The sequence below is a fragment of the Gobio gobio genome (genome assembly GCF_949357685.1).
Source record: "Gobio gobio genome assembly, chromosome: 25".
NCBI lineage: Eukaryota > Metazoa > Chordata > Actinopteri > Cypriniformes > Gobionidae > Gobio > Gobio gobio.
Window position 1 is genome coordinate 39,698,357 of NC_137121.1, and position 144,179 is coordinate 39,842,535.

The window sequence follows — 144,179 nt, forward strand, 5'->3', positions numbered from 1 at the left end:
CAGTTCGATGACATCATCACTCCGCTCGTCCCTGCCGGGCCGCGCAAAAAGAAGCGCCGCTCGCAGCGACCACCGCAGACTCCCTCGAGTGCTAGAGTTAAGTCACGTGTCCGCCTCGCTGCGCCCACACCTACTCACAACACGCGCTATTACACAGTTCAAAAGCACGGCTCACGCCGTATGTGTTTCAAATGCAGTAAATGTGCCCACTTTTCTGTGTTCACCCCTGCACCCAAGCACTGTAAATCCCGTGTCTCTCACTCGCATAAAGCGGCCACCGGCCGCTCGAGTGCTAGAGTTAGGTCACGTGTCCGCCTGTTTGCGCCCACACCTAACCACCACATGCGCTGTCACACAGCCCCTCTTAACCGGTCATGTTCCACGCATAAGAGATGTGCCCGCTCAAACGCGTTCAAACATTTTCGCGAACATTCTGCTCCCGGCGCCATGTGCCGCGCCACACACCATCTGTTCCCCGCCCATGGGGGAACGCCGGGACGCCGGGACGCTGAGTGTAGGGCCACACACAAAGCGCTCCCCGCTCGAAGCGGCAGAGACACAGTGTGTAGGGCGGCCAGCCATCGTAAGTGATCAGCTGGCCCAGAGCACAGAGAGCGCGCGCACCGCGCCCGCCCCTCCCAGTCAGGCCATCGAACCCGCGAATCGCGGCGTTTAGAGCCCGGAGGCCGTTCTACCCCGAGTGGCACACGCGAGAGCGTGGGAAGCCATCTCGGGTGTATCAGAATGGGTGCTAAAAACATTGAGGCAAGGCTATGCTCTGCAGTTCGCTCGCCGCCCTCCGCGCTTTTCTGCGCGTACAGAGACGAGAGTGAGCGAGGAAGTAGCACATCTACTTCGAGCAGAGATAGCGACGCTGCTGTGCAAAGGGGCCATAGAACCGGTTCCCCATTCTATGAGCGAGTCTGGCTTTTACAGCCGGTATTTTCTCGTTCCGAAGAGGGATGGGTCGCTCAGACCGATTCTGGATCTGAGGCGTCTGAACAAAGCTCTTATGAGAAGATCGTTCAAGATGCTCACGACCAAGCAGATCCTCGCGCATGTTCGCCCGAGAGACTGATTTCCCTGGACTTGAAAGATGCATACTTTCAAATCAAGATAATACCGCGTCACAGGCCATTCTTGCGATTCGACTTCGACGGCCAGGTTTATCAATACACCGTCCTTCCATTCGGCCTGTCACTAGCACCCCGTACATTTACGAAGTGCATGGACGCAGCCCTCGCTCCCCTGAGAGGGCAGGGGATGCGAATTCTGAATTATCTGGACGATTGGCTCATTCTGGCGCAGTCAGAGGCCGAGCTCCTCGCCCACAGGGCAGTGCTGCTCAGCCATCTGGACACCCTGGGGCTCACGGTCAATTGGACCAAGAGCTCATTGGTGCCCACGCAGTCAACCTCATTTCTGGGTTTGAATCTGGACACCGTGGCAATGTCAGCCCGCCTGTCACCCCAACGCGCGCGTCGAATCCAGAGCATGCATGGGTGACCAACGGATACCCGTTGACCTGCCCGAAGGGGTTGTGAACACGATCACACACTCTAGAGCCCCCTCGACGAGGCGGCTATACGTATAGTTCCAAGTGGTCCTTGTTTACTAAGTGGTGTGTTACCAAGGGGTTGGATCCACAAGAATGTGAGGTCCAGCGGGTGCTCTCCTTCCTCCAGGAGCTTTTGGAACTGGGCAGGTTCCCTTCCACGCTCAAGGTGTATGTGGCGGCTATAGCAGCGTTCGCTCAGACGACGCTAGGCAGCGCGCTAGGAAGGAACGAGCTCATTATCCGTTTCCTCAGAGGAGCTAGACGGATGAAACCCCCGCTACCCCCCTCGGTTCCTATTTGGGATTTGTCCTTGGTCCTGGAGGCCCTGAAGGCTCATCCCTTTGAACCGCTCAAAGCCGTGGAACCAAGGTTCCTTTCGCTCAAAACCGCGTTCCTGATAGCTCTGGCTTCAGTGAAACGCGTGGGGAATCTACACGCGCTCTCAGTGAGCCCGGCGTGTATGGAGTTCGGTCCGAATGACTCCGAGGTCATTCTCAGACCGAGGCATGGTTATGTCCCCAAAGCGATCGGCACTCCCTTCAGGGCGCAAATTATCTCCCTCTCGGCTCTGCCAGCACCCGACGAGGGGGATGGTGGCAATGTCCTCTGCCCTGTCAGGGCATTGAAGGTTTATGTCACACGCTCCGCCGCCTTCAGGCGTTCTGAGCAGCTCTTTGTTTCGTTTGGCGGGCGCACTAAAGTTCTCGCCGCCTCGAAACAGAGCCTGTCCAGGTGGATAGTGGACGCGATTGCAGCAGCTCACGCCTCCAAGCACCTGCAGGGCCCGCTAGGTGTGAGACCACACTCCACTAGAGGCATGGCCTCTTCATGGGCCTAGGCCAGAGGGATTTCCATCCACGATATCTGTATGGCGGCAGGCTGGGCCTCTCCGTCTACTTTCGTGAGATTTTACAATCTGGAAGTTCCTGCCTTGCAGGCAAAAGTGTTATCAGTTTAAGGGGGCTGTTAGCTCTGCCCAGTGACTCTGTGCACACAACGCTCACGTACTGGTCTTAAGTTCGGTGTTGTACTTATGTGAATTTGTAGGAGACCGGCGGTGCCGCTCCCTCATTCATGAGATAGGGTGTTGTTTCACCCGTCAGTACTACGAAATGTCTGTATATGTGTTGGCCCGTTTCCTTACAGGCCACCTGCCCTAGCTGTGTTTTCCCCGGTTCCCCGGGATACATATGCTGTATGCGAGGCGCGCACGGCGTTGACAATAGGTTCCCGTAGCGTAAGTAACTTACGCAATACGAGAGAACCTCTCGTAAGAGAACGATACTCGGTTACTTAACGTAACCTCGGTTCTCTCTAGAGAGGGAACGAGTATTGCGTTCCTTGCCGTGCGCCCCGCGATCTTTTACGCTTCAGACTACGAAAACCGAATATACAGCCTGCGAGCCCTGCTTTTATACACGTGGCCACGCCCTACCTGTAGGTAAATGAGGCGCGAAGGGCGCGAAGCACCCTCATTGGTTGCTCACAGATAAGCTGTTGCAGATCCCAGCAGGGCAGCCTTAGGCACGCTGAATAGCCTGCTATGGTCTGCCAGGCTGCCGCACTGCGTTGACAATATTACAAAATTAAGGATAAATTTGGGTTTTTCAGAAATCTCGAAGAAATAATACTTTCCCGTAGCGTAAGTAACTTACGCAATACTCGTTCCCTCTCTAGAGAGAACCGAGGTTACGTTAAGTAACCGAGTATCGTTTTCTTCCATCTTTCTGATAACGGTTCTTTAGTCGTTCGGTAACCACTGAACCGAAGAGTCCACTCATACAGTCCTTTCCTCCTGCACTGGATAGTTTTAGATAGACACATTTTAGTCCAGATTAGTAAGAGATATACGATTGTGTTACATGTTTACTTACATCATAATAAATAAATAAAGTATGTGAAAGGTTTGATCCAGCATTGTGTTGTGTGTGATGGTCCATCAGCAGCTGCAGTATCTCTCAGCTGTATCAGTGCAGTCACTGTGACGTCTGACTGACACAGGTTTTTGTACGACTCTTTATCACTGTGTGAACACATACTGACTGTTTGGATAGTGAAAACTCAGACAGTAATAATCTCCTGTATCTTCAGTCTGGACTCCACTGATGCTCAGAGCGAAATCAGTTCCATATCTGGCTCCACTGCCACTGAATCTAGATGGCGTTCCTGACTGGAGGCTGTTTATGGTATAAATCAGGAGTTTAGGAGCTTCTCCAGGTTTCTGCTGATACCAGGCTAAACGATCACCATCATACACACCACTGCTGGTTTTACAGTTTATTCTGACGTCTTCTCCTGGTTGAGCTGTTATTGATGGACTCTGAGTTACTGTGATCTGTCCTCTACACTCTGAGAGAAAACAGAAATAAAAATGATAAATATTTGACATTTTTAAAGAATTAATCATTGTTCAAAAAATTGTATTACACAAACCTTGAGCAAACAGAGTGAGAGTCCAGATGAAGATGTTGATGGTGTTCATTGTTGTTCTTGTGTCTTGTGTGATGATGAAGATTGTGTTCTGTTCTGCTCTCAGTCATGAAGTGTTAAACTCACAGCACTATAAACACTCTCAGACTGAAGCATGTGCTGACAATGCAAAGAAGTAGGCAGGATTTACAACAGCTTGGGCTCAGAACAAACTCACACACACTAGACATAGAAGAGTTTACTTTCAGAATAATGTTGTTGAACCTTTTAGTGATTAATTGAACATAATGATTGTGAAATATTTTTAATTATGTTTGGCTGATGAGACACTAGAGTTTAACAGGAGAATCATGACTGTAGATCATTTTAAACATTTAAAATAATTAAACGCAAAAAAATTTTCTGTATGAGTTCAGTTATGAAAAAAGTCAATTGGAATCAATGTTGACAAGTTGGAAATAAATATGAAATAAATATATATGTTGCCTGTTTTTCTCACATTTTCCACACGCCTGAAGTTCACCAGGACTCATAATCAGGTCATATGAGATTAAACCTGACTTCTTTCTCGCCGGAGAAGAGGAAGTTGAGCCGGCGTGCTCATCAGAGTAAGACGCCGCGCAAACCGACCCCCGCTCCCCAGTATTTTACTGGCTAATGTTCAGTCTCTGGACAATAAACTCTGCGAGCTGAGAGCGCGGATCTCTTTCCAACGAGAGACGAGGGACTGCTGCATTATCTGCCTTACAGAAACTTGGATGTCTGCTGAGATTCCAGATTCGGCCATCGAAACCACGGGGTTCTCCGTGCACCGAATGGACAGAGAAAAAGATCTCTCAGGGAAAAGCAAAGGCGGGGGTGTGTGTTTTATGATCAACAGATCCTGGTGTGATCAGAGGAATGTACATTCTATCAAGTCTTTCTGTTCTCCTGATCTGGAATTTCTCATGGTTCTGTGCCGACCATTCTGGCTACCGAGGGAATTCACAGCGGTCATCATCACAGCTGTGTATATTCCCCCACAAGCCGACACAGACCGGGCACTAAAGGAACTGTATAGGACAGTGAGTGAGCAGGAAACCGCGCATCCTGAGGCTGCGTTTATTGTGACCGGAGACTTTAACAAAGCCAACTTCAAACGCATTGCACCTAAATACCACCAACATGTTAACTTCAACACGTGAGGGAACCGTATCTTAGATCACTGCTACTCTCCCTTCAGGGATGGTTACAAGTCCCTCCCGCGCCCACCATTCGGCAAATCGGATCACGCTTCCATTCTCCTTTTGCCCGCATACAGGCAGAGGCTGAAACAGGAAGCACCCGCCCTCAGAACCATCCAGTGCTGGTCGGACCAATCGGACTCTATGCTACAAGACTGTTTTGATCACGCGGACTGGGAGATGTTCCAGTCGGCCTCTGATGACGACATAGAGGTCTACACTGATAGCGTAACGTGTTTCATCAGGAAGTGCGTAGAAGACGTTGTTCCGACCAAAACAATACGGCTGTACCCAAACCAGAAGCCGTGGCTAAATGGGGATGTTCGCGCGGCACTCAGTGCGCGGACCTTCACTTTTAACTCCGGTAATGCGGAGGAGCATAAACAAGCAAGTTATGCCCTCCGGAAAACCATCATAGCAGCAATACGCCAGTACAGGGACAATATTGAAGGACAGTTCAACACCACCGACTCCAGAAGCATGTGGCGGGGAATTAACACCATCACAGACTATAAAGTGAACACAAACTCCACCGTGAACACCGCTGCCTCTCTCCCGGACGAGCTCAACACCTTCTATGCTCGCTTTGAGGGAACTAACACCGCCCTCGCGGAGAGAGAGCTCTTGGCTGAAGATGCAGAGGTTAGTTCACTCTCCGTATCTTTAGCGGATGTAACCCGATCCTTCCGGCGTGTGAACATCCGTAAAGCCGCAGGTCCAGACGGCATTCCCGGCCGCGTCATTAGAGCGTGCGCAAACCAACTGACTGACATTTTTAACCTGTCCCTCTCCCTGTCTGTGGTCCCCACATGCTTTAAAACGTCCACCACCATTGTGCCTGTACCTAAGCAGTCAAAAACACTCTGCTTAAACGACTGGCGTCCTGTTGCTCTGACCCCCATCATCAGCAAATGCTTTGAAAGACTAATCAGAAACCACATCTGCTCTGTCCCCCCCCCCCCCCCCCCCTCACTGGACCCACTGCAGTTTGCATACCGCACAAACTGCTCCACTGATGATGCCATTTCATCCACAATACACACTGCTCTCTCCCACCTGGAAAAGAGGAACACGTATGTGAGAATGCTGTTTGTAGACTACAGCTCAGCATTCAACACCATTGTGCCCTCCATACTTGACATGAAACTCCGGGCTCTAGGCTTAAACAGCTTGTTATGCAGCTGGATCCTGGACTTCCTGTCAAACAGACGCCAGGTGGTCAGAATGTGCAGTAACATCTCCTCATCACTGACTCTCAACACTGGAGCCCCTCAGGGCTGTGTTCTCAGCCCACTCCTGTACTCCTTGTACACACATGACTGTGTGGCAACCCACAGCTCCAACACCATCATCAAGTTTGCTGACGATACGACGGTGGTAGGTCTCATCACTGACAATGATGAAACGGCCTACAGAGAGGAGGTGCACACTCTGACACGGTGGTGTCAGGAGCACAACCTCTCCCTCAACGTCAGCAAGACCAAGGAGCTGGTGATCGACTTCAGGAGGAATGTGAGAGAACACCGCCCCATCACCATCGATGGAGCACCGGTGGAGAGAGTCAGCAGCTTCAAGTTCCTCAGTGTCCACATCACAGAGGAACACTCATGGTCCGTCCACACCGAGGCCGTTGTGAAGAAGGCTCATCAGCGCCTTTTCTTCCTGCGACGGCTGAGGAGGTTTGGAATGAACCGCCACATCCTCACACGCTTCTACACCAGCACCATAGAGATCCTGCTGACTGGCTGCATCACCACCTGGTACAGCAACAGTACCGCCCGCAGCCGCAAAGCCCTGCAAAGGGTAGTGCGCACGGCCAGCTGCATCATCGGAGGTGAGCTTCCCTCCCTCCAGGACATTTACGCCAGGTGGTGTGTGAAGAGAGCTCAGAGGATCATCAGAGACTCTAGCCACCTGAACCATGGGCTGCTCTCACTGCTGCCATCAGGCAGACGGTACCGCAGCATCAGAACACGCACCAGCCGACTCCAGAACAGCTTCTTCCCACAAGCAATTAGACTCCTCAACTCCTGATCCATCAGGATCATAACACACACTGACAGAATATCACTCAGCACAACCCACTGTAGATACACACACACTATATACACATTTATTATCATTTATTATTTATCATTTATCATATAGCACCTATTGTACATTGGATCTCTACTGTGAATAATAATGTATACTGTACATTGTATATTATTATTATTATAGCTTAATGTATATTGTTTAATGTATGTTTAGTGTATATTGTTTAAAGTATATGTATATTGTAAGTATGTGTATATTGTTTAAAGCTGTGAGAACTACACTCACATTGTGTAAATTATTTATTGTTTATTGTAGAGTTTACCGTGCTGTGAGTAATTGTGGGCGCATCAGATGTGTAATCTGATGCTGCTTTAAATGTTGTACATGTCCTGTCGTGACTACTATGTTGCTCGGAACTGCACCTAAGAATTTCACCTGCTGTTGCACTTGTGTATATGGCTGTGTGACAATAAAGTGATTTGATTTGATTTGGGGGCATGTATACTCGAGTCCCGCCCACTGATCCAAGACAGCATCTGCCCTTACATATCCTGATTCAGCGCTCCACCGCGGCACGTGTGTTTGTGTGTGCAGTGTTGAACCTGCGCTCCTGCTCTGTTGTAGAGTTTGCCAGTGGGGTGACAAGGTATTCCATGAGGGGATAAACTTTATCTCCTAGTTAATCAAGCCAAAATGTTAACTCATTAAAATACTTTTAAAATATTAAAGCAGTAGTTCCTCACCAGGCAGATGACTCCGGCCCTCCCGTAGTCGTGCGTCCCCCAGGCCACCATGTATACAGATGAATCTTGACATTGTCATCCTGGAATATGGCCGTGATGTGTCTTCCTACATGATTGACTCCATCAATTATGGTTAGAAGAACTGTTGCCAAACATATAACATTCTAGAAACATAATAATCACTGCAATAATGATCCAATCTTCCCCTTTCTGCGTTTTTGATCACACTGATTTGAGATTCATGATTCATGATTCATGATCACATTTGATGATCATGGCTTACAGCTTATGAAAACCCCAAATTCAAAATCTCAGAAAATTGGAATATTACATGAAATCAATAAAAAAGGATTTTAAATAAAGAAATGTCGACCCTCTAAAAAGTATAATCATGCACATGTACTCAGTACTTGATTTGGGCCCTTTTGCATGAATTACTGCATCAATGTGACATGGCATAGATGCTATCAGCCTGTGGCACTGCTGAGGTGTCATGAAGACCAGGATGCTTCAGCTCTTCTGCATTGTTCGGTCTCATGTCTCTCATCTTTCTCTTGGCAATGTTTTGAGTATTTAATGAGCTGAATGCCCTCATGCGTGCTTTATGTTTGAACCCGTTCTGAGTAATAAAGAGTGCAGTCCCAGTCATGCCGACCCCGTCTTCTTCCTTCCAACCCACACTAACAAGAACCTAACCACACTGGTGCCGAAACCCGGGAAGGGAAAGATCGCCGCCGCCATGGAGACTCCGCTAAGGACGCCGCTTGCGGACATCGTACATTCGCTCGCCGGTCTTCACCAAGAACAGCATCAGGACCTGCTGGCCATGAGAGAGGAGCAACAGAAAAGGTTCGAAGCCCTCCTCTGTACCCAGCATGAAGACCGGGAGCTGTTCCGGAGCTGGATGGACCGGGAGATTTGGGCTGTCCCCGCCACCGACTAGGCCGCCGCCGTACCCCTCTCTAAAATGGGACCCGAAGATGATGGAGAAGCATTCGTCGACCTGTTCGAGAGGTCCACCGAGGCACCGGGATGGCCCAAGACGGACTGGCCAATGCGGCTCCTGCCACTGCTGTCCGGGGATGCGCAGGTAGCCGCCCACCAACTGCCAGTCCAGAATCTCCTGGTCTACGATGACCTGAAGCGTGCTATCCTCCAGCGGGTCGGCCGGACCCCGGAACAACATCGCCAGTGGTTCCAGACCCTGGCCCTCGACTAGTCCGGCTGGCCCCTCACCTTTGCGCACCTGCTCCGGGACTCGTGCCGCAAGTGGCTGATGGCCGACAGAAGCGACGTCGAGGATATCATTGATCGCGTGGTACTGGAGCAGTTCATCCACGGAAGACCACGCAGTGGGTCCAGTGCCGACGTCCGACGTCGCTGAACCAGGCCAACCAGTTGGCGGAGGACCAGATGGTGGTGTGCCACCATCTCTCTCTCCCGTCTCCTTCCCCCTCCCCCTCTCTCTCCTAACCTGTCCCTCTTCCCAGGTCTTGTGGTGGGATGCTGCCCAGGCTGGCCCCAAGATGGAGGGCGGGTGGCCCCGGCGAGACACCGGCAGCTCCCAGGCCGGTGCCTAGGGGGGGGGGGGGGAGTGACCGCTGACCCGTATCCCTCCTCGTCAACCCCGGCGCTCTCTCCACGCCAATTTGCAGACCTACTTCCGGCCACTAGGGCGACGGGGAAGCCTGGGCCGGCTTGTTGGCGCTGCGGGGACCCGGGATTTTTTACAGGTTCAGGACAAACAGAGACAGCTGTACAACAGAGGGGCTAGGCTTCGTCAATTTGCACCGGGAGATAAAGTCCTTGTATTACTCTCTACTTCTAGCTCTAAATTGCTCACAAAATGGCAAGGGCCCTTTGAGGTTACACAGTGAATTGGGGATCTCAACTATGAAGTGATATGGTCAGATAGGGACGGCGCACGTCAAATTTACCACCTCAACCTGTTAAAAAATGGTCGGAGGCTGAGGCAGTAATGCTGGAGAGGAAGATCTCGGGCAAGAGGCAGTCCAAAAACCCCAATCTCTCGCTCTGGCCCCGGGTGGGGATCACCTCTCGCCCTCGCAGCTCACGGATGTGAAATCACAAGCAGAGTTTGCTGACTTGTTCTCGGCCCTATCTGTCCCAACCGACCTCATTCAGCACCACGTTGAGACCGAGCCGGGCGTGGTGGTTCGCAGCCGGTCTTACCATTTACCTGAACTAGGGCTGTCATGATATTAGATTTTTCACACCACGGTTATTGTGGCCAAAAAAAAGCATGATATCGATATATTGCGATATCTATAGAAAACTTGGGGAAAAATTTATTAAAATAAATTTATGAAAATAAATTTTTACTTTGTTTATTTAGTTTTTCTTTTTACCCAACAAACATAGTTTAATACTGATAAACACAGGGTAATACTTTGTTACTGATGAATCTTCTTTGAAGCTCCCTATGAAATAACAAGAGAGAAAATACAGTCAAGTTCAACAGTAAGATGAATACACTCACATAAAGGATTATTAGGAGCACCACACTTATACTGTGTTTGACCCCCTTTGGCCTTCAGAACTGCCTTAATTATACGTGGCATTGATTCAACAAGGTGCTGAAAGCATTCTTTAGAAATGGTGGCCCATATTGATAGGATAGCATCTTGCAGTTGATGGAGATTTGTGGGATGCACATCCAGGGCACGAAGCTCCCATTCCACCACATCCCAAAGATGCTCTATTGGGTTGAGATCTGGTGACTGTGGGGGCCATTTTAGTCCAGTGAACTCATTGTCATGTTCAAGAAACCAATTTTAAATGATTCGAGCTTTGTGACATGGTGCATTATCCTGCTGGAAGTAGCCATCAGAGGATGGGCACATGGTGGTCATAAAGGGATGGACATGGTCAGAAACAATGCTCAGGTAGGCCGTGGCATTTAAAAGATGCCCAATTGGCACTAAGGGGCCTAAAGTGTGCCAAGAAAACATCCCCCACACCATTACACCACCACCACCAGCCTGGTAAGGTACGAATCACGTTAATGACTCTTAATGGCTACATTCATGTTTGTGTACTATTCTGAAATAGCATTTCCACTGCAGCTGAACTTCCATCTTTGTCTACCTCAGCTCTACTCACTTGTTCTACTGAGCCACTAACTGCTGCTGAGATGTCCCCAAGCTCTGCCTCTTCCCCGTGTGAATCTCTCTGTTGCTGGAGAGTCTGTCAATCCCCCGCCCCTGGATCCTTCAGGCTGGCCTGCCCTGCCTGATAAAGAGAAGTTTTTTCTGTCACTCACCACAGAATTTGATTGAACTTGAGCAATTCTGCAAGAAAGAATGGGCAAATATTCCCCAATGTAGGTGCACAAAGCTAGTAAAGGCATATCCAAAAAATGTATTGGTTATAAGTAAAGGAAAACCCTGTTATTCTAGTTTTTCAGTTTTTAATAATCCTCCAGAATGTTTTGAAATGTTATTTTCACTTTCATGATGAGGGTTAAAATGTGTACATACAGCTCAACAAAGTTAGACTTCTTTTATTTTCCAGGGTGTAATGTGACAAAAGGTGAAGATTTTCACAGGGTATGAAGACTTTCTATAGGCACTGTAGTCGCCAGAGGACCTTATCAGGCCGAGAGGGATTTCATTTCCCCTAAAAGAGAGGACGAAGTTGCCATCATCCTTATTTTTAATATTTTTTTTCAGTCATGGAGAACGGTGTAGAAGTCATTAAATACCAGGCCCTACAAGTGAGAGAAGCCCTACAGGAGGTGAAAGAAATGTCAGCAGATCCTGAATTAATATCGAGGCTCAATCTTTAGCAGAGGAGATTGGATCAGTTCATTTTTCCTCTCAGTTGTCTGGTATATCATTTTTAACAGAACTGAAGATATCAGCTGATGTAGTCTGTTTCTGTGCAGATGGATATGGAGGTGGACCGCTTTCTTGACTGACTACTGAGGTAATGGCTTCAGCTCAAGCTTTAATGACGAGAGATGTGTGAAGAAATGAATGTGGATGCTGTTCTCAAAGAGAAGAGGCTGTGATCAACACATAGACAGTTCTCATGTGAATGTCCAGATGAGCCATCGGTGATGCACTGAAGAGGACGGAGACGACATGTTTTAATGGCCATTGTGTCACTGGAGGAGAGGTTCACACTGAGAGAGGTCAAGGAGAAGTTTGGTGTACTGGTCAAAACTGGGCTTTACAGTCATTCATGAAATGAACTGAAATTAACAATTTGTCTCATTTTTTGCACAAACATGTGAATAACCTCACAGCTTTTCTCTGAAGTGTGCTCGAATGCTTCATGGAATAGAGGTTTTGCTTTTTGTTTATTGATTTGTAGTTTAATTCCTGTGTGTGTTACAAGCACGCCAGGCTCCACCCTCTCCCAGACACAACGTTCCCAATCACCTGAGTACTGAGCACACACACCTGCACGTCATCTGCACTGCAATCACCACCTGCACATAAGCCCCATGCTCACACTCAGTCACTGTCCGGTATTGTTCGCACATGCACACGCTATTGCCAGCTTCCACGGACTCACCTGCTACCTACCTGATCTCCTGTGTCTCCTGAGTGTCTCCTCGTCTTGTCCCGTCTCCTGGTTCCTTGTCTCCTTCGCTCCATCGTCTCCTTCTGTTCTACACTCAACAAACGTATCGTATCACCCATTGTCCTCTCCATATACCTGAACTGCCATTCCGTATACTCACCTCATCTGCTCACTCCTGGTTAAGCAATAAACTCTGTCTACTGCCATCTGTTCTCCGTGTCACCTCTGTTTGTAACAGTGTGATTCTTTTCCCCCCAGATTTATTTATTATTAATTTCACCATTTATTTACTTCATATTTATGTTTACATTCATTAACACTATCCATGTTATATTATAGTAAATTGCAAATCATATGAAAGATGAGCATTTTCAATCATTTTTGTCCGGGTTGGGACTGCTATCTAAAATCTCTCCTGAGCCGGCCCTCTATTTGAATGGCACACTGATAATACTTAATGAACAATAAACTGGATTAATGTATTTTAGCATAAAACAATCTTATATATCACATTTATCTTTAAAGTCTTTATAAAGTTTGCTCAACTCTGTCATTGTGTTGTGTGTGATGGTCCATCAGCAGCTGCAGTATCTCTCAGCTGTATCAGTGCAGTCACTGTGACGTCTGACTGACACAGGTTTTTGTACGACTCTTTATCACTGTGTGAACACATAACCACTACTGTGATAACTCTGACAGTAATAATCTCCTGTATCTTCAGTCTGGACTCCACTGATGCTCAGAGTGAAATCAGTTCCATATTGAGATCCACTACCACTGAATCTAGATGGAGTTCCTGTATAACGGCTGTTTATGTCATAAATCAGGAGTTTAGGAGCTTCTCCAGGTTTCTGCTGATACCAGTCTAAGTCATTATTGGTTAGTCCTACATCCATATGACACTCTATTGAAGCTGTTTGACCCTGTTGGACAGTTTTAACTTCAGGTTGAGTCAGAGTGACTCCTCTGGATCCTGAAGAAGAGAAAAGAAAATCAATCAGTGTTTAAAACTACTATCATCATATACTTTTACAAGAACACCAAAACCAGAGTCAACATGTTTGTCTCACCTTGAATAAAGAGTGAAATGGTCCAGATGAAGATGTTGATGGTGTTCATTGTTGTTCTTGTGTCTTGTGTGATGATGAAGATTGTGTTCTGTTCTGCTCTCAGTCATGAAGTGTTAAACTCACAGCACTATAAACACTCTCAGACTGAAGCATGTGCTGACAATGCAAAGAAGTGGGCAGGATTTACAACAGCTTGTGCTCAGAACAAACTCACACACACTAGAGTTACACAATGATCATTACATTCTGACTCATGTTATTTGAGTTAGTTCAGTAGTTTTATTTTTATTGTGACTCCTGAGACACTGAGGATGTGCAGATGAACGTCCATCTCTGTGTCCATATTCAGTCATGTGACCATCATCACTGCTACACTTCCACTAGATGAACCGCCATCACTAAAGTCAGATCATGAATCATGAGTCTGTTCAGAAAGTATCAGGACTGATTGTGAATCTCTAATCAGAGTTGATGGTGTCACTCCATCTATCATGAAGCCTCATGTGTGTCTGAAATCATCAGATGGAGAAGAAACAGGCTGTTAAAGATGGAGACATATTAGAGCTTGTTCACGATTCATGATCTTGTGTGGAGATTCAGAACCAGTCCAGAGACTTTTAGAACAGACCTTGAATATGAAAACATGCTTGACTGTGGAGAACATGCAAAATACCTTTTATATTTTCATTGTTGACACTTTCTATTGACTTTGGCTATAATATTCAATAAACTCATGATTTGAGCAGATTTTCACTGAAGATAGAAGTCTGAAGCTGCAGGTTTTTCTGTCAATCCTGAAGATTGAGCTGCATATGAAGAACAGAAGCATCATTATGAGAAACTCCACAACATCATCCATGATCAAAGAGGTCAAAGGTCACCTCAGAGGTCACAGCTCATCAAATATATTTCTTTAAACAGTGTTATATCAGAAATCATTGAGTCAATCTGAATGAGTGAGTGTTGAGAAGAGCTGAGGAGCTTCTAATATCAGTGTGTTGAAGTGTTGTTTCTCTCTCTCTGCTGGAGTGTGTGTTCACTCGAGTGGAATAGAGGTTTTTGTACGAGCGTTTCATTAGATTGTATCACTGTGGTGGACATTCGGTGGAGGAACCAAACTGGTGATCAAATGTAAGTCTTTTTTTCAATTCCCTATTTAAAAAATACAATTTAGATTTCAAAAAGTGTTTTATTTTTGATTTTACATTTATTAATGATAATGATTATTAGATATTGCGCTGAAACTTTACTTGAAGCCTTTATGTATAATGCATTATAAAGATATTCATAAAGTAGATTATAATGCCTTATATCTTTTCATTAATAATTGTAACCAAAGTTAAAATGCATTATAATATTTGCTAATTCCTTGTTGCATCTGAAATTGGTTGTTTGTCGTGAGTTTTAATCTATTATAATTTCTAAAGGTGTAACAATGAATAGATAATATTATAATGTGTTATAACTGTGGTTACAATTATTTACACTTTTATAAGGCATTGTGTATAAAGGCTTTAAGTGTTTCTGATATTATTTAATAATTATTTAATCTAAATCAATGATATTGTCATGTTTATACATTCAGAAGAATGGCATTATTCCTTTCAACAACAAAATCTAAACATATTTCCATAAAGCGTCTCACTATGAGTTTATTGAGTTTATTACAGGTTTGTTTTCCTTCATTTATTTCTACACTGAGTTCATATATAGTTCATCTTTTATTGTAGATATCATACATGGAGAAAAGAGATTTGACATCAGAATGTAAATGTTGTACTTTCTGTAGTTCAGTCAATGATACTGAATCTCTTTTGCTCATGTTGTGATTATAATTCAGTGCTTTATAATACAAACACAATTTATGAGTGACTTTTAATTCTGTGTGAAATTGAGTTGCATTTTGAGTTGAATATCTCAGTAAAATGTAAGAACTTTATGTTCTGAGTTAAAAACTGCTGTGATGAAATCAGTCGGTGTATTACAATGTTGAGTTTGATTGATGAGGTTTGATGTAAATGTATATAGTGATTGTGTAGTTTGTATATTGTATATATATCAGCTGTAGTGATGTTGAAGGACATGAAGGATCAGATTGTGATTGTGATTTGTCCTGCTGTGTAAATGCTGTGAATGAAAGTGCAGTGTGTTTTCTTTGTGTTTGTGAATGTGTTGTGTTTGTCTCCTGCAGCTGGTCCCACAGTGAAGCCCTCAGTGTCTCTGCTGCCGCCCTCTTCTCTGCAGATCTCTGGAGGCTCAGCCGCACTGCTCTGCCTGCTCAGCTCTTACTCTCCACAGGGGGCGCTGGTGAGCTGGACACTGGACGGGTCAGAGGTCACCGAGGGGGTTCTGACCAGCGCAGAGAGCCAGCAGAACGGCCGCTACAGCCGCAGTAGCGTCCTGACCCTCAGCAAAGCACGCTGGGAAGCGGGAGAGGTGTACGTCTGCAGAGTAACACATGATGGAGCTCCTCATGACGTCTCGTTCCACAAGAGCTCTGAGTGCTGATGTTTCTCTCCTGAAGATGAGCCGTATCTGAGTGTCCTGTGTCAGGCAGGATTCACATGAGTCTAGTGCTGCAGCTGTAGTGATTTACAACTCAATACTGAAAGAGAGCTCGCATGTGTCAAAGCACTGTGTGATCTTTCAATCTGCTGTGTTTGCTGCAACATTCAATAAAGCTTCTCAACAAGTTCACTTTGTGTCTGACAACATCATTCAACTAACAGATGAAGATGCAGGTGCTTTTCAGAAGGTTGATCAGTAGCAGTAAATCAGTCAAATAAAGCTCTTGGGGTTTGAACATGGTCTCTGGAGACAGAGCTGCTCTATTCTGAGAGGATCACAATCACTCCACCCTGACAATGCAAATGGGATTTTCAGTCTCACTCTTTGATTGGTTACAGGATCTGGACTGGAACAGACCACTTTCACTTCTGCTACACATTTACATGCGGAAGAAGGTGCTGAACTTTAATATAGAAAAATACCAGAATCATTCAAAAACATGATCCCAAATCAAGAATGAGCCGTTGTGACAGTAATTGTGTAAGAATGTAAATCTTTCTGTGGGTCAAATGGAAAGCATCTCGTCCAGACAGCAGAAGTGACTGAATGCAGTCTGTTCAGTTTGATTGACAGGGATCATATATTACACCTAAAACATGAGGATCATATTAAAACACTGACTCGTTCTCTTCATAAACACAGATTGATGTTGATTGTAATGATATAGTGTTATTAGTGTTCTCTTTATCACTGTGTGAACACATCTTTACTGATGGTCAGATGATGATGATGATGCTGAAAGTCATGTTTGTTGGTTGATGAAGAAGAGCTCTTGATCATGTCATGTTCAGGTCATAGAGCTATAAACACATGCAGAGCAGTGAAGCATGTGGCGCTCATGAACACACACTCTGAATGCAAAAGCTGCTGTAGACTGAGCTCAGGACGAGAGCGAAGAGAGATCAGGACCATATACAGACTCAGCTCAGACTCATCAGAGTCAAACAGCTTTACTGACAGGGTTACTCCCTCTTGGCACGAGTTGTGTAGGTAACCCTCGCTAACAGGGTCGGCTCAAGGCTTCAGAATGTGTGTTGATTTTGATCAGCAATTGAGATGAACCGGATCATTGGGCCAATCAGAAGACACAGGAGTTGTAGTTGTAACAGAGATGAAATGCTCAAGGTGAACACACACCTCGAGGCTAGGGGTATAAAAACAAAAGATCAAGTCAGGAATCTTGGTGTGATTTTAGAGGCGGACCTTAGTTTCCGTCATCATGTAAAAGCAATAACTAAATCAGCAAACTGTTGTAAATCTCAGAAGTGAAGATGGTTTAACGGGACACAAAACTGACGGTTCGGTACAGCAGTTTTACAAAATTGCTTTTTATTGATTTTTATTAAACAGTGGTTTACTGAAAAAATTGTGTCTGTCCTTAAATGAATAAAATTATAACTAAAAGTAAAATTGCTGTAAATGATATATAGGGAGCCCTTACTTACACATTACTGTAATATTAAAGGTCAACAACAGAGGCCAAACTATTAGCCTTAATTCAGTTGCTATTTATGTTTAGCCCTCTATAGTACGCAATATGATTTCAATGAGGAAAACATTATTTGTGGTGTTTTTCCTGCTTAAAATAGGACACTATAACAATAGCAATACACATTATCATAATTTTTTTATTTATTTATTTTTAAAAAGTTTGTTGCCTCAAGGCAATATTGTACCACAACGGACAAACGGACATCAATTTATTTTGTTCCTGAACAAACACATTTATCCAGTTTATAATGTATTACAAATTGCATATTTAATAAAAAGTAACATTTCAAATTCAGCTGTTGCTCTCAGGCAACATTGTACCATCGTGGAACACAAGTATTACCAAACCATCACATCAAGTTATCATGTTATCAAGTTATCATGTTATCAAGTTATCATATCCATCTTCAAATGGATAATATGGAAAATACGGAGCCATGTGACCTGTGCACATGTGCTGACACAAAAGGCTTGTTCGACTTCCCCCAGCGATGTGCAGGCCGTTCGGCGGCTGACTTGAAGCAGTGAAGACTTGAAGCTTGAAGCACGTGACAGTGACGTATGTCAACAAAGCACCGCGAGAGCGACTCGAGAGCAGCTGCTGATACAGCCGGGGCAGTTTCTCCAGAGCAGCTGCACGAGCCTGCACGGACTCTGATGACGACACAGCTGCTAATTCTAATATACGAACATCCAAAACCAAATTTCACTCTTCATGTCGTCTTCATCTTATAAATCATGTTTATTACAGATGTTTTTTATTTGTTTGTTTTTTACTGTACTTTGTTATTTGATTCATATATATTGATTCATTTGATTCGTTTATATAGGTTTTGTTGTGTGTAGGTTTAATCTGACTTTCTTTTTCATACGAACCTTTTACAGTTTTCAGCTGCATAACCTATTCAAATGACTTTTTTTTTAAGAATAAGTCAATCTTAAAAACATATAATGTGGTCATAACTGTATATGCTCCAATACAAATAATGCATAATTTAATAAGGGCACTGTAAGTCGCTTTGGATAAAAGCGTCTGCCAAATGCATAAATGTAAATGTAAATGTAAATGCATAATACATTATAGTCCTCCATTTGTTCATATGGTTTCTTCTCTTTATATTATCTAGTTTCTGTTGCTGTGTTCATAATAATTCATTTGCATGTAGTTAACAAACTGCTAACAACTTAGGGTGCATTTTTAACTTAACAACAGGACAAAATTGTGCACTTCCATGGTTGGTGTAAATCAAAATAAAAAAAAATCTGTATATGAAAATGTATGGTGTTTTGTCTTAAAGACGTTTAAAAGAGCTTAGCTGACTGGAAGGAAAATTATAGCTCTCAGTTTATTATAGCTTGTTTCTGTGGAGGGTGCTCGGGGAATATGGGGTCCTGAGTCCTTTGCTGAGGGCTGTCTGGTCCCTGTATGACCGAAGCAGGAGTTGTCAGACTTGTTCCCGGTGCATGTTGGACTCCGGCAGGGCTGCCCTTTGTCGCCGGTTCTGTTCATAATTTTTATGGACAGAATTTCTAGGCGCAGCCAAGGGCCGGAGGGTGTCAGGTTTGGGGACCACACGGTTTCGTCTCTGCTCTTTGCGGATGACATTGTCGTGTTGGCCCCTTCTAACCAGGACCTTCAGCATGCACTGGGACGGTTTGCAGCCGAGTGTGAAGCGGCTGGGATGGGGATCAGCACCTCCAAATCCGAGGCCATGGTCCTCAGTCGGAAAAGGGTGGCTTGCCCACTTCAGGTTGGTGGAGAGTTCCTGCCTCAAGTGGAGGAGTTCAAGTATCTAGGGGTCTTGTTCACGAGTGAGAAGCTCAGTCACTCAGGAGGAACTCGAAGTAGAGCCGCTGCTCCTCCACATCGAGAGGGGACAGCTGAGGTGGCTCGGGCATCTGTTCCGGATGCCTCCTGAACGCCTTCCCGGGAAGGTGTTTCGGGCATGTCCAACCGGGAGGAGGCCCCGGGGAAGACCAAGGACACGCTGGAGGGACTATGTCTCCCGGCTGGCCTGGGAACGCCTCGGTGTCCCCCCGGAAGAGCTAGAGGAAGTGTCTAGGGAGAGGGAAGTCTGGGCATCTCTGCTTAGACTGCTGCCCCCGCGACCCAGCCCCGGATAAAGCGGAAGAAGATGGATGGATGGATGGATGGATGATAACGACTTATAAGCGCATAAAGGACCGAAGGTGTGCAACTGCTGAGGGGAAGCACACCTGGGAGTACTATACAGTAAGTTTAAAAATGCATTATATTACTTATTTACAAGTATCTAAAATAACATTGTCATGTCTTAAAAGACTGAAATATTTGTCATTTTTCATTGTACATTTGACATGCTTTTTTACTCCCCACAGCTAATGGATGAGTGATTTGGGTCATCTGGGATTGGTACTGCACAACCTGGCACGATATTCTCAACTCCTCTTGGTTTGGAAGAGGCATCTCAAAACAGGCCCACAACTCCTCCTCAAGACCAGCCAACAGGTGCTGTCATGGACGAACAACCTGGAACCTCTGCCATGCAAAATGCAAACCTCACCAGCAGGCAGAGGCGTCCACAACCATCTAAATTTCTGGAGTCTTATGAAGCACATGCAGAAAGAAGAACTGCTGTGCTTGAGTCCCTGGTGAGGCCAGACCTGGAGAGATGGAGGCGACTAAAGGAGCGGCGTAGACAATCTTTTGAAAAAAAAGATGTTGAGCAGCTTGGGAACAATCGTGGAGGAGCTGAAAAAAATGGGAAAACGACAAGATGAAATTATACAGCTTTTACAAAACCAACACGAAACTCAATAAAATTATAATTTAAAGCTGTAAACGCCTTCTCTTTTGATTAACACCTTTCCCCAAATTCTAAACTTCAAATGTTTTACTTGACAGATTTTTTTTTTTTTTTTTACGCTCCGCCAAGTTACACCATTTCTAATTATAAACTAATTAAATCAAGTATTTATTTCTGAGTTCATTTAATATACATTTCTCTTCATTTCAACACAAATCCTGCCATTTATCTGTTACACACTTTATGTGCATGTTAAACGTCATTTATAACTGCCAAGTTACGAAGTGAAAAGTACTTTTACAAGATAATTGCACTGAAACGACTGCATGTTGGTAACATTCAATCTATTGCATTTCAAAGCTAAAGTTAGGAATGAAAATGGGAACTCTATTTAAAGTGCAGGGAGATACAGGCATCCAAAAAGACTTGGATGAAATGATACACAATCTGATACAAGTGTTCAGTCTACCGCAGAGAATGTCCAGTTTAAGAATTCTGATTATGCCACATGAGTTATGTACTGAAACCCTATGTTCAGTATTGACCTGTCTGCATGTTTAGAACACCATTTATCATTTCCTTTCATTTAACACCATACACCCAACTCCTAATCTTACTAACCCATTTATATATATATGTAAAAAAAAAATCTATATTACATAACGTCAATCAATAACAATCTCCATATGAAATGTTTTGTTTTTTACCACCACCAACTTAGACTTGAATCCAATTTGCTGTGTGTTCAGCCAGTGAAAGAGAAGTCACCAAATCTCAAAGAACAAGAACATTCTTATTTAATTAACAAAAACAAATGGGGTCAAAAAAAATAAAATCACTGGAAGAGGATAATTTTCCACAAAAAAAAACGAAATTACAGACGTAAGAACAAAAGTTTTAGTCCAGATAAACACTAATTTCTTTTCATTTGTTTATGTTAAATGTATACACAGTATATACAAGTTAGATCTGGCCACAAATCTGGTCTCTATAATGACATGCATTAGTGTTGTGGGGTTGCTGCTGGGGGTGTGGTTCATCATCAACACCATCATCTACCACAACAACTTGGTCACTGGGCTCTGAACAAAGATTATGCAAAATGCAGCATGCTGAGACTGCTGAACTGATATATGAAATGTTTCTCATATGCATGCATTGGAGCCTTCTAAACTTCAATTTTAGAATGCCAAATGCATGCTCAATGACCACACGGGCAGCATTGAGCTTTCTGTTAAAGCATCTTTGCCTAGCAGACAAGCGGCCATTGTCTCTATAAGGCTTCATAAGTTGAGGCAACAGGGGGTAGGCAGAATCCCCAATTATGTGCATTCCCTGTGGAACAAGGGAATGAGGATCTTCATCAAGAACACGACCAACCTCTGTGAAGCGAAATGCCCTGGCATCATGCCAACTCCCAGGGTGACCCACACTGATGTGACAGAAGCGCCGCTGACTGTCACAAAACCCAGTTAAATTTACAGAAGTTTCCTATTCATGTATGCTATGGGATTATCACAATGGGGTCTCAGTATAGCAATGTGACACCAATCCACTGCACATACAGTGTTGGGGAAACCTGCTGCGTCAAACCCTAACTTTGACATCTCCAGCCTTTGGCCTCTGGGCCAGGAAATATGATGGGCCATGTATGTATTGACATAAGAACAAAAATCATGGAGATGCTTGGCAAGAGTGGATTTTGAGATATTGAATCTCTCTGCCACCCCACGATATGACTCTTGATTGGCCAATGTCCAAAGGCAGGCAAGAACACTGTTTGTGAGTGGCAGTTTGGTCTGTTGTAAATTCATATAATCAGGACCAAGGGTGGTAATGACATCCTGCACAAGTAGAAAATAGGTTATCAAGACAACATGCTAACACTTGTAATAGTTAAATTAATTTTATATTGTACACACCTCCACTTGTTCTTTGGAAAGCCTGAAATGCCCACTAAATTCTGAGGGACTGTAGAGAGGGACAACGTCCTCCACAAAATTCACGATTTTTGGAACCATTCTGTATATAACAGAAAGAAAATTGTGCTCACTATATACATGTAAAGGAAGACACAGGTAGTTAAAATGTAATGTTCAATGTTGTAAGTTGAACTGGGCTTTTAATCAAATAAGTAGGGTATACTTGAGTGTTGAAATAGGAATAAAAGTCCATTATTTCTTTGTGTAAACAGAATGAATAATTATCTATATTTAAACCAATAGGCTAGCAATAGTAGCTATGTATTGATCACAGAGCCATTACATTGAACCTTTACTCACCTTCGTTGCTCATTGGGCTAAATTTCATACAAAAAGAATGGAATTTCTTTCGCTTCCAGCTCGTCTGCGATAAAGCAAGCAAATGCCACGTGATCTGCCATGACTGACGTAAATGCAGCATCACTACGGGAAGCAGAAAGTGTCCGACTTCACGTCTCCGTTTGCAGCTCCTCCCCGCCTGCACGCGCCGACTCTCGCCGATCGGCTCCATCCAGCCGGAGCCGATGTCGAACACACCTAAAATGGACCCCTGTGGGTCATGTGACCAATCTTTTGCACTTTCATTGATTAGTATTTGAGTTCTTCTTCCCTGAGATAGGTTTGAACAATAAATTACTGTTTCATTTTATTAAAAATAAACTAAAATAGACTATGTTGCCTGGAGGCAACACCGTACCATAGAGGGTTAGATATAATCATCAACACTCAATAACACAATGAATGCAAAAATGTAAACTTCACATAAGGCAGTTTTTGCATTAACTTCTAAATCTACTAATAAAATCGTATTTTCTCCAATTCATTCTTGAAATATAATCATTTATACATCGTGGCTGTCATTTTCATGACAGATTTAACCAGATTTAAACATAGCTACATTAAATAATCAAGACATCACTAACAGGTTAAGGATAATTAATATAGGCTAATATAGGTCATATATTTAGCGAAAGAGTTGATTTCTCTAGTGAACTAACAGCTGTGGACACTGAAGGACTCTGAGTTAACGTTAAATGTGATGCTACGTGACATTGTTTAGGCTACAAGCTGTTTTAATATCGACGTCTTTCTGCCATTGAAGCACTGACTGAGCGATTACACCACATATGATACGCTTCAGTAAGTTGTAATGTATCGTCATCATACCGTAAGATATTATGTTTATTCTTTAGGAAGAGATGATCCTGTTCACACACGTGCGCGCGCCGCGGCCGTTGAACTGACTCGCCTATACAGTGATCATCAAGCGTCAGAGAGCGTCAAAACGGCATTTATCGTTTGCATTAATGGACTGAATACTTAATATGTTCGTGAGGGAACTAGGATTGAAGAATGTTCCGCGCTTAAAACAAGCCGACTGTTAACTGTTAAAGATTGCATTCAGAACCGAAAGCCCTGTACGGAAGCGGTTTGGTACGAATACGTGTACCGTTACAGCCCTACAGCTTTACTGACAGGGTTACACCCTCTTGGCAAAAGTCGTGTAGGTAACCCTCGCTAATAGGGTTATTGTTTATTTAAACAATAAAGACAAAAAGTAATTAGATATGAATCAATAATACACCTTAAAGAAAATGGGAACATTTTACAAATCAGTTGTGATTTAAATCTGGTAAAAAAAATAATAATAAATTAACCAAATGAAATACGAACAAATGTAAAAAACAAACAAACGACTACAGCCCCACTGACTCCCTGTGCCAATGCATTGATGAAATGAACAGTTTGATATGCCGAAACTTTCTTTCTTCCACATATAATATATAAAAACAACGCATGAGTGAATCAAAAGCAGGAATCGTGTGCTCTCGCTGGACTCGTGGTCATACGGCGATCGGTCTCTGCACAGCACCGCTGCGAACAAGCCTTCCATCAACACTGCAAACGTTGCGATACTATTGATTCAAATGGCTTTACGATCCTACATCGGCATCAAAACACAACGAATCCAACACATTCATGCAGTTCGCCGTAATTTGTATAGACGGAGATTACAAACGAGCAGCAGCTGTTAGCTCCATTAGCTGCTATTTCAACAATGGCGGATCTCAAATTTGTGTTGGTCTTGTTGACCCCGCCCCCAGCGCCTGACGTAATCAGTTCTTACTTCTAGCCCAGCAATGTTTTGGTGCTACTTAAGAACCACTTTTCCTGGCTTGGAGCTGGGGCTTTGGGTGTGGAAACACAAAGAACCGATTTGAAACTAGGCTCTGGCTCCGATCTAGCTCTAGCACTGCCTTGGTGGAATAGGGGTAAAGGTGAACACACACCTCGAGGCTACGGGTATAACAACAAAAAATCAAGTCAGGAATCTTGGTGTGATTTTAGAGGTGGACCTTAGTTTCAGTCGTCATGTAAAAGCAATAACTAAATCAGCAAACTGTTGTAAATCTCAGAAGTGAAGGCCAGGAGACCTGGATGTGTCTTCAGCAGATTCTGTCAGGGTTCTGTCACTTCTGTGGAGCATATTATTGGGTCTGTGACAGAACTCTGACACTCCCGGTTTGGTCTTGTGTTTGTGTGAGCTCATGGTTTGTCACGTGTTCCTTGTGTCATGTGCTCTCATGTCTATTGTCTTGACCCCGCCCCTCTTGTTACCTAATTATTGATTAATTTGCCCCACCTGTTCTCCCTCATCACCTGCCTTGTTTGTTCTCTATTTAGTCTCCTTGTGTTTGCTGTCCTGTGCTGGATCGTTGTCTCCTATTCCCTGCCCTGCTTCATGTTCCTGACCCTTGGTATCACTGTTAACATTACTAGTTTTCCCCCTCGTGGGTGTTTGCTTTTGTTTTATTTTATTATTTAAATAAAACCCATATTCCTCCTGCAATTGAGTCCTCGCTCCTTTTCACCCAGACCCACCGTGACAGATTCTTCATTGAGAACATGTGTTGTCAGGAGCTGCAGTCCATCAAGTCTACTAAGGCAGTAAACAGTGATTTTAGGGGGCAGGGGAGACAAAGCAAATGGGTGATGACCTATGGAGGGTGGAATGGTGTCCTCTTGGTAGTTGGTGCCCTACACAGAACGCATATTCTGCATATACAGAACAACGCTACTGGAGTCACTGCAGTAAAAGCTTTATTAGTATGAAAGTGATCAACCAGTGTTCAACAAATTACAACATCCAGTCCATGGCCTTTGGTTCCACATGTGTAAGTGAGAAATCATAGAGTCCGGCACACATTCTTCCTCCTCTCCTCTACCTCTCCTTCTCCCTTCATCCTGACACAGTTCATCAGTTTCACATGATCAAGAGTGAGTTATACTGAATATCAGCACGGCTGTGAATGTGATATTACTTTATACAACAGATCTATATGCAAGAACTTTCTAACTTACCTTTCAGACAAAATCTGATTAGTTAGTCTGCAGATTATTTTCACGACCACTGGTGAAAGAAACACTGAGCAATCCTGGAGTGAGAGAAAACACATGAAGAACAGCTGCTATTTCTGCTTGACTCGCATCGTCTCATACTGTGATCTGGAACACACACAATAAAACATCCCATAATCAATATCAGCACTGACCGTTATTTCAGATACAAATACATCACTACATATAAATGTAGTCTTTATAAACTTTGCTAAACACTGTCATTGTGTTGTGTGTGATGGTCCATCAGCAGCTGCAGTATCTCTCAGCTGTATCAGTGCAGTCACTGTGACGTCTGACTGACACAGGTTTTTGTACGACTCTTTATCACTGTGTGAACACACCACCACTGTGATAACTCTGACAGTAATAATCTCCTGTATCTTCAGTCTGGACTCCACTGATGCTCAGAGTGAAATCACTGCCAGATCCACTGCCACTGAATTTAGATGGAGTTCCTGTGTAACGGCTTGTTGCAAGATATATGAGGAGTTTAGGAGCTTCTCCAGGTTTCTGCTGATACCAGGCTAAACGATCACCATAACGATCACCATTACCATTATACACACTACTGCTGGTTTTACAGTTTATTCTGACGTCTTCTCCTACTTGAGCTGTTATTGATGGACTCTGAGTTAATGTGTACTGTCCTCTACACTCTGAGAGAAAACAGAAATGAAAATGATAAATATTATGAATATTTTACATGTTAAAGGAATTATTAATCCTTATGAATATTTTAGTACAAACCTTGAGCAAACAGAGTGAGAGTCCAGATGAAGATGTTGATGGTGTTCATTGTTGTTCTTGTGTCTTGTGTGATGATGAAGATTGTGTTCTGTTCTGCTCTCAGTCATGAAGTGTTAAACTCACAGCACTATAAACACTCTCAGACTGAAGCATGTGCTGACAATGCAAAGAAGTGGGCAGGATTTACAACAGCTTGTGCTCAGAACAAACTCACACACACTAGAGTCACACAATGATCATTACATTCTGACTCGTGTTATTTGAGTTAGTTCAGTAGTTTTATTTGTATTGTGACTCCTGAGACACTGAGGATGTGCAGATGAACGTCCATCTCTGTGTCCATATTCAGTCATGTGACCATCATCACTGCTACACTTCCACTAGATGAAGCGCCATCACTAAAGTCAGATCATGAATCATGAGTCTGTTCAGAAAGTATCAGGACTGATTGTGAATCTCTAATCAGAGTTGATGGTGTCACTCCATCTATCATGAAGCCTCATGTGTGTCTGAAATCATCAGATGGAGAAGAAACAGGCTGTTAAAGATGGAGACATATTAGAGCTTGTTCACGTTTCATGATCTTGTGTGGAGATTCAGAACCAGTCCAGAGACTTTTAGAACAGACCTTGAATATGAAAACATGCTTGACTGCGTAGAACATGCAAAATACCTTTTATATTTTCATTGTTGACACTTTCTATTGACTTTGGCTTTAATATTCAATAAACTCATGATTTGAGCAGATTTTCACTGAAGATTGAAGTCTGAAGCTGCAGGTTTTTCTGTCAATCCTGAAGATTGAGCTGCATATGAAGAACAGAAGCATCATTATGAGAAACTCCACAACATCATCCATGATCAAAGAGGTCAAAGGTCACCTCAGAGGTCACAGCTCATCAAATATATTTCTTTAAACAGTGTTATATCAGAAATCATTGAGTCAATCTGAATGAGTGAGTGTTGAGAAGAGCTGAGGAGCTTCTAATATCAGTGTGTTGAAGTGTTGTTTCTCTCTCTCTGCTGGAGTGTGTGTTCACTCGAGTGGAATAGAGGTTTTTGTACGAGCGTTTCATTAGATTGTATCACTGTGGTGGACATTCGGTGGAGGAACCAAACTGGTGATCAAATGTAAGTCTTTTTTTCAATTCCCTATTTAAAAATTACTATTTAGACTTCAGAAATGTATGTTGCAATATTAAGATATTCATAAAGTAGATTATAATGCCTTATATCTTTTCATTAATAATTGTAACCAAAGTTAAAATGCATTATAATATTTGCTCATTCCTTGTTGCATCTGAAATTGGTTGTTTGTCGTGAGTTTTAATGTATTATAATTTCTAAAGGTGTAACAATAAATATAGATAATATTATAATGTGTTATAACTGTGGTTACAATTATTCATGAGATCATACATACATTATAATGTGCAAAACAATTCATAATTAATGCATTAAAATACTTTTATAATGCATTGTGTATAAAGGCTTTAAGTGTTTCTGATATTGTTTAATAATTATTGAATCTAAATCAATGATATTGTCATGTTTATACATTCAGAAGAACGGCATTATTCCTTTCAACAACAAAATCTAAACATATTTCCATAAAGCGTCTCACTATGAGTTTATTGAGTTTATTACAGGTTTGTTTTCCTTCATTTATTTCTACACTGAGTTCATATATAGTTCATCTTTTATTGTAGATATCATACATGGAGAAAAGAGATTTGACATCAGAATGTAAATGTTGTACTTTCTGTAGTTCAGTCAATGATACTGAATCTCTTTTGCTCATGTTGTGATTATAATTCAGTGCTTTATAATACAAACACAATTTATGTGTGACTTTTAATTTTGAGTTGAATATCTCAGTAAAATGTAAGAACTTTATGTCCTGAGTTAAAAACTGCTGTGATGAAATCAGTCGGTGTATTACAATGTTGAGTTTGATTGATGAGGTTTGATGTAAATGTATATAGTGATTGTGTAGTTTGTATATTGTATATATATCAGCTGTAGTGATGTTGAAGGACATGAAGGATCAGATTGTGATTGTGATTTGTCCTGCTGTTGAAATGCTGTGAATGAAAGTGCAGTGTGTTTTCTTTGTGTTTGTGAATGTGTTGTGTTTGTCTCCTGCAGCTGGTCCCACAGTGAAGCCCTCAGTGTCTCTGCTGCCGCCCTCTTCTCTGCAGATCTCTGGAGGCTCAGCCGCACTGCTCTGCCTGCTCAGCTCTTACTCTCCACAGGGGGCGCTGGTGAGCTGGACACTGGACGGGTCAGAGGTCACCGAGGGGGTTCTGACCAGCGCAGAGAGCCAGCAGAACGGCCGCTACAGCCGCAGTAGCGTCCTGACCCTCAGCAAAGCACGCTGGGAAGCGGGAGAGGTGTACGTCTGCAGAGTAACACATGATGGAGCTCCTCATGAGGTCTCGTTCCACAAGAGCTCTGAGTGCTGATGTTTCTCTCCTGAAGATGAGCCGTATCTGAGTGTCCTGTGTCAGGCAGGATTCACATGAGTCTAGTGCTGCAGCTGTAGTGATTTACAACTCAATACTGAAAGAGAGCTCGCATGTGTCAAAGCACTGTGTGATCTTTCAATCTGCTGTGTTTGCTGCAACATTCAATAAAGCTTCTCAACAAGTTCACTTTGTGTCTGACAACATCATTCAACTAACAGATGAAGATGCAGGTGCTTTTCAGAAGGTTGATCAGTAGCAGTAAATCAGTCAAATAAAGCTCTTGGGGTTTGAACATGGTCTCTGGAGACAGAGCTGCTCTATTCTGAGAGGATCACAATCACTCCACCCTGACAATGCAAATGGGATTTTCAGTCTCACTCTTTGATTGGTTACAGGATCTGGACTGGAACAGACCACTTTCACTTCTGCTACACATTTACATGCGGAAGAAGGGGCTGAACTTTAATATAGAAAAATACCATAATCATTAAAATCAAGAATGAGCCGTTGTGACAGTAATTGTGTAAGAATGTAAATCTTTCTGTGGGTCAAATGGAAAGCATCTCGTCCAGACAGCAGAAGTGACTGAATGCAGTCTGTTCAGTTTGATTGACAGGGATCATATATTACACCTAAAACATGATGATCATATTAAAACACTGACTCATTCTCTTCATAAACACAGATTGATGTTGATTGTAATGATATAGTGTTATTAGTAGTGTTGGGTCCGAGTCCACCTTTGTCGAGTTCGAGTCAAGTCCAAGTCTTAAACAATCAAGTCCAAGTCCGAGTCCAAAAGGGGCCGAGTTGGACTCAAGTCCGAGTTCTTATCGGCCGAGTCCGAGTCAAGTCCGCCCGAGTCCAGAGTGTAATTAAATTGAAAAAAGATTAGAAATTGCTATTGCTATTGTAAATTTTTATCTTCTATTAATATTTTAACCTTTCAACCCATTAAACCAATGGCAATATAAAATGTAACAAAAAATACCACTATTACATCTAGCCATTGCCATTTAACATTTTTATTTTGTCAACAGATCAACTACTTTCCAATCAAAATGGTTTCAAACAATAGAATGGACATAGATATATGTAGAACTTTTAATATTACAAGTGCAAGAAAAACACAAATTAACCTGTTTTATTGTATTTCAATTATTTAATGCCTCTGGTATCACCAAATGCTTATGTTTAGGCGTGGGCGATACTAAAATCTTATTTCACAATAATGATATATTTTCTCAAGTAGGATTATTCAAGTAAGAAAAAATACTATATAAATTGAATAAAACAATTAAATGTAAAATAAAACAAACTTCACTGTATTACATGTACAGTGATTCTTATTAAATTTACTAAAGTTAGTCAGGAGTGAGTGAGTGAGTGAGTGATTTTCTCTTTGTCTTTTGTTGTTTTATTAACATTAAAGGGATAGTTCACTCAAAAATGAAAATTCTGTCATCGATTACTCACGCTCAAGTTGTTTTACTCCTGAATAAAGTTCTTTCTTCTGTTGGACATAAAATATATTTTGGAGAATGTCGGAAACCAACCAGTTGGTCCCATTGTAGGAAATAATAATATGGATGTCAATGGCTACCATTCAACTGTTTGTGTTCAACAGAAGAAATGAATACAGGTTTGGAACAAAATTAGAGTGAGTAAATAATGACATAATTTTAGAGGTGAACTGTCCCTTTAAGGACAAGCGGCAGGGGCAGGGTGTTCACTATAGGCTGCGCTGCTGTCAATTTAAGACCTCTACACATCTAATATACAGACACACGCCGATTTTACTTTCACTTTATACATAACTGACTGTGTCTAGGTTAACCTTGTGTGTATTTGACAGTATTAGTGCAGTAAGACTACTTAGTCCAGTAATCACGTGTGTTTAACAGGCTTTTAGTGCGCGCGCTTAGTGCATGTTAAAACAGTGCATGAGCACGCGAATTAAACGTTTAACCGGCAAGGCTTTAAAAGGCAAGCAAATCGTGATTGTGAATAACTATAGTGTTCCGTGAGTATAACTCTCTGACACCAGCATTGCAAGCGTGGCTAAACACCCCCTAACTTTAGTGCATATGATTGGATATTTGCTTATATCAGCGCGTAGACAGCCCTAAGTTATTTGGATTTAAGTTGGTATTAAAAGTTATAATAAGCAACTTACATTTCTCTAGGTTTTCTTTGAACATGTCGGTAGAAAGTCGTGCCAGTTGATTTGCAATCCGCAGAGTGCTTCTTTTTACTGGATTTCTTGCAAATAAATTCTTTATGATTTTCAAAAGCAAAACTATTGCTGACTTTGAAGACATTTTCCTAGCCACGCATTGCATCCGTGTGATGTGTGTATTGTCTGCAAGCATAAGATGATGCTACTGCTGCCTGCTGGTGTGGTGCAGTAAAATCACAGGCGGGGAGGCGTTCATTCATTTCTTATCTTAGTTTTATGCCGGTTTTGTTGTTACACATGACGCGGACTCGACTGCACTCGGGATATTTTCCGAGTCCAAAATGTCCAAGTCCGTGTCAAGTCCGAGTACAAATTCAACCGAGTGCGTGACAAGTCCGAGTTCATTCAAAATTCGAGTCCGAGTCCAAGTCCGAGTACCCCAACTCTAGTTATTAGTGTGTGTGCTGTGATCAGTGGTGTGTGTGATTGTGTTGTTCCTGATATCATGGTGACTTTGACACAATGTTGAGTTTTGATCCAACCCATCATTTTGGCTGAGGTTGATATTTCAGTGTTTAAAGTGTGTTGGATCAGCACTGAACTTCTGACAGACATGGGGACTTGTGACTTGGTGACTTGGACTCGAGTCGACTTGAGTCGCTATTTTTATGACTTGTGACTTGACTTGACAAAAAATTAAATACTTGAGACTTGACTCGGACTTGGAAGTTAAAGACTCGGGACTTGACTTGACTTGAGACACGATGACTTGAATGACTTGAGTGTTAATCACATCATGTTTTCAGTTTGAATATAAAATATATAAATGATTTTAAAAAATAAAGTTGCCCCAGCTGGGGCGCAGGCTGAGAATAGCGTTGTCATGACTGGATCACGACACTATCATCAGTCATGCCCTCTCGTACGCACACCATGCCCACTTAGATCAGATATCACATCAACATGTCAGCCGGAGGGGTACAGAGGGTCATCGCTTTCAGCTTCAACAATTATTCGCAAGATGGGAAAAGACGAACAGCGTTGCAAGACATGCAACATAAAAATCACAGACAGCCAAACGACAACCTCCAATTTCGTCCGTCATTTGAAGAGCCATTCTGCCCAGTAAGTGCTTGTCAATTTGCTAATGTTATCTGGTTAGTTGGTAGTTAGCTAATGTAATAATAGCTAAAGTAGCCACTGTTGTTTTATGGACTTAATGTTGAAAATTTTAAACATTTTACATTTAAATTTAAAACACTGTTGGCAGAAGTGAAAAATAAATATTTTTATGAAGTTACAATTTAGTTTGATTCCATGATGTATTTTACTGAACATGAGTATTTACAATGCAAATCCAAATTATTGTAATTTACTGACAGTTACTTATATCTTGTCTTTTCACTTTATTAAGATCAGATTCTGCAGGTAAAATTACAATATTAAGCTGACTTGACTTGGACTTGACTTGACCTACTACAGGACTTGACTTGACTTGACTTGACATAGCCTGTGACTTGACTTGACTTGACTTGCCCAAGAAAAAAATACTTGGGACTTGCTTGAGACTTGAAGGTTCAGACTTGAGACTTACTTGAGACTTGCACATGTGTGACTTGGTCCTATCTCTGACTTCTGATGAAGTCGACACACACATGGGTGGAGTCAGTGGCCGTTTCTCAATATATGTTCTTGTCTGGACTCGTGTTCTGGTGTTCTTGTTGTTGCATCCACGAGGAGCAGACAAAAGGAAAGGGGTTCAAAAACCAAAATAAATTATACACTAAAGAGACAAAATACTATATATATATATATATATTAATCTTCGATTACGCCACCCTGGGAATTTCACCCAAAGAATATGACCAGTGCACAGGTTCCCTACTAAAAACAAGGAGAATGGAGACACAGGTATTTGCTACAAAAGTTTATTATGATTTATCAGAATAAAATCTGAGGCACAAGAAAAGGGACAAGCCCCAATTATTCAATTACAGTGTTAAAAGGACAGAAGCTGCGGCCTCGTTCAAGAAATACCCGGAAAAAGATAGACACGCTTCCTTCACACGCACGCTCACACTCACATCACACGGGCCCCAGTGAAATGATCAGTCACAGCACACGGTGTAAACACCACCACCAAGAGAAGGGAAGGGGACAGTCAATTGCCTACGCAAGGCGGCCGCAGCTCCTAGAAATAAACACTCCACACCAAACACACAAGAAAAATAAAATGATTAATTATATTTAAAAAAACTATTGAACGCCAGTTATTTATCCACAACCGGTCTTTGGTAGAAAACCTTACTGGCCCAGTTCAGTAAAGAGACAACTGACAATAAAAATAGTAATGTCACAAACAACCAAACTTCAAAGATCAAGAAAAAAAAAAAAAAAAAAAAATATATATATATATATATATATATATATATATATATATATATATATATATATATATATGTTTGTTATACACATACAGGAAATCAAATCAATTGCATTCAATTAAGGAATGCACAAAATAAATCAGGGTTCAAAACAAAAGAGAAAAAAACAAATGAACATATATGTATTGTCACAATTCGCAAATCAACAATTAAATCAAATTAAATGAATCAGGATTCAAACAAATTATTCATGACCACAGTCGAAAACAAAACAAAATTATGCAAAGAAATAATGAAAACAAACAAATGTATCTAAATAAACAAGGAAAAACTCTGTATAAAGTATGTGAGTATAGTAACTCAAGCAGCCGTATAAAAATAACCCATGATAAAACAGCGGTGACATCACTGCACTGACTGCAATCCTCTGTCACATGGCTGTGGGATCAGGTACACAATGAGAGAGAGAGAGAGAGAGAGAGAGAGAGAGAGACGTCCTATTAATAGTTCACAGTAGTCATTCATACATCAGGGACTGAAGGGCACAGACACCCGCACAGCAGCCAGCTGATTACAAACGGGCAAATCCCAAAACAAACATCTGATGGGAACTAGGTTACAGCAGCAAACCGTTGCTCACTCAAAACGGTCGCAGCAACACACAAAACCGCAGTGCCATGCCAGGCACACAAACAGACGAGAACCCACCACAGGTGCGCTCCAACCTAAATGCGGGTGCAACTCAATGACGTCACAGCATTTACGCCTACGCAGGCAAATGGGCTTCCAGCTCATCATGCCACATTGTGAATCGTCATCAGTCGCTGCCCAAGTCCTGTTCCTATAAACGCATGCAGAGCAGTGAAGCATGTGGCGCTCATGAACACATACTCTGTATGCAAAAGCTGCTGTAGACTGAGCTCACGACGAGACCGAAGAGAGATCTGGGGCCCTATTTTAACGATCTGAAACGCAAGTGTCAAAGTGCGAAGCGCAAGTAACTTTGTGGGCGGGTCTCGGCGCTGTTGCTATTTTCCCGGCGGGATAAATGGCTCTTGCGCCCGGCGCAAATCTAAAATGGGTTGGTCTGAAGCTTCATTATTCATAGGTGTGGTTTGGGCGTAACGTGAATAAACCAATCAGAGCGTCATCCAACATTCCCTGTAAAAGCAGGTGCGCAAGTTCCATTATGGATTGCTATCATTATGGCGTATTTACCAGGCGCACGCCAGGAGCGGTTCACAGCCGAGGAGACTGATGTTCTTGTAAGAGCAGTGAAAGACAGAGAAGTTGTGTTGTATGGGGATGGGAGAAACCCACCCAAAATAGCGTCGGTTAAACAGGCGTGGGAGGAAATAGCCACAATTGTTTCATCAGCTGGCATCCCCAGGACGTTATGATTTGGAGCAGACAAACGCACGTATCCATCTACCATTGGGGAGGGAATGGCACAGCAAGCCGACACTGGAACAGGCACTTCGGTGTTACTGACTATGGGAAGTGAGCACACAGTGCTTTGAGCAGCTGGTCCTGGAACACCTAAAAGACTCTCTACCATCCACATTGGACTCACACCAGTTTGCCTACCGCAGCAATAGGAGCACAGAGGATGCCGTTTCCATGGCACTGCACTCTGTGCTCACCCATCTGGACCATAAGAACACTTATGCACGCATGCTGTTTGTTGACTTCAGCTCAGCATTCAACACTGTCATCCCAACCAAGTTAATAGCCAAACTTGGAGACCTGGGCATCAACACTTCAATGTGTAACTGGATTTTGGACTTCCTAACTGACAGACCCCAGAATGTTCGTTCAGGATTCACCTGCTCCACATCCATCACACTCAACACTGGTGTACCACAGGGCTGTGTGCTAAGTCCGTTTCTCTACTCCCTCTTCACCGCCGACTGCAAGCCTGTGTATGGATCTAATTCCATCGTCAAGTTTGCGGACGACACTACGGTGATTGGTCTCATCAGCAACAACGATGAGACTGCCTATAGGGAGGAGATCCAGCACCTGGCCACATGGTGCGCTGATAATAACCTGCTCCTCAACACCACCAAAACGAAGGAGCTCATTGTGGACTTCAGGAAGGAGTCAAGAGGCACACACGACACCATCCACATCAATGGAATGGCTGTTGAGCGTGTCTCCAGTTTCAAGTTCCTGGGGACCCACATCTCGGCGGACATGTCGTGGACGACCAACACCTCCAGCCTGGTCAAGAAGGCTCACCAGCGCCTCTTCTTCCTGAGGACACTGAGGAAGAATCAGCTCTCCTCGGCTATCCTGGTGAACTTCTACCGCTGCGCAATAGAAAGCATCCTGACCAACTGTGTGGCAGTGTGGTATGGGAGCTGCTCTGTTGCGGAGCGCAAGGCACTGCAGCGGGTGGTGAAAACTGCCCAGCGCATCACAGGGACTCCACTACCTGCCATCGAGCACATCCAGAGGAAACGCTGTCTGCATCGAGCTCGCAGCATCCTCAAGGACTCCTCTCACCCAGCCCACAGACTGTTTTCTCTCCTGCCCTCCGGCAGGCGTTTCAGTATCCACCGGACCAGGACCAGCAGACTAAAGAACAGTTTTTTCCCCAGAGCTGTCTCTTTACTGAACTCAAATCCCCGTTGATCCACTTCCCTCATAAACTGCTAACTCTCCTACCTCACATCTTCCTTCACTTTGTTATTTGCACTACCGACTGTTTATCACAGTAACAACTGTTTACATATGCATCTTACACTGCCATATCTTAACTGGATTATGCTCATTTGCACTGCCGACTGTATTTATAGTACCAATGTTTACATTTGCATTTTGCACTGTACTTCTAACTGTAATATGCAACCACTTTCCACTGCACTTTACACTTTTTTTTTTTTTTCCGGATAGCTCTGTCCATAATTTATTGCACTACCCTAATCCACTGCTATTCCTCATATTAGCCTAACATATTATTGTATACCTCAATCTGTAAAATTCTGTTTATAGTAATAGCCATCTGTATATTGTATTCATAGTACATATTCACCTGTAAATTCTGTTTATAGTAATAGCCATCTGTATATTTATTCACTGTACATATTCACCTGTAAATTCAGCTCTGTTTATAGTAATAACGTCTCTCTATTTATACATATTTATACATATTCAGTACATATCCATGTCCTGCACTTACGCATCCATTGTATATCCTGCACTTGCTGCTATTGCACTTCTGGTTAGACCTAAACTGCATTTCGTTGCCTTGTACTTGTACTTGTGTAATGACAATAAAGTTGAATCTAACAATCTAACAAATCTAACACAGGAATATACCGGCTCTACACGGAGGCTATAGAATCTAGCGAACGTGTTAGGTGTCGCCCAGCTCGCAGCTCTATCTGTCAGCGAGGCGCCACGAGCCAGTGCCCAGGAAGAAGCAACACCCCTAGTGGAGTGGGCTCTTAACCCGAGCGGATAGGGCACGTCTTGGGACTCATAAGCCAAGGCGATGGCATCCACTATCCAGTGGGCCATCCTCTGCTTGGAGACAGCCTTTCCCTTCTGCTGTCCTCCGTAACAGACGAAGAGCTGCTCTGAGGTCCTGAAGCTTTGCGTTCTGTCCACGTAAGTCCGGAGAGCACGGACGGGACAGAGAAAAGCTAGGGCTGGGTCTGCCTCCTCCGAAGGCAGCGCTTGCAGGCTCACCACTTGATCCCGAAAGGGAGTAGTGGGAACCTTGGGCACGTATCCAGGCCGGGGTCTCATGATCACATGAGAGTTACCGGGCCCGAATTCCAGGCACGATTCATCGACCGAAAATGCCTGCAGGTCCCCTACCCTCTTGATGGAGGCCAACGCAGTCAGGAGTATTGTCTTTAACGACAGGATTGTCAACTCAGCTGACTGCAAAGGCTCAAAGGGCGCTCTCTGTAGTGCAGTTAGCACCAGAGTTAAGTCCCAAGAGGGTATGGAGGGAGGGCGAGGCGGATTTAGTCTCCTCGCCCCCCTCAGGAACCTGACGATCAGATTGTGCTTACCTAGAGATTTTCCATCTACTAGCTTATGATTAGCGGCGATAGCAGCAACATAGACTTTGAGGGTGGAGGGAGACAGCCTTCACTCCAACCCATCTTGTAGAAAGGAAAGCACAGACCTGATCGAACATCTCCGGGTGTCTTCTCGGCGAGAAGAGCACCAATCGACGAACAGGTTCCACTTCAACGCATAGAGGCGCCTCTTAGAGGGGGCTCTAGCGGAAGCGATGGTGTCGACTACCGCTTGCGGTAGGTCACCTAGAACCTCCGCGTCCTGTCCAGGGACCAGACATGGAGATTCCAGAGGTCTGGACGCGGGTGCCATAGGGTGCCCCGTCTCTGTGTCAGGAGGTCATTCCTCAGAGGAATGGGCCAAGGAGGTGCTGTCGCGAGGAGCACTAGTTCCGGGAACCAAGTCCGGTTGGGCCAATACGGAGCGACCAACAGGACTTGCTCCTCGTCCTCCCTGACTTTGCACAGTGTCTGCGCAAGAAGGCTCACTGGGGGAAACGCATACTTGCATTCTTCCCGGGGCCAGCTGTGGGCCAGGGCATCCGACCAGGGGCTGAAGGTTTGGCGGCACCTCTGAGTCACTTGGACGCGGAGGGATCCGCTGTGCCACGGCCATCTCGGGACTCGGTCGTGTAGCCAGCGTTGAAGCGGTCTCATATGAAGCAATCCCAACGGCGTTACTGCGGCTGCGAATGCCATATGCCCCAGGAGCCTCTAAAAAATGTTTCAGTGGTGCCGCTGTCCTGCCTTTGAACGAATTCAGGCAGTTCAACACTGACTGGACGCGCTCCTCGGTGAGGCGCGCTGTCATGGCGACTGAGTCTATCTCCAGACCGAGAAAAGAAATCCTCTGTGCGGGACAGAGTTTGCTCTTCTCCCAGTTGACCCGAAGTCCCAACTGGCTGAGGTGACTGAGCACCTTTTCCCTGTGTTCGCACAACTGCTCTCGCGACTGGGCAAGGATCAGCCAGTCGTCGAGGTAGTTGAGGATGCGAACACCATGCTCTCTCATGGGAGCAATGGCCGCCTCCACAACCTTTGTAAAGACGCGGGGCGACAGGGACAGGCCGAAGGGCAAGACGCGGTACTGATATGCCCGTCCCTCGAACGCGAAGCGCAGAAAGGGCCGGTGTCGAGGGAGAATCGAGACATCAAAGTACGCGACCTTCAGGTCAATCGCTGCAAACCAATCTCGGGGACGGATGCACCTGAAGATGCGCTTCTGCGTTAGCATCCTGAACGGCAACCTGTGAAGGGACCGGTTCAGGAATCGCAGGTCCAAGATCGGTCGTAACCCGCCGCCTTTCTTGGGTACAATGAAGTACGGGCTGTAGAACCCGGACCTCATATCGGCTCTATCGCGTCCTTCGCCAGTAGGACTGCGATCTCCGCCCTGAGCACGGGGGTGTTCGCCTCCACTACAGTCGTGAAGTGAACGCCCCTGAACTTGGGGGGACGCCGGGCGAACTGAATCGCATAGCCGAGTCTGATGGTACGGAGGAGCCACCGAGACGGGCTGGGAAGCGCTAGCCAGGCTCCCAGACTCCGAGCTAGGGGGATCAACGGCACCACAGACGTACCCACAGCGGGGCAGCGAGGCGGAACGCAGGGATCCGGCTCGGACGGCATGGGAGCGGCCCGAAGCGGGATCTGAGTGTGCTGTGCAACACTTACCTGCATCCGCGGAGGGGGCGTGCGAGTGTGGGGAGGCCGCTTGTGTGCGTCCCGACAGCCGGCGTCCCCTGTTGGCGAAGGGAGAGGCACCTGAGGGTGGCGAGGCATGGGAGCGTCGACCACCGCCAAGCGCGCTCTCTTGGCACCCAGAGATATTGGAAACTGCTCTTTTATTGAAGTTTTGGGTGCCGAATTCGGAACAGTTCCGAGTTTTGGAACAGAATTCAAACAAAAGATTCTCCCCCGGCACTCCTACGGGGGAGGGAGTGGTGCTGCAGCCATCTCCTGAAGAGCAGTTTAAAATAAAAAGTTACGGTGTTCTGCCTATATGTAATTGAAGCACTTTTGCCACACCCATTAACTTAAATAAAGTGAAAATAAATATAATAGGTTTTTCTGGAGCTCCTTGGTGGTCTGAAACCTCAATGAGGTTGAAGAATATAGGGATAAATTAAGCCCCTCTGTGGACAGATTTCCGGACTCTTGTGATTCTCTATCTCTCTCTCTCTCTCTCACACACACACACACACACACACACACACACACGCAATCACACGCACTCACACACACACACACACACACACACACACACACACACACACACACACACACACACACACACACACACACACACACACACACACACACACAGCCAAAATACATCAACATTTTTTTATTTTATTCACCTCTTAACATTCTTTTGTTTCATTTTCTTGTTAATTTAATACATTTCTTAAAATCAGTTTGTTGTTAGACTCCCTTCTTTGTAAACTGTCATAAACTGACTATATCAAGACAATCAATCCTAATCCCATCAAATTTGTGAGCGAGAACTGTAGTCTGTACATGCATGTGGTACTAAATACATTTTCCATTCTGTCCAGGAAAACGTATTAATACAGAGTTTTTTCATTAATTCTGGAAAACATCCTTATAACAATGACCTCGCATGTGATTGGAGGAGCCCGACGAGCTTCTCGCCCTCGTCCAATCACGTGCGAGGTCATGGCCATGACGCGTACAAAACTTGAAGACGAGCTTTAAACAGACGTGTTTTGGACTCTTTTTTATTATACATTTCCTGTGTTTTTGCTGCTTTGCTTTTTCGTGATCAACAATGACAGGACGCCGTCTCGCCTTCGGCCAACTTTTTCGACTATTTTTCAGCTGTCTGGCGTCTTCACAACTCTGAGGCTAACTGCAGGCGCTATGAACTAGAGCATGGGTAATGTAACGTTGCGATTTAAAGAATATGCTTTTATTCAGCTGTATAAGGAAATGGATGCGTTAATAGATCTGAGCTTAAAACTACACATTTTGTTTTCACAGACTATCCTCGCCTCATAACGAAGCCGTGAGCTCTTATCTGCTTGGAGCGATTTCCGCGAGTCCAGATTTAACCGCTGATCATGACGACATTGTGTGTAAGTATAACTTCTAATGTGTTTCTCATTCCTTGTTTAATTTTACCGTGACTGTTTTTATTAATACCAGTCTCATGTAATCGTTTTCCAGCTGCATGTAAGACGTATTATGAATCGACATGCCGGAGCTTCAGATACAAACAACCTGAACTTACATCGCAGGCGGAAACTGCGAAGTTTAGCTCGGAGTCGATCAAGAAGAAAAAGGGTAAGATTTATTATATTAGATCCGTTTTTTGTCAATGTGAGTATTTTTCAGGTTGCTTATTGTCTTTATGGATTGTATTACAGTTGCTGGAAGCAAGACGAAGTGTGCTGGCTGAGGATGAGGTGGACATTTGGAAGTCCGTGACCATTGAACTCATATCTGATGAGGAAGACGGCATTGTTGACGGGGTGTCTGGATGGATTGTGCGATCACCGCCCTCTCTCAGCCTGGAGCTCGCCAAACTCTGTGCCACTTTGCAATCCAGATTAGAGGCGATACCGAAATACAGGGAAACTCACCATATACGCCTGTGTTTCCCGAATGTGTTGGGCGCTTCTTTTTGACGTTTTTGGAGGACAACATAAGAGACATTACTGCTGCACTGTACATAGTTGTGTGTTTGACAATAAACCTCTTTCTTTGAATAAACAGCTGTGTGTTTATAAATGAAGCTCTTTCTTTGAATAAACGGCACGGTCCGGGCAAATTTTCCCATATATTCCTTGATGGTATGAATAGTGTAGTTCATAGCACAATAACATTAATATAAAACATAAATTATTACAACATAAATTTTATATTTTTATTATTATTATTGGGGTTTACATTTATAATGAGCCAGGGTGACCAATAATGATTGGTTTGCAGTGATCTGCCAACCAATCACGAGGGATTTTTCTTGTTTAAAAGTAGTGGCTTCAGCCAATACTGAGTGAGTAAATTCAAGTCTGGCCGTTGACTCTCTGGTTTCGCTGCTATTCATATGCTAATTAGAGGCGTCGCACCTCTGTGGTCTCTCAGCGGGGGGGCTCTCCACCTACGTCATGGTTCGTTTACGACAATTTGTGGCACAGACGAACGCGACGTTCGCTGCCTCTAAATTGTCGAAAACTGCCGAAAATTAGGGAGATTTCCGGGAGTCTACAGACGTTTACGGGGTCGAAAATCCCACTTTTCATGCAGTCTGGAGGCCACAGTCTGTCACAATGAGACACAACACACACTACAGAGCACAACGGCAAGAAGAGCCTTACTGAACATCAAACAGATGGACACAAAACAACACTGGACTGGACTGGTTCAACAGCTCTAATGATGTGTTCTGTAACATCCCTAACAGCCCTGATGTTGTGTTGGTGGATATAGATAGAAAGGAGGTGCTAGTCCTTGAAATAGGTTGTGTTTATGATTTTTATATGGACATAGCCTTTTTGGAAAAAATGACTAAATACCAACCCCTCCTTGCTAAGATCAGTGACCTAGGCTATGCATGTAAGTTTGCGGTATTGATATTTGGCAGCCTGGGACATGTCCACAAACTGACTGTGAGTGGACTCAGACTGGCAGGGCTACCAAAAGGACAGGCTAAACCAGTGGCGTAGGCAGAAAGTTGATGATGGGTGGGCCTCCAATAGTGTGGGTGGGCCGTTGTAATTCGCATTACCCCCTTAATTTGGAAGAAAGAAAAAATCCAACTGAAACATAGCTAAAAGTATTCCATAGCCTATATGTTGGACCTTTTATTGTCTATTGTCTTTTAATATAGTCAACTTCTACATGTAGATGCCTTCTCAAGCCCTCGTACGAGCTGTGTTTGTAATGTTTGAGCACAATGCGCGGATGAACCGTTTGCAAGGTTGCTTTAAAATTCCGCTATTGCCACTAGTGTCGCAGAAACTAAATACTGTAAGCACTAAGCTCCGTGCGATCAATCAAGGTGTGGGCGGCTGTAACGTGTAAAGCTGTAGCCTGATAACTATATCAGGAAGATAAATCACAATGTCCTGTATCGACAACCTGCCATTAATAAACGTGCTCTCAAATATTACTGTGTGGCGTAGGAGATGTTTTATGTACCCTTAAATGTCAAAGCTGTGTTACCTCTGAGAATATTTGAATCCTTTCTGTGAGAAATTTGATTGGCAGATTCAAATAAAGAAATTAAAATGTGTGTGTGTGTGTGTGTCAGGGTGCGTTTCAATCAGCTCTAGCTTCCTATAGGTCATGAATAAGTTTATCGTGTTTAATATATAAGCATTTAATTTTGTAGTGTAGGAAATATAAATTGATTTATAAACAGCAAATGTAATTTGTCAATAAGGTAACACTTTACAATAACAGTACATGAATAATCATGTATTAATACATGAATTAATAGTTAATTCAACATGAACTCATGATTAGTGAAGATATGAACTAATCATGAACAAATTAGGAGCTATCATGAACTAAGACAGGAGTCATAATGATTCATGCATGAATAAGAGCAGCATTAATACATGTTAGTACATGTTTGATAATTAATGCATTAATTAACATGTATGGGTAAACTCAATCAAACAGGCTCCTTAAGAATAAAAAAGAAGTACTCTGACTTTGAATTAAACATGTGATTTAATACTGTCATAATTAAATAAAATGTCATAAACTGTTATAGCCTATTATAATCTGCCATCTGCAGCTTTGTGATTTTTAGCTATTTTTGTGAGCCATTAATTACACACATTTGTCTAATCAAACGTGGAAAATAGACTAATAACTATCACTAATCGTTTTAATTTGATATGAACCGTTTTCAGATTTTTATAGTTCAATTAGGCTACATTTAGTCACAGCTAGTTTTCTTCCCGGAACTAAAGTATGTAGGGTTTATTTCTGGTGGGACACTCATTAGTGGCGCTCTCGGTGCTCCTAGCGCGTTAGTTGTGTTCCTCGGTAATGCTGGCATTTTCTAGCCTGGTTAAAACCAGACCATTCTCAGTAGTAACTGAGTTATGGTCTGGCAAAGCTTCATAGACAAATCATTTCCAAAGGGGCGTCACCAACGGGCGTCGCTCAAATGCCTCTCTTCGCAATTGGATAGACCTAAAACCAATCAGAGCGATGAGGGAGATGACGAATGCAGAGCGACGGAGAAACATCTGAGACTCTGGCCGTTTCTCAATATGCGTTCCTGTCTGTACTTGTGTTCTCAAATAGGAAATGTCCCCGGTTTCCATTTCAGAAATCTGGTCACCTTACTTAAACCACATATTAATGTTTAATATATTATTTTTAAAATGTAAACGAAAAGAGGCATGGTGTTTTATACTTCGTTTTATTATAAATATATAAGATAATCAATGTGGGCCTAGCTACGCGTTGCCTGAACCACATTCGTGTGGCTATTATTATGTTTAATTATTATTTTTTTTTTATGAAATGAGGCAGTGGTGTTTTATGACATATTTCGTACGCGAACTTCTGACTTGCGTCCGTGACTTACCAAGTTTGACTCCGGAGAACGAACTCCCGAGGACGGGAGGACACTAGTCCGGTACTCTACTAATGGACAAGCAGCGTTCTTGACAGTTTCACTCAGTATGTATATGTAGTGCTGGCAATGCATATTATCTTCAATGCATGTTTATAACAAAACTAAATATAAAAAACCCCAGCTTCTTTTCGTTTACATTTAAAAAAAAACACACACACATAATATAGGCTATGATTATCACTGTAATAAATTAAATATGACACAAAACACAACCCAGTCTCTTTTTGTTAAATGTCAGTTTATGTGTGATCATCAATAGCAATTATAAAAGTATAAGTAAAAGGTATAAGAAGCTATACAATAAATAAAGCAATTCAGTCAAAGTCAGCGCTAGGAGACTACAACGGTAAGGTTTAATATCTTAAAAATATAAAGTTATGAAACTTCACTTTGCCCTCAGACAAAACGATCTGTCTAGGAACAAATTATAGATTAATGAGAGCAAAGATCAGCCGTTAGATCTACACAAGACGAGACAGTTTAACCACTACAGAGACATCAGAGCCAGCGGCAGACGGCAGACGGCAGAAGGACTGGCCGAGGAAAGGCGCCTCTCGTGGGCTCAATGATCGGTTGAGCGCCGCTGAACCACTGGAGCTCACAACTCCGAAAACGGCAGATCAAATTTTAAAAAAGGCGCTCTCTTTATAAATAAACCACATATTTGAGCTTTAAACAACTTCATTCACGCCTGAAAAGGACTTAAAACTATATTTTGTAAAGCATTAACACTACCAGAGGACTCTCGCTAAGACCCATTCGTTTAGCCACCAAAGGGCCAAGCTGGTATCAGACTTTTGCCGAATCCAGTCGGTAAGACAGCGATAACATCTTTTTTAGATATGAAGGCTTCGAGTGTTGTTCTTTGCTCGAGTTTTAACGAAAAGGAAAAGTTTAAATCGCTTAAAACAGACGCGATAGCTGATTCGAATGAGTGATGCTCCACGGCAGCAAATCTGCTTCAATGTCGCTGCGCTGTCGTCATCGTCTAAAGCCCGCCGCAACGTTTCTGATTGGTGCCGCGATTTCTAGGGTTTAGAAATGGGTTTGAATGGACTCTTTGCCAGACTACTTGCAGAGCAAATCTAAATTTGCCGGAAGTTGTCTGGGTTTTCCCAGGCTAGGCATTTTCATCAAATAATATATGTCGACTGCTTTGGTTAACCGAAATAATAATTTAAGACATGTTTGTATGATATTTGTATGATATGATATTTCTGGGGGTGTGTACTTGAATTAACTGTATTTTTTAATTGTTTAAATGTAACTTATATGCTTCGATTAGCATTAGCCGGTGGATGCGCCCTGTTTTACATGTAAACATGCCTTATGTGTGTCTTTACAGGTATGTTTGGGCTTTCTTTTAAGTCCATATATGTTTAATTATAGAAATATAAATAAAAGAACTAGCCTACAAATACTTTTTATCTTTGTTTTTTTTTTGTACCAAGGGTGTAAAGGAATAAGGATTCTTTGTGTATATGTTTATTCATTTTGTAATGAATGAATTGTTAGTGCATCATTGTGTCATGACTTTACTTCAGGGGCACGGCATTACTATCTCATGGTTAACTAACCATACACTAACATCAACTCATGGCTTGTTACTGTATGACTATGTCATGACTTTACTTGAGGGGGCACATCATGATTAATTCATTATTAACTAACCATACACTAACATCAACTAATGGCTTGTTACTGTATGACTATGTCATGACTTTACTTGAGGGGGCACATCATGATTAATTCATTATTAACTAACCATACACTAACATCAACTCATGGCTTGTTAATGCATCATTGTGTCATGACTTTACTTGAGGGGGCACATCATGATTAATTCATTATTAACTAACCATACACTAACATCAACTCATGGCTTGTTAATGTATGACTATGTCATGACTTTACTTGAGGGGGCACATCATGATTAATTCATTATTAACTAACCATACACTAACATCAAATAACGGCTTGTTAATGCATCATTGTGTCATGACTTTACTTGAGGGGGCACATCATGATTAATTCACTGTTAACTACTTACCAAATTCAGCTCATGATTTATCATAAACTTACTATCAAATACACATGTAACTAGTCTAACTAGTATTCAGCCCAGTTAAGAGAATGGAGGTACAGTATCATCACGGCCTGTGTCTGGGTGGAGAGAGAACTGTACTGATCTCAGCAGATGATCCCTCACTTCCTGACTTTACTGCATGTTTCCTGTTTGGTTATTTTTTGGGAAGTGATTTCTCAGGAACTGTTATAAGTCACGGTAGGTTTAGTTTGATGGGAAAGAGAATATCACAAAACAGACTGAGACCTTTTGAGATAAAATATAGCAGATTTAGTATTTTCTATGTTTGATAAAGGTGATCAGTGAAAGTAAGGAAAAACTATTCCTGTGGCTTTCAGTAATATTTATGATGAAGCTTCTGATAAAAAATGGTTTAAATTATGACAATAATACATTGTAAAATGTATTTCTGAAAATAAATATTTCTTTCTTAGAAAGCCTGTTTGATTGAGTTTACCCATACATGTTAATTAATGCATTAATTATCAAACATGTACTAACAGTATTAATGCTGCTGTTATTCATGCATGAATCATTATGACTCCTGTCTTAGTTCATGATAGCTCCTCATTTGTTCATCATTAGTTCATATCTTCACTAATCATGAGTTCATGTTGAATTAACTATTAATTCATGTATTAATACATGATTATTCATACTGTTATTGTATACAACACTTTAAAGTGTTACCGTCAATAATCACAATTGTATTGTTAAAATCAAAGGTTAAAAACAATTAAAATGTGTCTGTAATAGAATCCATAGAATGGGGAAACAGACTGTCTCTGTAGTAATAAACAATGGCTAACCCAGGCCTGAAAGTACCATAATGTTCTTCAATAAGCAGAATAATAAAACAGTTGATTATATAATGTCACAAGTTTATGAACTCAAAACGTAAATACGTTTAAATATAGCCATAAAAAGAGCTTTTCACTAGCCCTACAAATAAACAAAATAAACGTTTAATGCGCTCAAATATGTAAAGAATCATAATCAGTTTCAACCAACGTCTCGACGTCACGACATTAAACACGTTAAAACCTCAATGAAACTGCACGAAACACATGGAAACAGAGCCATAGGAAACAACACAATACAATAATAATACTAACATTTTAAATTATGAAGAATTTTTTTATTTATTATTTGTGTTCCGTGGAAAATAGGATTCGACGAATCTGCCGACGCATCACCTGAGACTTCAGGTAAACACGTTTGCGTGCACGCGCATGTCCCTGATCTCCTGTTGATCTAAAACACCCGAGGATTGTGTTTAAAGTCTGCAACTCCGAACAGAAGAAGAAGAATCTGACAGAAATGACAGTCTTTTGAAGGCCACGGATGTTAAAACACGAAGCTTATTGAGAACGGGTAACTAAAGACCACCGTTTCTGAAGGGTTTCCCTCATTTCCTCTAAAGCTGTTGTTGTCATGCGAAATCGAAAGTATGCTTAAACCAGACATTTACAGGATTTATTAGTGAATTTAATATTTCAGTTCATAGCAAGTGAGTATTAGTTATAGTATGTCAATCACAATTAAGGTTACTTTTACTCAATCGGTTATTTTAGGAGCATTTGAAAATAAGGAAGTAAGCCTAACCCATCAGTGAACTTCAAACAATCAAAGGATTGGTTAGATATGGTTGTAAAATGATATTAAACAGCAATAGAGAAATATCAAACTGGGTTCAGTTTTCCCAATCAAATGTATTTTTACCACTGAATTTATATTGAGAGTTAAACTCACTAAACTGATTTAGAGCATTTGATTATTCTATGGTAATATATTTTTGTTTGTAACTCTTGTTAAGTTCTAGTGTTTTTGTTGTTGTTGGGCAATTCTAGAGTTATGGACGTTACATTTGCAGTCAACTTGAAATCTAAATTCTTAGAGAATGCATTTAATACCAATATATTGAACAGTTATTTTTAAATATTAATAGTCGCTTAATAAAGGAGTCCAGACATTAAAAACATTTCAGTCTACACACATGTTTTATATTTTAGATGAGGGAAATATACACATGCGTTATGGACGTGAAAGTCTCTAAATTAGGTGATGACATTTTTTTAGAAATTCTGTGAATTACACTGCCTAAACCAAAATTAATAATGCCCACTCAATGAAGAAGGGTTGGTTTTCCACAGAACATACAATATTCATTTTATTAAATTTTTTGTGTTTGCATTAATGAGGAGAAACCAGTGTTACAGATGTGACAGATCTCCGTTACTAAAAGACTTCTTTAACTTTCACAGAGACCTCGAGTGGGCATTTAAACCACCAGATATTGACCTCTGCAACACCAGTACGGTAATATTGCACAATTAATCAACTTTATTATACTAATCTGCTGTATTTCAAATGGTTATGGATTTCTCAAGGTCAAGCGTGGGCGTTGTTCAAGACTCAATTTAGAGAGCATGATTTTCCTTCTAACAGAACTGCTTGTTAAAATTCATTAAGAAATATAAATGTTCATCATATAGGAGTTTAAATCGCAGGTTTCACTATTGGTGTGAGACGCACGATCATGTCAGTTTTATGTTTTGTGTCTAAATGATCGCACAGTTTTCAGCCGGTTTATGCAGTTCAAAGTACAAGTTGTGAGTCAAAATGATTGCAATATCATTATTATTATTGATCACGGGATAATGAAGAATACTCATGTTTTAACCAAGAGGGAAAACCCCGGTATCCTGAGTGTCCTGAGGTACAGTGCTCTTCTGTAAGTTGTAGGGATGGAACGATTACCGGCTTCATGATAAACCACGATAAAATTTACTGACGGTTAGTAATATCGTTTAAAAAATCAATTATCATTAGAACCGCTCGTGATTATCACGATTTTGAAATGGCAGAAGGCTATGACAGCACTCGGGGGATTGTTCAGCCTTCTAAAAGGACCAAATCTGAGGTGTTGTCATATTTTGGCTTTAACAAAAGTTCTGAGAGAAACATAATCGAAGATGGTCATCCTGTCTGCTGAACATGCCAGAATAAAGTCGCTGTAATAGGGGGAACACTTCAAAACTACGAACGCAAGGCAAGTGGACTTTGACCTCAATACCAAAACTACATCTATTACTACCAGTCACACTAGCCTCTTTGGCGGTTGAACTTATAGTCTTCTCAAAAGCCATCTGTTATAATCGCGTTGCGCATTATAACCAACCACACGTGTTTCTAGTAATCAGAGTAGAGTTGTTCCGATTCCGATACTAGTATCGGAAATATCACCGATACCACAAAAAATTCTGGCATCGGTATCGGCGAGTACTTGAACCCATGTACCGATCCGATACCATTTTCATAAACAAGACCTATTTATGACCGCGAGCTTTGCCTAACCACTGCGCGGTTCTTCTTCTCCCCCAGTTTCTCTACGTCCATATTCACAGTCTATGGTCACTATATGAGGACACGAACGCATAAACTGTCACTTCATGAGAATTTACCGTTTCATTTGGGAAAACTGTCATATAAGGAACACAGACACTGAAATATCTTCGGCTACCCGTCAAAATAAAAGTTTGGTTTAAAACATTTTAAATTGACAGAATATATTAGGCTACTACTGTACAGTAGATTTAGCTACGTCTCTATGTAATAATAATACGTCTCTACTAATAATAATAATGCCTAGATGGTTGCTTATTTTTCACTTGTTTTGTTGTAAAGAGATTATTTTCTGATTAATATATATTTTTATATTCCTACATTTATTTGTTGCACTGTTTTTATACAGTGATATTGTACAACTAAAATACCTTTTTCAGTTTGCAGTGCTAGATTTGTGGCTGCATTTTAAGTTCTTTTTCGCTTAAGAAAAATAAATAATATTACTGTCAAATGCATGTCATATAATGAAAATACTGTAATGAATGTAGTTCACTGTATGTATTTGTTCATGTTTTATTAAGGGATAAGTCTGAAGCACACCATAAAATAATTCTAGCAATTCATACAGGGCTAGTAGTGTATACAGCTGTATATCCAGATACACACCCAGGTATCGGATCAGTACTCGGTATCGGCCGATACCCTGAGCCCAGGTATCGGAATCGGTATCGGGAAGGGAAAAAGGGTATCGGAACATCTCTAAATCAGAGGCGTTCAGATTAGCCGGAGTTTTGTTCAGAGCGCCTCTCACTCGCTGAAAACATGCGATGTACGCAGGAGATTCACTCATCATACAGTAGTTGACTGTTGATTTCAGCAGCAAAAATAGTTTCAAACAAACACAGCAGAACCACAGCGCATCTGATATGACTGGCATAACGCTGGCTTTACGTTCCGAGATTCACAAATTTAGGGACCGTCTCTAAAGTTACATACAAGATTGGTATACACGTTTCTAACTTCTATAGCATTTGAAGAGAATAACTTTGAGTCAAAAAACCAGCTGTAAAGTGTTCATCTAGGTGTCAGGTATTTTTGATATTTAATCAAATAAAATATGAATGAATATTTTCATATGTTCGGTGCACGCGTGTAACGTTACCGAACGGTTTCCGGGTGCAATCTTTAACAGTTAACGGCTTGTTTTAAGCGCGGAACACACTAGTATTCAGTCCATTTTATCACGAAATGCAAACGATAAATGCCGTTTTGACGCTCTATGTGGCGTGACTGGTCACTGATCACAGTTCAAGCGGCCTCGCGACGCGATCATCTGTGAAGGCGATCGATCATCTCTTACTAAAGAATAAACATGAATGACTATCTGAAGGTATGCTGAGGATACATTACAGCTTATCATGTATATATGTGGTGTAATCGCTAAATCAGTGTTTCAATGGCGGAAAGACGTCAATATAACTGCTTGTAAACTAAACAATGCATCACATTCATTTACATCACATTTACCTCAGACAGTCATTCAGTGTCCACAGAATTTTATTCACTTGAGAAATCAACTCTTTCAATAAATATATGCACTATATTAGCCTATACAGTGAGGAAAATAAGTATTTGAACACCCTGCTATTTTGCATGTTCTCCCACTTGGAAATCATGGAGGGGTCTGAAATTGTCGTAGAAAAACATCGTCATGTCCACTGTGAGAGACATCATCTAAAAAAAAATCCAGAAATCACAATGTATGATTTTTTAACTAATTATTTGTATGATACAGCTGCAAATAAGTATTTGAACACCTGAGAAAATCAATGTTAATATTTGGTACAGTAGCCTTTGTTTGTGATTCCAGAGGTCAAACGTTTCCTGTAGTTTTTCAGCAGGTTTGCACTGCAGGAGGGATTTTGGCCCACTCCTTCACACAGATCTTCTCTAGATCAGTCAGGTTTCTGGCCTGTCGCTGAGAAACACGGAGTTTGAGTTCCTCCAAAGATTCTCTATTGGGTTTAGGTCTGGAGACTGGTTAGGCCACGCCAGAACCTTGATATGCTTCTTACAGAGCCACTCCTTGGTTATCCTGGCTGTGTGCTTCGGGTCATTGTCATGTTGGAAGACCCAGCCTCGACCCATCTTCAATGCTCTAACTGAGGGAAGGAGGTTGTTCCCCAAAATCTCATCCTCTCCTTAATACAGTGCAGTCGCCCTGTCCCATGTGCAGAAAAACACCCCCAAAGCATGATGCTGCCACCCCCATGCTTCACAGTAGGGATGGTGTTCTTGGGATGGTACTCATCATTCTTCTTCCTCCAAACACGTTTAGTGGAATTATGACCAAAAAGTTATATTTTGGTCTCATCTGACCACATGACTTTCTCCCATGACTCCTCTGGATCATCCAAATGGTCATTGGCAAACTTATGACGGGCCTGGACATGTGCTGGTTTAAGCAGGGGAACCTTTTATGCATGATTTCAAACCATGACGTCTTAGTGTATTACCAACAGTAACCTTGGAAACGGTGGTCCAGCTCTTTTCAGGTCATTGACCAGCTCCTCCCGTGTAGTTCTGGGCTGATTTCTCACCTTTCTTAGGATCATTGAGACCCCACAAGGTGAGATCTTGCATGGAGCCCCAGTCCGAGGGAGATTGACAGTCATGTTTAGCTTCTTCCATTTTCTAATGATTGCTCCAACAGTGGAGCTTTTTTCACCAAGCTGCTTGGCATTTTCCCCGGAGCCCTTTCCAGCCTTGTGGAGGTGTACAATTTTGTCTCTAGTGTCTTTGGACAGCTCTTTGGTCTTGGCCATGTTAGTAGTTGGATTCTTACTGATTGTATGGGGTGGACAGGTGTCTTTATGCAGCTAACGACCTCAAACAGGTGCATCTAATTTAGGATAATAAATGGAGTGGAGGTGGACATTTTAAAGGCAGACTAACAGGTCTTTGAGGGTCAGAATTCTAGCTGATAGACAGGTGTTCAAATACTTATTTGCAGCTGTATCATACAAATAAATAGTTAAAAAATCATACATTGTGATTTCTGGATTTTTTTTTTAGTTTATGTCTCTCACAGTGGACATGCACCTACGATGACAATTTCAGACTCCTCCATGATTTCCAAGTGGGAGAACTTGCAAAATAGCAGGGTGTTCAAATACTGATTTTCCTCACTGTATATTCATTATATTCTACTTAACCTGTTAGTGATGTCTTGATTATTTCATGCAAATGACAGACACTGTATAAATGATTATATTTCAACAACGAATTGGAGAAAAACACTTTTATAATTAGATTTAGAAGTTAATGCAAAAACTGCCTTATGTGAAGTTTACATGTTTGCATACAATGTGTTATTTGAGTGTTGATTATTATACCTAAAAATAAATAGCAACTGAATTTAGGCTAATAGTTTGGGCTCTGTTTTGTTAACCTTTAATATTAATGTGCAAGTAAGGGCTCCCTATGTAATTTACAGAAATATCTTCAATAAACTTTTAGATATAATTTAATTAATTCAAGGACAGACACTTTTTTTTCTTCTTCAGTAAACCACTGCTAAATATAAAAAATAAATAAAAAGCAATTCCACCCTGAAAAGTGAAGTGACGTGTGGCGACACATACTTGGAATTTGTGCTCTGCATTTAACCCATCCAAGTGCACACACACAGTAGTGAACACACACACACACACACACACCTGGAGCAGTGGGCTGCCATATTGCTGCGGCACCCGGGGAGCAGTTGGGGGTTTGGTGCCTTGCTCAAGGGTCTCACCTCAGTCGTGGTATTGAGGGTGGAGGAGGGTGCTGGTTATTCACTCCCCCACCGACAATTCCTGCCAGACCTGAGACTCGAACCCACAACCTTCCGGCTACAAGTTTGACTCTCTAACCATTAGGCCACGACTTCCCCCCTTTATGTGCACGTGAGCCGCTTTATTAAAGGAAAACAGCATGTCCCAACTCCCCTAGAGTTAAACAGTTGAGTTTTCTCATCCATTCAGCTAGGGATGTGCGGTCAGTGGCGCAAAAAGTGGGTATGCGCTATATGCGGCGCATAAGGGTGCAGCACCTTAGGGGCGCCAAAGCGATCGTATGGATTTTTTTTTTGTTGGTATTTTCTATATGTAGCTGCTGTTGTGCGTTTCTAAATAATTTCTGTGTTTCCTCAATATTAAATAACATTTTAGAGGACTAACAGGCTAGAGTAGGCGCCCTCATAAGATTTCATAATAGAGTTTTGGATAATAATGGAATATCGCGAGTGGCCGCGCCGGCGGCAAGCCAAAGTGTTCATATACGCTTGGGCGGGCGTCTGATTGTGCTTTGACACGTCAAAAGGGTGCGATTTGACAGCAAAAAGCGCGTCCTTGACGCATGATTTACCACAAAAACGATGCAGGTTTTTATATCAAAGCGCATGTCCTCGACGCGTGATTTGCTATTTAAAAAACCGACGCGTGCATCATTCAGACGATCTCATTTATTTTCTTTTAACACATCAACGCTCATACATAAGATCGTATCGTTTAAATATAACGAAATCTCCAGTGTTCATTTCAACCAATGACGTTTAGATCTCAGAATATTTGCACGCATACTAATGCACTATTTACATTTGCGAAAGACATAACCAACTGTGTTTATGTGACTACTCACTAAAGATGGACATTTTTGACATAATTGTGTGTGTATTTGACTGAGGAAAAACAGCTTGATTTGTAATGCACAAGCTCTTAAGGCTTGTGTGTGTGTGTGTGTGTGTGTGTGTTGGTATGAGCTCAAAGAAAACTCTCTCTAAGAGCTCCCATCCCATGTATTACGAAATGCTATAAAATCGCTTGCATGTTCAAATTGGCAAAGTTTAAAAAGACGTGGGCAGTGATTTTCGCCAGCTGTCCCGAAACGACAGCGAAAGTGAAAGTGTAGAATCGGAGCACGCAGATTGCTTTTAGCATGTGCGATGTCTTTGAAGCCAGAAGCGATCTGCTCTTTTTGAGAGCTAGGGAAGGGAGTATTGCTGAAATTACTTCTCACAAGAAAGTTTTCTAATGACTGATCTGATGTGATTATCTTTGTTGATTCATTTAATAATAAGCATTAATTTCCCGCTTTATAAACCCCAAACTTGCGAGAGTGAGTACAATTATGCGCAATACCCGCGCCAAAATTCAGACCCTGTATGGTATCGATTTAATATCAGTACTTCGGTATTAGGTTGTGGTGGTACCGTACAAAATTGTGGTATCGAGCCATCCCTACATTCAGCCGATCTCCGGGTCTGGTGCTAGCACTTTTAGCATAGCTTAGCATAGATCATTCAATCTGATTAGACCGTTAGCATCTCGCTCAAAAATGACCAAAGAGTTTCGGTATTTTTACTTTTGGTAAAAACTTTATTTTTTCATGGTAAGGATGACCTTTGCATGGAATTGCCCTGTTGCTAACTCAACTCATTATTCTCTTGAATAACTGCCATGTTAGGGTTAGGGTTCATCTCACTAACACAGACTGTCATCTCCAGGTCAAACTGAACGACTGAGCTGATCTGTGTCCAATGGCAGTTTAGCTGCAGTGTCCGAGGAGTGAGGAACAGACTCTCTCTAAGATGAGTCTCTCAGAGGAACACGGGTAAGACTGCGTCTGCTTTCACACAAGCATTTTAAACACATTACGTTTCAGGGTTTTCCTGTGAAGAACAAAAGCATTGTTTTATATTTGGAAGTTCTTTGCAGAACTTCCTAATTAAAACATATAATAGTATTAGTCTTGAGCTTAAATGTACAGTGTGTCCTTCAGCAGCTGTAGCAATAGTGTTTTGTTGTTGCCAGGATAATATAACTTTAGCGTTATGTCGCAGTGCTAAAGCAGTGTTATAAATGACATTGATTTTTAAAATGAAAATGTAAATAACATTTCTCTAAGTTTACAGTAAATATTGTGCCAATGGCTCATCGGCGTCTGTGAAGAGAATGAGTGATGTGTACATGTTTCTGTGATGGACTAGAGAGTGTGTGCCGTTATCAGACACGGAGGAACGTTTGTAGTAAAGTTTCTCCTCTCTCTCTGTGTCATTAGTGTAAGGTCAGGGTCACATGTGTCCAGCTCTGTGTCTGAGAAGAGTGATTGGTCAAAGGATGGTAACCTGCCGAACTTCAGTGAGAAAAACCCATCTATCAAAAGGTATTTCATGCGTTTCTTAGTTTTGGTCAAACATGGACTGTGTTAGAGAGTGTATCAATGAATAATTATCATTATCAATAATAATATTTAGGCCTGTCACGATAACTACTTTTTGTTTCACGATATATCATCCCAGAAATAATTGCGGTAAACGATATTGTCATTTATGCCACTGAATATATAATCCTAATATAACAGCATAATAATGCAAGTAGACCTACACAATTTCAAATGACAACCTTTTAGACCTTTAGATCATGGAAATTAAGGGTAAAAAATATTTCCAAAATAAAAAAAAATTATAAATAGTAAATAAACATTTTCCCTTGTGAAACGGCTTTAACACTCGACATTCTGCGTTGACAATTATATGTGCAGCGGAACAGGGAATTGCGGCTTTGAAATCGAGACCATTTGGGTTTATTCTTCCAAACTGTCAGTAGTTTTCAGGAAAACACTATAACGCCTCAAATGGCGCCTTTTTTCACCTGTCGATAACCGCTCTGTGTATGAAGGAACTGCCCGAGGACCACTTTCACCTCCGTCACGGAAAAAGAGGACAGCACAATCGAGTAAAATGTTGGTGACATTAATTATCATGTAAACATAATGGGCGATATATTGCATCACAAAAAATTATTGAGGTCATGTACATAATGTATATTGTGCGATATATCGATATATTGATTATTGCGACAGGCCTAATAATAATTACCATTATCAGGCACAGATGAACATCAATAGTAAAGTTTCTCCTCTCTCTCTGTGTCATTAGTGTAAGGTCAGGGTCACATGTGTCCAGCTCTGTGTCTGAGAAGAGTTATTGGTCAAAGGATGGTAACCTGCCGAACTTCAGTGAGAAAAACCCATCTATCAAAAGGTATTTCATGCGTTTCTTAGTTTTGGTCAAACATGGACTGTGTTAGAAAGTGTATCAATTAATAATCATCATATAACTTTATAGTTCAAAATATTTACCAGGGTATTTTTTAAATCTTTGCAAAAAATGTTTACTGGAGACTTCTGTAATATTGATTTGTTTTATTCTCTAACAGGCAGTACGAGACATTAGATTCAGATTTACAGACTCACAGGAAACACAAGAATTTCACAGACAATCTTCTGTGGATTTTCCAGGTAAGAAAACACATTTTCATAACTATTTAATATTTATAACAAGCAAATAGGTTATTAATTATAGGTTTCCTGCAAAAGTACTCAATATAAATGTCATTTTTAATTCTTCTTGACCATTTCCATTTAAGAACTCATAAAATTACAAATTAAAATGTGAAAATTGTATGGGTTTTTTATTAATAAAAAGTTAAGATGTTTGTCTTAACTGTTTTTATTACTATTACAACCCCAAATCAGAAAAAGTTGGGACAGTATGAAAAAAAAAGAAGTGATTTCTAAATTTACTTTGACTTGTATTTCATTGCAGACAATATGAACAAAAAATATTTCATGTTTTGTCTGGTCAACTTCATGTCATTTATAAATATGCATCCTTTCCTGTCATTCAGACCTGCAACACATTTAAAAAAAAGTTAGGACAGTAAAGCATTTACCACTTTGTAATGTTGCCATTCCTTTTCACAACACTTAAAAGACGTTTAGGGACTGAAGACACCAAGTGATGAAGTGTTTCAGGTGTAATATTGTCGCATTCTTCCTGCAAACAAGTCTTAAGGTGGGCAACATTGCGGGGTCTTCGTTGTCGCATTTTGCGCTTCAAATGCGCCACACATTCTCTATTGGAGACAGGTCGGGACTGAGGCAGGCCAGTGAAGTACCCGTACCCTCTTCCTCCACAGCCAGGACTTTATAATGTGTGCAGAATGTGGTTTTGCATTGTCTTGTTGAAATATGCATGGACGTCCCTGGAAAAGATGTCTTCTTGAAGGCAGCATATTATGCTCCAAAATCTCGATGTACTTTTCAGCATTAATGGTGCTTTCACAGAAGTGCAAGTTACCTTTGCCAAGGGCACTGACACAACCCCATACCATGACAGACCCTGGCTTTTGGACTTGTTGCTGGTAACAGTCTGGATGATCCTTTTCTTCTTTGGTCCGGAGCACACAGCGTCCATTCCTCCCAAAAAATACCTGAAATACTGATTCATCTGAGCACAGTACACGTTTCCACTGTGTGATGGTCCATCCCAGATGCCTCCGAGCCCAGAGAAGTCGACGGCGCTTCTGGACACTGTTAACATAGGGCTTCCTTGTGGCACAGTACAGTTTTAACTGGCATTTGTGGATGTAACTACGCATTGTGGTACTTGACAAAGGTTTGCCAAAGTAGTCCTGAGCCCATGTGGTGATATGGCTTCTAGATGATGACGATTCTTGATGCAGTGCCGCCTGAGGGATCGGAGATCACGGTTGTTCAGCTTCGGCTTGCGCCCTTGTCCTTTACGCACTGAAATTCCTCCAGATTCCTTGAATCTTTTAATTATGTTATGCACTGTTGAATGTGAAATATCCAAATCTCTTCCTATCTTTCTTTGAGGAACATTGTTTTTAAACATTTCAATAATTTTCTTGCGTATTTGTTGGCAAACTGGCGATCCTCTGCCCATCTTTGCTCCTAAAGGATTAGACCTTTCTTGGATGCTGCTTTTGTACCAAATCATAATTACTATCACCTGTTGACATCACCTGTTTCAAATCACATCATTATTTAACCATTTTACCTCATTACTAGCCCTAAATTGCTCCTGTCCCAACTTTTTTTAAATGTGTTGCAGGTCTGAATGACAGGAAAGGATGCATATTTACAAATGACATGAAGTTGACCAGACAAAACATGAAATATTTTGTGTTCATATTGTCTGGAATGAAATACAAGTCAAAGTAAATTTAGAAATCACTTCTTTTTTTTGCGTTTTCCATACTGTCCCAACTTTTTCTGATTTGGGGTTGTATTATCCTTTTAAATATTTGTGATCAAATATATAGATTTATGGTTTGGTTAAATTTTGTTGTTCTGTCTCTTTTTGTTTGGCTTTTTAGGACCTTGAGAGCAAAATAATCAAGTTTCTGAAGAAAGAGCTGGGAAAGTTTCAGAAAATATTAGAAAAAGAGGTCACCCAATCCTTAGTTCAGGACTTTAATGAGAACAGATGCAGGATCACAGAAGCAGCTCTTGATCTCACACTACACCACCTGAGAGAGATGAAGCAAGAGGAAGCTGCTGATGCTCTAGAAGGTAAGAGATCAACATCTGTCAGATTCACACGCAAGACTAGCGGCCGTTTCACACTGCAAGCGCGTGAGCTTCAGCTTCAGGTCCGTGTGACTGCAGACGCGCGAGAGCATGTGTACAGCGTCACAGCAGCGGCTCCAACGCTACATATAATGCACACTCAGGGCGGGGTGATATGGCCAAAAAAAGATCTCGATCAAATGTTTTCATATCAGTCAATATCGATGATTATCACGATAAATGTCAAATATTTCTTTCTTTCAAATTTAAAGGCAGATTCTTTGCTCCTTAGTGAAACTAGACCATTAATTGTGGTTTTATGCTACTTTTTATTGTCAGTATATGACAAACACTTCACGTTTTTGAATTCCTTACACTTTTCCAGTAATTTTTCCTTAAAATAAATTTCTTAACAGAAAAAAATGTATGTCTTAGTTTCTGCATGTTCTAACGGGTGATATTGTTTCTAGTCATGAAACAGGTTTGTGTGGCCTGACTGTGACATATATCTTCGGCTGCAATATTAATAATATTACATGTTTTGTCTTAGAAATGCACATTTGACAGTGAGTTGACAGTAGTAGTAGCTTGAGTTAGGAAACTGATTTAAATTTATGTTCATTAACAAAAACATGGACAACTGTAAAAATTGTAACAACCTAATTTTTATATGGTAACATTTTTTATTAAAATTAACCATTGGTCTTCCATAGTATCATAGATTTAGATCATGATAACCGCAGTTAAAAACACACATATAGCTCTTCACTACCATAGTAAAATATATCATATGGTTTCTATGGTATTTGAATGAAAAACAGCAGACCTAAAAACATTTAGTATAAATGCACGAATTCTATACCTCAATCACAAAAAAAAATACTGTAATAATATTCCATTACTCCTTTTAATGCATGTCTAATTTAATACTACATGAATAGAATATCCCACATGTCTGCCACAGATCATAAATCATGGTAAATGATGGAGATTTGTAGATGGGGAAAGCCCTCTGACTGTATGGTTTCTCCTGTTTATCAGTGCGGTTTAATCTGGCTTTATAGTAGTTTAAATCACTGAGACGTGTGTTTTTTTTCGTTGAATTCTCACTGGATTTCACAGCGCTGTTTAGTGTCTCGTGACCAAGACCGATCCGTTTGGAATTTGACCCGAGTGGATAAATGGTCTGTGTGATGTGGTTCAAATGAGTAACAATTTGTGCTACCTTTTATCGACAAATTCGTAATCTTTGGATGATAACTCAAGGTTAGTTTCACGTTTGATTTAACGTTCGTTGTCACTTCCACAAATTTTTTCTTTCTCGTGTGGAGTTTTCTTTGCCAGTAGAGCATGTAAAACGGGTGTCCAAAGTCCGGCCCGCAGGCCAAATGCGGGCCGGGGATGAATTTCAAACGGCCCGCAGCGTGTCTATTAAAATATATTATATGTGGCCCACCATGGATCATTTACAAATCGTGCAGTTTCACGATGTCAGTGCAAGGTGGCAGTACTAGATTTTAGGCCAGGGAAACAGCGCCAAAGCGGAACGAAACAGCGCTACTGCTTGTGCTCTGCGCAACACGCAAGCTCTGACTCTGAACAAATGTGTTTACCTGCTGAGAGTCTCAATCACACGCCCACTAAACAGCCTGTGAGAAGCGTTCGAGTTCGGCGCAGAGGTCTCCAGTACGAGCTGCGAATCTCTGTTATTTTGACTTATTTTAAATCCAGTTAAACAGCGCTGACTTAATCAACAACACTAACGTGCAAATCAGCTGAGCCGATTCAGTTAAAATAATTTTCAAACAATTCACTGACATTTATCATGGATTTACTGTGGTAACACTACCTGTAACCGTGGTCATTTGTCAGAAATGTAGGTTAATATCTCATTTTATTTAATTTGTAATGTAGGCATGTATTAAATGAGTAACAAAGGCCAAATTGCAGACTATTTTTGTCATAAACTTGCAGTTTTGTGCATTTGTATATATGTTTATAGACTAAATACCTTAAAGCCATTCTAGATATAGATTTTTTTTTTACTTTTTGCCTTGTGTGCACTGCAAAACATGCTCATTTAGTATTTTTGTCTTGTTTCTAGTATAAATATATCTAAAAAATCTTAAAGGTCCCATGGCATGGCATTTTTCTATTATTTTATAATGTTTCCTGAGCTGTACTTATATTGTTAGTATGACTTTTACATCATAAAATGTCATAATTTAGAAATAAAAGGCATTTTTTCAATATTGCTGTTTGCCCTGTGGCTTGAATGCCCTGCTTCAAGAGGCGTGTCTGCTGTGAGACTTCAGTAAAAACGCCCACTGTTGTGATTGGCTGACATCTTTGCATTTTATATGAGCGGAGGGGGCGTGGTTTAACGAGGCACGAGCAGGCACGAGCTGCTGCCAGAGAGACGGATGGACCTGAGTTCACTTCTCATCAAATGCCAGCGTTCACTCGTTCACAAGTAATGATCTCTCGACTCGAGCGCTTGCATGGGCGTGCTAGATTCTCTGGGCGGAGGAAAGGGAGGTAACCGTTCCTGCTTGGACGTCAAACCAGGAGACTTCAGGATTGGCTCGTCTGGCCTGTCATTTTCTCAAAGGCAGAGAAAGACAGCCAGAACTCGGTTTTACACCGATCAACATTTCCATCCACTTGGGGACAATATTCAGGCTAGGGGAACTCATATTAATGTTGAAAAACCTCATAAAATGAAAATGTCATGCCATGGGACCTTTAAATCAAGATGTATTTACTAGATAAGTTAAATTACATGACATTAGATATTTTTTCTTATTTTCTGGAAAATTTGTTTTTGGTCAAAACAAGCAAATATATCTGCCAATGGGGTGAGAAAAATAATGTTTCTGTTTGGAATCTTGTTTCTGTCCCAAACAGATTTTTCTAATCCATTGTTAAATCATTTAGTTTGTTTCAAGCAAAAACTCAATTCATTTTGATTTTTTCCCCCAGGAATCAAGAAAATATATGTATTTTTCCTTAGTAAAAGCAGCTTGATTTAAGAATTTTTAGATATTTGGACTGGAAAAAAGACAAGTCAGAAAAGTATTTTTTATAGTGTGGTTTTACCTGTGGTGAGCTAAATAGAGCACGTGCTAAATTTGAATAAGAATAGAGTTCTAACTCAGTAATACTATTTAAATTTCACCCATTAAAACTGGGTGAAACATATCATTATTTATATATATATATATATATATATAATAGAAAAGGGGCCGGCCCCCGGGTATGTCCACAACATCGAATCTGGCCCTTTAAAAAATGTTTGGACACCCCTGATGTAAAAGTATAATATAAGCAAGTATTTCTTTATAAAGACAACTAGCCTATATTTGTTTTTAGAAGTTGGTCATTTATAAACTTGATAGTCTTGAAAGTTTGTTAACATGGGGAGGTGTAGGCTACAACATTCTAGGGATGAAGCGGTATGGAAATTTCACATCACGATTATAGTGACCCAAATTATCACGGCTATCAATATTATCACAGTTTTCTTCAAATGAGATGAAAGTGTTCAAAAAGAACAGATGCACACACTTAAAACATTTCAACAAGTTTTATATTTGAGATCAACAAACAACAAATAAATCAAGCAGCTCTAAGCACTTTTAAGCTAGATTCTGTGGGATTTCCTTCCTTATAATGGCCGTCGCCATTATTTGGTGTACATTTAATATCTATACATCTCTGATGAGAATATTGCTTGAGAATATATTTACAGTGTTCTATCAGCTATGACTCATTTAAATCTAGCATATTGTGTGTACGAGCCCAAACAGTATCCTAGTGAAATAATGCATATCCATATTTTCATATGATTTGAGTTTATTTAATTAAATATCAAAAATACCTGACACCTAGATTTACACTTTACAGCTGGTTTTATGACTAAGTCAGTTTCTTCAAATGCTATAGAAGTTAGAAACGTGTATACCAATCTTGTACTTTAGAGACGGTCCCTAAATTTGCGCATCTCGGAACGTAAAGCCAGCGTTATGCCAGTCATATCAGATGCGCTGTGGCTCTGCTGTGTTTGTTTGAAACTATTTTCGGTGCTGAAATAGAACAAAAAAAGTCAACTACTGTATGATGAGTGAATCTCCTGCGTACATCGCATGTTTTCAGCGAGTGAGAGGCGCTCTGAACAAAACTCCGGCTAATCTGAACGCCTCTGATTATTAGAAACACGTGTGGTTGGTTATAATGCGCAACGCGATTATAACAGATGGCTTTTGAGAAGACTATAAGTTCAACCGCCAAAGAGGCTAGTGTGAGTGGTAGTAATAGATGTAGTTTTGGTATTGAGGTCAAAGTCCACTTGCCTTGGGTTTGCAGATGTGAAGTGTTTCCCCCTATTACAGCGACTTTATTCTGGCATGTTCAGCAGACAGGATGACCATCTTCGATTATGTTTCCCTCAGAACTTTTGTAAAAGCCAAAATATGACAACACCTCAGATTTGGTCCTTTTAGAAGGCTGAACAATCCCCCGAGTGCTGTCATTGCCTTCTGCCATTTCTTCTCATTCAAAAAAACGCTGCATGCTGCGCGCCTGCACCAGACTGACGCTGACTGGACAGGATTTACCGCACGTTTTCAAAATCGTGATTATCACGAGCGGTTTTAATGATAATTCATTTTTAAACGATATTACTAACCGTCAGTACATTTTATCGTGGTTTATCGTGAAACCGGTAATCGTTCCATCCCTACAACATACACATGTAAATGGTAAACGACAAACACAACCAAGAAAATGGCTCCGATCATGTCGTTTCATTCATACTTCGATATGTTTACAAGACTGCAAACTCAAAATAAAACGCGCACTTGGGTTTGATTTTTGTAGCGCTAGAGCCTATATATTCTACCTGTCTGTGGATTTTTTTTTTTTCTGGCTAGCTTACTTTTTTTAAATAATGCATTATACCCAGACTGAAAACAATTTTAAATGGGTAAATCTGCTATAAATACTTTGTGTAGCAACAATGACCCGATTTAATCAGATTTTGGGCCGAATACATCACCGGATAGGCCTTTGCACAGTCCCTCGTGATTTTCTAATCAAATCAACCACAAACAAAGAACTGTTGTGTGTGATAAGGATATCAAGTTAATTAATAACCAAGGAGCCAGATTGTCTGAGTCTAAAGAATGGAGCATCGAATGGTATAGCCTGAAGGCATGCGCATGACTTCACTCCGCAAACATACATACATAGCACGCAGGAAAGAAGACAATTCTTGCACACACGTGTTACTTAAAACTTGGGGACTAAAATAACTGCCTTAATAATGTTCAAATATATATTCCGTTGATTTCATGTCTTTATACAATGTATTAGAATAACTAGGATGTTTACTGTTGTAAATCAAAACCTGTATGCCAGTAACTGTGATAATCTTATATATCTGGATGCGCAAATCGCAGAATGACCGTTCTTAGTATCTCTGTTATCGCAAAAATATGACTATGCCAAATCTTGACCAAAAATCACAACAAGATGCATAATTTTAGAAATACCAGCTTTCTAAAGAAATAGAGGTTTTAGAATTCCCACCCTATTGATTAACTCAGAGGAGGGGGGGTTCAGAGAACAATGAAACACTCGCGCTCTCTCTCTCCACGGATATGATTGGATCTCTCCATCTGTCTGGGCTCGGCCACTCCGTCTATAAAAACAGAAGTTTATCCTTAACTTGCACGTTCCGCCACTACGAGGAAAAGGCGACCCTGGCCTTCGCCCCACCCCCTTGAGAGAAGGATCCCTTTGGCACCAAGCCAAGAGAGAGAGAGGCCGGCAAACTTCTGGAGCAACTTTCCTGAACTTCACAGCAACTCTCCCGGACACTCACCTCCGTAGCGAACTTCCACGACGATTCGAACTCAGACACGTACACGAGAGAGCCTAATGCAAGTATTATATTTCACCTTAAACTGCTTGTACGAGGTTGTCTTAAATTAATCCTGATTCACGAAATCATAAATGTCTGAAGGGCTGTGGTGAACTGTCTCTCTCTCTCTCTCTCTCGACATTTCCGGCGCGACTGTGTGAGCGTGAGAGCAGTACGAGCGTGGTTAGAGTTTGTGGGTGATTTTTTTCTTTTGCTTTATTATACCTTAAAGTGTTTTTTTTGTTTTGTTTGTTTATTGTTTTTTAAGTCGTTTTTTTTTCGGTTAATTTTCCGTTTGGGCCGCGTGCTGCCGTGTTTTTCTCACGGCGGACAGCATGGCGGCCCCGCGGTCACAGTTTTTGAACAAACTCACGCGGCGTCATGGAATAAAAATAGCGGCCGCAGTGAGTGTGGAAGACTGCTGTTTGGCAGTCGGAGAAATTGTTGGACATGAACATATTCTGTCAGCCTCCAAGATGAATAGTGCGACGGTAATCTTCCTCAGTTCTGTCGAGAAAGCTAATGCTTTGGTTGAGACTGGATTAACCATTGACGGACTTTTTACTCCTGTCCTCCCTCTCTCCATGCCTTCGAAGAAAGTACTTCTTTCTAACATACCGCCTTTTATAAGTGACGAGACATTAGTAAGAACACTTTCTCGATATGGAAAACTTGTGTCACCTATCAAAATGATACCAATCGGATGCAATTCACCCCTGCTAAAACATGTAATCTCGTTTAGACGGTTTGTCTACATGATCCTTAAGGAAGAAGAGGAATTGGAATTATCTTTGCATTTAAAGGTGGATGAATATGATTATGTAATCTACGCCACAACGGAAAAAATTAAGTGCTTTAAATGTGGAGAAGTGGGGCATCTAGTTTGTGCTTGTCCAAATAAAGACAAAAACAATTTACGGCCGCCGATGGTGAGGTGACTCAGGCAGAGACGATAAACCCAGCAGTGACGGAGACGGACACGACGAATAGGAGAGTGATTGGGGAATCGCCGAATGAAAGCGCAGAGTTTTTGGCAACCGAAGGAACGGAGAGCACAACCGGAGCTGCGGATACTTTATTTGACACAGAAGTAAGTGCTAGAGAAGACAACAGTGAGTTTTCAGCTTCACGCGCGAGGATACCGATCGATGATGGACTAGAAATGGAGACGGAACAGACAAACTTTAAAATCCCAATGAAAAGGAAAAAACCGGGTGATTCTCAAGTTGTTAGAGCAAAGAAGGCAGATGTGGATGATACGAGTGCTGAGGATGGTATGGAAAGTGGCAGCGAGTCCTCTGACTCCAGCGTAAGTTTTTCTCAAACTGATTTTCAGAACACTTATGAAGCAGACGATATCAGACTCTTTTTGAGAGCTACTAAAAATAAGAGAGGGGTATGTGTTGAACAATTTTTCCCTGATTATAAACCATTTGTGGACAAAGCAAGGATGTTTATGTCGGAGGGACTGTTTACAAACAAAGAAGTGTACCGACTAAAGAAGATAGTGAGGAAAATCACTTCTGACATTGCTGAAGATGGAGACGGAAAGGTTTAAAAGAGATTTGTTAAATGTGATGGTTATCTGCAATTTGATGATACTTCTCCTTATATCTTTTATGTGTGAGGTTAACATCGCTACTATTAATGTTAACGGAGCAAGAGATATGAGGAAAAGAGCTACAATTTTCGAGTTACTGAAACAAAGGAAGGTTGACATCACAATGCTGCAAGAAACACATAGTGATATTAGGAATGATGCTGATTGGGCAAGGGAGTGGGATGGGCTGTCCATCCTGAGCCACAATACCTCACTTAGTGGTGGTGTGGCTTGTCTTTTCTCAAAAAACTTTACTCCAGATACATACCAGGTGGATGAAATAATTAAGGGCAGAATGCTAAAAGTTAGAGCTATTTTTGACAAAATGTCTTTTGTTTTCATTTGTGTGTATAGTCCTACAGCTTGTGTGGAGAGAATTATATTTTTAAATTCACTGTGTTCTGCTTTACAAGAATGTAATGAGAATGACTATCTTGTCTTGGGGGGAGATTTTAACTGCACAGAGTCCAACTTGGACAGGAATCATATTGAACCTCATATGCCCTCTCGGAATCGCTTAATTCAACTTTTAAAAACACACGAGTTATGTGACATTTGGAGACAACTGAGTGGGTTACAAAGGCAATATACATGGACTCATGTCAGAGACGATGTTATTTCCCTTGCCAGGCTTGACAGGGTTTATTTTTTTAAACATCAATGCAATATTGTGAAGAAATGCATGATCACTCCCATAGGTTTTTCTGATCACAGTATGGTACAATGCAATGTGCTGGTTAATCCTTTTAAACCAAAAAGTGCTTATTGGCAGTTCAATAATAATCTGCTAAGTGACAAATACTTTAAGGAAATGTTTAAAGTTTTTTGGTCTGATTTTAAAAATGCAAAAATCTCTTTTAACTCTTTGCGGCAGTGGTGGGATTTCGGGAAAGTCCAAATAAAACAATTTTGCATACAATACACTCAAAATGTCACAAAAGAGACCAATTCAAATATGAATATCCTGGAGATCGAGATTTTAAAACTTCAAGAATTGGCGGAACTAACTGGTGATCATCGCTATTTGGATTCTTTGTGTAAAAAGAAAAGTCAGTTCGCTGAGTTACTGGGTCTCAAAACGCAAGGGGCTCTGATCAGGTCGAGGTTTCAAAATTTGAATCAAATGGATGCTCCGTCTAAATTCTTTTTTAATTTGGAGATGAAAAATGGGCAGAGCAGGATAATGCATGTCTTACGTTCTGAGACTGGAGTTTTACTGACTGACCCTGCTGAGATTCGAAAAAGAGCAAATTCGTTTTATGAAAAGTTATATTAGAATGAGCTTGGGGCTAATTTTAAACAAAATAGCGATTTCTTCGATAATTTACCCCAATTGTCACAGGAAGCAAACACTGAGATCTCAAACGCTTTGAGCATGGGAGAGGTTTATAAAGCCCTCCAAGGAATGGAGGATGGAAAAGCCCCGGGAATTGACGGTTTACCAGTCGACTTTTTTAAGTGTTTCTGGTCAGTACTGTGCAGTGATCTGCTAGATGTACTAAACGAGAGTTTGAAAGAAGGTCAATTGCCCTTAAGCTGCCGTAGAGCAGTTCTAACCCTCCTGCCAAAAAAAGGCGATTTAACAGAGATAAAGTGCTGGCGACCTGTTTCATTGCTCTGCAGTGAATTCAAGCTGCTTTCCAAAACTTTAGCTAATAGGTTGTCGGGGGTAATAGACGGAGTCATCCATCCTGATCAGACGTATTGCGTCCCTGGTAGATCCATTTTTGACAATATATCCCTTATTCGTGATGTTTTTGAGATTTCCAGGATTTTTAATTTGGATTGCGGCCTAATCTCTCTAGATCAGGAGAAGGCTTTCGATCGAGTTGAACACTGCTACTTGTGGAGAGTTTTGGAAGCTTTTGGTTTTAGTCAGACGTTCACTAATTTTATTAAAGTTCTCTATAGTGGGGCACAGAGTTTGCTTAAAGTGAATGGCAATTTGTGTGCTCCTTTTAGTGTTTGTAGAGGAATAAGGCAAGGATGCTCGTTGTCTGGTATGCTGTATTCATTGGCGATAGAACCCCTACTTAATCAGATAAGAACAAAATTGCAAGGTTTTATTTTACCGATTAATGAGGGTAGAATAATTTTGTCAGCATGCTGACGATGTTGTAGTGATGGTTAATGGACAAGACGATGTATAGGCTCTGTCAAATATACTTACAAGTTTCAAAAATCTTTCTTCTGCAAGTGTAAACTGGGGAAAAAGTGAAGCTTTATTTTTGGGTAATGGGTCAAATGAGAGGCCAAAACTTCCTGAAGGTTTAAACTGGGGAAAAACAGGTTTTAAATATTTAGGTGTGTTTTTGGGGGATGAGGCAACAATGCAAAGAAACTGGGAAGGAGTCTTGGAGAAAGTAAAAGGACGTCTGAACAGGTGGAAGCGTTTGTTGCCAATGGTATCCTATAGAGGGCGCATTTTAATAATTAAAGGGGTCATAGAATGACATTTTTGTACAAGTTAATATGATTCTTTAGTGTCTAAATTAAAAGTTTGTAATATACTTTAATTAAAAATTCTCATTAGTATTGTAAGAAAACACTCATTTTACCTGGTCAAACCCAGCTCAGTTTTCAGCAAGTCATTTCAGTGTATGTGACTTTAAATGATAATGAGCTTTGCTCACCCCGCCCCCTCTGCTCTGAGGGGCGTTCGGTTCGACCCGACACAACACCACAACACACGTGGAGTGTTGCCTTGGCAACATTTGAGGGTATATTTTCGAGAAATAATGGCAACGGGAGTCTCTGAGGACACATCTGAGCAACCTTATCATTTTGAACCGGAGTCGGACCAGGAACAGATGACGAACGTTTCTGAATGGTTGGTTAACGTCATGTCACTTTGATCTTTCTTTGTACTGGCAGAGTAGCGTAGTTGCTATGTGTTTACTGATGTGTGTGTTAGTTCATTGACAGATTGATGTTATGTTATAAGATTTTTTTTTTTACATTACTTCTTAATCAGTAACAGACACCGTTATAAACCATGTACAAAAGTAAGCTTAGTGTAGTGTTACCACGTTAACTTTATCACCCGAGTACACAGTTTGTAATAACAAACATAACGCGTTGTTCATTATAAACGTGGGATTATGAATTGTGAATGTCATACACAGAAAGCATGCCGTAATGTAACTAATAAAACGTTACACTCGCATCTTCCTGAGGTGCAGCAGGAACACGATCCTTTTTTCAAGAGCAGCTTATTAGCAAAACCTGCTTTATACTGACGCTCGTTTATAAAGCAGTCTGCTGAGAAATGATTCGCGCAAACATTGACGTTGATCGGGGGAATATTCCCTTCTTAAACAAAACTCAGCAGCCACTGGGTCTTCAGCGGTTCGGATTTAGGAACATCAAATTGACTGCTGTGTTCGTTATTACACCCAACAACACAACACCACAATCGCTTAGACGCCATTCTGCTCCAGCGTATCAACAATGGCGGACTGATGACAGCTCGCTCAGGGCGGGTCTGTGTTGAAACGCTGCTGTCAATCAACAATCGTAGGAGGTAGTAACGTCACACGGTCAGACGGCTCGATTTGAGACAGGGGAAAATATATAAGGAGATTAAAAAAAAACACTGGATGTATTTTTATCATTATAGGATGGTTGTGTACAGGCACTGCCAACACACATTTGCATATAATCAACTTGTAAAAGTGCATGTACCATTCTATGACCCCTTTAACAATCTCATTGCTTCCTCTTTATGGCACAAATTGAATTGTGTTGACCCTCCTCTACAACTACTCACAAAGATACAAGCTTTGTTGGTTGATTTTTTCTGGGACAAAATGCACTGGGTACCGCAGAGCATTTTATTTTTACCAAAAGAAGAGGGTGGTCAGGGTTTAGTGCATTTACAGAGCAGACTGGCAACTTTTCGGTTACTCTTTGTTCAGAGGATGTTATTTTGTCCTACTGAGTGTAAATGGTGTGCTGCTGCCTTTGTTATTTTGCATAAATTGGGAAAATTTGGTACTGGACAAAACGCTTTTCTTAATGGACCCTGGAAAAATGAATCTGTCTACTTTGCCCGTGTTTTACAGGAACTTGTTTAAAGTTTGGAGTCTTTTTAATTTTACAAAAGACTTGTCGCCTTCCCTTCATTGGCTTTTAAAAGAGCCTTTGGTTTTTGGAGCACGGATGGATGTGTCTACAAGTGCTTGCATTCCAGGTCTTAACAGGTCACTAATTTCTAGTGGAATTTTCACGTTAGAACAGTTACTGGAAGTAACTGGGACTGATTTTAGAAATGGAGATGCACTGGCACAGAGACTGGGTTTTAGGTCAGTTCGCATAATTGCACAGTTGCTACTAAATGAAGGACATTCTAAGGGAAACATTACAGATTTTTTTCCTGACTTGCTCATTTCTTTGAATTTGAGAGATGTGTATGGGTTTTTTTTTAGATTCTGATGATTTGTCTGATGCAATGTTTACTTCATGTACAGGTAAATCTTTGTATAGATATTGTGTGATAGCTTTCTGTAAAAAAACGTTGAATATGAAAGTTGATACTCCATGGCGGGCATATTTTAATTTGGATACAGAGAGAAAACCCGAATGGAGGGCAATTTACAAGCCGCCTTTAGCCAAAAAAGTAGGAGATCTACAGTGGAGAATCTTACATTGAGTTATCGCTGTTAATGCTTTTATTTCCATTTTAAATCATGAGGTTGAAGTTGGGTGTCCTTTTTGCAAGGAAAGAGAAACTGTTTTTCATGCTTTTTTAAATTGTAACAGATTACATTTTCTGTTTCGTCTGTTAGGAGACTTTTTTAAAAAATGCAATGAAGTTTTTTCTCCAGAGGTTTTTATCTTGGGTTTTAAGTATGTTGCAAAGAAAAAGTTTTTATGCCAGTTGTTGATTTTTGTGTTGGGCCAAGCAAAGATGGCCATCTACATCAGTAGAAAAACGAAAGTAGAACAAAATTTGTTTCAGGACAGAGCAATGGTTTTTTCAAAAATGGTAAAGTCAAGAATCACAACTGATTTTAATTATTATAAAATGGTGAATGACAAAATCACGTTTGAAGGTATATGGTGTTGCAAAGAGGCTTTGTGTGTTGTAATTGATGACGAATTGGTTTTACTTTTTAAGTGTTTAGAATATATGTGAATGTGAGTGTTGTATTGTACTGTTGTACCCCTATTTATTGGAAATAAAGTGCTGTAAAAATCAAATCTCTCTCTCTCTCTCTCTCTCTCTCTCTCTCTCTCTGTGGAGTGCATGCTGGGAGTGAGTGTGGAAGGAGCAGGTTGGTGGGAGTGAAAGTTTCTCAGTGAGATTTCTTTACTTTTCTTTTCCACATTTATTTATTTTCTTTAGTTATAGAGTATTTGGTTTAGTGAAGGTTTTCCTGACTTCGGTCAGTGAGCGGGGATAATGGGGTCGGAAGCAGGGGATTTCTCACAGTTAACACTCAAACATGGGTGTAAATGTATGCCTGAGGCCGCGGTGTCGGTGGAAGATTGTTTGATAGCCGTGAGCGAGGCGATCGGTGGCGCTAACATTAGATCTGCCTCCCGGATGAACAAAGCCATTGTGTTTTTTCTCAGTGAACGGCAAATGGTAGACGAACTGATTGAAACTGGGTTGGTAATCAAAAACATTTTTGTGCCTGTATTGCCTTTGTCAAGCCCAGCCAAGAAAGTTATTTTATCAAACGTACCGCCGTTCGTTACAAATGAAAAACTTGAACAAATACTCCAGAGGTATGGCAAAATAGTGAGTCAAAAATCAAATCTCTCTCTCTCTCTCTCTCTCTCTCTCTCTCTCTCTCTCTCTCTCTCTCTCTCTCTCTCTCTCTCTCTCTCTCTCTCTCCCTCCCTCGTGGATCCTCTCTTTCCATCATTCTCTTCCCTTTGATTTTATTCGTTAAATTAGATTTTTCCTTGTTTGTACCATATCGTTTGTTTCTCCTATATATATGCATATTTACCCCTGTGTGATTCGTAGCTTTGTATTCTATAGTGTTTTATTAAAACCCAATAATTGCATTAAATTGAATCCTTATTGTTTTGCTCACAAATCTCGAAGTCACTGAAGCGTAAGATCTAAGCTACCCATTTAAGCTTGATTTTCATGTATTACTACTTCAGTAGCCTAATACAAATTGTGCAAACATAAGAGATATTATTTGTCCTGATCAAACAGATCAATGTTTCTTAAGGTTTGTAAGATTGATAATTGATGAAGAAATCAATTTGGATAAAGGTTACTTTTAAATGATTAAAGGTTCCGTTATCCGTAAATTTTTGTCTGTACAACAAGCAAATCATATTCATAAACTCATGAATATTCATACCATTTGAATTAATTATTCCCCAGAACTTATTGTTGTTACATTTGATTCTTTTCTTTTCTGATATACTCCAGTTCTTTTTAACACACTAGACATGCTTACTTTTGTGTGAAATCATATTTATTTTGTACATCAAAAGTGTGACTTCTCTTTAATTGAGCGTTAGAGTTAGGGTTAGGTTAGAAGCTCCTGCTCGATGCTCACACCCTGCTCCTGCTCCCGGTGTGAATGCACTCATTGCTTAACATGCATGCAGAAACAAATATGCGCTGCTCACGCTTGCAGTGTGAAATGGCCGTAAAACTCTCTTTTTTTGTTCCTGTGCTTAGATGAGCTGCTCTTCATTCATCAGCTAAAGTGTGGCCTAAAGAAGAAGTATCAGTGTGTGCTTGAAGGAATTGCAAAGCAAGGCGACTCCACACTTCTGAATGACATCTACACAGATCTCTACATCACTCAGGGCGGCAGTGAACACGTCAATACAGAACATGAGGTCAGACAGATTGAAGTTGCTTCCAGGCGTCATGAATCACAAGAGATTCCAGTTGAATGCACAAAGATGTTTGAAGCACCTGAACAAGACAAGATCAGAACTGTTCTGACAAAAGGAGTTGCTGGCATCGGAAAATCTGTCTCTGTGCAAAAGTTTGTTCTAGACTGGGCTGAAGGAAAATCAAATCAAGATATCAGCTTCATATTTCCTCTTCCATTCAGAGAGATTAACTTAAAGGAGAATGAAAAACTAAGTTTGATGGATCTTCTAACTCAGTTTTTCCCAGAGACAAAAGGACTGAACCTTACAAGAAGGAATAATCATAGAGTCCTGTTTATTCTTGATGGATTGGATGAATGTCGTCTTCCTCTGAAGTTTGATGGTAATGAGACGTGGTGTGATGTATCGTCTCCAGCCTCTCTGGATGTTCTCCTGACGAACCTCATCAAGGGAAATCTGCTTCCTTCTGCTCTCATCTGGATCACCACCAGACCAGCGGCTGCCAGTAAGATTCCTCCTGACTGCATCGACCGGCTGACAGAGGTCAGAGGATTCAATGACGCACAAAAGGAAGAGTACTTCAGAAAGAGATTCACGGATGAGAAAATGGCCAATGATATCATTGATCACGTTAAACAATCAAAGAGCCTCTTTATCATGTGCCACATCCCAGTCTTCTGCTGGATTTCAGCCACTGTTCTCCAGAGCATTTTGGAGGAGAAAAGAAATAATGATGTGAAAAACAATCAGTCTGATGACGCCTCTAAAACACTGCAGGAATCAAACACAGAAGACACTCCCAAGACTCTGACACAAATGTACACACACTTTCTCCGCTTTCAGATCCAGCAGAGCCGCCTAAAGTATGATGGAGAATACACACCAGATGTTTCCTGGGATAAAGACGCCATCCTTTCACTGGGGAAACTGGCATTTCAAGGGCTGGAAAAAAACAACCTGATCTTCTATGACGCAGACCTGGAAGCTTGTGGTCTTGACGTCTATAAGGCATCAGTGTACTCCGGCATGTGTACCCAGATCTTTAAGGAGGAAACGGGGATCTTTCTTGGCATCATGTACTGCTTTGTTCACTTGAGCATTCAAGAGTTTATCGCAGCCCTTTATGCACATCTGTGTCTAGACATCAACAAGAAAAGTGCATTTGATCAAGAGTCTACAGAACAGGAAAACAAAAATGAAGCCATGATTGATTTGCTCAAGACTGCAGTTGACAAGGCACTCAAGAGTGAAACTGGACACCTGGACCTTTTCCTTCGCTTCCTCCTCGGTCTGTCACTCCGGTCTAATCGTCCACTCTTACGAGGTCTATTGACACAGCAAGAGAACAATGACCAGAGCAAGAAGGAAATGGTTCAGTACATCAAGCAGAAACTTGAAGATAATCTGTCTCCAGAGAGATCCCTCAATCTGTTTTACTGTCTAAATGAACTGAATGATCAAACTCTGGTGAAAGAGATTCAGACCCACCTCAGCAAAGGAAGTCTGTCATCTGCTGACCTTTCACCTGCCCAGTGGTCTGCTTTGGTCTTTGTGTTGTTGACATCAGAGGAAGAGCTGGCGGAGTTTGAGCTTCAGAAATTCAAGAAATCAGACGAGTGTCTCTTTAGACTATCACCAGTCATTAAATCCTCCAAAAGAGCACTGTAGGACATTTAATGCATATATAAGACGTATATATAATATTTACATAATAAATCTATAGAAAAATGTATATGTTTCACCTAATTCTGTAATGTAATTTATTTATCTTGTAGACTAAATGATTGTAACTTAACAGACAGAAGCTGTTCAGCTCTGGCTGCAGTTATGGGATCTGATAGCAATCTGAAAGAGCTGAACATGAACAATAATAATCTGCAGGATTCCGGAGTGAAGCTACTCTGCACTAGACTAGAGAACATAAAGTGTAAATTGGAGATACTGAGGTAAGTTTTGTGACAATTGACAAATTGAGCTCAGCCAAAACAAAACAAAAAGTTGTGATTTATCTTAAGTATTCTTAGTAAAATCTATCTATATAAAATACTGTTTAAATAAAATGTAAAACACTAAGGCCTAGTTTCACAGACAGGGCTTAGACTAATCTAGGATTAGGCCGTAGTTCAGTTAGGATATTCAAGTGGCTTTTATAAGTGTCCCTTAGAAAAAAGACAAAACAATGACACTAATATATTTTAAAATACATCAGTGCAAGTTTTGTTCAGTTAAAACTACTACATTTGTTATTGAAAATAAGAACAAAGATGCAAATGACAAATAATGGGATATAATATACAAATTAAATAAACAGTGGTTTAATTTTTTCAGCTACAGTAGGTGTATTTAACACCTGCATTTAAATAAGAAATGGAATAAACAAATGTAAAAATAAAACCGAGACAACTACAGTTTTTGCCATTTCTAGACATTGTTCTTAACTCCTCCTAGAGATTTAATCAGACCAACATCATATTTGGTCCATCTAATCTAAAGGCCTTTGCAACATTAAATTGTGAAGATCTTGAGTTTTCACCATACCTGCAAACTAGTCAATAAGGTTAAAATATGTCCTTTATAAAAGTAAATAATGCCCTGGGGTAACATCACAAATATGCACATTTAAGTATGTAAAAGCTGATAGAACTGATGAAAATATTGCTTCAGAATAAATAAACGGACTTCAATGGGAACCAACGGTTGAAGGTTCAAATCAATGCAGTTTCAAAGGAAGGGCTTCAGAGGCTCTGACCGATCCCAGACGAGGAATAGGGTCTGACCTTCCTTTGAAACTGCATTGATTTGGCCATTGAATTCCATTATCTGGAGAAAAATCCTGGAATGTTTTCCTCAAACTTCATTTCTTTTAACATGAATTAACATGAACATCTTGGATGAGATGGGGGTGAGTAAATGATCAGGATATTTTCATTTTGAAGTGAACTAATCCTTTAAAGGTCTCTCTGTCTTTTGTTTCCCTCTGTTTTTGTTTGAAAATTATTTTTTTAATTAATGTGTTCAAGAAACCGGATTCACAAACTGTTCCCTTTTAAAAGCTACACTCAATGCTGCATAAGCTTATGCAAATGGGAATGTCTTTGACATAACCAGCTGAGAAAATAGTGTGAAAACACGTCAATGAAATTGACCCGGAGGTATATAGGCGCACCTGCTGCACGAGGCTATAAATAGATGAGCTTCAGCTGGAGCAAACCAGGTCTTTTTGTTTTCAGACCAACTCTGTGTTATGGTGTGTTACAAAGTCTCTGAAAAAAAAAAAAAAAAATTCTCTCTCTCTTTCAAGACTCAACTCGAGATCTTTGTTAGGAGTTAGTTTTCAACATGGCAGTGTGCAGATTTCTCTCTCTTTCTCATCTCTGTTACAAAGAAACATAAGTGGAAAGAGTTCTTGTTAAATCTGATCAGTTGGAAACGAGTCAGCAGAGTAAAACGCTGTATATCCATGTTCTCTTTCAAATAAGAGAACTGGATGCACACGTTTATTGCTGTGTGTGTTTGGGGGAGAGCATGCGGTCGCTGCATTGAGTCAGACGAGTGTGAGCATTGCAAGCCTTTGCAGTTAGAATGCTTTATGCTCGTCTGGGCTACTTTCAGTCCGCACCAGTTTTCGGAGCTCTCGAATGGGTTTGTTGACGAGCAAGAGACGGGTCCGTCCCTTTCGCTTGCTCGCTCAACAAATGCATGTTTCCCCGCGTGATCCCGAAGCGCGCTCCAGCGTTTCTTCGGCTCGCGCGGGGAATGATGATGAATCTCTGGGTCCGCGGACCTCGAGCAGCCGCCTGCGATCGTTCCTCACATGATAGTGAATCCATACGAGGAATTTATCGAGGTGGTTGTTCGCGCGGTGGCCAGGGCAGTTTGTCTGGTACCGTGAATGAGAGATCCCCGAACGCAGTGAGCTTGAGGTTTCTGTCTAAAAAAAAAAAAAAAACCATTTACTTCACGTGTTTTTGTACCCTTGACGTCGACATTTTCGACTATCATGGGTGTGAAATCGCGTGGATATGTGAGAATACCCCAGGTGGGAGACGCTCACGAGCTATCTCTCGCCTGGGTCTGCATTTTCATTAAAGAGACATACCTCCCCATAAAGCCATGTAGAAAATAAACGTTGGCTGTCATGGGCAAAGCTTATATATATGAATTATATATTGTATATTATTTTATATGGAATATATATATATATATATAATATATTATTTTACATGGAATATGTATTGTATATAATTTATATAAGAATAATAAATATAAAGGGACAGGCTGGTGCTGCGCTGCACACTATGGCTGTCTTGCAAGCATATCAGGCTGACCTTCTGAAGGATTTGAGTGGTTCATTTGGTGACTCAGTTAACTCTGTAGTGGCCAGATTTAAAGGAGTGGAAGAAACATTAAGTGTTCACTCAGTTTCTTCCTCAATGCACTCAAGGGGAGGGGCTATCAGCCACACAACCTCTCTTCAGTCCTTCAAGATTTAGGGGGGTAATAAGCAGAGTGTGGCGAGTCGCGCTCTCCCTCGTAAAGACTGGAGACCGGCTCGTCATCCTCAACAACCTCCCAGGGCAGACCTCGGGACTGTCATCAATATAAGAAGTCCGGTGGTCTGGTGCCCAGTCTGCCCCCACGGGACAGGGCGTGTCAAACATTTGCTCGCCCCACCCCGTTATCCTCAAAACTACTCCATCCCCGCCGCCTCTGGTGATTCGGGGGGGCAGTGGTTTCCAGTGAAATGTTAGACGTTCTGTGTTTAAATCCTGCTATCATCCAGGACATAGAACGTCTAACATCCCCTCAACAGGAAGTGTTAAAATTTTCACTCTCAGAGTCTCAGGCAGCGTGTGAACTTCTGCCAGGCGTTTCTGCATGGGTGTTAAGCACAGTAAAAATTTGTAAACTAATTTATTTGTCATCCTCCTTGTTTGAACGGCGTGGTCTCCACTTCCGTGAAGGCGGAGTTGGCGTTCGTACTGTCACAAGTGACAGCAGTTACTTCCTGGTCCCCAGTAGGGTGGGGGGGGTGTCTAATCTCAGATCCTCGAGTCTTAAACCGTGAAGCAGTTAAAGTACTCAAGGTCAAGATGTTACAGTGAAGGCGGTCGTGTCGCATATTCAACATTGTGATTGGATTCGGCACGATTGATCCGAAGGACGCATGTATTCGCATATAAAGTCTGCCACAACACAGGAAGTTCCTGAGGTTCGCTCTTGGGGGCAAAAGCTTACCAATTTCGGGTCTTCCATTTGGCTAGCCTTGTAACCGCACCTAAACAAAATGTATGGATGTATTACCGGCTCCATTGGGATTCCGGGGCATTCAAATTTTGAATTACAAAGGCGATTGCTAAAATTAGCACAATCACATGAGATGGTGCTTCAACACAGAGTGTTGGCTCATCTAGTTTCTCTAGGGTTGAGACTCAACACCAAGAAAAGTGTTCTTTCTCCTGCCCAGAGAACAACTTATCTAGGGTTTGTTCGGTTTTTGGTCACAAGGTGGGCACAATGGTTTCCCGCTTGAATCAAGACCATTCAGTATTCCCTGAGCAAAGTCAGGCTAGACCAAGATCTTACTGATCATCAGCACCAGAGTGTTAGGTCTAATGGCATCAGCATCCACGGGTTTCCCTTTGGGGTTGTTGCACATAAGACCGTTTCAGTTGTGGCTCAAAGCCAGAGGACTTAGGGCCAATCCTCAGGCAAATAAAGTGGCGCGCCATGTGGCTTCGTACACTACACTGCATGAAAAAAGGTGTATCCGGACCAGGATACTCCTGTATACACTGCTGAAATTCGGAAGAATCCAGGAGTATACTGGCCGGATAGGTCAAATTCCATGGATCCGTATATGTCCGTATACATCCGAAATGGTACCAAATCGGATGTATGTTGTGGCCGTATACTCCCATGCTACAGCCATTTGTTGCCATGGCAAATAATCCCATCAAGTTTTTCCCAGGAGACATTTTCACACCTCTAAACAGCTTTGCCTTCCACCCCCTATTGGTCCTTCATCTCAAACTGGATTGGTTGTTTTTTTTAAAACCACTCCCAAAACCCAGACTGCTATTGGATGACAGGACGCATTGAAAACCCAGTCAAGTGACTTTATTGGTTACTTCTAAGGCTAAGGGTGGGCTAGGTTTTGTAGCATAGGGACTTGATTGGTTATAGGCCAGCTATGCAGATTTTGCTCATTAATATATATATATATATATATATATATATATATATATATATATATATATATATATATAAATAATCCCCTCTCCCTCCCAAAAGAAAAACACACACAAAACAATTTGAGAAAGTCTGAAATATTTATTAAAAAGGTATAAAAAAAAAAACCACATTCTTAACAGCATTATAAAAGAACATTAAAACAATGGTGAAACAAAAACAAGTTAACTAAATGTATTTAAAAGGGATGCAAATGTAAAGGAACAAATGTAAAAATATAAACAGTCCAAAGAACATAAATATACGTTAAAATGAATTGGTAAAGAAACAAAAAGGGGAAAAAAATGAACAAAATGCATTTAAAAGACAGAGATGTAAAGGAATAAAATACACAGTGAACATAAAAAGGAAAAGAATAAATATACAAATTAAACAATATAAAATGAGAACAATAAATTTATAAGACAAAAAAAGTGTATATAAAATATATTAAAATACATATAAATATTCCAAGTAAACAATATAACCAAATAAAAAGAACAAAGAGCATTATAAACATACATTAAAATGAATGGGGGAAAAGATAAGTGAACAAAATGTTTCTAAAGGAAGGCGACGTAAAAGGAACAACAATACAAAACGTGGAGATCAAAAGCAACATGGACATCTAAAAAGGAACAAACATACAAAGTATACAATATAAAACGAGACAAAGAAATCTATAAATTAAAAAGTGTATATAAAATATATGTAAATGTTCTATATATGGGAACCAATAAAAGTATAAGTATATAAACATAGGAATAAAGAAAATATAAAATGGAACAATTGAATATTAAAATTATAATTATAAAATAATTGTGACCAACTCTAACACAATGTTGTTTGAGTTTTGAACATTTTTTCAAACTGGCATGATGGGCTGGTGATGTGACATGTAGTGTGGGTCAGTCTAGTCTGGTTTGTAGTAGCTAGCCTAACCAAGCCTTCCATCAACAACCATCTTCATCTTCATCAGGTCTATAGTTGCGGTCTCCCACAGGTTCTGTGTTGGTTTGTGCAACCCTGGACCTGGTCTCCAGCAACTGCAAAACATGACAGTAAATTAACCACTAAAACTCAGAGAGGAGTATAGTAACATTCTGGAGGGAAAAAGCTTAACCGGTTTCTTAACTTACCCGTCTCTTTCTCTGACGGTTCTGTGTGATGTTCTTCATAGTGTTTCTTTTCTGGGCCTTTTCAGACTGAGCCAAAGAATACTTCCTCAGCAAAGTCTCACAAAATAAAATACATCTTGAGACCTGCCAAATAATACATTAATAATATATAGTTAATGCCAATAAAAGTAAGTAAAACAATTCAATTAAAATGTATTTGTATAGCGCTTTTCACAATACATATTCAGGGTTTTTCCTGGGTCAAAAATGGTCTTCGGTGGTGGCTGACAGACATGGTCATCCATACACACACATACGCACGGTAAAAAAAAAATACCCTACCCACATGATCTGCAAGCGCAATACTGACAATAAATTTGAAATAAATTCAAAGAAAGTTTGTAACTTTTGCTTATCTTATTTTGATACCTTGATGTTTGTTTTTGTTCCTCATTTTTACACTATTTACTGATAATTGTTTTGGTAATCATATCAATATTAAAAAAATAGTATTAAAAAAAAATGAACAAATAGCCTAATTTTCTGCCATATACAATCAGCTAGCTAACAACAAATTTGTTCTGGGTTCACCTCACTCCAGTCTAAACTAAATGATTTTAGGCTATTTATTTTACTACACATTGTCCACATAAATAAGCTGAAAGACTGTTGATAATTAAAAATAATTCTTACCATCCACTCTTGCTAAAGTGGGTAAGCACACTTGTGTTCTCATTTCAGGTGTTGTTCTGAGTAAATGATTAAACTAATTTGTGAGTTCAGTGTTGGACAGATCAGTTCTAACCAGTCGTTAAAATGATTCGGTTCAAAGGAGTCATTAGGTGGCGAATCGGACATTAGCAGACGCGTTGTGTGTGAATCACGTCTTTAGAAAATCGCGAAAGATTTGTCAAGACACAGAAAACACTTCATAACCGGATAGGATTTGTTTCCTGTTTATTTAAAGTATGCTTTATGTCAGCTGGTCAGAGAATCAGTCAATGTTTTTTGAGCGCATTTCACACCCAGCGGTAATTAAAGGAAGACGTCTGATAGCGCCACGTGCAACATGGATTCGGTCTTCCGACCTTTTGATTTTGATTAACGTAATATGTGAAACATTAGAAAGCTAAGAATGCTTATTTTGAAGACAGAGAGCGTGCGAGCGGGAGGAGCTCACTGGTCGTTCTCTCTGTCACTCAGTTAACTCAAGTGCAGCAGTCATCTGTTCTACATCACTCATAAATCACAATAACTCAACAAATAAGGCTTTGGCGGGACAAAAATTTGTTTTGGCGGCCGGCAAAAAATGTTCAATGTAGGAAAAACCCTGATATTGTTTCAAAGCAACTTCACAGAAAATGCATGCGTCTACATTACAGAAAAAAACAGAGAACATTAAAATAATGACAACATTTTTAAGATTACCTTTTACACATTCAGGGTCAACATCTGTAAAAGTTCTTCAGGATCATGGATCCAAAACTTCTGGATCATGAGGGGGGAAGAAACATGCACACACACAAATGAATATTAATTTGTTTGATAAAACATTAATATTAATTATCAACTTACGGACATGGACTTGCAAAACATACTCACCAGGCCCATACAAAAACTTTACAGTAGATCCAAAATCCTGGTTTGCCTGTAATTCTTCAGAGTCCAAGGATGGTGTTTTCCTGTCCTCTCTGCAGAACAAGTGTAAGTTACATGATCTCAGATTATTCATTCCAAAGCTCTGTTACATTTTATGACAAGCTTGATCTTAAAACTAGCTGACAGTAGGGATGGGCATTATGACCATATAATTATACATACATGAGAAATTATATTTTACAATAACGATATCACAATATATTTATTTTGATGGATATTTTATTAAAATGCTACAGAATAATACTGCTTTAAAAGTCTTCACTGTATGATATTCAATTAATTAATATCACATGATTCTTAAAGAAGCAGAAGGTCTTCTCTATTCTTTTGTTTTATTAAAATGATGACAAAGCTGCAGCCCCTTTAAGAACTGATGCACAGAATGACACGCATCCGGGATTCCCCACGTTAACTTGAACTGTTTAACGTACTTAAGACATAACTGACTGTTTAAATCAAGTGAATACCTCACATGACAAGGTTTCTGAGATAATTGTGTGCATTTTACAGAAAGATAATTGATTTCGGGATCGCCTGCTGTCTGAGAGAGGCTTATTTTAACACATGCATGTCCCGTTCATTATTCTACATTCATGCATGTTTCCTTGTCAAAATGTCAAAAAGTTTTAGTACAGTCAGTGCTGCGTTATATACGCTATATTCCCATTCCGCAATATAAAACGGTAATGTTAACGTTTACAGCAAAATCACTAACAATAGTCAGTATCATCAGATCGCCATAACACCCAGCCCTATCTTAACAATATTACAACAAAACACAGAAACAGAATATGTAAGTTAATCACGATTAGCATATGACTTTAATGCACTAACGTTATATATCTTGATAAGCAGTAGAAAAAATATAAAGGGGTTTACGTTACCGTCTGCTGTCCGCCATTGGAAACTTAGTCTGTTCGTATTCATGTTTTTTCGTTCTCAGTCGACATCCCACAATCAAAATTCGTCCAAAATAAGATTTTAACAGGTTTAAAATGATCCATGCAATGCCATTAATGGACAGAAGAAGCCGTCCTGTTGAAGATTAGAAGCCGCGCGATCGCGTCGCGTCCCCGCGAGCCACGAGCAACGAGCAACTCCAACGGCAACGGGTGTATAATTCAAACTGAAGGCGCGCACTGTCATTGGTCAGATTTCTGGATGACGTTCAGATTGACCAATCACGCTCAAAAGAACACGGAAAGACAGCAAGTAGCCTTGCAAATATAGAAAAAAACTTGTTTAAAACAACAGTTAGAAAATGTGTATATTTATTTTTATTTGCTGTTATATTTAATGAATTGGTCAAATGTTGTTTTGTGGTGTGGGCAGAGGCCTGGAAGTTTCAACCTGTGCAGATTTGCAGTGCAGATTTGTACTCTTTAAAAACAATTATTGTTTGATATTTAGTTTGCTATATATTTTGTTATATTTGTATCCAGAATTGAATGTAAAACCAGTTTGAATGTAAAAATACACCTTCACTGTAAAACAGAAAATTAAAGTAAAATATCTTAATTTAAATAAGGAAAAATCTGTAAACTAATAGTGTTTTCTCTAAAACGTTTAATGTAAATTTCTGTGAAGTTTTTTTAACTTTATTTGACTTAAGATATTTGACTTATTTTACGGTTTTTGTTTTGCAGCTGTAGCTGCGTTTTTTTTTAGGTTTTTATTCTTACAGTGTAAATATAAAACTAATAAGATTTACTTTAAAATGACAAAGAATAATGTTAAATTGTTAGTATGGACATAAACATAAACCTTTAATATAATGAGCTAAATATTGTATTACAGTTGTTAATTTACAGATATTGTTTGTAATTTTGCATGAATTTGTTATTTATGAAAACAGAAAAATAATACAGTGATGTTCCTGTATAAAAAAATGAGAATTACTGTAATTTGTCATTAATGATATAATCCTTAAAATAACAGTCAAGTTGTTTATTTAGATATTGTTTGTAATTTTACATTGTTTTAAACATAATTCAAAATTACAAGAAAATACTGTAAAAAACTGACGTTTTTTTCTGTAAAATTAGGATTATTTTTATTGGTTGCCTTATTTTTATTGGTAACCTTATTGGTTGCACCTACATCTATTGTGAGTGGTGGATTTCAAACCTCAAAACGCTCCTCTTTTGCAGCGTGTTAAAGTTAAGAATCTTGGAGTGACACTTTTTGTTAATAGTTGCAGAGCTGAAAGATCTGCTTGTGTTTCTGTGTTTCTTGAGCAAGTGAATCCCTGCTCTTTTTTATTCCATATTTTTATTTTGAGCATATCAGTTTTTGGTGTTTTTAAAACAAACTTTTTCATTTTCCACATTTCATCTCCTTTTTATTTAATTCTATTATTGCCTACAATTTGTAAAACTTTGCAAAAATTGTTTGGGGATAGTCTAAAATGTTTGGTTAATTATCCTTTGTTAATTCCATTACATTTCTTTGTTTATTTCATTACATATTCAGATTTTTTTGTGAACGTATATGTTCAGACAGGGTTTTTATTTTGTACTGTTTTTATAAAAAATATTTGATTTAGAGACTCTTTTCATGCAGTGGTTTTAAGGCCCTGACACACCATTCTGATGGTTTGGCCCAGACCCAGGCAACGTGAACCAACCCCACAGTCGGCTTTAGTCATTGCTAGTTCAGTTTAGTGTTTCAGGGCCTTAAGAATTATTTTTTCTGTGTAAAAAGCTTGTTTGCTGTAGCCTACAGTAGACCAGAGATAATTCTCAATCCTGAAGTGCTCCCCTGCCCCCCTCCTTCTGAGAACAGCCAGCACAAGTGTCAGTCATTAACATATGAAAGGTCTTCTTCACACCTAACAGTCTTCAGTCCTAGCACACCCAGCAGTGTTTCAGCTGTATATGTCCGTGAAATTTCACGGATTCCTGTATACGTCCGCATACGTGAGGTTTCCGGGTTTTTCTGGAAATATACTGTTCCGTGTTACTCTGATCCGCTTTTTCCCACATACATCCGGTAAACATCAAATTACACAGAAGTATACCATGCCCGGATAGTGCCGGATTTCAGTGTTTTCATGCAGTGCTAACTATGTGGTTCAGACCCCGGTTTTTGCCTTGGGTCCCACTCTAGGCGTACCTTGTCGTCGCAAGTTGCTAACGACGGACGCTTCCCTGACGGGCTGGGGTGCGGCCTTAAGTGGTCGTCCAGCCCAACGGGAATGGGAGGGTCATCAACTCAGTTGGCACATCAACTGCCTCGAGTTGACGGCTGTATTTCTGGCCCTGAAATACTTTCTCCCCCAATTGAGGGGCTGTCATGTCCTAGTGCGGGTGGACAGTACAGCTAAATATCTTGTATATAATCACCAGGGGGGTCTGTGCTCACGCTATCAGAATAGCGAGTCAGATTTTTCTCTGGGCTCAGAACAAGTTCCTGTCACTCGAGCAGTGTACATTCAAGGGCGGTTGAATGTGGGAGCAGATTTACTGTCCAGACAGAGTTACAGATGGGGGGGTGGAAACTCCACCCAGAAGTAGTCAAGCAGATCTGGATCAGATTTTACAGAGCTGACCACAGGGAGTGGACCTCTTCGCCTCTTCTCAGACAGCGCAATGTCCCTGCTTCTCTCTGTCACCCAGCCCCGCTGGGTCTGGATGTGATGGTTCATACATGGCCCAAAATGTGTCTGTATGCCCTCCTTCCAGTCGCTCTACTCCTGGGAGTTCTAGCCGGGGTTCGCCAACAAGGGTCTTGCTTCTTATCAATAGCGCTGCGTTGGTCGAACAGGGTTTGGTTCTCGGAGATAGTGTCTCTCCTCAACGGCTCGCCTTAGGCGATTCCGGCGAGGAGGGACCTTCTGTCTCAGGCAGAGGGCACGATATTCCATTCCAGGCCCGACCTGTGGAACCTTCATGTTTGGCCCCTGAAGGGCACCAACTGAGGGACACGGGGCTTTCCCCTGCAGTTATTGAGACCATCCTAAGTGCTAGAGCTTCCTCCACTCGGAAGTTTATGCTAATAAATGGGGTGTCTTTGAAAGGTGGTGTACGACACAATGTAGATTCAGTCAACTGCCAGGTAACTTCAGTTCTGGATTTTCTGCAAGAAAAGTTGTCATCAGGCACCTGCCCCTCCACTCTCAGGGTTCATGTGGCCGCTCTTTCGGCTTGCCACGCCTTGGTGGATGGGGTGCCGCTCGGGAGACATCCTCTACTCGCTCGCTTCATTTGTGGGATAGGCGGTTGAGGCCACCTGTTAGAACCAAGATCCCTTCATGGGACTTAGCTTTAGTCTTCGAGGGTCTGGTTGAGACCCCCTTTGAAACATTAGCTTGCCCCTCCACTCTCAGGGTTTATGTGGCCGCTCTTTTGGCTTGCCACGCCCTGGTGGATGGGGTGCCGCTTGGGAGGCATCTTCTGCCTGCTCACTTTGTTGTGCCAGGCAGTTGTGGCCTCCATTAAGAGCCAAGATCCCTTCATGGGACTTAGTTTTAGCCCTCGAGGGTCTGGTTGAGACCCTCTTTGAACCTCTAGAATCAGCGTATGACGAACTTCTGACTCTAAAGATGTTTTTTCTTATGGCTATAACTTCTCTGAAAAGAATTGGGGACATGCAGGCTCTGTCAATATCGCCATCCTGCTTAGACTTTGCCCCAGGTTTGGTGAAAGTGATTTTGCATCCCCACCCTGACTACCTGCCTAAGGTTCCTTTGTCGACTGTACATCCTGTCACTCTTGAAACCTTCTGCCCTCTGCCGTTCACAACGCCGGATCAGGAGAAACTTCATAGACTGTGTCCAGTCCATGCTCTTCAGGCCTACATCCACCGTACTAGCCAGTGGCGTAAGTCAGAGCAACTGTTTGTTTGCCATGGGGGCCGTAACAGAGGTTCTGCCACCATCAAACAATGTCACATTGGGTCAGGGATGCTACTGCTCTTGCCTATGAGGTGCGTGGTCAAGCTTCGCCTATAGGATTAAGGGCTCACTCCACCAGGGGAGTCGCCTCTTCTACTGCGTTAGCAAGGGGTGCTCCCTTACAAAGTGTTTGTGATACGGCAGGTTGGTCCTCTCCGCACACATTCTTGAGACTTTATAGCTTGGATGCTCATGCCACTCTGGGCTCTCATGTCCTTGAGTCGACATCACAGGCTAATGCCTGAGGCTTCTTGCGTTCTTGTGCACACCTACACAACCGTAAGGGGTCCAGGCACCATCAAGCACGGCGGCGTGGGTATTCTCGTTCCCATTTGCATAAGCTTATGCAGCATTGAGTGTTGCTTTTGAAAGGGAACACTTGGGGTTACTTGACTGTAACCCTGTTCCCTGATAAAGCGGAACGAGATGCTGCATTGCTAGGCCGTGCTGATGATGCTTCAGGACTGGTCTTCAAACAAAGAAGATCTGGTTTGCTCCAGCTGAAGCTCATCTATTTATAGCCTCGTGCAGCAGGTGCGCCTATGACGTCACCGGCCGAGGCTATAAATACCTCCGGGTCAATTTCATTGACGTGTTTTCACACTATTTTCACAGCTGGTTATGTCAAAGACATTCCCATTTGCATAAGCTCATGCAGCATCTCGTTCCGCTTTATCAGGGAACAGGGTTACAGTCAAGTAACCCCAAGTGTTTCCTTTTAAGGGATTGAGACAGGTACTTTCTTAAACATGTTTATTCAGCTGAATGTTACATTTTTAATCTTCTTCCAGACTTTCAGACTGCAGTATCAGTGAAGACGGTTATAAAGCTCTGGCTTCAGCTCTGAGATTAAACCCTTCACACCTGATAGAGCTGGATCTCACAGGAAATGATCCTGGACCATCAGGAGTGAAGGAGCTCAGTGATTTACTTCAGGATCCACACTGTCAACTGAAGACACTGAGGTGAGACACGATGAAATATGATATAAATGATATGCTGCTGAAATACTTAATAGAAATATTATTTCAGTAAAACAATAAGCTGCACAAGCTGTTGATGCATTAAAGTTGACAGTGGTTCCAAGACAAAAATCATGTAAAATGGTTTCCATCAGCACAAACTGCTGATTGATTCCTGCTTCATCTTCTCTTCTGCAGGTTTTTGGGTCCTGCTGCAGATGAAGCCTGTCAGTATGTGAGAGGAATTGTGGGTATAAACCCGTTACTCCTGAGAGAGCTGAATCTGAGTGGACGTGATCTAGGAGACACACGAGTGAATCAGATCGCCGCTCTACTGCAGGATAAACACTGTCAACTCAACACACTGAAGTGAGGATTGTATCTTTTAAATGTAACATTATTTGATAGGTTTTCATGAACTGGTTCAGATTACGACTGTTGTTGTCCATTAAAGAAGGTTTAGAGAGAAACTGAAGATTGTTCTCTTCTCTTCAGGCTGAATAATAACAGTATTACAGAAGAAGGTTGTGCTGCTCTGACTTCAGCGTGTAAATCAAACCCTTCACACCTGAGAGAGCTGGATCTGAGTGGAAATAAACTAGGAAACTCAGGAACCGAGAATATCTGCCGTCTGTTGGAAAATACACAATGCAGATTGGAGAAACTGAAGTGTGTATCTTCATTTCTGTACATTTATACAAATACATTTATTAAGGTCCACTTGTTTAGATTAACTGTCCTGAAAAATTATGAAGAATATTAAGGCTAAAATTTAGTTGTACTATTTTTATTTTATTACATTGTACTAAATACTGTGAATGAATATGTCAATGAAAATATTTATGGGTTTTTATTTTGGTGGATTTACATAATTGTAATATGAATATCACCTATTCACGTCTCATTTATATCAGTGTAGAACATGCATTAGTTTGATTCTGTGTCATACAAAAAGTAAAAAAGATTTCTTCTTCCAGACTTTCAGACTGCAGTATCAGTGAAGACGGTTATAAAGCTCTGGCTTCAGCTCTGAGATCAAACCCTTCACACCTGATAGGGCTGGATCTCACAGGAAATGATCCTGGACCATCAGGAGTGAAGGAGCTCAGTGATTTACTACAGGATCCACACTGTCAATTGAAGACACTGAGGTGAGACACGATGAAATAAGTTACGTCCAGGCTAAATATTCGTATATTATTTTAGTAGTAATATAATACAATAAGTGTAATTAAATGTTCAAAGAAAAGTGTTTTCCTTAGAACAATAATTAAGTTTGTCATATCAGTCTGTTTTGTAATGCAAACAGACATTAAGTTGAGAACTGAATTGATTCCTGCTTCATCTTCTCTTCTGCAGGTTTTTGGGTCCTGCTGCAGATGAAGCCTGTCAGTATGTGAGAGGAATTGTGGGTATAAACCCGTTACTCCTGAGAGAGCTGAATCTGAGTGGACGTGATCTAGGAGACACACGAGTGAATCAGATCGCCGCTCTACTGCAGGATAAACACTGTCAACTCAACACACTCACGTGAGGATTGTATCTTTTAAATATAACATTATTTGATAGATTTTCATGAACTGGTTCAGATTACGACTGTTGTTGTCCATTTAAAGAAGGTTTAGAGAGAAACTGAAGATTGTTCTCTTCTCTTCAGGCTGAATAATAACAGTATTACAGAAGAAGGTTGTGCTGCTCTGACTTCAGCGTGTAAATCAAACCCGTCACACCTGAGAGAGCTGGATCTGAGTGGAAATAAACTAGGAAACTCAGGAACCGAGAAGATCTGCCGTCTGTTGGAAAATACACAATGCAGATTGGAGAAACTGAAGTGTGTATCTTAATTTCTGTACATTTAAACAATTAAATTTATTAATATCCATTTGTTTCGATTAACTTTCCTTAAAAATTATGAAGAATCTTAAGGCTAAAATTTAGTTGTACTATTCTTAAATATTGTATTGCATTGTCCTAAATACTGTGAATGAATATGTCAATGAAAAGATTCATGGCTTTTTTATTTTGGTGGATTTACATAATTGTAATATGAATTTCACCTATACATGTGTAGCGACTATGAGTCAGATAGAATAATAACTCAACGGGGAATTGAATTAAAATGAAAGAGACTCGAATGACACTATAATTTATAAATAATTCAGAATTAATGTTTACACCTTAACTTATTCATCCGCCGATATGTAAGAACTTAAAGGGGGCTCTGTTAAAGGGAAACATGTATATTTAGCTCAAATGAATGAATTAATGAATTCATAGGGAATTTTGAGAGTCTATTTTACAGCCGAGCAAATTATTCTTCCAGCGTTCATTTGAACGGGCCGTAAATATCAACTCTGCAGCGGATATTAATATCCGAACAATAGTGAAACACTATTTAACAGCCAGGTAACTTAGATCGGCAGTTCAAGACATTAAATTGATAAGCACATAACACAAGAACAGTTATCTTTGAATACAAACGGAACTTTATTGATTACTCTAGCACATTAAACTATCTAACATAAACACATGCACTCGCACATTCACACGTTGCAGAAAGGAAGAAGGTGAGGAAAGAATAAGTTCTAAGAGAGAGAAATTATGAAATCCTAAGCAATATATGCATTTATGACACATGACCTGAAGAAACCATTGATCAGTAATTTAACCTCCTATCGTTTCTTAGGCAGGGTTATTACATTTGATCTAAGGCAGTCATTCCCAAACTGTGGTCCGCGGACCACTAGTGGTCCGTGAGGGTACTGCAGGTGGTCCGTGGAAAGGCAAAATAAAATAAAATAATATTTTTTTACCTTCATTTTACCAGGAAATTCCCATAAAAAAATAAAAAGTAAAAAGAATATGTAGGCCTATATTGATATAACATTTGTATTAAATTGTCAAGTTATTGTGCGATTACTAAAATAGGCTAGTGGCGCTCGGCCGTGACGTTCAAGTTCAGTGCCGTTATGGATCGGTGGATAGCAACAGATTCTTTGAAGAGAAAAGAGACAGAGGCAGAAGTTACAAAAAATGAAGAGATTGACAGTGAGTCGGATGCATCTATGAGCCAGAATAAATAAATTAAATATGTGGCAGCCGTTGTGTGCAGTAAACTTTCTTTTAACAAGCCTGTTGTATATACTGATGTGATGACTAGTTATAGTTTTAGTGCTAGTAAGCCTATTTAGAGGTGCGGAATAATTCAGGTAGGACTGTGTGTAGACATATTTTATTATGTGTGTTATGAGGTGGTCCGCAAAATTTTTTGATTACAAATAGTGGTCCACACACACAAAAAGTTTGAAAACCCCTGATCTAAGGCACCAGTTCAGCTCGGAATCTAGAGGCATTACTTGCGTTTGTGTCTCGTGTGTCGTCTGACAAGGGGGATTCCCTTTTCCTGACTGGACAGGGGTTTTCCCGGATCTTTGATTCGCTGAAGGTCTGGTCGTGTCTTTGATCGATGTCTTGGGAAGCCAATCACGTGGCGAGTTGGCTGGATGAAGGTCTTGTGGGCGTTGTTTGAAGTTGAAGCTCGCTGTTGGAGACTCGTTGAGAAACTTTGCGGCGAAACTTAACAGAACCCGAGACTTAACGGAAAGAAAATAAACTTTAAGTAAAAGAAAGGAAAGTGAGCGAAAAGCAGATGGCCTGAATGAAATCGTTATTTAAACCATTTTCTCTGATCTTGGTCTGCCACGATCATCAGATCGTCTCCTGGGAGCTCTCCGTTCAGAACTCAACTCTGATCAACTATGAACAACTCTGAACTGCGAACCAACTTGAACAGCTGTGAACCGAACTGGATTGTTCGTTCGTGTTCTGAGATTAAACTCAAATATTTGCCCATCCCCTGGATGGGTTCTGGCCAATTAGGGTTCAGGGGTGACTGTGTCTCCACCCCTCCCATAAAATTGGGTTATCTATAGTAATTTAGTTTCCTGCTCTTAAGCAGGGAGTAAATTTAGACCTAATTTCTTACTATAAGGACATGATCAATTCTATAAAGATTTAATTCAGCTCATCTGTTGGATTATACCCATACGAACACAAAAATATCAAACACGATGCATTTTCATCCGCTCATTCAATAGTTACATAATTGCATGAATTGGGAGTGATATACATGCAGCATAATAGTCACGTGTATCAGTTGTAACACACTAACAAGCTATGTCAAAGGCTATTTGAATGAAAGTCCAATAATCAGTGATTTGAAGCACTTCATATGTAACAGTTTCTGTGAGTTTGCTTGGAGTTTTAGATGTGTCACGTGGAGTTCATTTACCGGTCATTAAAAAGACAGAGATCTGGTTTGTTTCTTTGTCTTGTGATCACAACGAGTCCTCTGTCCTCTTTAACTAAGTTTTGGACAAAAGTCCATAGGAAGTCGGTTAATTATTTTCTACAACTAGTAGCTCCGGGCAGAATGGAGCCTCCGTGATAGATGGTCGATTTCCTGGGGTCTGGAGCTGAATTGAGCTTTGTGAAGGGGATGTTCATTTGATCGAATCATTTGGAAGATTCATTAAACTATGTGTCTGCGTCCACAATTCCTACAGACGCTACACATGTCTCATTTATATCAGTGTAGAACAAGCATTAGTTTGATTCTGTGTCATACAAAAAGTAACTTTTTTTCCTCTTCCAGACTTTCAGACTGCAGTATCAGTGAAGACGGTTATAAAGCTCTGGCTTCAGCTCTGAGATCAAACCCTTCACACCTGATAGAGCTGGATCTCACAGGAAATGATCCTGGACCATCAGGAGTGAAGGAGCTCAGTGATTTACTTCAGGATCCACACTGTCAACTGAAGACACTGAGGTGAGACACGATGAAATATGATATAAATGATATGCTGCTGAAATACTTAATAGAAATATTATTTCAGTAAAACAATAAGCTGCACAAGCTGTTGATGCATTAAAGTTGACAGTGGTTCCAAGACAAAAATCATGTAAAATGTTTCCATCAGCACAAACTGCTGATTGATTCCTGCTTCATCTTCTCTTCTGCAGGTTTTTGGGTCCTGCTGCAGATGAAGCCTGTCAGTATGTGAGAGGAATTGTGGGTATAAACCCGTTACTCCTGAGAGAGCTGAATCTGAGTGGACGTGATCTAGGAGACACACGAGTGAATCAGATCGCCGCTCTACTGCAGGATAAACACTGTCAACTCAACACACTGAAGTGAGGATTGTATCTTTTAAATGTAACATTATTTGATAGGTTTTCATGAACTGGTTCAGATTACGACTGTTGTTGTCCATTAAAGAAGGTTTAGAGAGAAACTGAAGATTGTTCTCTTCTCTTCAGGCTGAATAATAACAGTATTACAGAAGAAGGTTGTGCTGCTCTGACTTCAGCGTGTAAATCAAACCCTTCACACCTGAGAGAGCTGGATCTGAGTGGAAATAAACTAGGAAACTCAGGAACCGAGAATATCTGCCGTCTGTTGGAAAATACACAATGCAGATTGGAGAAACTGAAGTGTGTATCTTCATTTCTGTACATTTATACAAATACATTTATTAAGGTCCACTTGTTTAGATTAACTGTCCTGAAAAATTATGAAGAATATTAAGGCTAAAATTTAGTTGTACTATTTTTATTGTATTACATTGTACTAAATACTGTGAATGAATATGTCAATGAAAAGATTTATGGGTTTTTATTTTGGTGGATTTACATTGGATTTTCACGTCTCATTTATATCAGTGTAGAACATGCATTAGTTTGATTCTGTGTCATACAAAAAGTAAAAAAAAATTCTTCTTCCAGACTTTCAGACTGCAGTATCAGTGAAGACGGTTATAAAGCTCTGGCTTCAGCTCTGAGATCAAACCCTTCACACCTGATAGGGCTGGATCTCACAGGAAATGATCCTGGACCATCAGGAGTGAAGGAGCTCAGTGATTTACTACAGGATCCACACTGTCAATTGAAGACACTGAGGTGAGACACGATGAAATAAGTTACGTCCAGGCTAAATATTCAAATATTATTTTAATTCAATTCAATTCAAATGTATTTGTATAGCGCTTTTCACAATACACATTGTTTCAAAGCAGCTTTACAGAAAGTGCATTTCATAAATGTACATTGAAAAATGTTAGAAAGAGAATGTTAAAGAAAAATGTTAGAATAAGTTAATCAATCGTATTAATTTAGGCCATAACAACGCTGGGGTTGAGTCGTCTCTTCACAGGCGTCGAGTCGTCTCATCACAGGTGTTGGGGCATCTGAAGTCTCCATGAGAGGCTGGATACAAACTGGAGCTGATGAACTAGTTACCTCAGGACTAGTGTCCCGAGATGATAACAGAAAAGCAGATGGGAAATAATTAGCATAGCTGCTGTTCAGAATATTAATGCTTTTGATCCGATTTAAAGGTCCCATGGCATGGCATTTTTCTATTATTTTATAGTGTTTCCTGAGGTGTACTTATATTGTTAGTATGATTTTTACATCATAAAATGTCATAATTTAGAAATAAAAGGCATTTTTTCTATACTGCTGTTTGCCCTGTGGCTGAATGCCCTGCTTCAAGAGGCGTGTCTGCTGTGAGACTTCAGTAAAAACGCCCACTGTTGTGATTGGCTGACATCTTTGCATTTTAAATGAGCGGAGGGGGCGTGGTTTAACGAGGTCTACGACGCACGAGCTGCTACCAGAGAGACGGATGGACCGGACTTCACTTCTCATCAGTTCTCTCAGCATCAGAGGCGTCGCAATAGGGCAGGCAAGGAAGGCACTTGCCTGGGGCCCCGCATTTTGAGGGGGCCCCCGAGGGCTGATCATTTAACCCTTAATCGCCCCTCAAGTAGGGTTTACGTTTAAGTCCCTTGGGGTCAGATAGACCCCAAACTCTTACAGAGCGATTGCATAAGGAAATATAATTTTTTTACATGGAAAACTATATATCATTTTTTTTATTTACTTCTCAACTATACATTTATGCTGTGTTTTTGTGGGTATTTGGTAGTTTTTTACCTATATACTGCACAAATACTTAACTATGTCATAAATTGGCTCATTAAAAATGATTTTTTTATGAAAAAATCCCTTGAATGATGATCTTAAATAAATATAAATAGTTTTTGGACATTGCTCTATGTGTTAGGGATAGAATACCGCCATCTGTAGGTTTGTGGAAAAACTTTAGGAATTATAGTTAAAGAGAAAGAGAGTGCAATGACCACATTATCCAATAGAGGTCCATAGGGAAGTTATGCAAAAGTTAAGCTGCCTTTCATCTTTCTTTTATTTGCCCTTTTCCCTCTCTTTCTCATGATTGTTCCATGTTGCATTTGTGCTCCAGTATTTGTCCTTCATTTATGTATGGAATTTTTTCAGATTTATGCCAGTTTTGTTGATTTTATTTGCCAGTTTCTATAAAAATGCTCTCTGTTGCAGTCACACACGTGTGTGTTTGTGTGTGTGTGTGTGTGCGTGTGTGTATGAGACAGAAAGTTCGTTCCACTTTGTGTTTATGCTCTAGGACCAGATCTTGATATAAATGTAGACATTTTCAGATTTATACTGGATTTAGTTGATTTTTTTTTACAAACAAAGTGAAAAAAAAGCATTTTTTACATTTTCCCATTCATTGCCAAAATCCAAAAAAATGCTCCAGACACCTGTGTTTGTGTTTGTGTGTGTGTGCGTGTGAGTGAACATGCTTGTTCCATATTGCATTTGTGCTCTAGTATTAGTACTTCATTTCTGTATGAAAATCTTTCAGATTTATGCCAGTTTTGTTGATTTTATTTGCCAGTTTCTGTAAAAATACTCTCTGTTGCAGTCACACACATGTGTGTGTTTGTGTGTGTGTGTGTGCGTGTGTGTATGAGACAGAAAGTTCGTTCTACTTTGTGTTTATGCTCTAGGACCAGACCTTGATATCAATGTGGAAATTTTCAGATTTATACTGGATTTAGTAAAAAAAAAAATGACAAAAAAAGTGAAAAAAAAAATGTATTTTTTACACTTTCCCATTCATTTTCAATGTGGGGTCAATCTGACCCCGAGGGACTTAAACGGTAAAAAATTTTTTACACACCTTTAGAACAACCAAATCAAGCCCAGATTTTTTGTGCATGTTTAGATAGATTATTTAGGAAAAGTCACAGAGTCTCATGGCCCTGAGATGAAGGGAACACTTTTAAAAAATGGAGGAAAAGTCCAGTGGGGTCAGCTGGACCCCAAGGGACGATTAAGGGTTAAACAATCAGAAATAGTCATATAAACATGCAGCGACATCTCTGCATCCCCCTTAGTGGGGCCCCCTCTCTCGTTACGTTGGTAATGCTTTCGTTACCTCGCATCGGCCGCCTTCTTCAAACTGTAGAAAATGCAGGATTTGAGCGAACCAGACGGATAACTGTGAGGCGCCGTATGTGACAAAAGTGAAGCGAACGCCGCGAGAGACCGACAGTGCACGAGAGATGCCGAGCGTGTCCGCGAGAGAGACCGACAGTGCACGAGAGATGCCGAGCGTGTCCGCGAGAGAGACCGACAGTGCACGAGAGATGCCGAGCGTGTCCGCGAGAGAGACAGACAGTGCACGAGAGATGCCGAGCGTGTCCGCGAGAGAGACAGACAGTGCACGAGAGATGCCGAGCGTGTCCGCGAGAGAGACCGACAGTGCGCGAGAGATGCCGAGCGTGTCCGCGAGAGAGACCGACAGTGCGCGAGAGATGCCGAGCGTGTCCGCGAGAGAGACCGACAGTGCACGAGAGATGCCGAGCGTGTCCGCGAGAGAGACCGACAGTGCGCGAGAGATGCCGAGCGTGTCCGCGAGAGAGACCGACAGTGCACGAGAGATGCCGAGCGTGTCCGCGAGAGAGACCGACAGTGCGCGAGAGATGCCGAGCGTGTCCGCGAGAGAGACCGACAGTGCGCGAGAGATGCCGAGCGTGTCCGCGAGAGAGACCGACAGTGCGCGAGAGATGCCGAGCGTGTCCGCGAGAGAGACCGACAGTGCGCGAGAGATGCCGAGCGTGTCCGCGAGAGAGACCGACAGTGCGCGAGAGATGCCGAGCGTGTCCGCGAGAGAGACCGACAGTGCGCGAGAGAGACCGAGCGTGTCCGCGAGAGAGACCGACAGTGCGCGAGAGATGCCGAGCGTGTCCGCGAGAGAGACCGACAGTGCACGAGAGATGCCGAGCGTGTCCGCGAGAGAGACCGACAGTGCGCGAGAGATGCCGAGCGTGTCCGCGAGAGAGACCGACAGTGCGCGAGAGATGCCGAGCGTGTCCGCGAGAGAGACCGACAGTGCGCGAGAGATGCCGAGCGTGTCCGCGAGAGAGACCGACAGTGCGCGAGAGATGCCGAGCGTGTCCGCGAGAGAGACCGACAGTGCGCGAGAGATGCCGAGCGTGTCCGCGAGAGAGACCGACAGTGTGCGAGAGATGCCGAGCGTGTCCGCGAGAGAGACTGACAGTGCACGAGAGATGCCGAGCGTGTCCGCGAGAGAGACCGACAGTGTGCGAGAGATGCCGAGCGTGTCCGCGAGAGAGACTGACAGTGCGCGAGAGAGACCGAGCGTGTCCGCGAGAGAGACCGACAGTGCGCGAGAGATGCCGAGCGTGTCCGCGAGAGAGACCGACAGTGCGCGAGAGATGCCGAGCGTGTCCGCGAGAGAGACCGACAGTGCGCGAGAGATGCCGAGCGTGTCCGCGAGAGAGACCGACAGTGTGCGAGAGATGCCGAGCGTGTCCGCGAGAGAGACTGACAGTGCGCGAGAGAGACCGAGCGTGTCCGCGAGAGAGAGTCCTGTTAAATTCTGGCATCACCTCAATCAGTCTGATACTGAATCTATATATAATGGTTAACCCATTATATTCGTTTGCTGTAGGCCTACTTCACATATTATTGAATGTATATAATTGCAATTATTTAGATAAATGTCCTATAATTATAATAATTGCAATTATATAGGCTACATTCAATAATATGTGAAGTAGGCCTACAGCAAACGAATATAATGGGTTAACCATTATATATAGATTCAGTATCAGACTGATTGAGGTGATGCCAGAATTCAAAATTCCTATAATTATTTTTAGAGATATGTTTACATTGACATAGCATTAGATAGATAAACAAATAAATAAATAAATTTTATTCATTTGTTTATTTGCAGGTGTCTACCCGTCTATAGCTGCGAGAGAGGCTTAAACAATAACACACACACACACAAACTTTGTTGTAGATACAGACATTTTAAATATGGTTAACAAAACTTATACTGCTAGTTTCCTTCAGGTTTAGTTAGGGTAGGCTACATACTATACATTAGGCTACTAACCAGTGGTTAAAGTGGGATTTGGCAGGTGGGGGAACCCTCAAATTTTGTGTAGGTGTAACAGAGAAAAATGACTCACCGTGGGACAACATATTGTGTATTGTGATATAGCAATATTTTTGGGGATAAGAGTGTCACTGTGGCACCACCAAGTATCACAATACTTATTTATTTGATAGCCTATTTTAATGGTTTTATTTTGGTCCATCATCTACACTGATATGATGATGATGATGATGATGAAAATTGCTAAGCACCACAATATGAACATATTCACAATGTAAATTCAAACATAAAAATGGGAACTTTTGTAAACTTTTTTTTTGTAATTTGTAGCAAATACAAGTGCCTTAAGGAGTTTTAAAACCAGTAAGGTCCCAAATTTGAACTATTTAGGGGGGTTCGGGGGGCATAGTCTACATGCATCTACGTGCATTTTAAGACAGGTGAATGCTAAAAAATTTTTATAATGAAGCAGATTATCTGTCATACCTGCTCTCTCCTCATTTCATCACACTCTCATTTCCATTACTCTTTCTGTTTCTCTCAGTCTCTTGCCCTGGCTCTTCCCCACACCTGAGCTTTGACTTATAGTCTTTTCATTTTTGTCTGGGTCAGCGAAGAAAGTAAACATATGATCAACTGATGTTTAGCTTATGTTTTATTAAGCATTTTCTTAGACAAGTTAATTTAGGGAAGGTTACAAACGCTAGCTAAATACATTTAATAAATTAATTCACAAGAAGGCCTACACACCATATGCCTAATATGGGGAAATTATTTTACAACATTTATTATATGCACCTCTGAAAAATACTGAGGTCTGGACCACGGCAACTCCATAGCCGACTACATCATGATTACAGTCTAGTTTACCTCAACACTTCCGTTTACATGGTCAGAGCTTCAGTCTGGTTCAGCATCTCTCGCGCACTGTCGGTCTCTCTCGCGCACGCTCGGCATCTCTCGCAGACTGTCGGCCTCTCTCGCAGCATTCGCTTCGCTTTTGTCATATACGGGCGCCTCATAGATAAGTTCTCTTCATGCTTAACAAATAAGCATGGAGAGAACTTATCCGTCTGGTTTGGCCGTTTGCTCTAATATTAACCTAGATAAATATGCGTTATTATTCGGCACATATCCAAGTGTTTGTGTGATTGTGGAAGCTGAAGTATAGTGGCTTGCATGACATGAAGGCGCCGGCGCGGTCACTGGCATTTTTTTTCCTGACAGAGAAAACAACTTAAAATACTCCATAATTTATGGTCATACAGATCAAACAGAACGCGCGCTTTCTTTCGTTCTATAGTCTGCAGCGCATCTCATAAATGGACCGAAACTAAGCGTAACAGGCTTCTTGCCTCACATAGGCTATATGAGAAACATATCTAGCCTATAGAAAGCTTGAAATGTGTACTTTTAAACAAACAAATTCAAATCGAAAACAAATACTCTCTGCTTATGTAATCGGCTAGTTGATAAACTAATAAAATAAAGATTACATTATAATGATAACCATATATTTCTATATGCGGAGAATGGAATTTTCCTGTCACCACCACACAAAGCACCGTTTTTAAGGTGACAACTGGTTATCAATATGAAGCTTACTGTATTTTGAAGATATTGTATTGTATCTTACATTACGAAGATAAAGATTGACATTTTGTTAATTAAACAAAAAGCACTTTAATGTTTTAAAAATTAAAACACTTAAAAAAAATTTTTTTTGTTAGATGTATTTTGACTACTTTTTGTATGTTGTAAAGTTAGATAACGAAGATATATTAACATAAAACAAAAACATTTAATAGGGCCTCATTGATTAATTTTGCCTGGGGCCCCCACTCAATGTTGGTTCGCCTCTGCTCAGCATGTCTCAGTTCAGGGTGAACTGTTGTAGTTACAGCATATACTTCAGGTTATTAGTTTATTTCTAGTCGGAGGTGCTGTCACTCATGTCAGAAAGTTAGTAACTTTAGTAAATGATGGATCAGCGCTGATTCGAGACGTGAACCGTTTAGAACGATTCAGTCCGATTTGGTGAACTGGTTCGGTTCACTAAAAAGAACCAAATCAAAAGAATGATTCGTTCGCGAACCGGACATCACAGAGACGGAGCGATTGCTAACAAAGTTATTTATAGTAACTACTGAGTTGTGAGAGCGCTGTCTGTCAGCGCGAGTTTATTGTGTTTGTATCTGAGAGTTCTGAATAAACACGAGTCCCAGTCACGCCGAGTCTTCATCATTATTCTACCAACTTTGTAACACATGCAATGTACCATTACAGCGAGATGAACGAGTTAGTAAGTGTTGATTAAAGCATTATTTCTAGATATTTTCCTATTAACTTATATGAAAAGCGTCAGTGACGCGCATTGAGTACACAGCGCAAACAAAGATACAACAGCAGTAATCGAATCTAATCCAGTTTATTGTGGGGAAAGCTGGCTAGCCTAGCCCAGATACCCTCACGCTTACCCCCCTTCTGCTTAATCTCGCGCCGCGTTTGGTGCCTCCGCTGTGGGCCAGATGCAGTACTGGGGGTCGGGGATGTTGAAGGCCGAGCTTCGGTGTGTGTGAGGTTTATCTCTAAAGATGTGGCCGATTTTGAGCAGAAACTCACGACTGCATGCACATTTTAGAACAGAGAGACGCGACGAGGACGTACAAAAACACTAACTCACAAGATAGAAAACACGAAAACACCGTTCTGTCGGGAGAGAGAGAAGCCGCTGCGTGTGCACGAATAATAAATAATTAGCTACACATCAGAAATCACTGATCACAGATCAGAAGGAACTGAAAAAAGACTTCTGTTTTCATTTGTACATCCAAACACTGAGAAACTGCCAGTGTTCACTCGTTCACAAGTAATGATCTCTCGAGCGTTTGCATGGGCGTGCCAGATTCTCTGGGCGGAGGAAAGGGAGGGAACCGTTCCTGCTTGGACGTCAAACCAGGAGACTTCAGGATTGGCTAGTCTGGCCTGTCATTTTCTCAAAGGCAGAGAAAGACAGCCAGAACTCGGGTTTACACCGATCAACATTTCTATCCACTTGGGGACAATATTCAGGCTAGGGGAACTCATATTAATGTTGAAATACCTCATAAAATGAAAATTTCATGCCATGGGACCTTTAACTGTAGTATAAAAGGTAATTATAATGTGAATGCTTGGCTAAAGAGATGCGTCTTTAATCTAGATATAAACTGGGACAGTGAGTCTGAACCTTGAACAATATCAGGAAGACTATTCTAGATTTTAGGAGCTAAATGTGAAAATGCCCTCCCTCCTTTAGTGGACTTAGATATCCTAGGAATGACCAGAAGCCTTGAGTTTAGTGATCTTAAAGAGCGCGATGGATTGTAGGGCGATAGAAGATCCGTTAAATACACTGGAGCTAAACCATTTAGGGCTTTATAGGTCAGTAGCAATACTTTGTAATTGATACGGAACTTAATAGGTAACCAGTGTAGAGATGATAAAATTGGTGTTATATGATCATATTTTCTTGACCTAGTAAGAACTCTAGCAGCTGCGTTTTGGACTAACTGTAGCTTGTTTATTGATGATGCAGGACAACCAGCTAATACAGCATTACAGTAATCTAGTCTCGAGGTCATGAATGCATGAACTAACTTTTCTGCATCAGAAATAGATAGCATGTTACGTAGCTTAGCAATGTTTCTAAGGTGGAAAAAAGCCGTTCTTGTAACATATGAAATATGATTTTCGAAAGACAAGTTGCGGTCTGATATAACACCCAGGTCTTTAACTGTGGTGGATAAAGTGACAGGACATCCTTCCAAGTTAAAGTTGTATTGTGAGAGGTTTTGTGGGCAGTTTTTTGGACCAATAAGTAATACCTCCATTTTATCTGAATTTAATAGCAGAAAATTACACGTCATCCAGTATATAATATCTTCAACACACGCTGTCAGTTTAGATAATTTAGCGTTTTCATCTGGTCGTGATGAAATATATAATTGAGTGTCATCAGCATAACAGTGGAAATTAATTCCATGTTTTCTTATAATATTATCAAGTGGCAGCATATATATTCAGAATAGCAGAGGGCCTAGCACGGATCCTTGCGGCACCCCATAGTCTACTGACGTTATCTTTGAATTTTCCCCATTTAGACAGACAAAATGGTAGCGGTCTGATAAGTACGATCTAAACCAGTTTAATGCCTGTCCCTGAACACCAGTGTAATTTTGAAGTCGATCTAATAGTATTTTATGATCTATAGTATCGAACGCAGCACTAAGATCGAGTAGAACTAGTATTGAGATACAGCCTTGGTCAGAAGCTAGAAGTAAATCATTTGTGATTTAACGAGCGCGGTTTCTGTGTTATGATGCGGCCTGAATCCTGATTGAAATTTTTCATAGATCTAATTTTCTTGCAAGAAAGAGCACAATTGAGTGGACACAACTTTTTCTAGTATTTTAGACATGAATGGAAGATTTGAAATTGGTCTGTAATTTTCTAGGGTATTATGATCTAATTGTGGCTTCTTAATGAGAGGTTTTATGACTGCCAACTTGAATATTCTTGGAACATGACCTAAAGATAAAGACGAGTTAATAATATTGAGAAGAGGCTCTTCCACTAAAGGTAACAACTCTTTCAGTAGTTTAGTGGGTATTGGATCTAATAAACATGTTGTTGGTTTAGATGCAATGATAAGTTTATTTAGCTCTTCCTGTCCTATAGTTGTAAAGCGGTGTAGTAGTTCTTGAGGGGCGATAATTGCGGTTGAATCATAAGACATCATTAAAGATTGTACATTTACAATTTTGTTTCTGATGCTTTCTATTTTCTCAGCGAAGAAATTCATAAAATCATTACTACTTAACTGTAACGGAATATTTTGCTCAGGCGATGCTTGTTTATTTGTTAGTCTAGCCACAGTGTTAAATAAAAACCTTGGATTATTTTGGTTATTTTCTATTAGTTTGCGGAGATGCTCAGCCCTGGCTGCTTTTAGGGCCTTTTTATAACGTGACATACTATCTTTCCACGCGATTCTAAAGACCTCTAAATTAGTTTGTTTCCATTTACGCTCTAAGTTACGAGTTTCTCTCTTGATAACGTGTAGCACTGTTGTACCATGGTGCTTTAGTTTTCTCTCTAACCTTTTTTAATCTAATTGGTGCAACAATTTCTAATGTACTAGAGAAAATGGTGCTCATACTGCTAGTCATTTCCTCTAGTTCATCTGTTTGTTTGGGTTCACTGAGCAGCTGAGACAGATCAGGTAAGCTATTTGAGAATCTATCTATAGTGGTTGGAAGGATTGTTCTGCCTGGTCGATAACGTGGCGCAACATGACAGATTTCAGCAGTACGCAGTATGCAAGTTACCATGTAATGGTCAGTGACATCATCACTTTGCGGTATAATATCTATATCGGTTGGGTTGGTTCCATGTGATATAATTAAATCTAGTGTGTGATTAAGACGATGAGTGGGACCAGTGACGTTTTGCTTGACCCCAAAGGAATTTAATAGATCTGTAAACGCAGCCCCTAACGCATCATTTGAGTTATCTACGTGTATGTTAAAATCTCCAACAATTAATGCTTTATCGACGTTGACCAATAGATCTGAGAGAAAGTCTGCAAATTCTTTTAGGAAATCAGCATAGGGCCCTGGAGGTCTATATACAGTAGCCAAGGCTAGAGATAATACGGATTTCTTTCTTACATCTAAGATGTAAGCAAATCTAAGGTCTAAGCAAATAATCTACTGAACTTTTCATGTCCTAGTCGGTACGTGGGAAGGGGTCCAGACACGATGATCGTTGCTTCAGGCGATGTTCTGCTTACCGTCTCGATCAGACTCCTGTAGTCCTTCTTCAGAACCTCCGTCTGCCGCAGCCTGGTGTCGTTCGTTCCCGCGTGCAGCACGACAGCTCCGATGCGCTCGTCACCGTTCAGGATCTCTGGAACCTGCGCAGCGACATCGAGAACACGACCACCAGGAAAGCAGTGAGTGATAACCTTGCCTTTACCTGAAGTAGCGTGGACATGCCGGACGATGGAAGTACCGATGACCACAGCGTCACGTTCCGTCTCGTGAAGAGGGGAGAAGCGGTTCCGGGTGGAGATCTCGAAGACCGGGAGGGGCGGAGAGGTCCTAGCTCTGGTCCTGGCTCGCGTCTTCCGCTGTGGAAACACCCAGGGTCCATGGTGCTGTGTCGGTGCCGGAGTGAACGAAATCAGGGATGATGATCGCGTCCTGGGTGCTTGGGTCCTGTGCAGAGAAACACGCGGAGTAGACGAGGTCTGAGTCAAAAGGTTACTATCCACTGACTTGAGAGCATCGGCGCGCGATGTTTCAAGCGCAGTTCGTCGCTCTCTCAGCACGGCTTTTCTGTCTAGTAGGCCGCGAATCTGCTTCTCCAACGACTCCAACTCCAACTGCACCGAATGCAGCTCGAACGTGTCCTCACCTGCACTCAAAGGTAACATTAGACACACATCCGAGTTATTCGCCATTGCAGCAGATGTGCTACGATGGCGAATTGTAGGTTTCAGTGGTTACCGGGTGTAAACAAGTAACCACGCGTGCAATGCTAGCGGGCTACGGCTAGTAGCGGAAGTTCGGATATAAGTAGCGATATCAAAGCAATCCGATTGTTTTTTATAGAGAATCGTATCGGAGATATGTTCACATGCTGTAAATAATAGAAAGTATTCGTTTGTAAGCGAGTGTTAATAAGAAAATCAAGGATTATGAATCAATTTGACGGAGCTCCAAACACAAACAACTCGCTCACAACCTGCGCATGAAACCAGGGATGATATTTATATTTTAGTAGTAATATAATACAATAAGTGTATTTATATGTTCAAAGAAAAGGGTTTTCCTTAGAACAATAATTAAGTTTGTCATATCAGTCTGTTTTGTAATGCAAACAGACATTAATTTGAGAACTGAATTGATTCCTGCTTCATCTTCTCTTCTGCAGGTTTTTGGGTCCTGCTGCAGATGAAGCCTGTCAGTATGTGAGAGGAATTGTGGGTATAAACCCGTTACTCCTGAGAGAGCTGAATCTGAGTGGACGTGATCTAGGAGACACACGAGTGAATCAGATCGCCGCTCTACTGCAGGATAAACACTTCCAACTCAACACACTCACGTGAGGATTGTTAATTCATTTAAAATGTTACATTAATTTTAATTGTAGAAGCTGATAATATTTCCTCACTTGTTTGATTTGTATTATAATTAAATAAGCAATAAACAAGCAATTAAAAACACTCAAATAGTGCTGGGCAGTGTGAGCAGAAATCTGTGACTGTATTTAAGATTCTGGCAGTTTCACAGTATCAGTATTTGTTCTTTTCATGAGTGGACCTTCATATAAGTTTACAGTGTTTTATTTCACTGTCAAGAGTACATACATATAAAAACATGGGAATGTCTAATACAAATGTATTTAAAAAAAAAAAGGTAATCAAATTAATTTATAAAACTAATAGTTAGTTAACCTTTTAAAATATACTTTTAACATTTAAATTATTCTTCAAAATAATGCCTTAATAATTGTATTATTCCCTTTCGCGGGAACTTCACACTGCGTCCACTAGGGACAGCTTTGGGAACGCCCACAGCGTGATAGCGTCTGATGCACGTATGTCAACTCAGCCAATGGAGAGAGTGAGCGTCACGGGCGGGTGACGTCACGTCCAGTGAAGGATAAATATACATCCGGTCCGATCGCACTTCAGCTTTTCTGCCTCAGCTAAGCGATCTGTGTGAAAACTGTCTCTGTCTATTTATTGTTGTCCGTCAAAAGCACAATAATTATCAGTTTAAAAATGGCGAATGCATCAGTATTCAAACAGTGTACTCCTCCGTGTCCCCGTTTCCTTACGGGTGGAGATACACATGATTTGTGTGTGATGTGTTTGGGAGTGGAGCATGCTCTGTCAGCCTTCGAGGGGGCTGACTGTGAGCATTGTGAGAAGCTGCCGCTTCGCATGCTCCGCTCCCGTCTGTCACTCTTTGAGAAGGGTGATCTGGATCGCGTTCCCTCTGGTTCTGGACCCGCTGCTGCCGAGGCACAGCGGAGAAGGACATCATGGGGATCGCAGATGGATCTCTCGGCGGGGTTTGAGACGAGCGCGAGCGCTCTTTCTCTGCCTTCACCCGAGAGATCTGTCGCTCAATCTCTGGTGTCGGAAGCCCGCGCTGCGGCTTCGTCCGCCCAGAGTGAGAGCCCGTCGCTTCAACACTCCACCTCTGAGGAGGTGGATGGGTTGAGCGTCGGATTGGGGGAAGATGATTCGCCATCTCTTTCCCCCGCACACGAAGAGCTGGTGGAGGTGATTACTCGCGCTGTTGCGAAGTTAAATATTGATTGGCCAGCCGAGAAACAAGGCGCTCGTCCGAAAAGCAAATTAGACGAGCGCTTTTTGACGTCAAATGTGTCACCTTCACCACAGGGTCTTCCTTTCTTTCCTGATTTACACAGTGAGCTGTGTAGATCATGGAAGAAACCATATTCATCACGTCTTTTCAGCCCTCAAGTAAAAACATACAGTGATATAAGGGGGCTGAAAGAATATGGTTATGGGGCGATGCCTAAAGTGGATCAGACGCTTGCGAGTTATCTGTCCCCTGCGTCGGCATCGTCCCTGAAGGCCCCCACGCTCCCCACTAAACCATTAAAAACAACATCAGGGCTGGTATTTTGCAAGCGTACCAGGCTGAACTGCTGGGGGATTTGGATGGCGGTGAAACATTGAGCCCTGAGGCAGTGCGCGAACTGCGTCGGGCCACAGATTTATCTCTGAGAGCCACCAAGGAGACCGCTAGAGCTATTGGGCGGTCTATGGCAGCCTTGGTGGTGACAGAGAGACATCTGTGGCCCAATTTGTCTGATATTAAAGACAAAGACAGGGCTTTTCTCTTTGATGCGCCAGTTGAACCCGCTGGTCTATTCGGCGACGCTGTAAATGAAGTCGTCGACAGATTTCAGGAGAATAAAAAGCAAGCGGAGGCTTTTAAAAAATATCTCCCGCGCCGCCACCAACCCTCTGGGGCTGCTGGCCGTGAGCAGCCCCAGCCGTCTAGCTCTTCATACAGGCAGCAGCAAAAAGAGAGTGTCGCATCTCGTGCTCCACCTCAGAGATACGGTGGAGGGTCCTGATACGGTGGGGACCTGAGGGTCGTGCTGCAGGCGAAGAAGGCTTCAGGCCAAAAGAGGTCCTGACGCCAGCAGGATTGGTGTTCACCTCAGTATACGGTGCCCACTCCACTTCGTTGCCCTCAGGGGACCGTTCTGCCAACCCCGCCACCCTTGGTGCTTCGGGGCGCAGCGGTTTCCAGCGAGCTCGAGGGGATAAGTCTACTGCTAGTAGCTCCTTACTGGCCGAGCCGGATTTGGTTCTCGAACCTTGTAACACTGCTCGATGGCTCACCTTGGAAGATTCCGATCAGGAGGGATCTTCTATCTCATGCGGAGGGCTCAATATTTCACCCTCGCCCAGAAATGTGGAACCTATGGGTTTGGCCGCTGAGGGGGCCGAGCTCATAGAGTCTGGTCTCTCTACCGAGGTAGTGGAGACCATTCTTAGCTCTTGAGCTCCATCCACGAGGAGACTATATGCCCTGAAGTGGAGGTTGTTCACTTCTTGGTGTCAAGAACGACAGTTAGATCCAGTCAACTGCCCTTTTGGTTCAGTGCTAGATTTTTTACAAGAGCGATTCTCTTCTGGGTTGACCCCTGCTACACTAAAGGTGTATGTTTCATCTATTTCTGCTTACCATGCCCATGTGGATGGTATTACTGTGGGGAGGAACCCGTTGGTAACTCGTTTCCTTCGTGGCACTACGAGGCTGAGGCCTGCGGTGCGCACTAGAGTTCCTAATTGGGATTTGGCTATAGTGTCGGAAGGTTTATCTGCGGCTCCGTTCGAGCCACTTGACATCATCTCAGAAAAGTTTCTGACTCTGAAAACCATCTTCCTTCTTGCCATCTCTTCGATTAAGAGAGTAGGAGACCTTCAGGCCTTATCAATATCCCCTTCGTGCTTGGAGTTTGCACCAGGGATGGTTAAAGCTTTCCTTTACCCCAGATTAGGGTATGTTCCGAAGGTGTTAACCAATGTTCCACGGCCTATAGTGCTGCAGGCTCTCTGTCCTCCTCCATTTGTTAATCCAGACCAGGAAAGATTGAACCTTATACGTCTAGCTCTTCATACAGGCAGCAGCAAAAAGAGAGTGTCGCATCTCGTGCTCCACCTCAGAGATACGGTGGAGGGTCCTGATACGGTGGGGACCTGAGGGTCGTGCTTCAGGCGAAGAAGGCTTCAGGCCAAAAGAGGTCCTGACGCCAGCAGGATTGGTGTTCACCTCAGTATACGGTGCCCACTCCACTTCGTTGCCCTCAGGGGACCGTTCTGCCAACCCCGCCACCCTTGGTGCTTGGGGGCGCAGCGGTTTCCAGCGAGCTCGTGACTCGGCGTCCATAGGACAAGGTGTCACACTCGCAGCCTCCAAGGAGGTTAGAAACGCAGCCAGATCGGTTAGGTGCTGCCAGTACGCTTCAGGCCGCCGAGATGGTTGCAGTGGAAATATCAGAGACCAGCCTCGAGAGGCTAGTTCCCTTAGTAGATTTTCTGGCAGAATGGAAATGTCTACCAAATATATCGCTATGGGTCCTGCAGACAGTAGAAAAGGGGTACAGAATTCAGTTTGGGTTCCACCCACCTCGTTTCAACGGAGTGCTGGTAACATTAGTACGTCCCGAGCAGGCTCTGATAATGAAACAGGAAGTAGAAACCTTGTTAAAAAAGGAGGCTATAGAACCGGTCCCTGTACAGAACAGAGAGTCGGGTTTTTACAGCCGGTACTTCTTAGTTCCAAAAAAGGATGGAGGGTTGCGCCCCATATTAGATCTTCGTCGTCTGAATTGTACAGTCAGAAAACTAAAATTCAAGATGCTGACGCTAAGTCAGATTGTGACCCAAATCAGATCCGAGGATTGGTTTGTCACAATAGATCTGAAGGACGCATACTTCCATGTCTCCATCCTTCCACAACACAGAAAGTTCCTGAGGTTCGCTTTCGGGGGCAAAGCGTACCAGTATCGGGTTCTTCCATTTGGTCTAGCTCTCTCACCCCGCACGTTCACGAAATGCGTAGATGCAGCCCTGGCCCCGCTCAGGCTGCAGAGCATACGCATACTGAACTATATAGACGACTGGCTGATTCTGGCACAGTCGCAGGAGATGGCGGTTCGGCATCGAGATGTCGTCCTCGCGCATATTCAAAAGTTGGGGTTGAGGCTGAACGCGAAGAAGAGTGTGCTTTCTCCAGTACAGAGGACCACCCAGGTTTGGGATTCCGTAGCAATGCGGGCAGTGCTTTCACCCACGCGCATTGCTGCGATTCTGTAAGCTGTAAAGAGAGTCAAACTAGGCCAGTCATTCACTGTCAAGCAGTTTCAAAAGTTGCTGGGGTTAATGGCAGCGGCGTCCAACGTGTTTCCTTTTGGCCTGCTGTACATGAGGCCCTTACAGTGGTGGCTCAGGACCAGAGGGTTTTCCCCGAGGGGGAACCCTTTTCGTATGATAAAGATCACGCGGCGGTGTCTCCGCGCCTTGGTCATATGGAAGAAAGCCTGGTTCCTGTCCCAGGGTCTGGTGTTGGGGGCACTATGTCGTTGAGTCACCCTGACGACAGATGCCTCTCTCACGGGCTGGGGAGCGGTAATTGAAGGCCGCTCAGCTCAGGGTCTGTGGGGGGACCATCATCTTTCGTGGCACATCAACTGCCTGGAGATGATGGCAGTCTTCAATGCATTGAAGTTCTTCCTCCCGGACCTGAGGGGCCATCATGTGTTGGTCCGTACGGACAACAAATCGGTGGTTGTCTATGTAAATCGTCAGGGGGGTCTGCGTTCGCGCCCACTGTGCAAGCTAGCGCACCAGATCCTCCTGTGGTCACTGGGGAAGTTACTCTCCTTGAGAGCAATCTTTATCCCGGGGGCCCAGAATATAGGAGCGGATATCCTGTCGAGACAGGGGCTGAGGCCAGGGGAATGGAGACTTCACCCCGAGGTGGTGAAGCTCATTTGGGAGATTTACGGCCAGGCGGAAGTGGATCTGTTTGCGTCTCAGAATACGACGCACTGTCCACTCTGGTTCTCTTTTACTCATCCAGCTCCTCTGGGACTGGATGCCATGGTACAGACGTGGCCGAGGCGGCGTCTGTACGCATTTCCCCCAGTTGTTCTGCTCCAGGGAGTTCTGGAGAAAGTTCGCCGGGAGGGGATAAGTCTACTGCTAGTAGCTCCTTACTGGTCGAGCCGGATTTGGTTCTCGAACCTTGTAACACTGCTCGATGGCTCACCTTGGAAGATTCCGATCAGGAGGGATCTTCTATCTCATGCGGAGGGCTCAATATTTCACCCTCGCCCAGAAATGTGGAACCTATGGGTTTGGCCGCTGAGGGGGCCGAGCTCATAGAGTCTGGTCTCTCTACCGAGGTAGTGGAGACCATTCTTAGCTCTTGAGCTCCATCCACGAGGAGACTATATGCCCTGAAGTGGAGGTTGTTCACTTCTTGGTGTCAAGAACGACAGTTAGATCCAGTCAACTGCCCTTTTGGTTCAGTGCTAGATTTTTTACAAGAGCGATTCTCTTCTGGGTTGACCCCTGCTAAAATAAAGGTGTATGTTTCATCTATTTCTGCTTACCATGCCCATGTGGATGGTATTACTGTGGGGAGGAACCCGTTGGTAACTCGTTTCCTTCGTGGCACTAAGAGGCTGAGGCCTGCGGTGCGCACTAGAGTTCCTACTTGGGATTTGGCTATAGTGTTGGAAGGTTTATCTGCGGCTCCGTTCGAGCCACTTGACATCATCTCAGAAAAGTTTCTGACTCTGAAAACCATCTTCCTTCTTGCCATCTCTTCGATTAAGAGAGTAGGAGACCTTCAGGCCTTATCAATATCCCCTTCGTGCTTGGAGTTTGCACCAGGGATGGTTAAAGCTTTCCTTTACCCCAGATTAGGGTATGTTCCGAAGGTGTTAACCAATGTTCCACGGCCTATAGTGCTGCAGGCTCTCTGTCCTCCTCCATTTGTTAATCCAGACCAGGAAAGATTGAACCTTATATGTCCAGTGCGAGCACTGGATGCTTACGTCCACAGAGCTGCCCTGTGGAGGAAAGCGGATCAATTGTTTGTTTGTTTTGGACCTCAGAACAGGGGTCTCCCTGCGTCCAAACATACAATGAGCAAGTGGATAGTCGAGGCTATCTCACTGGCTTATGGGTCTTCTGATCAGCAGTGTCCCTTAGCTGTCAAAGTCCACTCTACTAGGAGTATGGCGGCCTCTAAGGCCTTGGTATCGGGGGTTTCCCTCAAAGAAGTCTGCGATGCGGCCGGTTGGTCCTCGCCTCTTACGTTCGTGAGATACTATGATCTTGACCTGGAATGTGCTCCAGGTTCTTCAGTGCTCCTGTCTTGAATGTGCCACAGTTTCACACGACAGGCATTTGGTATTATGGCGTTTTGGTATTTGGTTCCCAAAGCTGTCCCTAGTGGACGCAGTGTGAAGTTCCCTCGAAAGGGAACGTCTCAGGTTATGACTATAACCATAGTTCCCTGAGAAGGGAACGAAACACTGCGTCCCTTTGCCATACTCCCTGCATCCCTGTGATCCCTTGCTTCGGCAGTTTAGCTGAAGTGCGATCGGACCGGATGTATATTTATCCTTTCCTGGACGTGACGTCACCTGCCCGTGACGCTCACTCTCGCCATTGGCTGAGATGACATATGTCCATCAGACGCTATCACGCTGTGGGCCTTCCCAAAGCTGTCCCTAGTGGACGCAGTGTTTCGTTCCCTTCTCAGGGAACTATGGTTATAGTCATAACCTGAGACGTTATTATTATTATTATTATTATTATTATTATTATATCTTTTGAGATCTTTGAGTTTCCGAGTGTATGTGACAGCAAATACTGTAACTTGTAAAACTCGGTGATCAGAATTTAGTTTGAGAATCACACACAAACTCTACAGTATGTTTGACCTTTGATCAGTTACACTAAAGTGATGTGTGACAATAGTGATTAGAAAGTTCATTTGTTAACTTTAGCTAACATGAACTAACAATCAGCAGTAGATTTACAGCGTTTATTAATATTAGATGATGTTAATTTCAGCATTTACTAGATTATTAAAATCAAAAGTTAACATTAGTTAATGCTGTGAACTAACATGAACAAACAATGAACTGTATTTTTATTAACTAACATTAACAAAGATGAATAAATACCGTAACCAATGTATTGCTCATTGTTAGTTCATGATAGTTAATACATTAACTAATGTTAACTAATGAAACCTTATTGTAAAGTGTTACTAATGTTTTAGTAAATGTTATTAAACATTGTACTAGTGTTGTTCATGATTAGTTAATGTTAACTAGTGTAGTTAACTAATGTTAGTCTTTAAAAATGTTAACTAATGAAACCTTATTTTAAAGTATTAGCAATGTGTCTGAGAACAGACATCAACACATTTGTCCCAGTCAACAAAACAAGAGTGATATTTACACTGAAGAACCTTAAGATGATGTGAAATTAGTGTGTAAACTAAAGTCAATAGATCAGTGATTTTCAGCCTTTGCATTGTTACAATGTTGGTCATATATTTAAATTAACAATGTGTCTTTCTCCATGTTACCTGCACGCAGATATCAGATTATTTGTCAGCAAACGTCGGCTGGATGATGCAAAACACATTAGTTGATCATCACAGATCTGAGCTATTGTCTTTTCTCTTTCTGTCTTCAGTCTGTGGGGATACAGTATTACAGAGGAACAGTGTGTCATCCTGACTTCAGCTCTGAGATCAAACCAATCACACCTGAGAGAGCTGAACCTCAGTGGGAATGATCTAGAAAACACAGGATTGAAGCACTTATGTGACGTACTGGAGGATTCTCACTGTAAACTGGAGAGATTGAGGTCAGGAATATACAAGAATCAAAATGTTTAGCAATGACTTACACACAGGGTTTTTCCTGGGTCAAAAATGGTCTTCTGTGGTGGCTGACAGACATGGTCATCCATACACACATACACATATGCACAGTAAAAAAGTACCCTACCCACGTGATCTGCAAGTGCAATACTGACAATACATTTTAAATAAATTCAAAGAAAGTTTGTAATTTTTGCTTATCTTATTTTGATACCTTGATGTTTGTTTTTGTTCCTCATTTTTACACTATTTACAGATAATTGTTTTGGTATATAATCATATCAATATTAAAAAGTATTATTAAAAACATGAACAAATAGCCTAATTTTCTGCCATATACAATTTAATCAGCTAGCTAATAGCAACTTTGTTCTGGGTTCACCTCACTCCAGTCTAAACTAGATGATTTTAGGCTATTTATTTTATTACACATTGTGAACATAAATAAGCTGAAAGACTGTGGATAATTAAAACTAACTCTTACACCCACTCTTGCTAAATTGGGTAAGCACACTTGTGTTCTCATTTCAGATGTTCAGAGTAAATGATTAAACTGATTTGTTGATCTGAGTTCAGTGTTGGACAGATGAGTTGTTCTAACCAGTCGTTAAAATGATTCGGTTCAAAGGAGTCATCAGGTCGCGAATCGGACATTAGCAGACGCAGTATTTCCCAACCTTTTTTCAGTCATGGCACCCTTTGAAAATGTTCTCCATTTTGTGGCACCCCCTCGCATACGTTACGCTTCAGTCTTTGCTATGTTCAGGGAAAAAAGGACTACTGTCAAATAAAAATAAAGAACCTAATAAGAACAAATAATTTAAATACAAGCAGCAGCACAAATAAATACTATTGAGCAAAGATACTAATAAAATAATCTATGCTTTTCAGGTTTTTCAGGTACGTCTAACATTAGTTTTCAGGTACAGAAAATGATCAAATGTAAAATAACATTGCATATTTGACTGTATAAATTAAAGATTAACCCTATTAAACTTACAAAAGCTATTCAATCAAGAGCAGTGAGTGATGTCCTTGTCTTTTGTTTGACATTAAACAGACAGCAGTAAAGGCTACTGCCCCTTTAAGACCTAATGCATGGATATGTGTCGTCTTTCTCGACTATTAAGTTTACTTAAGGCATATACAGACTATGTCTGCTTGAATACTCATCAAGATGGACATGTTGACATACTTTTGTGTGAGTTTGTCCGTTCAAGAGCAAGACTTGAAAGAGAACTCAATATTTGCGCGCTGTGAGACGTGTGCGCGCTTTCGGATGAGTGCACAGAGACAAATTTTGCACGACTTCTCACTCGCATCGTCTGGCACTACACCCGGGGGATGACGGTGAACATGACTGGTCATACGGCAGCACTCGCATGCATTGAACAAAGTTTACAAAGAGAGAATTATTTGAACAAAAATATGAAGGACATTTACACGGCACTGCGGTTGGGAAACCCTGCTCTACTACATCAATCATTCATAAATCACAATAACTGATCAAATAAGGCTTTGGCGGGACAAAATTTTTGGGCGGCTGCCAAAAAAATGTAAATGTTGGAAAAACCCTGACACAGTTTAAACCAAAACACATTAGTTTGATCACCACAGATCTGAGCTATTGTCTTTTCTCTTTCTGTCTTCAGTCTGTGTGGATGCAGTATTACAGAGGAACAGTGTGTCATCCTGACTTCAGCTCTGAGATCAAACCCATCACACCTGAGAGAGCTGGACCTCAATGGGAATCAAATAAGAAACACAGGATTGAGGCACTTATGTGACGTACTGGAGGATTCACACTGTAAACTGGAGAGATTGAGGTCAGGAATATACACATACACAATCTAAATGTTTAGCAATGACTTCAACAGTTTAAACCAAAAGTCTGAGTTCTCATCGTAGTTGTGTGAAATTCTTCAGTGATTTGTTTGTAAGAGGATCTCTCTCCGTCTCTTTCTAGACTGCAGCACTGTGGCATTACAGATGTTTCTCCTTTAACTCGGTGTTTGACAAACTCAGAAGCACTGCAGTTTTTAAAAGAGATTGATCTGAGTAACAATCTGATCATAGACTCACAGCAGCTCAGACGCGTGATACGACACTCAAACTGTGTCCTGAGGTGAGGAAACATCTCTGATATTAAAGAGAGCTTCATTTACCTCTGATATGTGAACAAATCTGTCTAATATTTGTGAAAGGAGATTATCAAACTATCATTAAGTTTTACTGTACCAAAGGGTTTGTGTCAGAACTAAATGTGAAGTTTATGTTTAACGCTGGTCAGTGCAGATTTCAGCTTCAGCTCCCAGCCGTCCAGCCTCACATGATCACATGACAAGCAACACGTTACACTTCTTTACACTAACTTCACTTTCACCTCTTTACTAAGACCAAAAGAAACATTTAAAGTAGAGGACAAACAGATTTAAAGGCACAATATGATTAAAATATCCACTAGATCAGTGTTATATATTGTGTTGACTTTATCCCAAATGTGACTGTTTAAATCCAGAGAAATCAGCGATTTTCCCCAGGACACGGCCCGTGTGTGTGCGTCGCCCATCAGTGACATCATCCCCGCGTCCGGTGTTATTGTGTAGTAACCATGGAGTGTTCACTCGTCAGTGTGTGTGTTCGTGTGTTCACTCGTCAGTGTGTGTGTTCGTGTGTTCACTCGTCAGTGTGTGTGTTCGTGTGTTCACTCGTCAGTGTGTGTGTTCGTGTGTTCACTCGTCAGTGTGTGTTCGTGTGTTCACTCGTCAGTGTGTGTGTTCGTGTGTTCACTCGTCAGTGTGTGTTCGTGTGTTCACTCGTCAGTGTGTGTGTTCGTGTGTTCACTCGTCAGTGTGTGTTCGTGTGTTCACTCGTCAGTGTGTGTTTGTGTGTTCACTCGTCAGTGTGTGTGTTCGTGTGTTCACTCGTCAGTGTGTGTTCGTGTGTTCACTCGTCAGTGTGTGTGTTCGTGTGTTCACTCGTCAGTGTGTGTTCGTGTGTTCACTCGTCAGTGTGTGTTCGTGTGTTCACTCGTCAGTGTGTGTGTTCGTGTGTTCACTCGTCAGTGTGTGTTCGTGTGTTCACTCGTCAGCGTGTGTGTTCACTCGTCAGTGTGTGTGTTCACTCGTCAGCGTGTGTGTGTGTTCACTCGTCAGTGTGTGTTTGTTCACTCGTCAGTGTGTGTGCTCACTCGTCAGCGTGTGTGTGTTCACTCGTCAGCGTGTGTGTGTTCAATCGTCAGCGTGTGTGTTCACTCGTCAGCGTGTGTGTTCACTCGTCAGTGTGTGTGTTCACTCGTCAGCGTGTGTGTTCACTCGTCAGTGTGTGTGTGTTCACTCGTCAATGTGTGTGTTCACTCGTCAGCGTCAGCGTGTGTGTGTTCACTCGTCAGCGTGTGTGTTCACTCGTCAGCGTGTGTGTTCACTCGTCAGCGTCAGCGTGTGTGTGTTCACTCGTCAGCGTGTGTGTTCACTCGTCAGCGTGTGTGTTCACTCGTCAGCGTGTGTGTGTGTTCACTCGTCAGTGCGTGTGTTCACTCGTCAGCGTGTGTGTGTGTTCACTCATCAGCGTGTGTGTTCACTCGTCAGCGTCAGCGTGTGTGTGTTCACTCGTCAGCGTGTGTGTTCACTCATCAGCATGTTTGTGTGTTCACTCGTCAGCGTGTGTGTTGTTCACTCATCAGCGTGTGTGTTCACTCGTCTGCGTCAGCGTGTGTGTGTGTTCACTCGTCAGCGTGTGTGTTCACTCGTCAGCGTGTGTGTGTTCACTCATCAGCGTGTTTGTGTGTTCATTCGTCAGTGTGTGTGTTCACTCGTCAGCGTGTGTGTTCACTCATCAGCGTGTGTGTTCACTCGTCAGTGTGTGTTCACTCGTCAGTGTCAGCGTCAGCGTGTGTGTGTGTTCACTCGTCAGCGTGTGTGTGTGTTCACTCATCAGCGTGTTTGTGTGTTCACTCGTCAGCGTGTTTGTGTGTTCACTCGTCAGCGTGTGTGTGTTCACTCGTCAGCGTCAGCGTGTGTGTTCACTCGTCAGCGTGTGTGTTCACTCGTCAGCGTGTGTGTTCACTCGTCAGCGTGTGTGTGTTCACTCGTCAGTGTGTGTGTGTTCACTCGTCAGTGTGTGTGTTCGTGTGTTCACTCGTCAGCGTGTGTGTTCACTCGTCAGCGTGTGTGTTCACTCGTCAGCGTATGTGTTCACTCGTCAGTGTGTGTGTGTTCACTCGTCAGCATGTGTGTTCACTCGTCAGCGTGTGTGTTCACTCGTCAGTGTGTGTGTGTTCACTCGTCAGTGTGTGTGTGTTCACTCGTCAGCGTGTGTGTGTGTTCACTCGTCAGTGTGTGTGTTCACTCGTCAGCGTGTGTGTTCACTCGTCAGCGTGTGTGTTCACTCGTCAGCGTGTGTGTTCACTCGTCAGCGTGTGTGTGTTCACTCGTCAGTGTGTGTGTGTTCACTCGTCAGTGTGTGTGTTCGTGTGTTCACTCGTCAGCGTGTGTGTTCACTCGTCAGCGTGTGTGTTCACTCGTCAGCGTGTGTTCACTCGTCAGTGTGTGTGTGTTCACTCGTCAGCATGTGTGTTCACTCGTCAGCGTGTGTGTTCACTCGTCAGTGTGTGTGTGTTCACTCGTCAGTGTGTGTGTGTTCACTCGTCAGCGTGTGTGTGTGTTCACTCGTCAGTGTGTGTGTTCACTCGTCAGCGTGTGTGTTCACTCGTCAGCGTGTGTGTTCACTCGTCAGCGTGTGTGTTCACTCGTCAGCGTGTGTGTTCACTCGTCAGCGTGTGTGTTCACTCGTCAGTGTGTGTGTTCACTCGTCAGTGTGTGTGTGTTCACTCATCAGTGTGTGTGTTCGTGTGTTCACTCGTCAGCGTGTGTGTTCACTCGTCAGCGTGTGTGTTCACTCGTCAGCGTGTGTGTTCACTCGTCAGTGTGTGTGTTCACTCGTCAGTGTGTGTGTTCACTCGACAGCTTGTGTGTTGTTCACTCATCAGCGTGTGTGTTCACTCGTCTGCGTCAGCGTGTGTGTGTGTTCACTCGTCAGCGTGTGTGTTCACTCGTCAGCGTGTGTGTGTGTTCACTCATCAGCGTGTTTGTGTGTTCATTCGTCAGTGTGTGTGTTCACTCGTCAGCGTGTGTGTGTGTTCACTCGTCAGTGTGTGTGTTCACTCGTCAGCGTGTGTGTTCACTCGTCAGTGTGTGTGTTCACTCGTCAGCGTGTGTGTTCACTCGTCAGTGTGTGTGTTCACTCGTCAGTGTGTGTGTGTTCACTCGTCAGCGTGTGTGTTCACTCGTCAGTGTGTGTGTTCACTCGTCAGTGCGTGTGTTCACTCGTCAGCGTGTGTGTTCACTCGTCAGTGTGTGTGTTCACTCGTCAGTGTCAGCGTCAGCGTGTGTGTGTGTTCACTCGTCAGCGTGTTTGTGTGTTCACTCGTCAGCGTGTTTGTGTGTTCACTCGTCAGCGTGTGTGTGTGTTCACTCGTCAGCGTCAGCGTGTGTGTTCACTCGTCAGCGTGTGTGTTCACTCGTCAGCGTGTGTGTTCACTCGTCAGTGTGTGTGTTCGTGTGTTCACTCGTCAGCGTGTGTGTTCACTCGTCAGCGTGTGTGTTCACTCGTCAGCGTGTGTGTTCACTCGTCAGTGTGTGTGTGTTCACTCGTCAGCATGTGTGTTCACTCGTCAGCGCGTGTGTTCACTCGTCAGTGTGTGTGTGTTCACTCGTCAGTGTGTGTGTGTTCACTCGTCAGCGTGTGTGTGTGTTCACTCGTCAGTGTGTGTGTTCACTCGTCAGCGTGTGTGTTCACTCGTCAGCGTGTGTGTTCACTCGTCAGCGTGTGTGTTCACTCGTCAGCGTGTGTGTTCACTCGTCAGCGTGTGTGTTCACTCGTCAGCGTGTGTGTTCACTCGTCAGTGTGTGTGTGTTCACTCGTCAGTGTGTGTGTTCGTGTGTTCACTCGTCAGCGTGTGTGTTCACTCGTCAGCGTGTGTGTTCACTCGTCAGCGTGTGTGTTCACTCGTCAGTGTGTGTGTGTTCACTCGTCAGCATGTGTGTTCACTCGTCAGCGTGTGTGTTCACTCGTCAGCGTGTGTGTTCACTCGTCAGTGTGTGTGTGTTCACTCGTCAGTGTGTGTGTGTTCACTCGTCAGTGTGTGTGTGTTCACTCGTCAGTGTGTGTGTGTTCGTGTGTTCACTCGTCAGCGTGTGTGTTCACTCGTCAGCGTGTGTTCACTCGTCAGCGTGTGTGTTCACTCGTCAGCGTGTGTGTTCACTCGTCAGCGTGTGTGTTCACTCGTCAGCGTGTGTGTTCACTCGTCAGTGTGTGTGTGTTCACTCGTCAGTGTGTGTGTGTTCACTCGTCAGTGTGTGTGTTCGTGTGTTCACTCGTCAGCGTGTGTGTTCACTCGTCAGCGTGTGTGTTCACTCGTCAGCGTGTGTGTTCACTCGTCAGCGTGTGTGTTCACTCGTCAGTGTGTGTGTTTTCACTCGTCAGTGTGTGTGTTCACTCGTCAGTGTGTGTGTTCACTCGTCAGTGTGTGTGTTCACTCGTCAGTGTGTGTGTTCGTGTGTTCACTCGTCAGCGTGTGTGTTCACTCGTCAGCGTGTGTTCACTCGTCAGCGTGTGTGTTCACTCGTCAGTGTGTGTGTTCACTCGTCAGTGTGTGTGTTCACTCGACAGCGTGTGTGTTCACTCGTCAGCGTGTGTGTTCACTCGTCAGCGTGTGTGTTCACTCGTCAGTGTGTGTGTGTTCACTCGTCAGCGTGTGTGTGTTCACTCGTCAGCGTGTGTGTGTTCACTCGTCAGCGTGTGTGTGTTCACTTGTCAGCTTGTGTGTTCACTCGTCAGCGTGTGTGTGTTCACTCGTCAGTGTGTGTGTTCACTCGTCAGCGTGTGTGTGTGTTCACTCGTCAGTGTGTGTGTTCACTCGTCAGCGTGTGTGTGTTCACTCGTCAGTGTGTGTGTTCACTCGTCAGCTTGTGTGTTCACTCGTCAGCGTGTGTGTGTTCACTCGTCAGCGTGTGTGTTCACTCGTCAGCGTGTGTGTGTTCACTCGTCAGCGTGTGTGTGTTCACTCGTCAGTGTGTGTGTTCACTCGTCAGCGTGTGTGTTCACTCGTCAGTGTGTGTGTGTTTTCACTCGTCAGCGTGTGTGTTCACTCGTCAGCGTGTGTGTTCACTCGTCAGTGCGTGTGTTCACTCGTCAGCGTGTGTGTTCACTCGTCAGCGTGTGTGTTCACTCATCAGTGTGTGTGTTCACTCGTCAGTGTGTGTATTCACTCGTCAGTGTGTGTGTTCACTCGTCAGCGTGTGTGTGTGTTCACTCGTCAGTGTGTGTATTCACTCGTCAGTGTGTGTGTTCACTCGTCAGCGTGTGTGTTCACTCGTCAGTGTGTGTGTGTGTGTTCACTCGTCAGTGTGTGTGTTCACTCGTCAGTGTGTGTGTTCACTCGTCAGTGTGTTTGTTCACTCGTCAGCGTGTGTTCACTCGTCAGTGTGTGTGTTCACTCGTCAGCGTGTGTTCACTCGTCAGTGTGTGTGTGTGTGTGTTCACTCGTCAGTGTGTGTGTTCACTCGTCAGTGTGTGTGTTCACTCGTCAGCGTGTGTTCACTCGTCAGTGTGTGTGTTCACTCGTCAGTGTGTGTGTTCACTCGTCAGTGTGTGTGTGTTCACTCGTCAGTGTGTGTGTTCACTCGTCAGTGTGTGTGTTCACTCGTCAGCGTGTGTGTGTTCACTCGTCAGCTTGTGTGTTCACTCGTCAGCGTGTGTGTGTTCACTCGTCAGTGTGTGTGTTCACTCGTCAGCGTGTGTGTGTGTTCACTCGTCAGTGTGTGTGTTCACTCGTCAGCGTGTGTGTGTTCACTCGTCAGTGTGTGTGTTCACTCGTCAGCGTGTGTGTGTTCACTCGTCAGCGTGTGTGTTCACTCGTCAGCGTGTGTGTGTTCACTCGTCAGTGTGTGTGTTCACTCGTCAGCGTGTGTGTTCACTCGTCAGTGCGTGTGTTCACTCGTCAGCGTGTGTGTTCACTCGTCAGCGTGTGTGTGTTCACTCGTCAGTGTGTGTGTTCGTGTGTTCACTCGTCAGCGTGTGTGTTCACTCGTCAGCGTGTGTGTGTTCACTCGTCAGCTTGTGTGTTCACTCGTCAGCGTGTGTGTGTTCACTCGTCAGTGTGTGTGTTCACTCGTCAGCGTGTGTGTGTGTTCACTCGTCAGTGTGTGTGTTCACTCGTCAGCGTGTGTGTGTTCACTCGTCAGTGTGTGTGTTCACTCGTCAGCTTGTGTGTTCACTCGTCAGCGTGTGTGTGTTCACTCGTCAGCGTGTGTGTTCACTCGTCAGCGTGTGTGTGTTCACTCGTCAGTGTGTGTGTTCACTCGTCAGCGTGTGTGTTCACTCGTCAGTGCGTGTGTTCACTCGTCAGCGTGTGTGTTCACTCGTCAGCGTGTGTGTTCACTCGTCAGCGTGTGTGTTCACTCGTCAGCGTGTGTTCACTCGTCAGTGTGTGTGTTCACTCGTCAGCGTGTGTTCACTCGTCAGTGTGTGTGTGTGTGTGTTCACTCGTCAGTGTGTGTGTTCACTCGTCAGTGTGTGTGTTCACTCGTCAGCGTGTGTTCACTCGTCAGTGTGTGTGTTCACTCGTCAGTGTGTGTGTTCACTCGTCAGTGTGTGTGTGTTCACTCGTCAGTGTGTGTGTTCACTCGTCAGTGTGTGTGTTCACTCGTCAGCGTGTGTGTTCACTCGTCAGTGCGTGTGTTCACTCGTCAGCGTGTGTGTTCACTCGTCAGCGTGTGTGTTCACTCATCAGTGTGTGTGTTCACTCGTCAGTGTGTGTATTCACTCGTCAGTGTGTGTGTTCACTCGTCAGCGTGTGTGTGTGTTCACTCGTCAGTGTGTGTATTCACTCGTCAGTGTGTGTGTTCACTCGTCAGCGTGTGTGTTCACTCGTCAGTGTGTGTGTGTGTGTTCACTCGTCAGTGTGTGTGTTCACTCGTCAGTGTGTGTGTTCACTCGTCAGTGTGTGTGTTCACTCGTCAGCGTGTGTTCACTCGTCAGTGTGTGTGTTCACTCGTCAGCGTGTGTTCACTCGTCAGTGTGTGTGTGTGTGTGTTCACTCGTCAGTGTGTGTGTTCACTCGTCAGTGTGTGTGTTCACTCGTCAGCGTGTGTTCACTCGTCAGTGTGTGTGTTCACTCGTTAGTGTGTGTGTTCACTCGTCAGTGTGTGTGTGTTCACTCGTCAGTGTGTGTGTTCACTCGTCAGTGTGTGTGTTCACTCGTCAGCGTGTGTGTGTTCACTCGTCAGCTTGTGTGTTCACTCGTCAGCGTGTGTGTGTTCACTCGTCAGTGTGTGTGTTCACTCGTCAGCGTGTGTGTGTGTTCACTCGTCAGTGTGTGTGTTCACTCGTCAGCGTGTGTGTGTTCACTCGTCAGTGTGTGTGTTCACTCGTCAGCGTGTGTGTGTTCACTCGTCAGCGTGTGTGTTCACTCGTCAGCGTGTGTGTGTTCACTCGTCAGTGTGTGTGTTCACTCGTCAGCGTGTGTGTTCACTCGTCAGTGCGTGTGTTCACTCGTCAGCGTGTGTGTTCACTCGTCAGCGTGTGTGTTCACTCATCAGTGTGTGTGTTCACTCGTCAGTGTGTGTATTCACTCGTCAGTGTGTGTGTTCACTCGTCAGCGTGTGTGTGTGTTCACTCGTCAGTGTGTGTATTCACTCGTCAGTGTGTGTGTTCACTCGTCAGCGTGTGTGTTCACTCGTCAGTGTGTGTGTGTGTGTTCACTCGTCAGCGTGTGTTCACTCGTCAGTGTGTGTGTTCACTCGTCAGTGTGTGTGTTCACTCGTCAGTGTGTGTGTGTTCACTCGTCAGTGTGTGTGTTCACTCGTCAGTGTGTGTGTGTTCACTCGTCAGTGTGTGTGTTCACTCGTCAGTGTGTGTGTTCACTCGTCAGCGTGTGTGTGTTCACTCGTCAGCTTGTGTGTTCACTCGTCAGCGTGTGTGTGTTCACTCGTCAGTGTGTGTGTTCACTCGTCAGCGTGTGTGTGTGTTCACTCGTCAGTGTGTGTGTTCACTCGTCAGCGTGTGTGTGTTCACTCGTCAGTGTGTGTGTTCACTCGTCAGCTTGTGTGTTCACTCGTCAGCGTGTGTGTGTTCACTCGTCAGCGTGTGTGTGTGTTCACTCGTCAGCGTGTGTGTGTTTTCTCGTCAGTGTGTGTGTTCACTCGTCAGCGTGTGTGTTCACTCGTCAGTGCGTGTGTTCACTCGTCAGCGTGTGTGTTCACTCGTCAGCGTGTGTGTTCACTCGTCAGCGTGTGTTCACTCGTCAGTGTGTGTGTTCACTCGTCAGCGTGTGTTCACTCGTCAGTGTGTGTGTGTGTGTGTTCACTCGTCAGTGTGTGTGTTCACTCGTCAGTGTGTGTGTTCACTCGTCAGCGTGTGTTCACTCGTCAGTGTGTGTGTTCACTCGTCAGTGTGTGTGTTCACTCGTCAGTGTGTGTGTGTTCACTCGTCAGTGTGTGTGTTCACTCGTCAGCGTGAGTGTGTTCACTAGTCAGCTTGTGTGTTCACTCGTCAGCGTGTGTGTGTTCACTCGTCAGTGTGTGTGTTCACTCGTCAGCGTGTGTGTGTGTTCACTCGTCAGTGTGTGTGTTCACTCGTCAGCGTGTGTGTGTTCACTCGTCAGTGTGTGTGTTCACTCGTCAGCTTGTGTGTTCACTCGTCAGCGTGTGTGTGTTCACTCGTCAGCGTGTGTGTTCACTCGTCAGCGTGTGTGTGTTCACTCGTCAGTGTGTGTGTTCACTCGTCAGCGTGTGTGTTCACTCGTCAGTGCGTGTGTTCACTCGTCAGCGTGTGTGTTCACTCGTCAGCGTGTGTGTTCACTCGCCAGCGTGTGTTCACTCGTCAGTGTGTGTGTTCACTCGTCAGCGTGTGTTCACTCGTCAGTGTGTGTGTGTGTGTTCACTCGTCAGTGTGTTTGTTCACTCGTCAGTGTGTGTGTTCACTCGTCAGCGTGTGTTCACTCGTCAGTGTGTGTGTTCACTCGTCAGTGTGTGTGTTCACTCGTCAGTGTGTGTGTGTTCACTCGTCAGTGTGTGTGTTCACTCGTCAGTGTGTGTGTTCACTCGTCAGTGTGTGTGTGTTCACTCGTCAGCGTGTGTGTTCACTCGTCAGTGTGTGTGTTCACTCGTCAGTGTGTGAGTCACTCGTCAGTGTGTGTGTTCACTCGTCAGCGTGTGTGTGTGTTCACTCGTCAGTGTGTTCGTGTGTTCACTCGTCAGCGTGTGTGTTCACTCGTCAGCGTGTGTGTTCACTCGTCAGCGTGTGTGTTCACTCGTGAGTGTGTGTGTTCACTCGTCAGTGTGTGTGTTCACTCGTCAGCGTGTGTGTTCACTCGTCAGTGTGTGTATTCACTCGTCAGTGTGTGTGTTCACTCGTCAGTGTGTGTGTTCACTCGTCAGTGTGTGTGTTCACTCGTCAGTGTGTGTGTGTGTGTTCACTCGTCAGTGTGTGTGTTCACTCGACAGTGTGTGTGTTCCCTCGTCAGCGTGTGTGTGTGTTCACTCGTCAGTGTGTGTATTCACTCGTCAGTGTGTGTTTCTCCATTACAGCAACTCAGGAGTCACACAAACACGTAAAACAGACAAACGTAATTCATGTTTTAAATGTATTATATTTCAAACATAAATATTTATGCAAGATCATGTAGTCAGTAATTAATCTGATTACATGTTTTCTTTGTTACTCAAAAACAGTAATTCAAATATAGTGTTTAATCGTTTTCTCTTGTTCCACCTTACAGACTTAAACACTTCCCTGTTCCTGCTGCTGCTGTTCATGCTGCTGGAGCTGCTGTTGGATGCTTTATATCATAGTGTATCATCATCATCATCATCATCATCATCATCATCTTCGGGTGAGGATCCACAGAGGAGCGTCACTGCTGTCTATGAGGAGAAATACATTTCACAAGAATGCTCTGTGATAATTAGAGCAGTGTACAGTGTGTAGTGTACAGTGTGTAGTGTGCAGTGTGTAGTGTGCAGTGTGTAGTGTACAGTGTGTAGTGTACGGTGTGCAGTGTACAGTGTGTAGTGTACAGTGTGCAGTGTACAGTGTGCAGTGTACAGTGTGTAGTGTGCAGTGTGTAGTGTGCAGTGTGTAGTGTACAGTGTGTAGTGTACAGTGTGTAGTGTACAGTGTGTAGTGTGTAGTGTACAGTGTGTAGTGTGCAGTGTGTAGTGTGCAGTGTGTAGTGTGCAGTGTGTAGTGTACAGTGTGCAGTGTACAGTGTGTAGTGTACAGTGTGTAGTGTACAGTTTGTAGTGTACAGTGTGCAGTGTACAGTGTGTAGTGTACAGTGTGTAGTGTACAGTGTGTAGTGTACAGTGTGTAGTGTACAGTGTGTAGTGTGCAGTGTGTAGTGTACAGTGTGCAGTGTACAGTGTGTAGTGTACAGTGTGTAGTGTACAGTGTGTAGTGTACAGTGTGCAGTGTACAGTGTGCAGTGTGTAGTGTACAGTGTGCAGTGTACAGTGTGCAGTGTACAGTGTGTAGTGTGCAGTGTGTAGTGTGCAGTGTGTAGTGTACAGTGTGTAGTGTACAGTGTGTAGTGTGCAGTGTGTAGTGTGCAGTGTGCAGTGTACAGTGTGTAGTGTACAGTGTGTAGTGTGCAGTGTGTAGTGTACAGTGTGCAGTGTACAGTGTGCAGTGTACAGTGTGTAGTGTGCAGTGTGTAGTGTGCAGTGTGTAGTGTACAGTGTGTAGTGTACAGTGTGTAGTGTACAGTGTGTAGTGTGTAGTGTACAGTGTGTAGTGTGCAGTGTGTAGTGTGCAGTGTGCAGTGTGTAGTGTACAGTGTGCAGTGTACAGTGTGTAGTGTACAGTGTGTAGTGTACAGTGTGTAGTGTACAGTTTGTAGTGTACAGTGTGCAGTGTACAGTGTACAGTGTGTAGTGTAGTGTACAGTGTGCAGTGTACAGTGTGCAGTGTGCAGTGTACAGTGTGTAGTGTACAGTGTGTAGTGTGCAGTGTACAGTGTGTAGTGTGCAGTGTACATTGTGCAGTGTACAGTGTGTAGTGTACAGTGTGCAGTGTACAGTGTGTAGTGTACAGTGTGTAGTGTACAGTGTGTAGTGTACAGTGTGCAGTGTACAGTGTGTAGTGTACAGTGTGCAGTGTACAGTGTGTAGTGTGCAGTGTACATTGTGCAGTGTACATTGTGCAGTGTACAGTGTGCAGTGTACAGTGTGCAGTGTACAGTGTGTAGTGCACAGTGTGTAGTGTACAGTGTGTAGTGTACAGTGTGTAGTGTACAGTGTGTAGTGTACAGTGTGTAGTGTACAGTGTGTAGTGTACAGTGTGTAGTGCACAGTGTGTAGTGTACAGTGTGTAGTGTACAGTGTGTAGTGTACAGTGTGTAGTGTACAGTGTGTAGTGCACAGTGTGTAGTGCACAGTGTGTAGTGTACAGTGTGTAGTGTACAGTGTGTAGTGTACAGTGTGTAGTGTACAGTGTGTAGTGTACAGTGTGCAGTGTGTCCTGATGTTAGAGCAGCCACTCTGTCTACTGTAGGCTAGGGTTATTTTTGTTAAAGAAATTTCAAATATGCATAATAGTTATGAATAAATATAGCCCAGGTAACAAAATATGTTCTAAGAATGTTTTGCTAACGTTCCCATTAAGTTATGAAAATGTTTTTTTTTTTTTTTGATTATGCAAAAAATTAAGGGAACATTTTGATTTTATAATAATGGAAATGTTACATTTGAATGTTGGAGATATTCTAACTCAAGTAATAACAGTTCAAGTTAGACATGCGTCCAAATAAAACATTTCAGAACAAATGATGTGAACGATGTACAAATAATGTTTTAATAAATTGTGCTAACGTGTTGAGAATATTATTAAAGGCCAGATAACTGAATGTTATCTGAATGATAATGAAAGTTTGTTTATAACGTTGAGAGGACCTTACCATCCATCAGAGAGAGAGTGTGTGTGTGTGTGTGTGTGTGTGTGTGTGTGTGTGTGTGTGTGTGTGTGTGTGTGTGTGTGTGCTTGTTTATGTGATTTATGAGGACACAAATTTGTATAATGACATGGGTATTACACTGGTATTACAACATCAAGGTGGTTTATGAGGACATTTCAAATGTCCCCGTAAATCAAATCGCTTTAAAAACATATTAAACAATGTTTTATTAAAAATGTAAAAATGCAGAATGTCTCCTGTGAGGGTTAGGTTTAGGGGCAGGGGCAGTGTAGGGGGATAGAATATACAGTTTATACAGTATAAAAACCATTACGCCTATGGAGAGTCCTCATAATGCTGTTGCACCAACAGGTGTGTGTGTGTGTGTGTGTGTGTGTGTGTGTGTGTGTGTGTTTTCTTGTGTTTGGTAGAATCTGCTGTAATGTAAGTGAACTCAAGGTGTTCTCGGCTTGTTGGTCCATATACTACAGTGTCCCTGTGAATTTGCTTTATTTAATAAAATGATGGTTTAAAATCATTGTCTTCACTTGAGACCTTTACATTATATTATTATACCATCCTAGTTTTTAAATAGTGTTGTTGTTTTTTTTGGGATGGTATGTGATATTGACTGCAGCAAGGATCCACATTTTTAAAAACTCCACAAAACAAAGGTATAGTGTAAAACAAAATATAGTGCACACCAATTTACCAGCAAATTACTTTTATCAATTAAGTTTTATGAAAAAAACACCGGGTTGCAGTCTGATGAATCCTTTTTCTGAATAATCACACCATGTGTGGTGTTTTATGACCACTGAAGGTGTCACATTATTGGATGTTCACACCTACAGGTCCGACCTCCTGAATTTGGTATCTAAATAAGGTTTAGGATACAGTGATTAAAACACAGAAGGCATTCTACAACTCTAGCCTTACAATGGCTACTCCAAAAACTCCTGAATCATCTAGACTGATGTGTGTAACACCGACAAGAAGTCATGTAGTAACGGAAGAAGACCTTCCTTATCCATGAGTCCTGTGAATTCAGACATACTTCTTGGCAAATGCTGTTTTTCAACTGTTATATCAAAGACATGTGACCCTCTAGTGGTGAAGTGTGGAAGTGCAATTACAGGGATTGACTTTCCTACAGTAAATAATAGAGATAATATTGTAGTGGAAAGTTTTGCAGGGACAAGCACCACTCACATTTTCTCCACATTATAGTAAGAGATATAAGATTGTGTTACATGTTTACTTACATCATAATAAATAAATAAAGTGTGTGAAAGGTTTGATACACCATTGTGTTGTGTGTGATGGTCCATCAGCAGCTGCAGTATCTCTCAGCTGTATCAGTGCAGTCACTGTGACGTCTGACTGACACAGGTTTTTGTACGACTCTTTATCACTGTGTGAACACATACTGACTGTTTGGATAGTGTAAACTCTGACAGTAATAATCTCCTGTATCTTCAGTCTGGACTCCACTGATGCTCAGAGTGAAATCACTGCCAGATCCACTGCCACTGAATCTAGATGGAGTTCCAGTATAAAGGGTTGTTGCGTAATATATGAGGAGTTTAGGAGCTTCTCCAGGTTTCTGTGAGTACCAGTGTAAGTAATTACTATTATACACACTACTGCTGGCTTTACAGTTTATTCTGACGTCTTCTCCTGGTTGAGCTGTTATTGATGGACTCTGAGTTAATGTGTACTGTCCTCTACACTCTGAGAGAAAACAGAATGAAAATGAAAGTTATATATTTTTAACATTTTAAAATAATTAATAAAAACTGTATTACACAAACCTTGAGCAAACAGAGTGAGAGTCCAGATGAAGATGTTGATGGTGTTCATTGTTGTTCTTGTGTCTTGTGTGATGATGAAGATTGTGTTCTGTTCTGCTCTCAGTCATGAAGTGTTAAACTCACAGCACTATAAACACTCTCAGACTGAAGCATGTGCTGACAATGCAAAGAAGTGGGCAGGATTTACAACAGCTTGTGCTCAGAACAAACTCACACACACTAGAGTTACACAATGATCATTACATTCTGACTCGTGTTATTTTTAGTAGTGTTAAATCCAGTGGCAGTTTAAGGGTCTCAGGTGTTATAAACCTAAATGCAATGGTTGTTTTTTTGTTAGTTTTTTTTTTACAGACGGTCACATTTTAACCAATCACATGCTAGCTGACTACTGAGACACTGAAGATGTGCAGATGGACGTCCATCAAATATGGACATGTTGCATCAGAATGGCCTGAATATCAAACCATTTGTTTCAGCCAGTGTTGTGATGTTTCAGGGTTTTCAACGGTCAAACGCAGCGATAGTGGTCCAACGCCACTCATCAAATTTTGTACAACTTTATCCAATTCATTGTCTGCAGTGTCAGTCTAGCAATCTAACAACTCAGAGGACAGAACACATACAGAAGATATTTCTGGCTTATTGAATGGGCTTTTGTGTTAAATGATGACAAGTATTTGTGTAATATACAGTATATATATTAGGGCTGGGCAAATTAACGCATTAACGCGGGCGATTAATTTTTTCAGCCTAATGGTGCGTTCACACCGGACGCGATTCGCGCGAGTGATTTACATGTTAAGTCAATGCAGAGACGCGAAATGGCATTCTGCGGCGCGATTCGCGCGATTGAGGCGGCGCGAAGGACGCGAATTGAGCGTTTTGAACGAATCAGGAGCTTGCTCTAGTAGTGACAACAATGAGGAGAAAATCTGTATATTAATATCTGGTTCAGACAATATGATTATCACTGTGATAACATTAAATGACATGAAACACAACCCAGTCTCTTTGTTAAATGCAAGTTTATGTATGATCAATAATACAAAAGTATAAGTAATGTATAACAAGCTATACATGAAATAAAGCAAACAATTCAGTCAAACATTCAAAGTCAGTGCTAGTCGGCTAACGTTACAACTGCAACGTACAGTTATAGCCTAAAAATATAAAGTAATGAAACTTATCTTTGCCCTCAGCCTAAACGATTTGGCAGGGAACAAATTATAGATCCATGAGACCAAAGATCGGCCGTTACAAGACGAATTATAGCTGGAGCCGCCACAGAGGCATCAGAGCAGCGGTAGACGGCAGAAGGACTGGCCGAGGAAAGGTTGCCCTCGCCGGCTTTCACGTGCGCTGAGCGCGCTGTCCGCTGGAGCTCACAGCTCCGACAACGGCAGATAAAATGTTCAAATAGGCACTGTTTATGTAGATAAACCACAGATTTGAGCTGTAAACAACTACATTATCGACTGAAAAAGTCTTAAAACTACGCTTTGTCACACATTAACAGTAGATATGAACAAAAAAAAAGACATGTAAACACAGCCCATGTCAGCCATTTCTCAACGAGACGAGCTGCTGGCGGAAGCCCCGCCCATGACGCGAATTCGCATCTGTTGTGCAGTGAATGTCACGCGCGATTCGCGCGAGTAAACTCAAAATGTACATGCGTCCACCTTCGCGCGATTAGCGCGAATTATTCGCGCGAATCGCGTCCGGTGTGAACGCCAAATAACGCATTAAAAATATTTAACGCAAATAACGCATCGTCCGTTTTTATATCCATTTTTGCTTAGCGTTACATGATCATCACGCTCTTATTCATGTAAATGCTTCCAAGCGTGACAAGACACAAGCGAACGCGCTGTATGCCAATGTCCTGTGTGTGTGTGTGTGTGTGTGTGTGTGTGTCAGTGTCCTGTCTGTGTGGATGCGTCTCATGTCGGCTAATCAAGGGACACACACACACACACACTCGACGCATAGATAGACTCGCGTCAGTTTCCTGCTCACACCGAGTTCTCTTTTGCTCTTGAACAAACAATAACACAGAGGATTTTGAGTATTCTCATATTAGGAGTCTTAAATGAGTTAAATAACGTCTTAAATGAACTTAAAGAGTTGTGAGGAAATGAGATGCGCGGGACAGCGCGTAAGATCCGCGGCTGTTCTTAAAGTGACAGTAGCACTGATGATGCCTGTCATTAATGTTCATCAAAGAACAACGAGAACAGAGAACATTTTAGCTTTAATGATGATTCATCTATATTTAATTTATTATTTATGCAGTTAAGAAAGATAACTATTACATGTCTGTATATGTATAACAGGGAAGGCCATGGGTAAATATAACATTTATTATGTTGGGTTTATGTAAAGATTGTTTTAAGTTCACTTAAATTAAAAGTTGTTTTTTTAAAGCCTAATAAATGTTGAAATTGGGAGCTTTCAGTTATACTGTAATGTAACGTCATTAATGTTTCATAGACACTTTAGTATCAGTGATACTGGCCTTCATTCATAAAAATATGACAATACAACACATATTTAAAATATGCTGTTTTTAAATTGTTTATACATTAATTTGGAGAGTAACTGAAATTATTACAATATCAAAATATTAAAAACGTAAAATATTAAAAACTTGCGATTAATCGCGATTAATTACAGAAAAAAAGTGAGATTAATTAGTTAATTTTTTTTAATCGATGCCCAGCACTAATATATATATATATATATGGCACAGAATAAAAGCTATGTGAGAGTTTGGAAACATCATAAGATACGATGTCCTCTATTTTTACACCACCCAGTTGTTTAAGGAGAGATCTGTAGTCTCAAAAGAAGCTTGTCACTGGTATTCAAACATTTTTAAGTCATTTTTGCTTGAAGGCAGGGAATGTCCTGACTGAAATCTTGAGGACAGAGCAGCTCTTGACGTGGGCTTCATAATGTCACGTATAGTTTTGGGTTTTGTTTCATGCTCATTGTCGGGTAGCTGTTAGGACCACAGCCACCAGCTCCTAGTTGTTTGCCGAAAGGCCTGGGAAAGTGTTAATGAGTAGAGTACACAGTAGGTAAGTATTAACGTCCAAGTGGTTTTATTAGGACAGCTGTCTCCCCACACGTGCTCTCCAAAGGAAGTTCAAAAATAAACAAAACAAATAATTAAAAATACAAAACTCAACAATATAAATCATAAAGAAAACATGCTAGAAGCAGCAAAACATGGCATCAAATCTAGCCTTGAGGCACAAGCCTCTCACAGTAAAGACTCACATCTTTCAGCGCTTGACTGTGCAAGCTTCGGCTCTTGGCCCATCTCTCCCCCGGCTCAACTAACCTCTCCCCTTTTATGCATGGAATCTTCCCGCCAAACACTAACGGACCATACCAATAGTTGGGGTCAGGAAACTTCCATGACAATCAAAATGCATTCAATGTCTATGCTGTTACATATGCATTTAAACAGAAAACAATCTCAAATAATACCATCAATCAAATAAACAATATGAAAACAATCATAATACATTAAACAATAAATCATTGGATACAACACAGTGCAATGATGTTCCTGTGATGATAACCCCTCCCAGGTTCATCATCACACTCATGTTTCTTGTCTTTAATTTTGAAGTTTATCACAGTCATGGTTCCTGTTAGTCATGTGTTCCCTTTCAAAAGCTACACTCAATGCTGCAAATGGGAAATGTCTTTGACATAACCAGCTATGAAAATGGTGTGAAAACACGTCAATGAAATTGACCCGGAGGTATTTATAGCCTCGGCTACTGACGTCATCGGGCGCACCTGCTACACGAAGCTATAAATAGATGAGCTTCAGCTGGAGCAAACCAGGTCTTTTTCTTTTCAGACCAACTCTATTTTTGGTGTGTTTGCAAAGTCTCTGAAAAACAACAAAAACAAAAAAACCTCTCTTTTTCTTCAAAACTTAACTCGAGATCTGTGTCAGGAGTTAGTTTTCAGCTGTTAGTGTGCAGAATTTCTCTCTTTCATCTCTGTTAAAACAAGTGAAAAGGAAATATCAGCTAAAGAGAATGAGTCAGCAGAAGCGTTGTGTGCCTCCATGCTCTCGCCCGATAGCGGATGTGGACACACACGATTACTGCTTTGTGTGTTTGGGGGAAGAGCACGCATTGGCTGCATTAGAGTCAGGCGAGTGCCAGCATTGTGAGCTGTTCACAGTAAAGATGCTGCTCGCTAGGCTTGGCTTCTTTCAGTCCGCACCCGCATTACAAACGTGGGGCTCTAGTCCGTCCCTTTTGACTGCTTGTTTGCCAGATCCACATCCCTCCCGCGCGATCCCGAAGCGCACGGTGCCTCTTCATCTCGCGCGTGGGACGAGGATGTGTTATCTCTTGGGTCTGAGGACTTCGAGCAGCCACTTTCCGAGCGTCCACAGTAATAAATCTGTCGAGGAATTATTGGAAGTGGTTACTCGCACTGTGGCCAGGTTGCAGATTGACTGGCCCCGTGAACAAGAGATCCATCCAGGACAGGGGTTATCTAACATCCCCTCAACAGGAAATATTAAAATTAATACCACTATCAGAAAGCCTGGCAGCGTGGAAACTTCTGCCAGGCATTTCTGCATGGGTGTTAAACACAGTACAGAATGGATACAGAATCCAGTTTATTCGCGTGTTTCAACGGCGTGGTCTCTACTTCCGTGAGACCGGAGTCAGCGCAAGTACTGTCACAAGAGCTGCAGATTCTTTTGAGCAAAGGGGCCATAGAATATGTTCCTCTTCCAGAGAGAGAGTCAGGCTATTACAGCAGATATTTCCTGGTTCCCAAGAAGGATGGGGGGTTGCGTCCAATCTTAGATCTTCAAGGCTTAAACCGTTTAGTCAAAGCACTCAAGTTCAAGATGTTAACCATAAAGATGGTCGTGTCGCAAGTTCAACATCGCGATTGGTTTGTCACGATCGATCTGAAGGATGCATATTTTCACATAGAAATACTGCCACAACACAGGAAGTTCCTGAGGTTCGCTTTCGGGGGTGAAGCTTACCAATTTCGGGTTCTTCCATTCGGCCTAGCCTTATCACCCCGCACATACATAAAATGCATGGATGCAGCACTGGCTCCATTGCGACTCCAGGGCATTCGCATTTTGAATTATATCGACGATTGGCTGATACTAGCTCAACCACGAGAGATGGCGCTTCAGCACAGAGACATTGTGCTAGCTCATCTGGTTTTTCTCGGGCTGAGACTCAACGCCAAGAAAAGCATTCTTTCTCCTGTCCAGAGAACGACTTATTTGGGAGTGGTTTGGGATTCGAACACGATGCGGGCCCATCTGTCTCCCGCTCGAGTCGAGACCATCCTACATACCCTGAGGAAAGTCAGGCTAGGTTAAAATCTCACTATTCGACAGTGTCAAAGATTGTTAAGTTTCATGGCTTTGGCATCCACAGTGATTCCTTTGGGGCTGTTGCACATGAGACCGTTCCAGTTGTGGCTCAGGGCCAGGGGGTTTCATCCAAGGGCCAACCCCCAGAGGCTAATAAAGGTAACGCGGCGCGGGCTTCGCACACTAACTATGTGGCTCAGACCACAGTTTCTTACCTTGGGTCCCACGCTAGGCGTACCTTGTCGTCGCAAACTGCTAACGACGGACGCTTCCCTGACGGGCTGGGGTGCGGTCTTGAGTGGTCGTGCAGCTCAAGGGGACTGGGAGGGTCATCAGCGCGTCTGGCACATCAATTGCCTCGAGCTGTATTTTTGGCCCTGAAGTACTTTCTTCCCCATTTGAGGGGCTGTCATGTCCCAGTGCGGGTGGACAACACAGCGGCAGTCTCATACATAAATCACCAGGGAGGTCTGCGCTCACGCGATCTAAACAAGATAGTGAGACAGATTTTTCTCTGGGCCCAGGACAAGCTCCTGTCATTCAGAGCAGTGTACATTCCGGGGCAGTTGAATGTGGGAGCAGACTTACTGTCCAGACAGAGATTACATGCGGGGGAATGGAAATTCCACACAGAAGTAGTCAAACAGATTTGGACCAAGTTTTACAGAGCGGAAGTGGACCTCTTCGCCTCTTATCAGACAGCGCAATGTCCCCTTTATTTCTCTCTCGGTCACCCAGCCCCGCTGGGTCTGGATGCGATGGCTCATACATGGCCCAGAATGCGCCTGTATGCCTTCCCTCCAGTCGCTCTGCTTCCAGAAGTTCTAGCCAGGGTCGCCAGCAAGGGTCTTGCCTCTTATTGATAGTGCCGTGTTGGCCGAAACAGAGTGTGGTTCTCAGAGATAGTGTCTCTCCTCAACGGCTCGCCTTGGACGATTCCGGCGAGGAGGGACCTTCTGTCTCAGGCAGAGGGCACGATATTCCATCCCAGGCCCGACCTGTGGAACCTTCATGTTTGGCCCCTGAAGGGCACCAACTGAGGGACACGGGGCTTTCGCCTGCAGTTATTGAGACCATTCTAAGTGCTAGGCTTCCTCCACTTGGAAAGTTTATGCTAATAAATGGGGTGTCTTTGAAAGGTGGTGTACGACACATAATGTATATTCAGTCAACTGCCAGGTTGCTTCAGTTCTGGATTTTCTGCAAGAAAAGTTGTCATCAGGCACCTGCCCCCCCACTCTCAGGGTTTATCTGGCCGCTCTTTCGGCTTGCCACGCCTTGGGGGATGGGGTGCCGCTCGGGAGACATCCTCTGCTCGCTCGCTTCATTCGTGGGGCTAGGCTGTTGAGGCCACCTGTTAGAACCAAGAGACCTTAATGGGACTTAGCTTTAGTCCTCGAGGGTCTGGTTGAGACCCCCTTTGAACCATTGGAATCAGCGTCTGACAAACTTCTGACTCTAAAGATGGTTTTTCTTATGGCTATAACTTCTCTGTCAATATTGGCTCTGTCAATATCGCCATCCTGATTAGACTTTGTCCCAGGCTTGGTGAAAGTGATTTTGCATCCCCACCCTGACTACCTGCCTAAAGTCCCTTTCTCGACTGTACATCCTGTCACTCTTGAAACCTTTTGCACTCCGCCGTTCGAAACGCCGGATCAGGAGAGACTTCATAGACTGTGTCCAGTCCGTGCTCTTCAGGCCTACGTCCACCGCACTAGACAGTGGCGTAAGTCGGAGCAGTTGTTTGTTTGTCATGGGGGCCGTAACAGAGGTTCTGCCACCACCAAACAAACAATGTCACATTGGGTCAGGGATGCTATTGCTCTTGCCTATGAGGCGCGTGGTCAAACTTCGCCTATAGGGTTAAGGCTCACTCCACCAGGGGAGTCGCCTCTTCTACTGTGTAGCAAGGGGTGCTCCATTACAAAGTGTTTGTGATGCGGCAGGTTGGTCCTCTCTGCACACATTCATAAGGTTTTATAGCTTGGATGCTCATGCCACTCCGGGCTGTCATATCCTTGAGTCGACATCACAGGCTAATGCCTGAGGCTTTTTGCGTTCTTGTGCACACCTACACAACCGTAAGGGGTCCAAGCACCATCAAGAACGGCGGCGTGGATATTCTCGTTCACATTTGCATAAGCTTATGCAGCATTGAGTGTAGCTTTTGAAAGGGAACACTTGGGGTTACTTGAATGTAATCCTGTTCCCTGATAAAGCGGAACGAGATGCTGCATTGCTAGGCCGTGCTGATGATGCTTCAGGACTGGTCTTCAAACAAAGAGATCTGGTTTGCTCCAGCTGAAGCTCATCTATTTATAGCCTTGTGCAGCAGGTGCACCCGATGACGTCACCAGCCGAGGCTATAAATAACTCTGGGTCAATTTCATTGACGTGTTTTCACACCATTTTCATAGCTGGTTATGTCAGAGACATTTCCCATTTGCATAAGCTTAGGCAGCATCTCGTTCCGCTTTATCAGGGAACTGGGTTACAGTCAAGTAACCCCAAGTGATTTCCTTGCCCTCATGCGATATTGTCATGTGCTTCCCCTGGTTCATATGTCATGTTCTCATTAGTTTATTGTCTTGATTGTGCACTGGTGTCTCTTGTCTTATCATTAGTAGTGTGTGTGTTTAAGCCCTCATGTTTGCCATGCGTCTTTGTCTAGTATTGTTTGTGTAACCCGCTGTTGTTGAGTGTCTGTTCTTGTTTAAGTTCTGGTTTAGTTCATGTAGTGTCAAGTCAAGCTTTGTCTAGTCTTTTGTTTATTTTGTATCTGTTCATGATTTCAATAAACTGCCCTTGTGTTCTTCAAACTTGCTATTCAGTGGATCCCTTGTTACACAAATCCCTTCTTATATGATATTGCCACCAAGGACAGCTCCTGTGAGCTCCACCTTAGGGATGTGTGTGCAGGTAGGAATCTGCTGGTAGAGCGAGGAGTAGGCGGGAAGTCATCTGGTTCGGATACAGCTTGCACATTCTGAATAAATTCCTCTGTGTCCTTCCTCATATCAGGGTGACTGCAGGCTGGTGGTCGGGGCAGCAGGGGGTTGTTTAGCCATCCTGTAAGGAATGGAGTCTCCAGATGTTGATGTCGTAATGCTTTGAGAGTAGGAAGCGAGACTTTATTTGGATATTTTGCAGTTGGGCCTGCGACAAAGGCATGTCCACTATCAGGGTCTTGTGATGTTCATATGTCACACAATCTCCATTCATTAACATGCCTACTCAGCTGAAGAAAGTTCCCATTTTTAAAATAGCCAGCTTTATCCAGGGTGCTTGGCAGATACCTAAGGACAGCCTCTATCCAGGGCATCCCTGTACTTCTCTAAGTGACCACCTTTCTATTTCCAGGCACACATCCCCAGTGACAGCAGCCGCTCTTTGCCAGTGGAGATGGTGCCTGTTTTCTCCACGTATTTGTTGGTCTTCCAGTAAATGCGCTTGGTTCCCCTTTAATCTCTGAATGAAAGTATTTAATTTTGAGCTCCTGAAACCCCATTAGTAAACATTCTGGGACATTTTTCCCCGTCCTCTCCAACAAGCTCCTGGCACGTCCAAAGGTGTAAGGCCCTGGAACAGCATCTCTGGTTGCCAACTCTTGGACAAAAGTGTCCAGCGTAAGACTTTTTAACGGCACAAACCGAGCACAAACCAACGATACTTTTGGATGTTTTGGAGCGATTTAGATGACATTGGGTGGAGATTGGGTTTTTTCATTATTTTTAAAAAAGGTAATCATTTACAGGGTTTGTTTCAATGGCACAAATCAAGCACAAATCGAGCACAAACCATCAATACAGTTTGGAGCGGTTTGGACGGCATGGGGTGGAGAGTGACATCACAACTCCCAAATTATATTTGTTATTTTTAAGGAGGGCAAATAAATAGAATGTCAACAGCACAAACCGGCACAAATCGAGCATAAACAAACGACATGGGGTGTAGAGTAACATAACTGTTCATAATTTTTTTTTTCATTATATTTAAGAAGAAGTCTTAGTTACAATGTTTGTTTAAACGGCACAAATCTAGCACAAACAAATTGCACCGGTTTCTTGCGGTTTAGGCGAAGTGACATCACAGTGTTTGTTTTAACGGCACAAATGGTTTGGAGCGATTTGAACGACATGAGGTGGAGAATGATGTCACACAAACAAAATAATAATGCTCAATATCTCGAACACCAAATCAGCACAAACGAATGCCGTAATTTATTGGGATTATTTCGTTTTATGGGGTGCCAACTTCACGGAGGTGCTAAACCTTCTGTCTTTATCTGGAAACCTGTGTGAAAATGTCTTTCCTTTCAGCTGTCCTCACCAATGGTCTTGATCTAACCCATAACAATTCTGTTTGTTGGTGTAAAGTCAAGAGGTGGTAACGTAAATGAACTGGTTTGACTCAAGTTAAGAATATGATTAGCCCATCATATCTGAATAAAATCCACTACATTAGGTTAGCTACTCTTAAGGGTTCAGGTATATATAGCTCCTTAGAGGAACACATGACACTCTTTACTGTTTCATTATAGCTGGGTTTCCCAAAACATCACTAATAAATCTCTTAAGAAGTTATTTGAATAGACATAGACGGGTTTCAGCTGAACACTATTGTCTTGTTATAAATATGTTGAACTGTTTGCATCACTGAATCATTATTTTCCTCTATATCACTGTAAAGCTGCTCTAGATCTGTATTGTGTAAAGCTCTATATAAATAAGAGTGACTTGATTTGACTTGATTGAAAATGTGCCGTAGAGATTAAAGAAAAATGTATGAGCTTTTAACGATAGTGTTTTCAGAGAAACAGCTAGTTTGAACATCCTTAGTTGGTTTGGGCGGTCTATATACCAAGGCACAGAAAAAAGAATCCAGAGTATCAATCTTTAGTAACTGTACCTCAAAACTTGAGTATATTTCTGAGGATAACAATTTGCATTTAAAAGAGTCTCTAAAAACAGTGGCAACACCACCACCTCGTCCTGTGGCCCGGGGAGAGTTCAGAAAGTCACAGTCTGTTGGTGTCAACTCACCCAGAGCCATTTGATCACCGGGATTCAACCAAGTCTCCGTAATAAACAAAAAATCCAGCGAGTGTGATGTAAAAAAGTCATTCAGAATAAAAGCCTTGTTTGATATAGAATGAGCATTTAAGAAACCCATTTTTATAGAGGTAATTTCTGATTTTTCGGCACGGCACTGGCAGTATATTTTAACACGCTGAAATTGTTGATATTGACGCCCCGTTTCACAGAAGTTGCACCATACAGTCTAGAGTCAGTAGTAGACGTTCAATCCTACCACAGATGAACAGAAGACAGAAATCAAGCCGCATCCACCTGTTGCGCGTCCTTCCTCGCTCTACCGAGCCAGGAGAAAAACGGATTGCGTCGGGTAGTCTCCACACCGTGAGGACAGTCCTTCAAATCATTTTGAGCCCTTTAATCATTAAAAAAGGCCACTGGTAACACTTTAAAATGTCTAAAACACCGGAGAGTAGCGGCAGATACACACGCCAGCGTTCACTCATGCCGGAAGCTTGTAGTATATTAAAAGTTAAATTTGAGTAATGTTTAAGGTTATTTATTCATGCTTAAGTGTTAAAATTAAGCATGAATAAATAAGTGTTCAAATATGACTAATGCGTTAAAAGCCCATTTTTAAATATATGCAGTGTACAAGCCCTACTGTAGTTGTGCTTTAAGTGTAAATATGTTTAATGAGTTTACACTGGCAGAGAAGAATCGTGTTACAATCGTACATACAATTCTATATTAAACCAACAGCACACTAAAATACAACGCAAGAAAATATGAGTTGAGTAGTTGAGTATTATCGGAATTCAAATGTCTCTTCAACTTGGTCTGTGACCAATCAGATTGCGTTGTTCACTGCCTGCAGCCAATCAGAGGCAGAGCTGCTGTGTGTACGCGTCTGGGAGGTTTGCAGCCTGACCTTGATGGCGACGAGAAACGATAAACTGGCTCTGAATAAAATGGGCTAATGTTACGCCATGCCGAAAAGAAATAGAGAAAAAGTCCTGCTGTTTGGAGGTAATTAATAAGTAAAACTAATGTAAACGTTGTATGAACGCTGTTTGACCTTATGTCTTGTATATTCTGTTTACAGATGCTGTTTCTTCACGAGTTTTTGCTGTCAACTGCCTCTGATGTGCAAGCGGCCATCAAACGCAAGTGTAAAATTGAGCAGCTCTTCAGAAAAGTGAATATGTGTCATTTATATTTGTGTATAGAGGGTCAGTGGAATCGGACCAATAAAATATTTTTTTTTAAATCTTCCAGTGTTCTTTTAATGAAAAACATAGGAAGATAATTTTGTTAAGTTTTGCTGAAACCATGTGAAGTTTTTGGGCTTGTGAATGGAATTCACAGCCTTGGTAGCACATTTAAACTAGTGTATTGTGTGACATTATGTAATTCAAAGTGTATTGTACAATGTATAGCTTAGTAATAATACATTATATTGTTATTTTTTAGTATTTAGGGAAGGTAAAGTAAATAAATAAACTTGAAACAATAATATATTCATCGCCTCTCTGCGATTGCCTGCCCTACCTTTAAGACTGATATTTGACGGAGCTCCGTAAGAGCTCATAATCCTTGATTTTCTTCTTAACACTCGCTTACAAACGAATACTTTCTATTATTTACAGCGTGTGAACATATCTCCGATACGATTCTCTATAAAAAACAATCGGATTGCTTTGATATCGCTACTTATATCCGAACTTCCGCTACTAGCCGTAGCCCGCTAGCCTTGCACGCGTGGTAACTTGTTTAACGTTACACCCGGTAACCACTGATACCTACAATTCGCCATCGTAGCACATCTGCTACAATGGCGAATAACTCGGATGTGTGTCTAATGTTACCTTTGAGTGCAGGTGAGGACACGTTCGAGCTGCATTCGGTGCAGTTGGAGTTGGAGTCGTTGGAGAAGCAGATTCGCGGCCTACTAGACAGACAAGCTGTGCTGAGAGAGCGGCGAACAGCGCTTGAAACATCGCGTGCCGATGCTCTCAAGTCAGTGGTGTAAGAGTGGACTCCTGTAGATGGTTCAATCTACAGGGTTGCCATTAGACTAAAAAACGTTATCAGAAAGATGGAAGAAAACTGTACATTTCTTGTCTATTTCCACCCACTGCAACTCATACCAACGACGGAGATAAGCGCAGTTACAATAGCAAAATATGTGGGAGAGCGTTGCTATAATATGACTATATTGTATTGCAATAGGGAGCACTTCAAAGTCAATACTAAATCAAAACTAGTTAGCACAGTATTTGTAATAAAAAGGATTTAATGACAAAATCTGGTTATGGTTACACTTAAAATAGTTTCAAAATGGATGAATGAGATGATAAACTTATACCATTAATCGTACACAGCATGAATACAATGTTACCTGAGAGAGAGAGAAAGAGAGAGAGAGAGAGAGAGAGAAAGAGGAGAGAGAGTGGGGGAGAGAGAAGAAGAGAGCAAAGACAAGAAGCCCAGATGACTTCAAGAGCCAGAGCAAAAGAGAGAGAAAGCCTAGTTTCCAATATTCTTTTATCTATCCCTTGACCATGTGACTGAAACCAAATGTATTCTTTTAAACTGACCAATCAGAGCAAACTCACACATAACATTCAAACTGACCAAACTTCCCCAACAGTAAAAGGTGTGGCACCCCCTGCGGCCTACAGGCCTGCCTTTTGTCTTTCAGATGGTCCTTCGGATAAGCAAATGTGTTGACACCAGTAAAGCAAATTTCTTTGTTGGATTGAAAATATCAAATATCTTTGATTATTTTCAATCCTTTCAGTCCCCCCTTGGCACATTTGGCCACATTCATAAAATGTCCAGAGGTGACAGTCAACAAAGACATTCTTTCAGTTGTGTAGATGTCATCTTCAGACTTGTCGTCCAGGCATGTTGGAAAAACAGTCTGTCAGTCCTTACAGCCCTGCTTGAGAACTTCATCAAATGGTGTGGTGCAATCTCTTTGATCAATGATATGCAAAACGTCCATTGAATACCTCACACCTCAAGAACAGTCACTGAAGATGAGAACAAACGCTTGTCTCTCTTTCTGAGGCAGAACACAGGAGGTGAATTCGAGCAGCAGGAATCTGTAACAAATAGCCCAACAAACAGCAAAATAGCATACACTTTTGTCATTTGTCATTTGGTCATTGGCATTTGTCATTGGTCAGAAGTTTGATATGGTCAGATTAAAATATTCTCTGGCAATAAGCCTTTAAATCGATGTACTTAATAAAGTGGTCAAGGTTTAGAATAAAAAGATCTCACAAGCTCTTACATTATTTCTAGAAACATTTAAATAATCTGCATCATAACAAAACAACAATCACATTGTTGGGTTTACACCCCTCTTTCATTAAGAGTATCAGCAAAATATTGTGTAACCAAATACAGAAATTCAATTGAATTAATGTCCAAAACCATTGTTACATTGTAAAATGGACAAAATACAAAGACTCAGAACTCAAAATCAAAATCAACAAAATTCAAAATCAAATGCATTTTTACAATACACTGATAAAATATTTTTCACTAGGTAAGGATGAGAAATACCCTTTTGATATTTAAATTGGTGAGACAAATAATACCTGATTTAGTAAATCAAAAGAAAGAAACAAAACAAACAATAACTTGAAGAAATTCACAGTTGGAATACAGTCTAGATGTAAAGACATTTTGTGAGGCAGATGGAGATTTGACTTTGTCTGAAAATCAAATTTATGTGACTGAATTTAGCTGTGGCTATGTGTAAATCATGTCCAAACATGGTGAGGAGGTTTACAATTGTGATGCAAATTTAGCCCTGTTGTAAAGCAGGCAGCCAGTATGTGAATTTGAGTATGAGATGTGACCTGGCTCAGAATTCCTCTCACACCAATGTTTTTATTAAGGAGCATGATAAAATGCAAAGTTTGGAGTTCTTGAATCCTGCGCTGTGATGAAAACATTCTCATGGTTAATGCAATTGTAATTCACACTGTAGCCACATGGCAATTATATGCTCCTGTACTTGGTTTAACTGCAGCTATATCGGGAATAGCAGAGTTTCCACTTCGGAGACTAACAAATTCAACATAGACACACATGCAACTTGAAATTGCTGTACAATTCCAGTATTAAAGTTATTCCAATTTACACAAGATACATGGCCTAGAATGCACAGCATCTACAGCCTTTATCCTAAGTGTTTCATCACTTACAGTAAAGCAATCATGTGTTTTAAAGAATAAACTTGACTAGTCTATGTGTATCTTGTAACACAAACAACCATACTGTGTAATCAATGCGCACAATGTGTTATA

At 42.1% G+C, this 144,179-nt stretch overlaps 1 protein-coding gene, 1 long non-coding RNA gene and 1 pseudogene across 3 annotated transcripts; 1 reads left to right on the forward strand and 2 right to left on the reverse strand.

Annotated features, from left to right (window-relative positions):
• Positions 1-21,420: 21,420 nt before the first annotated feature.
• LOC307121296 lies at positions 21,421-25,684 on the reverse strand (annotated as a pseudogene). The gene is made up of 5 exons: positions 25,667-25,684; positions 25,323-25,478; positions 22,740-22,756; positions 22,380-22,479; positions 21,421-22,301 (listed from the first exon to the last, which is right to left on the reverse strand). The product of its transcript is annotated as an uncharacterized misc_RNA (transcript).
• A 21,878-nt stretch (positions 25,685-47,562) lies between these two features.
• Positions 47,563-75,851, forward strand: LOC307121559 (protein NLRC3-like). The gene is made up of 8 exons (XM_079809180.1): positions 47,563-47,738; positions 48,629-48,683; positions 55,258-55,364; positions 55,812-55,916; positions 56,692-56,796; positions 56,972-57,053; positions 58,937-59,132; positions 73,305-75,851. Exons 3-8 carry the CDS (start codon positions 55,342-55,344, stop codon positions 75,134-75,136), a joined length of 2,343 nt encoding a protein of 780 aa, XP_079665306.1. The 5' UTR covers positions 47,563-47,738; positions 48,629-48,683; positions 55,258-55,341; the 3' UTR covers positions 75,137-75,851.
• A 5,000-nt stretch (positions 75,852-80,851) lies between these two features.
• Positions 80,852-82,505, reverse strand: LOC307121564. Its single transcript, XR_013815959.1, has 3 exons — positions 82,420-82,505; positions 82,246-82,305; positions 80,852-80,961 (listed from the first exon to the last, which is right to left on the reverse strand). It is a non-coding gene; the product is annotated as an uncharacterized lncRNA (long non-coding RNA).
• Between the last annotated feature and the right edge of the window lie 61,674 nt (positions 82,506-144,179).

What these genes read in the sequence shown, in the direction of transcription:
- LOC307121559 (XM_079809180.1), top strand. Translation starts at nt 55,342, where the DNA reads ATGAGTCTCTCAGAGGAACACGG. An exon ending in AAAAACCCATCTATCAAAAG is followed by an intron (nt 55,917 to 56,691) that starts GTATTTCATGCG and finishes CTGTGTCATTAG; the next exon opens with TGTAAGGTCAGGGTCACATG. An exon ending in AAAAACCCATCTATCAAAAG is followed by an intron (nt 56,797 to 56,971) that starts GTATTTCATGCG and finishes ATTCTCTAACAG; the next exon opens with GCAGTACGAGACATTAGATT.